This window comes from Schistocerca cancellata, chromosome 2, assembly GCF_023864275.1.
Source record: "Schistocerca cancellata isolate TAMUIC-IGC-003103 chromosome 2, iqSchCanc2.1, whole genome shotgun sequence".
Classification (NCBI taxonomy): Eukaryota; Metazoa; Arthropoda; class Insecta; order Orthoptera; family Acrididae; genus Schistocerca; species Schistocerca cancellata.
The window spans coordinates 865,530,868-865,675,046 of record NC_064627.1 but is presented as its reverse complement, the minus strand read 5'-3'; the positions used below and the strand labels follow the sequence as shown (position 1 = coordinate 865,675,046).

Here is a 144,179-nt window from a genome sequence, read left to right as displayed (position 1 = left end):
GGCAGATGAGATGTGTGTTCTCTTTGTTCTTGTTAATAAGCGATTTTGTTCATACTAACTGCTGCAAAGTGTATGGTACCAATGATAAGGTAAATGGAACTTGCCATTCAGTCAGATCATACTAACTATAAGGCGCATTCAAATGAAACCCGGCCACTAGTGTAAAGTAACTAACGGTAACGAATTTATAAACTCAAAAATGTAGTTATACACAGTACACATACTCAAAAAATAGTCACCAAAGCTGTTAGCATATTTACCCCATTGCGACACTAGCCATTCAATTCCATCATTGAAGAAGCTAAGAAGCTGCTGTTGGATCCAGGCGTGGACCCAGTCACACACTTTGTCGTCTGTGACGAATCGATGTCCAAACACGAGTTGCATGGTGAAAGGTTGGGACTGTACAGTAGATGTTCGATTTTCCCATCGAAACTGCTGCAATGTCGTCTTAACCGCATTGGCCATGTGTGGGTGGGCATTATCATGCAAGAGGATAACACCACTGAACAACATGCTTTGGGGTTTTGACTTGATGGCTCATCTAAGGTTCTGTGAAGAGGCTTAATAACACTGGGCATTGATGGTTCCTCATTCCAAGAATTCTACAAGCAGTGGCCCCTTCTGGTCAAGAGGAGGACATCATGGCCTTACCCCAGAACTGTGCATGACCTTTGATTTCTTTGAAGGTGGTGACGTCACATGTTTCCAGTGTTGCTCTGATGGTTTTGTTATCTGTGACAATACGTGACAGAAAGCAGTATTCCTCCTCATAACAACGTTGCAGATGTCAGCAGCGTTTGAGTATTCTGATGTTTGGCAGTCAGTTGACAGAGAAACCTCTGGTCACAGATTTTTCGAAAGTTCAAGTGTTGATGCATTACGGTGTGGGTGGGGCCCACACTAATACACAGTGACTGATGGATCACGTGATTCTGTGGTTTGTGCAAATGTATATTAAAAAAGATGTTGTTGTTGTTGTGGTCTTCAGACCTGAGACTGGTTTGATGCAGCTCTCCATGCCACTCTTATCCTGTGCAAGTCTCTTCATCTCCCAGTACCTACTGCAGCCTACATCCTTCTGAATCTGCTTAGTGTATTCATCTCTTGGTCTCCCTCTACGATTTTTACCGTCCACGCTGCCCTCCAGTCCTAAATTGGTGATTACTTGATGCCTCAGAACATGTCCTACCAGCCGATCGCTTCTTCTACTCAAGTTGTGCCACAAACTTCTCTTCTCCCCAATCCTATTCAATACTTCCTCATTAGTTATGTGATCTACCCATCTAATCTTCAGCATTCATCTGTAGCATTTCGAAAGCTTCTATTCTCTTCTTGTCCAAACTAGTTATCATCCATGTTTCACTTCCATATATGGCTACACTCCATACAAATACTTTCAGAAACGACTTCCTGACTCTTGAATCAATACTCGACGTTAACAAATTTCTCTTCTTCAGAAACACTTTCCTTGCCATTGCCAGTCTACGTTTCATATACTCTCTACTTCGACCATCACCAATTATTTTGGTCCCCAAATAGCAAAACTTCTTTACTACTTTAAGTGTCCCATTTCCTAATCTAATTCCCTCAGAATCACCCGACTTAATTCGACTACATTCCATTATCCTCGTTTTCCTTTCAAGACACTGTCCATTCCGTTCAACTGCTCTCCCAAGTCCTTTGCTGTCTCTGACAGAATTACAATGTCATCAGCGAACCTCAAAGTTTTTATTTCTTCTCCATGGATTTTAATACCTACTCCGAACTTTTCTTTTGTTTCCTTTACCGCTGGCTCAATATACAGACTGAATAGCACCGAGGAGAGGCTACAACCCTGTCTCACTCCCTTCCCAACCACTGATTCCCTTTCATGTCCCTCAACCCTTATAACTGCCATCTTGTTTCTGTACAAATTGTAAATAGCCTTTAGTTCCCTGTATTTTACCCCTGCCACCTTCAGAATTTGAAAGAGAATATTCCAGTCAACATTGTCAAAAGCTTTCTCTAAGTTTACAAATTCTAGAAACGTAGGTTTGCCTTTCCTTAATCTTTCTTCTAAGATAAGTCGTAGGGTCAGTATTGCCTCACGTGTTCCAACATTTATACAGGATCCAAACTGATCTTCCCCGAGGTCGGTTCTACCAGTTTTTCCATTCGTCTGTAAAGAATTCGCGTTTGTATTTTGCAGCTGTGACTTATTAAACTGATAGTTCCGTAATTTTCACATCTGTCAACACCTGCTTTCTTTGGGATTGGAATTCTTGTATTCTTCTTGAAGTCTGAGGGTATTTCTCCTGTCTCATACATCTTGCTCACCAGATGGTAGAGTTTTGTCAGGACTGGCTCTCCCAAGACTGTCAGTAGTTCTAATGGAATGTTGTCTACTCCCAGGGCCTTTTTTTGAGTTAGGTCTTTCAGTGCTCTGTCAAACTCTTCACGCAGTATCACATCAACCATTTCATCTTCATCTACCTCCTCTTCCATTTCCATAATATTGTCCTCAAGAACATCGCCCCTGTATAGACCCTCTATATACTCCTTGCCATGCCTGCTTAGCCATTTTGCATTTCCTGTCGATCTCACTTTTGAGACGTTTGTATTCCTTTTTGCCTGCTTCATTTACTGCATTTTTATATTTTCTCCTTTCATCAATTAAATTCAGTATTTCTTCTGTCACCCAAGGATTTCTACTAGCCCTCGTCTTTTTACCTACTTGATCCTCTGCTGCCTTCACTATTTCGTTCCTCAAAGCTACCCATTCTTCTTCTACTGTATTTCTTTCCCCCATTCCTGTCAATTGTTCCCTTATGCTCTCCCTGAAACTCTGTACAACCTTTGATTTAGTCAGTTTATCCAGGTCCCATCTCCTTAAATTCCCACCTTTTTGCAGTTTCTTCAGCTTTAATCTACAGTTCATAACCAATAGATTGTGGTCAGAGTCCACATCTGCCCCTGGAAATGTCTTCTTAAATCTCTGTCTTACCATTATATAATCTATCTGAAACCTTCTACTATCTCCAGGGTTCTTCCATGTACACAACCTTCTTTCATGATTCTTGAACCAAGTGTTGGCTATGATTAAGTTATGCCCTGCACGAAATTCTACCAGGTGGCATCGTCTTTCGTTTCTTAGCCCCAATCCATATTCACCTACTATGTTTCCTTCTCTCCCTTTTCCTACTCTCGAATTCCAGTCACCCACGTCTATTAAACTTTCGTCTCCCTTCACTACCTGAATAATTTCTTTTATCTCATCATACATTTTTTCAATTTCTTCATCATCTGCAGAGCTAGTTGCCATATAAACTTTTACTACTGTAGTAGGTGTGGGCTTCGTGTCTATCTTGGCCACAATAATGTGTTCACTATGCTGTTTGTAGTAGCTTACCCACACTCCTATTGTTTTATTTATTATTAAACCTACTCCTGCATTACCCCTATTTGATTTTGTATTTATGATCCTGTATTCGCCTGACCAAAAGTCTTGTTCCTCCTGCCACCGAACTTCACTAATTCCCACTATATCTAACTTCAACCTATCCATCTCCCATTTTAAAATTTTCTAACCTACCTGCCATATTAAGGGATCTGATATTCCATGCTCCAATCTGTAGAACGCCAGTTTTCTTTCTCCTGATAACGACGTCTTCTTGAGAATTCCCCGCCCAGAGATCCAAATGGGGGACTATTTTACCTCTTGAATATTTTACCCAAGAGGATGCCATCATCATTTAATCATACAGTAAAGCCGCATGCCCTCAGGTTAGTGTTTGGGTTTAGTTAGTGTTATAGGGCCAGATCAGTCAATCATCCAGATTGTTGCCCCTACAACTACTGAAAAGGCTGCTGTTCCTCTCCAGGAACCACACGTTTGTCTGGCCTCTCAACAGATACCCCTCCGTTATGGTTGCATCTATGGTATGGCTATCTGTATCGTTGAGGCATGCAAGCCTCCCCACCAATGGCAAGGTCCATGGTTCATGGGGGGAAAAAAGATATAATACAATTAATTAAACAAATTAATTTTTTTGCACTTTTATCATTTTGATTCCTTACAGATTTTTAAGTGATTGCAATGACTTTCACTTTTAACTGACATCGATTCCATGTAACGTCCCCCTCACTTATCGACCTTAATGACAGTGAAAAATTAAACCGCGTTTACCTAACGGAAAGTTGGGAAAAGCAATCGTCACCGAACTTAATCTGTCGATAAAGAGGGAGGAAGGGTTACATCTAAATAAAAGGAAAAGTGCAAATGAAATTGGTGGAACTTAATTTTGAAAAGGGATAAAGTTAATAAAGAAAGTAAATGTGCAGTCATTATGTTAACAATTAACTGGTGTTAATTAGATATATGAGATTTGGGGAAAATTACGGTCGCCAGTCCTATGGACAACTACTCTAATAACTGAAAAAGAAAGGTTAATGCACATATAATTATCACTAAAAGCGTGGCAACTGAAGGTTGACACGTGTTGTGTGAAAACTGAATGTTTGTCAGAAGTAATAAATTTCGCTACACTCTGACTTAATTTAGCAAAAGAATTAATAAAATTGGAAAACTGAAAGTTAGTTTAGTGACTGAAATTAATAGTGAACTTTGTTTCTGAAGCACTACGAAATTAAATAAAATAAGGTTAGTCTTGGGCTGCCTCAACAATCGTCTCAAAAGCAAATTGAATCTACACAATTTAGAAATAAGTGATTTAACTTTGAACTTGAATTAAATGATTTTGCACAATTAACAATAATAAAATTTAGTACGTACCAAGCTGAGCTGCAGTCACAGGTAAGCTAAAATATAGTAACGAAAGTCGCACTCTTAATTTGTGCTTGTGTAATCTAAATATGGTTCTGTTTGTTTATTGTAGCCAGCTATGAATACTTTAAGTGAACTTTGAAATTGAAGGAGTGAAATGGAATGATATAACTTTAATGCTGTAGTTTGAATTTCAACAACATTCGGGCTCATTTCGGAGAAGGAAGGGACCCTGATTGGTAATGCAATTGGGACAATGAGCAACAAAGGTTCACGCTAAGTTGCTGTATTTTAGTGATTCAAATGGAACAGTTTGAAAAGCTGAAATCTGCCATACAGTTCTAAAACTTTATGTGCTTTCAGTCTTCCTTGTTGATTGTTTGAAGATTTGAAGTCGTCGATCTAGGAGGTAGCGACAATCACTTATTGTCAGCCGTCGCTGTTGCAGAAGCTGGATGTTGGCGCGCCTTCTTCTCGACACGGTCACCAGGCGAAATGGGCTCTTGATGTGTGCCAGATAATGTTTCCCGTCCGCGACACCGTGCCGGAAACTATCATAGCAAGTCAAGCGCAATTACATGCTGCCAAACCCCGGAAGCGTGACAACTCGCGGGAGCGGCACTCAACACACCTGCTCCACCGCCCTACTCCAGCCAGACTCTGCTCTGCCCGTGCTCCATGCGGCAGAGTTCACACTACTCAAGATCCTAAACACTTTGGTTCTCCACACGACCTATCGATGTAATCGTTCGATAGTATTGTTTTCCCTAGGCAAGACTCAGCATAAAAATACAAATAATATTTACAAAACAAACCAATTATAGATCGACATAAATGGATAAATATGTATATACAAATTGTAAAATAATTACAATATATAAAGACACAAAAATGTCATATCTTCAGGTACCAAAATAAGGAAAAAATTTATAGTACAATAGATGGAAATAGGAGGATATGCATTTCCGGCGTTACATGCTGACATGAGGAAAGTTTCAACCGATTTCTCATATGCAAACAGCAGTTGACCGGCGTTGCCTGGTGAAACGTTATTGTGATTCCTCGTGTAAGGAGGAGAAATGCATACCATCACGTTTCCAGCTTTTATAAAGGTCAGGTTGTAGCCTGTCACGATTGTGGTTTATCATATCGTGAGACTGCTGCTCCGTCTGGTTTGAGAGCCCTGTCCATAAATCTCCAAACTATCTCAACTGGGGAGGGTTCAATGGTTCAAATGGCTCTGAGCACTATGGGACTTAACTTCTGAGGTCATCAGTCCCCTAGAACTTAGAACTACTTAAACCTAACTAACCTAAGGACATCACACACATCCATGCCCGAGGCAGGATTCGAACCTGCAACCGCAGTGGTCGCGCGGTTCCAGACTGTAGCGCCTAGAACCGCTCGGCCACCCTGGCCGGCAACTGGGGAGGGATCGCTGGACATTGGGGCACTTTTAGAAGTAGGACTTATCACTGAAGACAATTCTACTCCAGTTTATGAGATTCCAGACCGAAGACGTGTTTGGAGATGCCCCAGACTGCGGTGGGATACCAACTAGACTGTCGCCTGCCAGCCAGGAGTGATGGTCTGGAGTGCCATTTATTTTCATAGCAAGACCCCTTTGGTTGTCATCTGCAGCACTCTTAGAGCAAAGCAGGAGTCGACGATATCCTACGCCCCATTTCTTGCCCTTCATAGGAAGTCATGCTGGCCTCACATTTTGCATGATAATACCTGTCCGGACACTGCCAGAATTTCTACTGCTTGTCTTCGTGCTTGTCAGTCTCTAAACAACCTCCTTCTTGGACACACAATATTTAATAACAATGTTATGAATCAATTTATAATCTTCATAATTTTTGCATGCATGTGGGTAAGTTGGTTAAAATCACAGAAAAGTCTTAGGTCGCCTGCATTAAAACTTTGGCTTCTAGAATTTTCAGAATGGAACTCCCATTAGAACCTGTCCTCTGAACTACAACTTTAAGAGATCTTGTATTTGTTATTATTTACATCCAGGCCTTGAAACTTGTTATGGCTCTATTATTTAATAGCTTTCATCATGTGCTGTAACCAAAACTTTCTAGCATTTATATAACTGATACTTAATCTACTACAAATAAGGACTTTTAGTTCCAAGTTTAGTTTCCTGCAAATTACTCGAAAATTGTTGGAGGTAGCTCAATGGGTTTACATAATTAATGTTGAACTGAAGCGTCATACAGATTTTCACATTTGTAAGTCTAATATTTAGAGCCTTCAGTTTTTTCTGAAAATTGTGGATTCTGACCAAAATATTGCTTTGATCTCGTTGAAAGTTGTGCCAGTTAATGTTGACATACATCTGCACGTTATAACCAATTTCTGGCTTGTTAGATTTACTATTTAGTGCCGCTTTTTCTTTCTTAAAACGATGTATTTAGGTAAAATATTGACCTAATCAGTCTGATACTTTTTAAACATTATTACACTAAAGCGTATGTTGACAAAATTTGAAAAAGGAACTTAAACTTTTAATTTCGTTCTTAATTATGGTGGAATATTTATGTGCTATGCACAAACGCTTATGGTGACGCGGCGCTACTAGCAGTGAACTGGGTAAGTCCGAGCACACTCTCTTCCCTCTGTATCTCTTAAGCGATATACCTCTTGTCTCCCCACATTACCTTAAGTAGCTTCGTATGTGGCGAAACACTGACTGACTGGAAGGTTTCCTTGTACACCAGTCAAGTTTTCAGATTCCTATATTACCCGAGACAAATTTCATAACGTTGTTAAATACAAGACAGCAGCTGTTTTTTAAGCTATGGTCAAACGCACACAATCCGTTCCATAGCTATAAACCATAGCTTAAAACCATGTTCTTTAGCCGAGAAACATGTCAAAGTTTCTACAAGATGCATAACAGGATACCTTATAAAATGGTTGCTGAATATTTCTTTCATTCTTGGGCTTGTGATTTGGCTTATGAAATTGTTACATATATTTTCTCCGCAAATAGAGCTCGCCCACATTTAAAAGCCTTATTGGTGTTTACAGTAGCATTATCACACATACCTATTTTGTTAAAAATCCCTACCGAAACCTTGCGTTGTATTCAAATTCATAAGCTACACTCCTGGAAATGGAAAAAAGAACACATTGACACCGGTGTGTCAGACCCACCATACTTGCTCCGGACAACTGCGAGAGGGCTGTACAAGCAATGATCACACGCACGGCACAGCGGACACAACAGGAACCGCGGTGTTGGCCGTCGAATGGCGCTAGCTGCGCAGCATTTGTGCACCGCCGCCGTCAGTGTCAGCCAGTTTGCCGTGGCATACGGAGCTCCATCGCAGTCTTTAACACTGGTAGCATGCCGCGACAGCGTGGACGTGAACCGTATGTGCAGTTGACGGACTTTGAGCGAGGGCGTATAGTGGGCATGCGGGAGGCTGGGTGGACGTACCGCCGAATTGCTCAACACGTGGGGCGTGAGGTCTCCACAGTACATCGATGTTGTCGCCAGTGGTCGGCGGAAGGTGCACGTGCCCGTCGACCTGGGACCGGACCGCAGCGACGCACGGATGCACGCCAAGACCGTAGGATCTTACGCAGTGCCGTAGGGGACCGCACCGCCACTTCCCAGCAAATTAGGGACACTGTTGCTCCTGGGGTATCGGCGAGGACCATTCGCAACCGTCTCCATGAAGCTGGGCTACGGTCCCGCACACCGTTAGGCCGTCTTCCGCTCACGCCCCAACATCGTGCAGCCCGCCTCCAGTGGTATCGCGACAGGCGTGAATGGAGGGACGAATGGAGACGTGTCGTCTTCAGCGATGAGAGTCGCTTCTGCCTTGGTGCCAATGATGGTCGTATGCGTGTTTGGCGCCGTGCAGGTGAGCGCCACAATCAGGACTGCATACGACCGAGGCACACAGGGCCAACACCCGGCATCATGGTGTGGGGAGCGATCTCCTACACTGGCCGTACACCACTGGTGATCGTCGAGGGGACACTGAATAGTGCACGGTACATCCAAACCGTCATCGAACCCATCGTTCTACCATTCCTAGACCGGCAAGGGAACTTGCTGTTCCAACAGGACAATGCACGTCCACATGTATCCCGTGCCACCCAACGTGCTCTAGAAGGTGTAAGTCAACTACCCTGGCCAGCAAGATCTCCGGATCTGTCCCCCATTGAGCATGTTTGGGACTGGATGAAGCGTCGTCTCACGCGGTCTGCACGTCCAGCACGAACGCTGGTCCAACTGAGGCGCCAGGTGGAAATGGCATGGCAAGCCGTTCCACAGGACTACATCCAGCATCTCTACGATCGTCTCCATGGGAGAATAGCAGCCTGCATTGCTGCGAAAGGTGGATATACACTGTACTAGTGCCGACATTGTGCATGCTCTGTTGCCTGTGTCTATGTGCCTGTGGTTCTGTCAGTGTGATCATGTGATGTATCTGACCCCAGGAATGTGTCAATAAAGTTTCCCCTTCCTGGGACAATGAATTCACGGTGTTCTTATTTCAATTTCCAGGAGTGTGTTAGTCATCTAAACAAAACTGTTGCAATAGGCCACACAGCTGGTCTACTTTAACACAGACTGACTCTACTTTATATGGGTTTCTTACATTTCCTCAAAATGGTTTCCAGAGCCTCCTTTCCAGTTTTATGATGCTGTAGTATTGCTCTCGTGTAGGAGAAATGTCAGTTTCGTCATGATATCATGTATTGTCTCCCCAGCCCCTACTGAGGTACAGATATGTGGTGTCATCCCTCTTCTGTACCTGGTGCTTACACTAACACCCCCCCCCCCCCTTACAAATTCAACTTCTTCCACTATAAATCGCTTTTCCTAATAATACCCATAAAATGGGTGTAATATTACCAACTAATATAATATACATGGGTGTAGGCAACAAATATGCTACAGTTAGTTTGTGTGGAGATGGAATTAGATATACATCACCGAGTCATACTAGATTAATGGTGTGTCCATATTGTCTTTGGAACGCTATTCTCACATCGCAAACCACTTGTTGCCAGATGATATAGCTGGTACCCTACACTGTACTGAAAAAAACGACTTTGTTTTTTTCTTAACCCAATGGAAGACATTGTATGTCGGCAAAATGACAGTATTGTCAAACTATCCAACGTTTTGACACTAAAATTACGGTTCTTTAAAGCTGGTCAGTATATTTGAAGTAAATGTTAAGAGCATGGTGTAATCATATTAAAAATTGACCTATCTAGGTATTATCTGTCTCGAAAAAATTTACCATAAACTGCTACTGATTCTACAAATATTGTTACTCACAGGTCTTCTGAAAAAGATCGAACAGAGTAAGGTCGATCATTATTAAAAACTTACACCTTTTAAAGTGCTGTTAACATGGAAAAAATTGGAATAGACTGAGGTCAGAAATTGAAAAAAAAAACTGGTGTATTTGATGAAAATGGTTACCATGAAGGAAAACTATAGGTTATTACTCAAAAAAGAGCAGGTTGTTGCTAATATATAGGCAAGGCTTACTTTAAACATAGTATATGGAAAAAAATCCAGGTAAGAACAGGTGATGCAAGATTTCTGCACTAACTATAATGCTAATGGAGGGTGATCACATGTTGGCGGATTTGTCGAAAATTATGACGTTCTCTACGATATTAGGGGATATGCAGAAGATTTGTTTATAAATCTCCATTGCCATTTGGACCTCCTTAAAAAGGATGGTTATATTCTGTCAACATGTGGCCGAGTGGACAATGCGCTTCTTGTTATTCCATGAGCCTTCAGAAAAAGCGCCATTAACTGCTAGTGTTCATTGCTTTAGAGATAGTCACAAAATCTGTGGGAGAATTGGAAAAAAATGCGTTATAATCATATACACCCAAGGTGTATAACTGGTTTTTTGTTAAAATGATGTATGGTACTGTACATTAACATTCCACACTAAAGAGCCAAAGAAATTGGTACACCTTCCTAACATTGTGTAGTGCCCCCGTGAGAATGTAGAAGTGCCACAACGTATTACTGGAGGGAGTTGACTCCAGGAATCTTACAGGAGTATCCATAAATCCGTAAGAGTACGAGGGGGTGGAGAACTGTCCTGAACAGGACGTTGCAAGGCATCCCAGATATGCTCAGTAATGTCTATTTATGGGGAGTTTGGTGGCCAGTGGAAGTGTTTAAACTCAGAAGAGTTTTCCTGGAGCCACTCTGTAGCAATTCCGGACGTGTGGGGTGTCACGTTGTCCTGCTGGAATCGGCCAAGTCAGTCGAAATGCACAGTAGACATGAATGGATTCAGGTTGATCAGACAGGATGCTTAGGTACGTGTCACCTGTCAGAGTCGTATCTAGACATATCAGGGGTCCCATATCATCCCAACTACACACGCCCCACACCATTATGGAGCTTCCACCAGCCTGAAGAGTTCCCTGCTGACATGCAGGTTCCATGGATTCATGAGGTTGTCTCCATACCCATATCCATCCATCAGCTCGATACAATTTGAAACGACACTCCTCCGACCAGGCAACTTGTTTCCAGTCGTCAACAGTCCAATGTCCAGTGTTGACGGGCCCAGGCGAGGCCCAAAAGCCCGTATTGACGATGTTTCGTTGAACAGTTCCCAAGCTGACACTTGTTGATGGCCCAACATTGAAATCTGTAGCAATTTGAGGAAGGTTTTCACTTCTGTCATGCTTGTGTCGTCGTTGGTCCAGTTCTTGCAAGACCTTTTTCTGACCGCAGTGATGTCAGAGGTTTGATGTTTTACCACATCCCTGATATTCACGGTCACTCATGAAATGTTCGTACAGGAAAATCCCCACTTCATCGCTACCTCGGAGATGCTGTGTCCCATCGCTCGTGCATCGGCTATAGCGCTACGTTCAAACTCACTTAAATCTTAATAACCTTCCATTGTAGCAGTAGTAACAAATCTAGCAACTGCGCCAGACACTTGTCTTATATAGGTGTTGCCGACTGTAGTGACATATTCTGCCTGTTTACATATTTCTGTATTTCAGTACCCCTAACCGTACTAGATTCTTTAGCGCTTCAGTGTATATCGAGAGAGATAATATGTAGTTAGGTCAACTCTTAATATGATTACACTATATTCTTCACACTTCCTTCAAAAATAGTGATGTTGATGATGAAGTCCCATACTCCTTCACAGAGCGTAGGGGGAATGATGCGGAAGACACCCACCGGCCTTACTAGGCAGCGTCCTAGTGGAGGAAAATAGAAAACAGCATTAAAGAATGGTGACATTAATGTCAAAAAGCACTCGTAGATGTGGCAGATGTACCAACATATGCAGTCTTTCACAACATCAAAAAGTAACATCATTTTATTGTCTACAGAGTACTATTGTTAAGATCTGTTGTATCACCAGGTTGCAAGTGACTTACAATGTAGAAATATACCGACGTATGTAGTCTTCCACAACATCAAAAAGTAACATCATTTTATCGTCTACAGAGCACTACTGTTAAGATCTGTTGTATCACCTGGTAGCAAGTGACTTACAATGTAGAAATATACCGACATATGCAGTCTTCCACAACGTAAAAAAGTAACATCATTTTACTGTCTACAGAGTACTACTGTTAAGACCTGTTGTATCACCTGGTAGCAAGTGGCTTACAATGTAGAAATAGTACTCCAGATGTGCCGAAACAAGCGCTTTATCATTTCAGAAATACAGAGGCGACCGAGTGTGCCAGAATTTACCCCAGTTCACTGCTTTGACCGCCATGTCACCATAATGCGTCTGTGCGTAGCATACAAGTATTGCACCACAATTTTAGAACGAAATTAAAAATTAAAGTAGCTTTTCCAAATTTGGTCATCATATGGTTCAGTATATTAATGTTTAAACTGTAAAATCTCAGAGTGATCAGATAAATATCTTTCCCTAAATACATCGTTTTAATAAAAAAAAACAAGTGGCGCTAAATAATAAAGCTATAAAGCCAAAATTTTGTCAGAATGTCCAAATACATATCAAAATCAACTGTTACAAGTTTAGGCTTGATTGGAACAAAATTTTAGTCAGAATCCACGTTTTTAAGTAAAATAAGTGGCGCTAAATAATAAAGCTAGAAGTACTACTTTGGAACATTAAATGTAAATTCTCTTCTGAAAATTGGTAAACGAAAGGAATTAGAATTATTTCTGCAGAAGAACGATATACAAATTATAGCAGTCCAGGAAACACGATTCTTAGATGAGAATATAGTTCATACACAGCATTATAGAATTTATAAAGGGAAACCAGCAGTGAGAACAATGGAAAACATGCCGACGTTTGGAACAGAATTTAGATCGAATTCAGAAAGAATAACCATGTTAACAAAGTGCAAGAATAAAAGTTACACCCTCATAAACTGTCATGCACGTATAAATGCAGACAACAGAAGAAATATGGAGAAAGTAAATCAATTCTGGGATCTTTTAGAATCTCAAATTTCTATCATACTTTAAAAAAAAAACTTTAAACACTTCTTGGTGACTTCAATGCGCAAACCGGGAGGGACAAAGAATTTAGGACTATTGCAGGTGAATATGAAGCACACTCAAGAACAAACAGAAATGGTGAAAGACTGATCAGCATGTGTAAAATGTTCCAGTTAAAACTCATATCCACACATTTCCACAAACTACCAAGAAAAGCCTAAACTTGGAGACATCCAAATCCAAACCCAGGAGAATGTCAATTGGATCACGTAGCCATATCTAAAATGAATATCACGAAAATTATGAATATTAAAATACTCAGAAATAGGGAATTCGACTCTGATCATTATCTCTCTAAGATTAAAATAAAATTTCTCCCATCTAAAACAAAAAAGGCGATCAAGAAAGTGGCCAGATACAACACCACTACAGCTAATATTACAAAAGAAAATATAGAAAAAATTAGAGAAAAAACTGAGACAAGTAAAAAAGTTGATTGGCGTGAACTTCAGATGCAAATAACTCAATCAGCAGAGAAAACTTAAGGATTGGCCAAGAATAAAAAGAAGACATGGTCGAAAGAAGAGAGTAAAGAAGCACTAATACAAACAGCTCAAAAATGAAGATGTTCGAAAAAAGAGGAAGACGTTGAACAATTCAGACACCAAAGAAAAGAAACATTAAAAATAATCCGGAAAATCAAAAGAAACTTTGAAAATTCTGAGCTTATTGAAATAGAAGAAAATTTCAGCAAAAATAACACTAGAAAATTTTACCAAACTTTTAAACGCATACTTAAAGGATATCAGGCACCAAGTATTTGTTTCAAAGACGAAAATGGCAAAACGGTATTAATTAACAGATAATTGTGAAATTTTAGCAAAATTTTTTGGAAAACTGTTAAACTGTCCAGTTCCAACAGAACAAAAAAGCTAGAAAGCCAAAAATTCGCATGAAGCCTCAGTTTGAGATAAAAACCTTAAGTATTAGAACGACCTCTAATAGTTTTCGTGTAATTTACTGAAAACTAAATTTGCAACAAAAACTTCCTTATTTGAAGTAGATTTAGTGCCAGTTATCTTAATGATAGAAATTTCTGACTACAGCACATGATTAAACCCATTAACTAATAGAGCTATAACAAGTTTCAAGACTTTGATGGAAATAACAATTAATACAAGACCTCTTAAAGTTGTAGTTCAGGCGTCATGTTCTACTGTCAGTTTTGTTCCAAAAATACTAGACGTCAAAATTTCAATGCAGGGGAGCTAAGACTTTTTCGGTGACTGTAGCCATCTTAATTACATTTATACAAAAATTGCGAAAAGTCTAAATAATACACAACAGTGTTATAAAATATTATGTGTCCGAGAAAGCGGCCATTTAGTGGCTACTATTGGGACCATAGAGCGGATGACAGCAGATGTTCCCTTCGCTGTCCACTGCGCCCATATATAAATACAGCCTGAGAGGCAGTGACTTCATTTCACTTCGCACTCAGTTACCTTATGGTCCGCGTCAGTCAAACGCCGGAGTACACTCTGCAGTATATTTAATGTAACCTCAGGTTGATTTAAAAAAATACACCAAGTTAAATAAAAATATTTTAATATATACATCTTACAACTACATCTTTGCACTATTTTTCTACATAGTCTCCATAGCGATTGAGGCACTTATCGTATCTCTTCACAAGCTTTGAAATTCCTTCTGCATAAAAATCACCCGCTTGTGCCGGAGCCAGCCTGTGACTGCATCTTTGAGCTCTTCATCGTCATCAAACCGCTGTGACCCGAGCCATTTCTTCAAATGCATGAAGAGGTGATAATCACTTGGCGCCAGGTCTGGGCTGTAAGGTGGATGGTTGATAACGTCCCACTTGAAGGACTCAAGAAGGGCCGTTGTTCTGTGAGCAGAGTGAGGATGGGCGTTATCGTGCAAAAAAACGATACCGGAAGTCAGCATACCACGGCGTTTGTTCTGTATAGCCCATCGTAACTTTTTTATTGTTTCACAATACACGTCTTGATTAATGGTCGTACCACGTTCCATGAATTCAACCAACAACACCCCTTTGGCATCCCAAAACACCGTTGCCATCAGTTTTCTGGCAGAAAAATCTTGCGAGGCTTTTCTTGGTTTGGTAGGCGAATTTGAATGTGCCCATATCTTTGATTGTTCTTTTGTCTCAGGGTTCACGTACTTAATGCAGGTTTCGTCACCGGTCACGATTCTGTTTAACAATGGTTCTCCTTCGTCCTCATAACGTGACAGAAAGTCTAATGCAGAGGCCATTCTTTGAGTTTTGTGGTGGTCGGTAAGAATTTTGGGCACCCATCGTGCACAGAACTTACGGTAACCCAATCTTGCTGTCACTATCTCGTACAAGAGAGTCTTAGAAATCTGTGGAAAACCAGTAGATAACTCCGACATTGAGAAACGTCGATTTTCACGAACTTTTGCATCAACTGTCTGAACGAGTTCGTCAGTCACCAATGATGGTCTACCACTCCTCTCTTCATCATGAACGTTTTCTCGTCCACTTTTAAATAAACGTACCCATTCACGGACAACTCCTTCACTCATAACTCTTGGTCCGTACACGGCACAAAGCTCACGATGAATAGCTGCTGCAGAATATCCTTTGGCTGTAAAAAACCTTATGACAGCACGCACTTCACATTTGGCGGGGTTTTCTATTGCAGCACACATTTCAAACTGCCACAAAAACTAAACTAGCGCAGGTACGACGTTCACTCGACCACAGCTTGATGCCGACTGACCTGTTGAGTGCGTGAACGCACAGATGGCGTCGCTACTCCCCCCACAACCCGCACTGTGACCGATCGGAGGTTACTTTCTGAACCGCCCTCGTATAAAAAGCCGCCACCTCTCCTGAGAGAAGAGAAGCGTAATTACAACGTCTTTATTTAGACAAACACCACATATGGAGTGCTCCAGCACAAATAAAAGGGTGCTGCACTTGACTGCATCACCTCCCAATGCAGCACTGCACTCTGGTGCTATTGGGACAGCTGAAATTCTTTGAGTACGCTAGCCCCAGCAATGCAGGTGATCCACCTGACCGCTGCCCGCCGTCACTTCGTGTGGTCCCCAGCTACAAGACGAGACAGGCCACTACCACAACATGCGACACATCCCACTAACCCGCCCAGACAAATGCAGCAAGTCCAGCAGGGGAGTAGCAGCAGAATACCATTCCTCTTTCTGCTGACCACTCGTGCAACTACAATTCTCGTTATCTGAGCGATTTTGCCACACTTTTAGTGACATGCAATTTACATACAATATCTGATAAAAAATATCTGGACACTGCCAATACTGTAGCAATGCTGGGTCTCCGGTGTTACAACTGTCAGTATGCTGTGTGTAGTTTTGAGTTATCAAGTACCTTCTGCCATTTACAGGATGTGCACGATTTTGGAGAATTAGCAAATTGCGATGCAACAATTAAAGAAATAGAAGTGCTCATGACAATAAGTAAATTTCATTTAGAGATTGGAAATATGAGATGTGCTGCAGTTTCAGTGCTGAGAATATAGAGGAATGCAAATAGTTGTTCCACAGAGGATGATCAAGTAAGCCTTCACACTACAGTTATAATTACATGTCACTTAGTTACCTCTCATCATATATTTTTACAAAAACGTCGTATTTCGTAGAGTAAGTCAAACAATATAACTTGACTCAACAAAATGGCATTCCATCTTTTCACTTGTAACTACATTGTGAAGTAAACATAAAAGAAAGAGACAAACGTAGATCATCGTAAATGAAATTTTTTTGGCATGGTAGTAAAACAGAAAACAAGTAATTCGGTACAAAAACTAAATTAAACTAGAGTGTTTGTGCCGTTTTTCTTGACTCGAGCAGGTGTGTAGTGTACTGTGTTCACATGTAAGGAATATCTGTCTTCAAGTTACCAAGATAAAAATATATGAGAAAAATCACAGTTTAATCTCAGTTTAATGACACAATGATAAACTAAAATTACTGTATATGAACTAAAGCATTTATTTAATTAAAGAATTATGAAATAAACTTTCGTTATATCACTCTGTTGCCACGGACAGGTCTTACTCCGTAGTAATGACCCATTCAAATCATTAAACAGTGCAGTTGCACCAGATCCTAGTCAAAGGTTTATTTGATTACTAATTACCTCATAGACAACTGCCTCATTGCAGGATTGTGCCATTAGCTCGAACTGTGAGTGAATTTTTACACAGACTTAAATTTTTTTCTCATCCAGCTTGCTGTTTATTTTATATTACTGCTCCTCCTTGCATTCATTACAACACAATTTACCACTGTGCTAGCTCAAGCAATAATGAAGAAATAGGTGTGGTCTCACTATTGTGAAACAGAATGGAATAGGCCAAAACAGTTTCATTTTGTGGTTGGTACCCCTTATACATACATGGGGCCAATTGAGTATTAATCTTTGCATATACACTCCTGGAAATTGAAATAAGAACACTGTGAATTCATTGTCCCAGGAAGGGGAAACTTTATTGACACATTCCTGGGGTCAGATACATCACATGATCACACTGACAGAACCACAGGCACATAGACACAGGCAACAGAGCATGCACAATGTCGGCACTAGTACAGTGTATATCCACCTTTCGCAGCAATGCAGGCTGCTATTCTCCCATGGAGACGATCGTAGAGATGCTGGATGTAGTCCTGTGGAACGGCTTGCCATGCCATTTCCACCTGGCGCCTCAGTTGGACCAGCGTTCATGCTGGACGTGCGGACCGCGTGAGACGACGCTTCATCCAGTCCCAAACATTCTCAATGGGGGACAGATCCGGAGATCTTGCTGGCCAGGGTAGTTGACTTACACCTTCTAGAGCACGTTGGGTGGCACGGGATACATGCGGACGTGCATTGTCCTGTTGGAACAGCAAGTTCCCTTGCCGGTCTAGGAATGGTAGAACGATGGGTTCGATGACGGTTTGGATGTACCGTGCACTATTCAGTGTCCCCTCGACGATTACCAGTGGTGTACGGCCAGTGCAGGAGATCGCTCCCCACACCATGATGCCGGGTGTTGGCCCTGTGTGCCTCGGTCGTATGCAGTCCTGATTGTGGCGCTCACCTGCACGGCGCCAAACACGCATACGACCATCATTGGCACCAAGGCAGAAGCGACTCTCATCGCTGAAGACGACACGTCTCCATTCGTCCCTCCATTCACGCCTGTCGCGACACCACTGGAGGCGGGCTGCACGATGTTGGGGCGTGAGCGGAAGACGGCCTAAAGGTGTGCGGGACCGTAGCCCAGCTTCATGGAGACAGTTGCGAATGGTCCTCGCCGATACCCCCGGAGCAACAGTGTCCCTAATTTGCTGGGAAGTGGCGGTGCGGTCCCCTATGGCACAGCGTAGGATCCTACGGTCTTGGCGTGCATCCGTGCGTCGCTGCGGTCCGGTCCCAGGTCGACGGGCACGTGCACCTTTCGCCGACCACTGGCGACAACATCAATGTACTGTGGAGACCTCACGCCCCACGTGTTGAGCAATTCGGCGGTACGTCCATCCGGCCTCCCGCATGCCCACTATACGCCCTCGCTCAAAGTCCGTCAACTGCACATACTGTCACGTCCACGCTGTCGCGGCATGCTACCAGTGTTAAAGACTGCGATGGAGCTCCGTATGCCACGGCAAACTGGCTGACACTGACGGCGGCGGTGCACAAATGCTGCGCAGCTAGCGCCATTCGACGGCCAACACCGCGGTTCCTGGTGTGTCCGCTGTGCCGTGCGTGTGATCATTGCTTGTACAGCCCTCTCGCAGTGTCCGGAGCAAGTATGGTGGGTCTGACACACCGGTGTCAATGTGTTCTTTTTTCCATTTCCAGGAGTGTATATTTACACACAGTAAACAACTATTTATTTATTCTTGTTCTGTGTACTTTTAATAACATACACCTCAATTTCCAGTTATAATTTTAATGTGCATTTGAGCTATCTATCTCTTCTTCCAGCTATAATTTGGCAAATACAAACAATGCATGCTCTCGAATTCCAGTACATATCTAATTCTTTCCTTTAAACTTCCTCTTTTATAATTGTAAGTCCTGAACCTGATGAGGTGCAATTAGAACACAGGCCAATTAAATAATGTATAACAGTTTTACTGAAAAGTATTCTTTTGGAGAAAAGTTAAGCACTCCAAGTTTGTGATAATTTATGATTAGCACAGAATTTATGAAAGTCCAACTTAGACTGAAGGCTGTAATGCACAGTCACAGTTAATATTCACTCGCAAGTACAATAAGGTAATGGAGTGAAGTTTGACAGCCGATACGAAGTTCCTGGACGTTTTCGATGCTGAGGCCAAGTCTCGGCGATGGTGAAGACAGGCACTGGCGGCTCCATCAGTCGACAGTGGCTGGTGCAGCATGGCGCCGTATGTAGCGAATATTTCAGTAGAGGCTCTGATTCAGGAACTGTAGGTGCCGTTGGCTCCTGGCCCAGAGGTCTCTGGAAGAGGAGTTGGAGAGATTTTGCCCTGCCCAATGCCACCAATGCCACGTAGGAATACAAGAGGAACTCTTTGTGATCACATGATTTGCTGAGGCAGGTCTGGAGGGCTAGTGAGCTCTTATGGCGCCCATTCTGCCGACTGCTGGACTAGGCAGTGTGTATGATTGAGCTCTGTTGTCTGCTGATGTAATCCCTTCAAGGTTAGATCATTTCAGTGAGAAAGGTTATCGGTCTGTAAGGCATATTATCCATACACAGTATTCATCCTTCCTTCGAACGACGAGAGGGTGTAGCAGATTTCAACATCTGAGGAACCTGGTGCTTCCAGAATGAGATTTTCACTCTGCAGTGGAGTGTATGCTGATATGAAATTTCCTGGCAGATTAAAACATGTATGCCGAACCAAGACCCGAACTCGAGACCTTTGCCTTTCGCGGGCAAGTGCTGCAGAGTGAAAATCTCATTCTGGACACGTCCCCCAGGGTGTGGCTAAGCCATGTCTACGCAATATCCTGTCTTCCGGGTTCGCAGAAGAGCTTCTGTGAAGTTTGGAGGGTAGGAGACGAGGTACTGGCAGAACTGAAGCTGTGAGGGCGGGTCGTGAGTAGTGCTTCGGTAGCTCAGATAGTAGAGCACTTGCCTGCAAAAGGCAAAGGTCCCAAGTTCGAGTCTCGATCTGGCACACAGTTTTAATCTGCCAGGAAGTTCCAACCTGGTGCTTCTCTGTTGGCTGTCTGTAGAACTTGTGACTCTGGCGGACTGAGGTCGATGTTGATCAGAGTTTGTGTCTGTACCAGGGATGGGCTGACCTCGTTGGAGGCCAGAGTGTGTGGATCTTGCGGGAGTGGCGGTTGTGCTGTATTGTTCCAGGTCTTGGGAAAGAGACGTCTGATTCTGGAACAAAAAAACCGTGATAATCCACTGCCAGTAGGCCTCGCTGTTTTCTGTGGGCACACCTGGTTGACAGGATTGCAGCAAATGGAGCGATTCTGAAGTTATACTTCCACCATCACCTATTCCAATAAATGGGTTACTACTGCTGGGGTCTACAGTCATGCCAGTAGTAGGATGAGAAAAAACTTACTCCTGGAGCAATGGTCGATTGAGTAGTAGCCCCTGATAGCTGGATACTATTGATGGAGTAAAGTACTTCCAAGCCCAAAGAATTAAAAGGGTCCAAATAAAGGGTGTTGGTGGTTCCTTCAATGTTTACCACCAGGATGTTTTTTATGAAGACAGTAGAATAATACTGAAGGCAAGCCATGAATTGTCCTTTCATACTGATAGTATCACTGCTGTAGCTATGTAGGCATCTGAAGAATTCTTGCAGCAAAGGTGAGACCAAATGATGACAAATCTCCATAATTACAGTAGTCGTGTAGGAACCCCTTATCAACCACCAATGCCATTGGGATAGAGTTGACTTCCACTGTGAGCTTTAGAAATCCATAAAATATGGGAAGAACAGCCTAGACATGTAAAACATCCAGAGGGTAAGCATTGGGCACCTTCCAACTCCCATGGAAGGGGGGTCAATGTGGGGCTAATCTCCATTCATCTTGAGGGAAGACTGGCAAATTTCTGACTTGTGTCCTGTCTTGCTGCAGAAAGAATATTTAGCCTGTTGGTATTAACATTGCTGCCATGGGTGGGTGATTAAACAGTTGCTTCATGAGAGTAATTCCTGCAGTGATCCACATTGGTTGAGAGCTTGTCAGCTGCTAGCGAATCAGAATGTAATGCATGCCATGGCTGAGGCTGGGGTCGACGAGTCAGCTGGGCCACAGACCTCTTTGAACGACTGTGTAATGTTGCCAGTGACCATAGAGTTATCAGAAGTTCTAATAATGGGGAGGCAATGTCTAAGGGTGAATCATTGAGTGTAGGAGATCAGTTTGAAGTCCTCCATCTGGTGAATGTATAAGAATCATGTATCTGACGAGGGATATTGTGTATGACTGTTTACAATGAGGTTAGTACACTGGGACTGACAGCCAGGGGATAAACGCCGCAATTTCGCTATACACTCTCTCTAAGAATAGTCCATTGAGCTAAAAAAAAAACTTATCGTAAGCTGCCACAATGAGCACCTGTGAGTCAAAATAATCTAGTAAACTAGTCTTTACGTGTTTATATAGGAGAGAACGGGGCTCTACTTCAGGGTTGGGCTGCTGTAGCCAATGGTAAATTTCTGGGCCTGCATAGGCCAGGAAAAACGTGTTGCTCGTTGTCAGCTGTGATATTGTGAGCTTGGAAGTGCTGCTCCAGGCTGGCCACATAGTTCGCCCAGGAGACGATCTTCCATTCAAACACCTGGAGCGCTTAGGTAGTGTGCATGGTTGAGCTCTGTCATCTGCTGATGTTACCCTTTCGAGGTCAGGCCACGTAGTACACACCTGCTGTGAGAAGATTTTCTAGTCTGTAGGGCATACAGTCTATACACAGGATATGACTTTAACAATTAATTCTGCTCCTCTTCGCAACTCTTCTAACCGAGAGCATTTGGTAATTTTGATTTTGCCTCTTATCTCCCAGTATTTTGGGATGTATGTTGGCATTTCTTCTGCTCCACGTTCTTGCGGAATTTGAAGTTCACAGCTTTTGCAAAACAGTGTACATTAAATTTAGTTATTCCATGAGTTTCTAACTCTGCAAATGCTATTCTATTGTTAAGTGCACAACACCTAGTCCACTGCATTTAATTAAAATGTAACCCTTTTTAATCAGATCCAAAGCGCATGGAAACTCTATAAACAGATTTTTCATGCTCCCTTAACATAATCAATGTGCTCGAATCCATCATTTTTGTCAGTACTCCTCAGTATGTCCGCTTACCTTTGGTATGTACACCAAATGCCGATGTGTTAGATTCTCCACTTGCATCCAGATTTCTCCATACACTATATTTAAAGTAATATGTGAGCCTTGCCAGCACATTTTCAGTGGCGTCCTTCTTTTCTAGTAGCAGTTTATATTTTTCTGTTGTAGCAGTTATCTTCAACATATATTCCTGTTTTCGTTTTTTTAAAATTCGTTCTCTTATATTACAAGCTTTCTTTTTGTACACATAACAAATTAAGTGCAGTTAAAGAAATAATTTCTTTAGTAGGATAGCATTTAAGTCTGCTTGACACACAGTTTTTTTTTTTTACTTAAAAATTGTGGACTAGCTGCGTTATTGGGAACAATAACAGTTTATAGTGCTTTTTTCCTTAAGAGCTTAACACACGAGTTGCTCATTTTTCTTCATGTACCCTTCGAGAGTGCAACAACTCTGAAACTTGATTTTGGCCAGAATCACATTTTTATCTTCTCCTACATGGACAGAGTGCATGTAACCCGTGCTATTTGTATTAGAAACAAGCCCATTACCTATAAATCTTTCCGGAAAAGGAGTCGAATTATAGTTTAGAGCTTGTAGGTGACATGTAGTTTGGAGTTGCCCACCCTAGGCCTGCTATACATCGGTCCACCTGATAGTTCTTCGAACATCCTTACCTCTTTTGTGCACTGTGTGGTAGAGAGTATATGTGACATTTAACTCATGTTCATGCTCCATTCATGTGGAAAGAATGATTGTCATTAAAAACCCTGATTTAGATCTAGTTCCTCATTGTTGGAGGAAGTAGTATATTACCTGGAACATACTTCCACAGATTTTTCCGACAGGAAACCTCTACTTGATATGCAATGCTTCTCTTGCAGCGACTGCCTTGGAGTTTGTTGAGCATATCCATAGTGATCTCACTGCAAAACAAATCACTCTTCATTGGGTTTTCTGTTAATCCAACTTGGTAAGAATCCCAGACTGACAAGCTATATTTTTAAAAAAAAGTTCGATTAAATAAGTGTTTCGTAGGCCACTTTTCCTACTATTTGTCCTATGCCATCATTACACTCTAGATCAATCTGGACATTTACTCCTACATAAGTGGCGCCATATCTCTCCTGCATCCATTGCTTACGTTATAACCACCCGCAATTTCCAACTACTACCACTATGAAACACTTTTTCTAATCACATCCATAAAATAGGAATAATATTACTGAAGTTCCTGCTTCATTGCTGAAAAGTGAATAGTTGGATGACCTTAAGAAGTAGCCGAAATTAGGTAGCTGAAAGTACAGCAATCCTTGTTTCTTACCTATATTATGTCAAAGTATGTAGACCATTGTTTCCACAACACCTAAAAACCAAGTTAGTTCAGATTTAACCTATATTAAGTATTACTTTTACTTTGTGGGCAAGACCACTGTAGGCCTTAAATTGTTTAAAATGTGCAATATCAATGTAATTTGTTTAAATAATGCACTGCAGTCATTGTTAAAAATTTTAAGACCTCGTATTTACGATCTCAGAATGTGGGTGTTTTTTAAATACAGCAAAATAGTAATGAATAGACCCAAAGGAGTTAATAGCAATGGAAGATAACTGTACAGTGCTTACAGAAATGCCGTTCAGCATAATACTCTGCTGGAAATTACAAAAAAAACAAGTTTGCTTAAAGGATAGAGGCACGTGTGTGTGTGTGTGTGTGTGTGTGTGTGTGTGTGTGTGTGTGTGTGTGTAAGTTGAGAGACAGAAAATGAGTGAGATGGAGGTCATCCAGTGGTTAGTAAGGCTAATCGAATGCTGGGTACTGGTGATGGTGTAAAATCATTGTAACTGGGTAATAAATAATGGCGACAGCAATAAATTACAGCAGAAACATGACAGCTCATTAATATAAGTTGTATGAGATAAGTAGCAAGGCCAAGTGACTGACATGGGGAGATCGATGGATTCTTGGACCAGGGAGGGGAAAGGGGAAGGAAGGGGATTCACATTGGAGATAAGTCACACACCTGGCTCAGAGAGGATTTCGACATGGGGACATTGTCCTTTGAGGCACCATCAGCGGACTGAACATGAAGTTCAAACAGGAGAGAGCAAGTATCATCATGGTCAACAAATTGTACACAGTTGTAATCGTGTATGATGAGAACTACATCCAAAAGACTGAGGAATTTCTCAGGAATAATAGAGTTACAGGAACAAAAAGGAATTCAGCTGATTCACTTCAGGCTAAAATAAGGAAGAAGATGGAAGCATCCAATTTCATATTTGAGGAATGTAGTGTTAAAAAGAGACTGGAAATGATGAATCCATCTTTACTGGAATTACATCATAGATCAAATTATATAAGAATGGATTTGGCCACCAGATTAAACCTACAGTGAACAATAGACCTTCTCCGAATTTTGAAATAAATAGGATGGGCAATAGGAAACTGGAGAGGTATATACTTCGAGAAATCTTCTAGTGTTAAAAGCTGTTATGACTTTGGGGCATTTATAAACAAAATTGAAGTCCAGGAAGGGGCAATGATATCATCATTTGATATCATAAAGTTTTATACAAGTGTGCTCATTTATCTTCCTGTTTGAGTAATTAGAGAAAATTTAGAAAAGTATTAGCCGATTAGTAGAGGAGAATGTATGGAATTAATAGAGTTTCTGGAGATAGTGATTTCGTTTAACTCCTTTAACTATTGCCCACTGCCAATCCATTCGCCTCCTGATAGATACAGTTTTTCGACAACTGTATCTATCAGCAGACGAATGGATTGGCAGTGGGCAATAGTTTATCCAGAACAATAGCAGAAATTTTTATTTTCTTATAAGTGATCTAGAGAAAAGATTCTTTGAAGTGAAAGTCATACATCGTAAGAGATATGACAATGACATTCTTTTATTATACAGATGTAATTCCAAAGAAATAAAAGAATACTGGCAACAATGCAGACTGCGCTCATACGGGCACTGATTCACTACTTTTGTAGGAAGATGAGTGCCATGCACATTAAAATTAACTTTATGATCAAGGTAGAAAAAGATAATAGCATAATCTTGCTCGACTTTGTAATTACTGACAGTGGTTGGAGGCACAAAGTAGGTACACATAGGAGGAAGTGAACCAAATTGATGTAATCATAAATGCTGTCATGTGATCTCCTGAGATAAAAGTACATATGATTTTTCAGGTATATGATACACAGAATCTAGAACTTACTTTTGGATGAGGACTGGGTTGAAAAGGAGATTTAAACGATTGTGCAAACTGGTCTTGCGATTGGATACAGGAATAGTGACAGCATCAAGATGTAGAAGAAAATTAAGTACAGAAAAATTACTCGACCAAGAAAGGATCAGAATAAGCATGTGCAGCATTAACATTTAGTGGTTCACATACAAAAGCCATTGCAAATAACTTCCAGAAAGCTGATGTCAGTATAGGCTTTAAGATGAGAGATAACTTAGAAACTAGCTTCTACCACAAATTTGGAAAAGAAACATGACAAATACAGAGACTTTGGAATGTACAATCTAAACTATAAGATTATGATAAGTCTTATACACGCCTGACTGGGAAGAATTCATGACCAGGTTTAGAGAGCATTCCTACAATGGGTGCAGTACCACACTGACGATGCAATTAAGAACACTGAAGAATAAGTCAGATGAAGTAAATGAAAGCATGGAAGTGTTGCACAGAGCTCCAAATGGACATGTTTTAAACATACAGGGAAGGGTGTAGAAATGTTTATCTACAAAAACAGAGCTCCATAGAAAACAATGAATAAGAAGAGCGAATTTAACCCTAATTGGTTTTTTGATATTTTTCGAGAACTGCTGGTGTTATGTATGCTGGCTGTGAAGTACGCTCCTGCTGTTCGTTGGGCCACACCTCACCCTGTGTGTGCTACACCGGCAGAGCTTTTACTTGCCTCAGGGAGCATGTTACTGGTTCTTCCATGAAGTGGAGTTGCCATTCAAAATATTTTAATTTAATAATGAGATTCTTTTAATCTTTATAATATGTTATACAATTACGAGCTTTAGTACTTTGTTCGAATAAGTTTTACTTCTATGAGATAGTATTTTATTTATATGTCTAATAATAACAGCAAGTAACATTTTTATGATTAGAATATAATGTTAATGCACAGTGTATTCAATACTAAAGTTCTTGTAGCTGTTGTATAAATGTTATTGTGTAGCAAGTTCAATGAATTCTTGATGTAAAATTTAGGACAACTCCACACGGATTAATTTCCGTCATTTGGAAACGGTTTTTTTTATTATGCAATATACTCATCTAAATCATGTTTTTTTTAAAAAATTAGTTGATTGTGAATGTTTGAAATTCAAAAATCGCTTGTTGTTTTATAAGTATGAAGGTGAGGAAAGATGAAAGAAAAAGAAAACCAATAAAATTTGAAGGCCCCAACTGACTGCTGGAGCTTACAGCTTTATATAATTTTGCAAGCTAACTCCTTAGTTGACACTCAAAGTAGGTATAGACTTTTAATATTGGGCGTCCTATGTTGTTAACATGTTTGGGTATTTTCGTAAATTAACATTTGTAATTTTTTTACTCTCGTTTTTATTCCTTTGTAGCTTCATGATTTGGAATTTTGAGATGAGATTATACTAAATTATACATTATAATATTTTATGAACCTATATAGAAATAAAATTTATGATCATTATAATAGTATACACATTATTTAGATACAAAGATACTAAATGATATACTGATTCATTGTGGCATACTGTATTTGGTTTGCAAAAGTGATCAGTTTGTGTTACAATGCACTTTTGTGAAGTAGTTACTTATCTAAAAGCCTCCTTGCAACATAATTAGGCAAGGATAATTGTGAAATAACTGTAATGCTATAACTAAAAAACATATGACGATATCAATTACATGTAAACATGTTCAAATGTGAATAAATAACCTATTCTATTCTAAACAAATACCAGTCAGTCTTGATTTTCCGTAAATCTTAATTACATGTATCTTATGGTGGCAGTAGCTGAAGTGACTGATATAGAAAATTCATTTCCCTTATTAAATAATTTTTCTGATCCTGCTGAGGCGTTTTACTTGCCAACAGCGAGAGCTACTTGTTGGATCTGTGATCCAAACACGATTCACATTTAGATTGCTCTTTCCACCTGCAACAATTTGTTTGCATTTTTTCCAAGACAAGTTGCTGATAGAGACTGTGTTATAATAAAAAATATATAATACATACATACATTTGGATGAAAAAATATTAATTTAAAGTATATTACAATTGCATTATTAGAAATGTTGTGCTTGTATGATTTTTGGCTAATCGGACTTTCTCTCTTACATTTCAACTGTAGATACAGGCAGCAGACTTCAAGGACACCAGTGTATGTCAAAAATAAGAAAACCCTCCTTACCTGGTTCCGCTTCACTTCAATAAAAAATCAAATATTCTCTTATTTCCCAACATATATGATGCAAAAGACTTATAGCTCATCATACTCCGAGCCACACATCTTAACAGAAACTTCAACATGCAAAGGAGTGAGAAACCAAATCATGTATAAAGAAAAATGAATGATGTTTTTTTTCATTTCTCTGCTCCTTACCGCGCATTCATAATTCATGTCTTTGCCAATGCTTTCGGTCGATCGGTGTTTCATTTTTTATTTTTAATAAATTTTAACTTCACGATATCCTGGGGGTCTTTCACCATGTACCTACACAATTGCCCCCACACTGTACATTGACATGGTATGTTTTTCTCATATAACTATTTACATTTGCCAATAGGGGTCGTTGCCCTTTATTTGTTGGCTTCTCTTTTATTTTATGGAATGGATTTGTCAGCTTATCCTATGTATGTTAGAGTTCTACAAGAAATTAAAATATTATACACATAATCCAATATATATCTGAATTTAGCGCACTGACAGTAATGTTCAGTTTGCTTCGGCCTCACTGCCGGGTTTTACACTTGCTCACTGGCAGATTTTGCAGCTAACAACTAGTCACTAACGATCGATATGTTAGCTGCTACCGTCACGCGTGCATGCTCTCGTTTTTTTAGTGTTGATTTCACATTGAGGGTCACACTTTCACCTGAATACCACATATTAAAGAACTGCTGTGGCATTTGTCTTCACTCTGGGTTCAGTGGGTGTGTGCTTATTGTTCAAAATCCGACGCTGTGGACGAAGATCTCCAACAGCATTCGTCGGCGATGTAAGTACTGGCTCAAACAACTATAGTTCACTTATTAATGTATCAAGTGTTGCGAGCCACAATACTCAGAAATTATTTCGTCACACACACACATGTTAATGTAACTACGCTTGACCATCCACTTGTTGAAAGATACATATAGCTGTCCAAGACACAGTATAAATCGCTTGTCTTTAAAGTTCATTTCTTCACATGAAGTTTGGTTTCCAATGCAAATTTATACAAGTATTGAGTTACCACAATACACATAACGTGAGAGCGTATACCTATGGCTGACATTCCATCCATTGCTTACACTATGAACCTAAATTTCTGAAGTTTTAAAACATCATAAACTTTTCATTAATAGGGTCTGTTACTACAGTTTGATTGTTAGTTTTACCTTATCCTCGTTCACATCACATATAGAAATTAATTACATATCACAATATTATGATACAATATAAGCATATGATACATTTATGCTTCATTTTGTAGATAGGCTTTTATCACTTATGGTAGCTCATTTCTTACTTAGGTAAACTGGGCTCTGTTACCACAGTTTTGTTTGTTAGTTTTAACTTATCCCTATTCACATCACATATAGAAATTAATTACATATCACCATATTATGATACAATATAATCATATGACACATTTATGATTCATTTTATAGATAGGATTGTATCACTTATGGGGGCTCATTTCTTCCTTAGGTAGAGGAGGGAGAAAACCACTGGAAATAGGACTAAAACATTATGCACTGCTGGCCTAAGTATGCTTGGCGCCACCTCCTTTGTTTGGGAAAGAAGGAAGGAAATACTCATCTACAGGTTCAAGGATTTATGAGGAAATGTTACGCGTACAGCCATAGGCTAGTTGCCGAGAAATTTTTATTTCATGGAAATAATGTGTACTGACTAATCATCCAAATAGTATCATGTTGCTTCTTCGTGTGCTAGTGTTGTTTACTTCAATTCACATGTAGCTTAGTGTGAAATATGAAAGTTTTTACCATTATGGACTTATCTTCCTTGAATACCTGGAAATGTCATTACTCAGTTCAAGTGACATAATAAAACTTAATTGGTTTTTGTAAAATCACATGCTTAAATGTATATGTGTACTCTTCAATGAATAGCTACCGAGAAATACCATGGAGATATACTGTGACAATGCTTATTTTTATTTTTCATTGCCTTATGATCTTTGTATAAATATCCTTATAACTAAATTGTATACTCGAGGTGGGCCCCATTTCTTCATTTGGTACCTGATACTCTCAACGTAATTCTCTTCTTCTTCGCTGTGATGATGCACTGGTCGCTGAAAGAAAAAAACTTAAAACTAATTTCATTACGTAACTCGGTGGCCACTGATATATTTGGTCATTACATCCATCTGCAGATATTTCCATTCTTTGTTTAAATTCATAGATATTCGTTTATTCTGTTACCCTTATTGATCATTTACCGTGCAAAGAGAATTATCTGACATTTCCTGCTGTATTTTGTTGTTTCTCCTTAGCTTACACATCTCGTATATTTTTTCATAATGCTTCCTTTTGCTTGTAAATTTGTTGTATATAGCTTAGTATTTAATTAAATCTCTGCATGCATATATCAGTAGGTTCCGTAGTCCTTAAGACAGTAGATCTGATTGCTTAGTATTTCCATTTACATTGTATTTAAGTTAGGTACTTGTGCATATTGCATTCCTATTTTTTTGCACCTTCTTCCAGTCTGTCGCACATGGAAACAGGTCAATGCTTCCTCTCCTACTACTGATGTCAGCGCACATTGTTGAGTGCGGACAACTGAGCCATAAGGTAATTTTGTATATAGTTTCGCTTCTTATGGTGTGGTGTATTACTTCTCATTGCTGTTAATTTTATACCTACATGTACAAATAACAAGAATTACTTTTGCCTATACACTTTACTTTATCGTAAAATACACTCTGGAATAAAAAATTAGACTTTGAGTTATGTACACTATGTACAGTTATATTGTGATAGAAAGAAAAAATTCTGCACAGCCTCATAATTCTATAAAAGCTTTTATGTCTTTGTGAAGGTGGAGACCCTTGTCTCTCCCTGTTTTCTCATGGACTAATCTGTACATCCCAGGGTGTGGTATTTTGGAAATTATATACGGTCCTGAATAGAGTAATTGCCACTTATTCAGTTTGCCAAATTTTGTGGATTTAGGGTGTGTCCTTAACAGGACTCATTGCCCTTCAAAAAATTGTGTAACACGTTTCAGTTTCTTATTATAAATCTTCTTTCTATACACGGCCCTGTCTTCTAGTGTAACCATGACTTGTTTGATTTTATCCTGTAGTGTCATTTCTGTAGTGGGTACCTTTGGTATGGGCGACTCTCACTCATTTGATTGTTTTGTCTGGAATATCAACTCGTTGGGTGTGAAACCTGTCGAAGAATGTGGAAGGTTATTGACAACTTGCATGAAAGGAGTTATGTATTCTACTCATGGGGTGTGTTTGTGAGGCATGTATGTCCTAATGAACTGGTTAAATTCTTTGAAGAATCGTTCTACTGGGCTTCCTTCTGAGTGAAAAAAGCTTACTAGTATGTGCTTTATGCCCTATGAGATCATAAATTGTTTCCACTTTTGCCCTCCGGCTTATCTACCCTTCTCAAATAGTCTCCCTCAATTCTTTTTCTGATATTTGTGGGTGTTACATTTTTAATGGCATACATTTTGATATGTTTCGAGAAATACAGTCAGATGAAGGCAATGGCAAACCACCTCCCTAGTACCTTGCCTGGTCGGCGGTCCAGGTCTCCCGCGTTGTCCCCCACGCTCCTTGGAGTATGGGACCTCATCACCATCATCATTAGTACTGCTATGTATCTTACTCTTCCTTTACATCTTGGATATGGACCAGCTATGTCCACAGATACTATTTCTAGAGGTTTTTGTCAGCATTGGGTGTAACTCAGTATATTTTGACACATTGGACTTTTTTGATTTTTGACATATTGCACATTATCTTAATACCTGTAGGACTAGCCTTCTAAAATTTGGAAAATACATTTGTCTACTCCATAATGTACCCATACTTCATGTGTGTGCCTTGTAAATTCGTCAATAAAATCTTCAGGAATGCACTCACACCACTGATCAGATTTTTCATGTTTCCTATGAAAGAAGACGCTCTTGTACTCCTGATACCATTTACTTACCTTTCCACCTTCATCCTGCTTACAGTTTTGCATGACTTTACTCCATCTCCGATCTTGCTGTAGTATAGTTTTCATTTGCTTACAAAACTTATGGTAGCCAGGCTGTTGAATTGTACTTTGTATTAATAACGTTTTGATTTCTGCATCTTGCTCTGTTAATTCACCAAATTCATCTAAACCTTGTGATAACCTAGACAAGGCGTCTGCAATGACATTCTGACTTCCTTTAATATAATGATCTCGAAATTGAATTCTTGTAAATTTAGACATCACCTAGCTAATCTACGGCACAATGGTTTACATGTTAAAAGAAAAGACAGCGACTGATGGTCACAGTAAACTTTGGTATTCTTACCCCACTAAATATTCCAACTTTTTAAGTGCCCATACTACAACTGAACTTCACAAGAGTAAGATCTTTCTGCTTCTAATAACGTTCGACTAGCAAAACTGATGACCTTGGGTACTTTTTTACCTTCTTCTTCTGGAACAAGCATGGCCCCAGCCCCTGAGATGAGGCATCTATGCATAGACAAAAACCGTTGGACATGTCAGGGTGGCTAAGAATGTTTGCATTGACTAATGCCTACTTAATGTTATTAAAGTCCTCCTGACACTTATCCTCCCACAACCAAGGCCAATTTTTTTCATAACAAATTGAGTAATGCATCACTGTTCATCAGTCACTGTGAGGTTGGGGTTGTTTGGTGGAAGAGACCAAACAGTGAGGTCATCGGTCTCATCAGATTACAGAAGGAAATCGGCCGCGCCCTTTCAAAGGAACCATCCCGGCATTTGTATGGAGCTATTTAGGGAAATCATGGAAAACCTAAATGAGGATGGACAGACGTGGTATTGAACCTTCGTCCTCCCGAATGCTAGTCCAGTGTGCTAACCACTGTGCCACCTTGCTCGGTAGTTGCTGTGGTATGAATTTACAAAAAGGTGCTAGTCCTAAAAAAGCTTTTAGTTGTTTTTTATTCCTTGGAGCTGGACAACTGCATATGGCATCAAGCTTTTTCGGATCAGGTAATATACCTTGTTCTGATACTACATGTCCCACAAATCTGACTTTCTCCCTATCAAAGGTTGACTTTTTTAAATTGGCAGTTGCTCCATAATCTGAAAATCGTTGAAGGACCTGTTCAATGGGCCTGATATGTTATAACCAAGTGGGTGTGGCTATTAGCATGTCATCTACATAAACAGTGACTTTGCTAAGCGATTCTGGTCCTAAAACCTTGTCCAACTCAGATAACACACCTGCACTAATGTTCAGTCCAAAAGATAAAACATGGAATTCGTAACTTCTGCCACCACAAATAAATGCTGTATATTTTCGACTTTCTTCATGGAGCTTTATTTGTCAGTAGGACAGCTTGAGATCGAGTATACTGAAATATTTTGTATTGTAAAACTTTAGAAGCTGTTCATCCAAGTTGTATGGTCTTATGCATACTGGTACTATAATCTTATTGATACCTCTAGCATCAAGAACTAATCTTACACAACATTCTAGTTTACTTACTGGTAATGTAGGACTACAATAGGGTGAAAACGGAAGTTGTGTAATTCCCCATTTAGTCATATGGTTGATCTCTTCCCTTACTGACACTATTTTGGCCCATGGAATAGGATGTTACATTAAACATAATGTTTCATGTGTATTGACTTCAAATTTATATTCATAGTCTTTGATTATTCCTGGCTCCTTACTGAAAACATTTCTATACTTAAGTAACATGTTAGAAAGTTCTTGTTTTGCATATCATTTAGTATCTGTGATTCACTTAGTTTCTGCTGTACCATTCCGTAACTAATCTCAGTGTTTGCTTCTTGTCTAGTATCAAATTTGTTTGTAAGATATACAGCTGGAAATGAATATTGTACTATTACATTTTACTCTGGTTTGTTTTTGTTACTTTCATCAGGTGCTTTGACTAAATCAGTAGAACAAATCTGATACTTTTCGTAAAAGTGGCATTTACCATTACCTATGTCAATCTGTGTTTTGTATGTTCTGAATATGTCCATGCCAATAAGACAATTAACTATAAGCTTGTCAATTATAAGAAAATTGAACTTCACTGTAAAATATTCAATTTGTAGTGGAATACGTGCCTTATGTTTAACCAATTTAGTCTTACTGCCTGTAGCAGTTTGCACCTTGCAATTTAGGACAGGAAATGTTGGGAATTTGCTCCTCTTCTTTAATTCACAGAAAAATTCATTTGACATTATGTTGGTAGTTGAACCTGTTTCTAAAATTAACTGTGTGCCAATATTAAATATTTTCATCTTAATGATTGCTTGTATTTGTTCTTCCTGAATATCATTTTATCGATACAGATCATCCTTAATGTCCCTTTGTTTGTAAAACCTTATGAAAAATGTTTGTAGTTCTGCTTTTCCCCCACTCCCGGAGAGTTCAATAGCCTGGGGCTTAACTACGACTAGTTAGTGTTTACCGACGTCTTAGTGTGACTTAATTCATTACCTGGAGTAATTTCAGTTACTCTCACTGTGTTGATACTTCGTCAATTTGTGTCGTTAGCTGCTGTGCCGTTATTTTGCAGTACAAAGGTTGGCTGCGGTACAGTGTAAGGCATGCCATTGTTGCCGCACGTCGGCCACTGATGCAGCTGACTGTTCCTGTTTATGTTCGGCATAGGTCCTTGTGATCGTGGACTGTAATTCGCACGTGCGTTAAAATTACTCCTGTTGTTTTGAAAATTTCTTTTAAATCGTTTGTTTTTTCTGTTCCCGTTACCATACTCTTTACCTCTGAGTATGTAAGTTTGCTGTTGTGTGTACCATCCTTGCAGTGTGTTGAGATCACGCTTTACTGACTGATTTACGTAACTATGTTGTTGTTATGCCTGATTTTCTGTTGCTATCTTGGGTACAGGTCTTTCCTCATAGATAAAGTCGATTGAATCAAGCGCTGACAGAAAATGCTCTGGCATTGTGACTTTTTTCCTCTAATGTGCGATGGTAAATGACTTTTCAAAATTTTTAACACATCTACCTGTGATATTGGGTTCGTCCAAGAGTGTGTCTTGTGCAGGTATTTTTCAAAGTATCCTCATTGATTACCATATTTGCCATTGGACGGTGCGAGGCTGAAAACCTCGCGTCTGAGTCTTTCTTGCACTGCCTCAGACCAGTATTTGTCGTGGAAAGCTCGTTAAAATTGGATCTAAGTGCTGCAACGTTCAGCCACTTCAGTTGCCATTAAAAGGACGTCACCTTGCTTATATCCCATGACAAATCTGATTTTCTGTGCTTCCGTCCAGCTGCTAGGAAATACATGACGAAAAACACTGGTAAATACTACCGGATTCATTCTTTTACCTTCGGTAGTGAATGTAGGAAACTGTCGATGTCTCAGCAAACCTTTGTCTGCAAAAATAGTTGATAGACATGAGGCATTTTCAAATGTGCAAAAGTGTGTATGACTTCCTAAAGGACCAAACTGTGGAGGTCATCAGTCCCTAGACTTACACACTACTTAAATTAACTTACGATAAGAACAACACACACCCCTATGCCCGCAGGAGGACTCGAATCACCAATTGGGGGGGGGGGGGGTTGCACAGTCTGTGACATGGCGCCTCAAACCTCGCGGCCACTCAGCGCGGCTGTGGCATTTTTGGTCGTATTTATGTTGCTGTTGTAGTTACCTGTTATTCCAGTTGTTAATTGTTCAGATATCGGAGTTATGGATGTGTTTACATTTTGCACTCTACAGCTGTCACTGGTACCTGCTGTGGGACTCGTGACAATTTGTAGATAAATACCGACAGGTTGCAGTTTGTTCTAGCCTGTGTATTATTTACGTGCATATTTCGAGATCTGGTAATATTTTATTCTAAAACATTGTGGATCCTATTTTCCGAAGTTTGTAGGTTAATATTTTCCTTGTTCACTATTTCATTTTCGTTTTTCTGAATAGCTTTTTCTGTTACATCTGTGTATAACTTACCATCTGTTACTAACTTCTCTGCAATGGTATTACTCACTAATTATATCTCTCAGATTTTCATTGGTCTTCTCTTTCTCCTTCTTAGCACATGCTGAGTCAATTCTAATGTTGCTACCCTTTGAGTAAGATCGTCTACAGCTAGAGGTACACCTTCATAGTCTTTATTTAGTTTGTTAACAACAGTGGTTACCTTTTTTGCTGTCGAAATCAGCTGGTTTTGTGTGGCTTCAATATTTGTGTATGCATCTGTGATTTTCTTTATCTGTTGCTCTACTGGATCACTGCGGTCGTTAAATGAATCTACCTTCTGTTTCAGCTCTGTAATATTACTGTTAACTTCAGAAAGTACTTCATGCTTTACTTCTTTTCTCATGTCATTCAATTTTTCGTCCAGTTCAGAGCGAAAATTTTTGTCAAAGCCATCGAACTTCTGCGAAACCGTGTCTTGTAAATCCTTGAATGATTGTTTTTGCTCTTGTTTCATTGTATTTACATCATGTGTGACGGTGTTCAGATTGTGTGTCAAATTATCAATTTTGGTATTCATATCTTGTTTTATATCACTGAAAAATGAAATGATCGTATGGCATTTATTGGCCGGGATATCCTCTTCAGGGTTTGGTCGCAGTATTGCAAGTCTTTTTAGTTGACGCCACTTTTCACAGAGTCCTCTGACAGGAATCGAAACCAGGCCCCCTTGTGTGGTAATGCTAACGCTGCGCTACGGAGGCGGACTATGTCACGGAAATTGGTGTTCATATTGTGTTTCATATAATCAAATATCTTGTTCATGTAGATAATAACTGCCATAGCAGTGCTTCAGTTGTACTACTGTGGTTGCAGTCAGCTGTACTTTCCAAGTTAATGTTTTGTTGTAACCAAGTGGTGTTTGTAACATGTTATCAATATAGGAATCGCTCTCCAGTATTTCATTCACAAGTGGTATGTCGCTTTGGGAGATACATGACATTGTCTTGTAAAATGTAAACATTATGTTGTCAATGTTATTGTAATGTGGAATGTTGCTCTCATTCGTCACACCTGCGACACTCATATCTGACCCATTTAAACTTTCTGCAGTAGGCATGCATGGCGTCTGAATTCCTGGATCCAATTCTTATTCCTTTCCAAAATTTTCTCCTCAATTTTTGCCTTTTTGCATCACTTGCTCCCTGTTGTGATTCATGCAAACAGAAAATACCGACAATTAGTTTTTATGAATAATAACAATGTCATAGAAATTTCTTACCCTAACAATAGTTAACAAACCCTACTCCCAACCAGTGCCCTGAAGTCCTGACACTCAGGTCGCCAATTGTATCATAATAAAAAAAACATATGAATGGAAAAAATTAATTTAAAGTATATTACAAATGCATTATTAGAAATGTTGTGCTTGTATGATTTTTGGCTAATCGGAATTCTTTTCTTGCATTTCAATTGTAGATGCAAGCAGCAGACTTCAAGAACACCAGTGTGTGTCAAAAATAAGAAAATCCTCCTTACTTGGCTTCACTTCACTTCAGTAAAAAATACTTCATACTGATATCAAATCTTCTCTTATTTCGCAACATACATGACACAAAACACTCGTAGCACGTCATATTCCGAGCCGTACATCTTAACAGAAACTTCTACATACAAGGGAATGAGAAACGAAATCATGTATAAAGAAAATGAATTATGTTTTTTTTCATTTGTCTGTGCCTTACCGCGCATTCATAATTAACGTCTTGGCCAACGCTTATGGTCGATCGGTGTTTGATTTTTTTTATTTTAATAAATTTTAACTTTACGATCTCCTGGGGGGTCTTTCGCCATTAGGACACAAGACCAATGACGAATTCCCACTATTACGAGTTAATGTCCTGAATTTATACTGAAATGTTCCTTCAGAGGCGTACCCACTTCCTGCTTAAATTTCTTGTCTGGACCTACAGACTAGTAGTAGATTGAAACTGTGTCATTAGGACACATGAGATATTCAGCAATGTATTCAGATTCACAGTTATCTGCCCGTTAGTACTAATAACATTTATCTGATCCTAAAAGACACTGGAACAACTACATTAGTTTAAGGTGGACCTCGTACTAGTGGTTATATATTTTTTTTTTTTTTTTTGTAACTTTCTAGAGCCTAGTGACGTAAATTAATGTCGCTGATTATTTCTACAGGAGGATAGCGCCAAAGAGCTTCGGTAATGACTGCGAGAGAGAAATAGAATTATTATTATAGGATGCAAAGAACTTTGACATGGTGACGACGATGGTGGCTCAAGAAGAGGAAGTATCTGAAAATAAAACAGATTTGCCAGATGAAATTGTTGAGAGTAATATTGATGGAGATGGCAAGCTATTTACACTGGAAAGTATCCTTGAAATGTCGTCATTTAGATGGTTTTCCTTTGTTTATGTTTACGTATGCCATATGGATCCATAACCTCTTCTGCCCCATGTAAACATGTAAGTGTCAACGTTAATAACTGCATGCATTGGAGAACAGAAAACAGATATGTTCATGTACTTGTGTTGTTACGTATTTCTATCGGCCATTATCGATTTTTTAAAAGTATATCCTGATATGAGTGCTGAACACCGAACATATATTTGGCTAATGTAGTGGAATATGAAGCGCACTGAACAGTCCAAAACTGTTAACAAATATAAATACAAGTAACTGTTTCTGCCTCCAAGAGTGGAAAATCCACATCTTGTATGTATGATGGTGTTTGTCATTCAGATTGTTATCAAGGATTCATGAGTTTTGACACTGTGAATGAGGTCTGAAATAGCAAACAAGAAAAAACGAAGGCAGGATTTATGTTCTCTTTTTATGTCCATGACACCTTCATCCAGTGTGTACAGAATTTGTTGAGGTGTACTTTCAGATGACAATGCCCCACGATGCCACTTTCAGATGAAGCTAATGTTTTGAGGAGAATGTAAGGTTGCTTATGTGGTTGTCCTAGTCATTTTATCCCAGTTAAGTAAGATGTGCATTGTTGCTTGTTGTCTTCTGTCAGTGTAAAGTGTTTAGTTAGCTTGTTGGACAGGAATATGACTATCACTGTACAAAAGCATGGGTACTATTTGACCAGGAAAGTTTTCCCTTTTTACTGTTCTGCCAGTAGCGGAGAAAATTGGCACTAGATGGAAAATATTCACTGCCGATATGTCCTTTGCTTTAATATAAGCACAGAATATGGATAATTGTGCCAGCGTTGCGGGAAGGAGTTGGTGCTGCCTTCCCATCACCGCTCCTCTCCCCTTGCAGTCCTAATGTGGGGGCAATGCACGCTTCCTGCCTCTCTTGACAGCCACCATGCAGAGGGTTAACTTATTGTGGCCAAACAGGTGCCAGTGTAATTGTTCTACATATTCCCAGTAAATAAAGAACTGTGCTGTATTCCACTGTGTTTGGTGATTGATTTATATTTTATTTCTTTTCTGGTTGTGTGAGATTATATGAGCCGAAACTGCTTGGTCATAAAATGAGTGGATGGAGCAATTCACTACATACATTACGTATAGAATGCTGGTACAAGATAGACGCCCCCCCCCCCCCCCCCGAATAAAAAGCAATTGATGGTAGTTTACACAAATACGCAACTCCATACAGTGAAATGCTCTAAAGTACTCTGATAAGTTCCTGTGCCGTATGGGAAGAGTATGCTACAAAGAAGCCTTTAAAATTGTATCTGACAGTCAGTCGTTTCATTAAGAGCTTCTGTTGTGTAAGTCTCCTGGAAATGGAACCTGTGCAATAGCTGAAATGTTTCTGCATTTACATCCATCCTCTGAAAACCAACGTGAGATGCATGGCAGAGGGCTCATCCCATTGTACCAGTTATTAGTGTTTCTTCCTGTTCCATTTAGTTATGGTGCATGGGGAGAATGGTTGTTTGGATGCCTCTGTGCATGCAGTAATTATTCTAACCTTATCCTCACAATCCTTGTGTGAACAATATGTAGGGGGGTGGGGGTTGCAGTATATCCCTAGAGTGATCATTTAAAGCTGGTTCTTGAAACTGTCTCAGGATAGTTTCCATCTGTCTCAGGATAGTTTACATCTGTCTTCAAGAGTCTGCCATTTTAGTTCCTTCAATATCTCTGTGACTCTCTGCCACAGATTAAACAAACCTATGACCATTCATGCTGCCCTTCTCTGTAGACTAGTGCTCTCTTAGATAGTTATGCAGCTCCCTATTGGGTGAGTGTACAATATTGTTAAACACAGATCTCATGAAAGAGTGTACATACAAGAACAGCAAGTATCTCCATTATGGAAAAATGTGCCATTGCTTTAACATAACCCCTCCTGTGATCTGCCTTCTGTGAAATGTTTGTGTATGATTCATCCTAACGGCAAAGACCTCAACTGCGGTCTTCACAAAGTTCCTGAGGCAGGTAAACATAATTCTAATCATCCTTTCATGACCTAAGAATATTTTGTATGTGTGCAACAATGGCCATAATAGAGTGAAAATAAGCAAAGTAAACAAGCTTCTGTGATCTCATTGTTACTGGAGATTTTTCATCTGCTGAAGACAGCAGCACTCAGTTACTCCAAGTGTTATCAAAATGGTACATACAGAAAAAGTTCTTTCATCTTCACTACTGTTAATATTATATGATCTACTTCATTGCATACCAGATGATCTTGAGATAAGAACATTTTGATTTTCTTTTTGTACCATGTTTTGAAGTGGTCATGAGTCGATGTGCCATTACACTGAAAGTGAAATCATACCAACTGAGAAATATTTTTTTCTCCTTGATTGTTATATGTAAATTTTTTGCAGTTGAGTTCAAAGTTGCCAACTGTGTATAAAACGCATAATTTCTTTGTAACTGTGGATGCAAACCTAGACATCTGCTAATAATAAACCAAGCTGTTTAACAACAGTTTCAGAAGACAGGTTTTCAGTGGTGTCTGGCGTGATAGCCGAGTGGTCAATGCGGCAGAATGCCATGCAAGGGGCCCGGGTTCAGTTCCTGTCTGGGTCGGAGATGTTAAGTCGGAGACAGGCTCTACAAAAAAGCTGCTAAACAAGTGAGCTTTTGGCCGAAAGGCCTTCTTCTGAAGTAAACAACATACAAATGACCACTGTCTGAGAAGTAAAGAAGTACAAAGACTGTGGGTGCATGGTGGAATAGAAGGCTGTGTAGCATTGAGTGGGAACAGGGAAAGGGATAGGTGGGGGAAGGACAGTGACTAATGAAGGTTGAGGCCATGGGGGCTATGTGAACTTAGGATGTATTGCAGGGAGAGTTACCTCCTGTGCAATTCAGAAAAGCTGGCGGTGGTAGGAAGGATCCAGATGATAGGCTGTGAAACTGTCTTTGAAGTGAAGAATGATGTGTTGGGCAGCATGCTCAGCAACTGGGTGGTCCAGCCATCTCCTGGCCACAATTTTTTGGTGGTCATTCATTTGGCAGGCAGCTTAGCCAGTAGATCACATGCTTTCACAGGTAGGACTGTCTTTGATCGGATAGGTTATGTGTGTGACTGGACTGGAGGAGATGGTGGTGGGAGGACTTTTGGGACAGGTCTTGTGTCTAGTTCTATTACAGGGATATGAGCTATGAAGTAAGGGGTTGTGTGCGGGGGTGGAGTAGGACAGATGAAATAGTTTGCTACTGATCATGTAGAGAAGGTGTTAAGTGGCAGACAGGCTTTCTAGAAAAGACTGCTAAATGTTATTCAGCTATTGGACTAAGTTCATCATGAAGTGTAGACAAAACAAAACACACCCATTCACATATGTGCAACTCACAAACGGCCACTGTCATCTCTGGATGCTAAGCCCTGACTGCATAGAGTGAGCAGTGATGTTTGCTGAAATGGATGGGAGGGAGGGAGGGGGGTACAGAAGTGACTTGGGGTGGGGGGGATATGCTAGTGCTGCCTGTGGATGCATGCAAGGGCTTGGTGGGGATGGGATAGTCAGCTACCAGGTGCAGCATCAGTAGGCTGTGCCAATTGGGGGGGGGGGGGGGGCGGGCGGCAAAGGTGAGAGGAGAGAATTAGAGATGGGGGAAGGACTGCAGGTGTGCTGGTGAGATAGAAAGCATATTTAGGGCTGGAGTGGGAGCAGGGAAGGGGAAAGACAGGTCGAGAACAGAGATTGGTAAAGTTTGATGTCATGGGAATGAAACATATGTTGCAGGGAGAGTTCTCATCTCCACAAATGAAAAATCCAGTGTTGTTGGGAATAATATAGAAGGCACAGGGTGTGAAACTGTCACAAGCAAATTTTCCTGCATGGCATGTTCAGTAGCTGGGTGGTCTAGCAGTCTCTTGGCCACAATTATTCCATCCCGTATTTTCTATGGGTTAAAATGAAATAGTTTTGTACTAGGCCCATTCAGTCACAGTGATTGTCCCAGTCCATCAATTGAAGAAATAAAAGATGGAAATGAAGAAATTAGTTATACAGTTTGAACTACTGACTCTGCTTCTGACGCACAGAAAAATTTCGGAATCTAGTCAAGTGTAATTTCAAAGAATTTTTATAATGCATTACGATAGTTGGATTGTGTACATCCCATTCTGTCCCACACCTACTTTTATATGTTTACCCAATACCAAATAATATTTCTATTATTTCATTTTACTGAAATTTTATTTACGCTTATACCATTTTATGGCCACTGAAAGAGAGTTCTGCTTCAATTAAAATTAAATTGAAGTGAAACCTTTTAAAATACTATGGATGTGTCCCATATGATCACATGCAATGACTACAGTCTATTTCTTGTAAACCATGGGCTTACCTATTATCCTTTGTGCTAAATCATTTTTCTAACGTTACACATATTTCGCAGTGACACTTAAATCATCTGGAAATAATTTTTTAATGAGCATACAAAATAGAATATTTTTAGTGATAAAAGTTCTTAGCAAATTGCACTGATTTGATATAATCAAATCAGATTTTCAGATGTTGCCAGTTTGAGCAACACTTAAGAAAAGTGGGAGAAATTTTGTAGGATTATGTGTGTAGTTAAAACTACATTATTGGTGATGTAGTAGGAAAGGTCTATTTCTTACAATTCTTGATATATAAACAGGTTTTCAAATTTTCATTTGTTCTACTGTTCCAAATTTCCCCTCAGCTTCCTTTAGTGCATGCTCTATGTGCAGATTAACATGGGAGGGGTGGATGCTGTAGCTGTCTTACTCCCATCTTAATTACTGGTTCCTGTTCATGTTCTTCAACTCTTAGAATTACTGTCTGTTTTTTGTACAAGTTGTAAATAACCTATCACTCACTGTATTTACCTTTGATAACTTCAGAGGTGCAAAGAATGTTTTTCATTCGACATTGTCAGAAGCTTTTCCTGAATCTGCAAATTCTGAATGTGGGTTTGACAATCACATAAGTGTAAACAGAGAAAGAAGGAACTAAGCCTTTCGATGCTGTAACAGTGACAGCATTTCAACTTGTGGTATTGTAATCAGTCAATACCACACAGGAGGCAATCATTCAAGGCTCAGAAGTTGGCACTAGTGCTTCCCTGATTGTGTGACAGTGGCAGTGGTAGTGACTGATTCCACCCAATCATTAGCTGCACAAGTTCCATGCCATCTGAGCAGAAACGTCACAGGTGCCATGGATCACAAGGATAAAGTGACCTCCTGGTGGTAGCTCAGCCAGTTCGACCCCAGACGAGTTCATGTGAATTCTTACCCAGTGCTTACGGAGTTCTAATTGAGTAGTGTAGCTACAGCATAGAGTAGTCTAGTATCGTCTTAGTGCAAACCTAAAATTTTTCTCCATGGAAGTCGTAACTCGAAACTAACCTCAAGACTTATGTTTATTGTGAACGGTTAAAGTGTTTAATGAGGAGTCAGTGTACAGTGTACACAAGTTGGGTATAATAATAACAACAACAACAATAATATATAATATAAGGTGTACAACTTTGCTTCTGCCATTTACTGATAGGTGGTGACAACGGTAAGTAGCGGTCGAAAGAAACAGATCATTGATGTCAGGCAGTTAGCTTGGACCTCAGTCAGCATAACCTCATTTAAACATTAGTTGATTTGTGTCTACATCATAAAGTTGTTCTTGATTGAAAATGTCAGTTTACGAGCCTAATTCTCGTCATTTGCAGGAGGTGTTACTGTTTTGTTTCAATATGAAGAAAACAGCGGTTGAGTCTTATCTAGTGCTCTCAAGTATGTATGGTAAAGATGCTATTAGTGAAAGAACGTTTCGTGAGTGGTTTAGATGCTTCAAGAAGTAATGTCGTAGACTGGCTTAGTGGCGGAAGAGAGAATGTTTTCTAAGATGCAGAATTGGAGACATTGCTGAGTGAAGACTCATGTCAAACTCTAGAAGAATTGGCACGATTAGTGGGAGTGACACAGCAAGCCCTTTCAAAACGTCTCAAGGCTATGGGCATGATTCAGAAAGTAGGAACTTGGGTCCCGTGTGAGCTGAAACCAAGAGACATTGAACAGTGTTTGTGAACAGTTGCTTCAGAGGCAAAAATGGAAGGGATTTCTGCATCGCATTGGGACTGGGGAGGAAAAATGGGTTTATTACGATAACCCTAAACGCAAAAAATCATGGGGATATCCTGGCCATGCTTCCACAATGATGGCCAAACTGATATTCACGGCTCCAAGATCATGCTCTGCATTTGGTGGGACCAGCTCAGCATCACATACTATGAGGTGCTAAAACCAATTGAAACAATCACAGGTGCTCGTTATCAAATGCAATTAATGCGTTTGAGCAGAGCATTAAAAGGCAAATGGCCATAATACAGCGAGAGGCATGATAAAGTGATTTTGCAGCATGACAACGCTCGATCCCACATCGCAAAAGAGGTCAAAACGTACTTGGAAACGTTAAAATGGGAAGTCCTACCACTACCGCCGTATTCTCCAGACATTGCTCCCTCTGACTATCACCTGTTTGATCAATGGCGCATGGCGTGGCTGACCAACAGTTCCGATCTCATGAAGTCACAAATTGGATCGATTTGTGGATTGCTTCAAAAGATGAACAATTTTTGTGACACGGGATTCGTACACTGCCCAAAAGATGGGAGAAAGTAGTGGCCAGCGATGGAAAATACTTTGAATGATACATGTGTAACCAATTTGTTTCATTAAAGCCTCGAATGTTGGGGGAAAAACGGCGGAAGCAAAGTTGTACACCTTGTAATAATAATAATAATAATTATTATTATTTTTCTACTCTCACTTGTGTTCTCTCAGTTCTTTTGATTTGTGCCTCAGAACCCATGCACCGTCTGGGTGGGACATTGTACTTTTGGCAGTGAGACCTCACAATTGGTAACTGTTTACACAATCCTTATAAAAGCCAAGACATTAGCAGATTCATTACAAAATTCCAAATACGCAACAATACAAAGCTACACAAAGAAGAACTATTCTCTTTGCTGGTTCGAGTGTAGTCATTTGACAGATAAGTAGGCTACTTGCACTTAATTGTACCTCACAGAGTTATGGTATCAGATGATTACATTATTTGAACTTTTTTTTATCTTTTTAATGGGAATAGTTTTAAGGAAAAATATGTAGAACTGCTTAACTACAATTTTTATCTGACATTGTTAGTAAAAATCTTAACTCAACACAGTACTGAAAATCATCAAAGATTCTCAGCAGCAACATGGTTTACGTCATGGTGATTATCAAAGATATAGGTAAGTGTTGTATCCATTTACCTTTCACTTCCTCATTCTCAATATTGTGGCAGTATTGTGCAATGCCAAGAACAGCATTATATTATTGTGCAGTATCTATGCCCTGACATGCAAATTAGAACATTGCCTTCTTGGGAACATGTCAGTGATCAGTCTTGTGCAACAGTGATTGAGTTGCTTGTTCGGTTAAATATAAGCAGGAGGAGCAAAAACGACTGAGAGGCCTTCTGCGATTATTTCAGTGCATGGGGGGCCCTTCCTTGTAATTTATTATGTACATGTGCTGTTTTCTATCTATTTCAGCACTGTGTCTATGTTGCAACTGCAGTAAAACAATTATGCTGGCTGAAAACTTGCAAGACACTGTGTATGAACTATGACAACTTTTGGTATTGGCAGACTGCAGAGTCTATTGAAGACTGCACAGCTTTAAACACATTGATGTTCATTCATTATATTGCACAGTATATTGCGCTATGTAAGAGTAGTATTGCACAATGCAAGTCAGTTCCTGCTGAGACCAAGAGAAATTCAACTAGCTCCAAATTAATTATTGTGAATAACTGAAAATGATAAATGCCAAAAGATCAGAAAATGGGCTGGAAGATGTATATCATAGCACCATATGTAACATAAAATAAATGAAATTGATGATGGATCAGGATATGGCAGATACATTGTTGTCCACAATAACAGAGGAAACTGAAGATCATAGTGTCATGATAGTCAGCAGTAATGTTTATTTTTCTTGTAACAGTTCTCAGGATTGATAAATAAGATCATATCAGGTGCCCAGTGATCGTACATACTAATCATTGTGCAGCAGTTGTCTCAGTACACATATAACATCATGGAAGGTTTCACTCGCCAAAATTGCTTTCTTTCATTTGCAACAAAACTTACTGTAGAGAAATACTTAAAACAGCACATGTACAATACAAATTATGCAATTTTCTTGTTATTGATTTGTAATTAGATGTTCTTTGCCGGCCTCGGTGGCTGAGCGGTTCTAGGCGCTTCAGTCCGGAACTGCGCAACTGCTACGATTGCAGGTTCCATGTTCCATGTTAATTTAGGCAAGTATTTGACCCATTTCCAAAAAAAAAAAAAAAAAAAAAAAAAACACTATTTGATGCAGGACCTTAATATTTTTATTGTATGTTACATGATGCTAATAGAGTCAACTGTACTAAAATCTACTTTAGCCATTTTATAGTTTTTAAGAAATACTTTTTTAAATTTATTAACAACAAATATTAGGTCTTTTCTGCAGAAAATATTTTTTTGTGAACTTCCTAATGGGGGAATATTAATGAATGTAGTACCAGAGGTGGCTTTTTGTGTTATGCAGGGTCTCTGAAAATTTCATTCATTTATCTGTGATAGTTTCTGATATAATGGGGCATATGTACTGAAAATTTTAGTTTGCGGGAAACTGACTTTAAAGGAAAACTTTTGAAATTTGTTACTTACAGTTAATTAAAACTGTCCTGCTGCATGTGATGGCCCTTCTGTGGCCTCTAGCATGTCTTGTAGCTCCTTTTTCACCTTCCTGGATGTTTGTCTTGCTTTCTTGGCCGTATTAAATGCAGACCTGTTTGCATCGGCTATCCTCATTTTATCGCAGTGTTGCAGCCCAGTGATCATATTTTCACCAGAATTAATTCCCAGCTTTTTCAGTACCCAATGCTTTCCAATATTACCACAACTGAATCTAATAACAGCATCATGAGCTCCTAGTTTCATTGTATGCATGCCTACAAATACAGTTTTAGGAAGGCGGTTCCAAATTATGCTGTTGAAACATTCATTTGGGTTCTGTGTCTGCGCATGCAGACATTTCCTTACAACGCCAGGATGAGCCAAGTCTCTGAAAATAGGTTTAATTGCTGTAATAACAGCAGCAGGAAGAGAATGCTGGTGAGAATAAGATTCTCCAGTTGCCTGAGCCCTATTGTATTTGCACCACGAATTTTCTCCTGATGGAACCAATCCATGACATGGCTTATCATCGGTAGAGGACTCATGGAAGAATATGGCCCAAACATCTCTCTTCATTGCCTCCAGATTGTCTTTATTTCTCCTAATTGCCTGCTCATAGCATACCTGCAAGTTTTCTATAACAACTACTTGCAATCACACTTGAACAAAACTAACCACATGTTTGAAAGCGTGTTGTTTACAAACAGCAGAAACAAAAGAATACTGACCGTTACATTATAAGGATAGCCAGCACACTCAAAAAAAAACCTCCCTAACGTGCAATGTAAGGGATATAAAGATCTAAAATATATGCAGAAAAGTGGGTGAGAGAAAAGTGGGCGTGGCACATAAACACATGTGGTAGGAAAATGCTCTTTAAATGACCAAAACAAATTTTTTTTTTCAGCAAAATCCTTTTCAGAGTACTTAAATAAAACCTTAATCTATCAAAATTTGAGGAAAACTGAAAATCAATTTTTTTTCGACCTGAACCACGGTGTGGTCCCCTTAAGTAGTTCTAAGTTCTAGGGGACTGAAGACCTCCGATGTTAAGTCCCATAGTGCTCAGAGCCATTTGAACCATTTGTTGTTCTTGACCAACAAATGCTGCCATGAAAAAGCCTCTAATCCACTGAAATGTTCACAGAAAGCTTATCGGACTTGTTTCACCCATTCTGCATAATTTGTTCTTGTGTTTTGCAAGGCAAGCATCTCACTCGCAATACATATGAGTTCCACATTGGCAAGTACCAGTTGACACAATAATGTAATGTGGAGCATGTGAGGACCACATAAGACAAATTAGATTGTAATTCAATCACGTAGTACAGGAGGAATTTTTGATATGGTTACTACTGTGAAAACTTACCTGTACTTTTTAATCAATAGCTCATTTATAGAAGAATTTGTAGTGATAATTGGGTGTAAAATGTATTGAAAATGTGAGATATATATCAGACAGGATCATAATCTTAAACCTGAGATTCCAAAAAGAAACACTAAAAGTAATCCAGATTTATGCACCTCAAGTGGGATGTAGCGAAGAAGAGAAGATGGACTTTGAAAATCTGTTAGAAAACCATATAGAGAGTGCTAATATAGTGATGGGAGATTTTAATGCACAGGTAGGCAAAGACAGAAAGGGATTTGAGCAAGTATTGGGATGTTTTGGATATGGAGGTAGAAATGAAGAAGGGGAAAGACTCCTGGATTTGTGCCAGAGGAATGGAATGAAAATAGCAAACAGCTGGTTTATGAAGAGAGAAAGTCATGTTATCACCAGATACAGTTGGGATGGAAGAACGAAGAGTGTAATTGATTATATTCTAGTAGATAGGGAATGGGGAGAGAAAGTAACAAATGTGAAGGTAATTCCAAGTGTGAGTGCAGATGGAGACCATAGATTACTGGTGGGACAATGGAAAATGAATCAGTGTGTGAAAAATAGAAAACAGAAGAAAGTGATGAGGATAAGGGATTGGAAATTGAAGGAGAGTGAATGTGCTGAGAAGTACAGAGAATTAATAATACAAAAATTTCCAAAAGAAGTTTTCTGCGATGTAGAAAAAGAATGGAGTTTATTCAAAGACACTTTAGTCGAAGCAGCACAAAAAGTATGTGGCAGAACATCTGGAAAGGCAAAAATAACACAGACAAGTTGGTGGGATGATACCACAATCCAAGCAGTTAGAAGAAAAAATGGAGCATGGAGAAAATGGTGGAAAACTAAAAATGACGAAGACCATAAAAGATATATAGAGGAAAAGAAGAAGTGCAAAGAAATAGTGGAAACAGCAAAGAAAAAGGCATGGGAAGAGTTTACAAAAAAACTTGAAGAAGATGTGAAGAGCAATAAGAAAATGTTCTATAAAATGATGAAAAATAAAAGGAAGGCTTCTGAAGTACCAGTAAAGATGGAAACAGAGGACGGTACCATTATTGAAGATCCAGGGAATATAAAAGATCTCTGGAAAGAACACTGAGGAGCAGGTACATGAGGAAACAACAAATAATGGAGAAATTGAGAGAAGTTGGGAAGCAGAATTAGGACAAATTACACAGGAAGAAATGGAAAAAGCTGTGAAGAAGATGAATGGGGGGAAAGCCCCAGGACCTGATGAATTATCAGTGGACATGATAAGAGCAGCGGGTCCAGTGGGAATGCAGTGGCTGTATAGAGTACTATCAAGCGTGTGGAGAAATAGTAAAATACCTGGCGACTGGAGAACAGGAGACATTGTTCCCATCTTCAAGAAAGGCAATAAAAGACTTTGTAAAAACTACAGAGGAATAACCCTCATGAGTCATACAGCCAAGATTTTTGAAAGAATTTTACTAAATCGAATAAGTGAAAAGATAGAAAAGGAGCTGAGTGAAGAACAGCATGGGTTTAGGAAAGGAAGGAGCACAATCGACCTGATATTTTCTATCCGTCAACTGATGGAAAAAAGTTGGGATTATAACAAAAGGGTGATAATGGTTTTTATAGACATAGAAAAGGCATATGACTCAGTTGACAGGGAAAGACTCTGGGAAGAACTGAAGAAGATAGATATAGAAGATGGATACATTAATGTTATAAAGACAATGTACAGAGGACACAATTGTAGAATTAGAACACCATTGGGGAACTCTGAATACTTCGAAATAAGACAAGGACTTAAGCAAGGAAGTATTCTATCTCCTGCGCTTTTTAATGTTGTGATGGAGGGAATGAATAGGGCAGTTAAAGATATAGTAAAAGAAAAAGACAAAAAGATGATTTTTGCAGATGATATGGTAATATGGGGTGATAAAGAGGTAGATGTACAGTTACAGCTTGATGCATGGAAGGAAATAATGAAAAGGTATGGATTAAAAATAAATAAAGATAAGAGTGAAGTAATGGTATTTGGAAGAGAGAAAGGAATCAATGGAAATATTACCTTGAATGGAGAACCCCTCAAAGTGGTAGAAAGTTTCACTTATTTAGGGAGTGAAATATCTAGGGATGGAAGAATAACTAACGAAATAAATAGGAGGTTACAGAAGGGAGGCAATTTCTATCAAACAATAAAACATCTGATTTGGAATAATGAAATTTCAGAAGGAGCAAAACTCCTGATGTATAAGAATTATTACTTCCCTATTGTCACCTATGGTGGAGAAACATGGACAATGAAAGAAAGGGACTGGAGCAGACTGCAAGCAGGGGAAATGAAATTTCTCAGAGCAGTTAAGGGAAAAACAAGAATGGACAGAGTAAGGAATGTAGAGATTAGAAAGGACCTCAAACAAGAAAGTATGAGAGAAGAAATTGAAAGAAAGAGATTAAGATGGTATGGGCATGTTAAGAGGATGCATGGGCAGAGACTCCCCAAAATTGTGGAAGAACTAAAGATGGATGGGAAAAGACCTAGAGGGCGCCCAAGAACACGGTGGAAAATGGGAGTGAGAATATCTGTTGAAAGGAGAGGTGTGACCTGGCAGCAAGTGGAGGAAGAAAAGTGGTGGGAGGACCGAGCCAAATGGAGAGGACTCGTCAGCACCCAGACCCGGCAGTAGCTGGAGCGGGATTCGGATATAGATAGAATTGGGTGTAGGCTCTTCAGGACTGTAGTAGTTATGAGTGATGTAAATGAACCTAACTACAGAAATAATATGAAGACGGAGAATTATAGGAAGTGTGTCTCCAAGCCAGGATTTCATTTCCAGGGGTTTGTGCAAAATCACAGAATGCTGGGAGAAAACGGAAGGAGTGAAAACGGTCAAAGGTGAACTGACCACTAAAAATTGTTCCATTCAATTGTGGCAGGGTGCTACAGCAACCAGTCTCGAATTACTTCAGGATAAAAAGGGTTTGGTTGTGAAATTATCTAATATCATTGACATGATTCTCCCTTTTGGAGCGTCATCAGATTGTGTGAAAGTAACTAGATATGAAACAAATCCATCATAAAGCCATATAAAATGGAAAATAGATGCAACAGTAACTGAATATGTACTCCACCCATCATAAAAACATAAAATGCAAGGTGGGCCTTGAAAACTCCAGCTGACTCTGCCGTAGCAGTACAATATAGGGCAATGCTTACAAAATAAACACAGTATGAGGTGCACACAAATACTACTGTACTACCGCATTTACTTGTAAACATGTCCCTATTTTGTACTACTATGGCAGAGTCAGCTGGTGTGTTGGAGATCCATCTTGCATTTTACAGTTTTTCCAACAGATGGATTACATATCCAGTGACTGTTGCACCTAGTTTCCGTTTTATATGGCTTTTGGACATATGAGTTTTATATCCAGCTACTTTTACACACACTGATGATGCCCAAAAAGGGTGAAGTGTGTCATTGATATTAAATAATTTCGCAACCAAAACTGTTTTTATTCTGAAATGAATTGTCCATTGTTTATCTCACACGCACCAACTGAGGACACTGCAGAGGTTGTTAAAGATGGCTTTTATGAAGAACTAGATCAACTGTGGGATGAGTTCTCCACGTATGATACAAAATTAATCATAGGTGATTTTAATGCGAAGATAGGGAAGGAGGAAGCATTCTGGCCTACAATTGGGAAAGAAAGTTTGCATAACATTTCGAATGATAATGGCACAAGGGTGGTTAATTTTGCTGTTTCAAAAGACATGATTGTTGAGAGCACATACTTCAAAAGGAAGGACATTCATAAAGCATCTTGGGTCTTTCCAGCTGGACATACCTGAAACCAAATTGATCATGTTCTTGTAGATCGGAGATGGCACACTAGTATAGAAAATGTTAGGACTTTCAGGGGAGCAGACTGTGATTTTGATCATTTTCTTGTAGTTGCCAAAGTTCACCAACAGCTATCTACAGCAACATCAAGGTGTCACAATGCAGAACTTGTTAGGTTCGACACTGACAAGCTAAATGATGAAAACTTTAGAAGAAGGTACATGATAGAAATTTCAAATAGGTTTGATGCTCTCAGGACACACGAAGATCAAGACGAGGATGTAAATAAACAGTGGATCACTGTGAGGAATAATATCAAAGAGGCAGCAAAAGTCACAATAGGTACGATTAAGAAGAACAGGAGGAAACCGTGGTTTGATGAGGAATGCAAGAAATTGGTAGAGGAAAGGAGAAAAGTGCGATTAGATTGGGATAGAATGGGAGACAGAAAACGAGAGGAGTTCTTGAACTTGAGAAGGGAAGTTGGTCGTAGGCTACGGGCAAAGAAGAGGGATTATTTGAACAATCAAATTACAAAAATGGAAACAAACACTAAAACAAAAAACATTAGGGAACTTTACCTTGACATAAATGGGTATAGGAAGGGCTTCAAGGCTAGGACAAATGTACTTCGAGGTGATGCTGGGGGAATACTGACAGACCACAGTGCTATATTAAGTAAATGGAGGGCGTATTTTGAGAATCTATTAAATGTACACCAGGAAGCAGGAAATGAGCAGGCGTACAAAATACATACAGCAGAACCCCAGATACCTGAGCCAGCGTTAAAGGAAGTAAGAGATGCAATCAACAAATTGAAAAACCATAAAGCACCAGGATAGATTGCATAACTGTAGAATTAGTTAAAAATGGGGGACAGAAATTGCTGGAAGTAGTTCACAAAGTGATAACTAAAGTGTGGAACTCAGAGATGATACCTGAAGAGCGGCAGGAGTCGATTCTGATCCCAATTTTTAAGAAAGGTGACAAAATGGATTGTCGTAATTGTAGAGGGATATCGCTATTACCAGTATGTTCCAAAATTTTCTCGAATATTCTGCTAAGCAGGCTTACGCCATATGCAGATGAAATTGTGGGGGATTCGTACCAAGCCGGCTTTCGGAGGAACATATCAACTATAGACCAAATATTCACCCTGCGTCAAATTTTGGAAAAGAAATGGGAATACAATAAACCAGTTCATAATCCTTTCATAGATTTTACAAAAGCATATGATTCAGTATTGCAGTCAAAATTGTACAGAATTCTTTTGGAACTTGGAATACCAAAGAAGTATGTTAGACTTATAGAAGCGTGTTTGAAAAACACAAAATGTAGAGTACGCGTGGGGAAATTGGAGTCAGAAGAATTTGTAATAAAGAACACACTTAAACAGGGAGGGCCCTGTCTCCGCTACTTTTTAATTTAGTCCTAGAATATATTGTACGAATGGCAGCAGATAATTCAGAGGGTGTGGAGTTAAATGGAAATATTAAGATATTAGGGTATGCAGATGATCTAAACATCATTAGCAATAGGAAAGAATCTGTAACAGCTAATGTGAATGCATTAATCAAGGCTAGTGAAGATGTAGGTGTAAGGATGAGTGAAGACAAAACTAAATACCTGGTCACAACTAGAATGCCAACAGCAGTAGATCAGGAAATGTTAAGAGTTGGAGACATGCAGTTTGAAAAGTGAACACATTTAAGTATCTAGGCGTGGACATCACTTCGAGAAATGAGATAAATGAGATTGAATCCGAACTGAAGAAGAGATTACGGGCGGGAAATACGTGCTACTTCTCACTGAATAGATTACTTTCATCACGGATATTGTCTAGGAATTTAAAGATTAGAATATACAATACTATTATTTTGAGGAAAATTTTTGGAGCAAAAAGGGATGACATTAGCGGAGAGTGGCGAAAACTGCGTAACGAAGAGGTTCACAAACTCTATTCAAGCCCTGACATAATCAGTATTATTAAATCACATAGGCTGCGATGGGCGAGTCACGTAGCTCGAATGGGTGCAGAGTACTGGTAGTGCACCTAGAAGGAAAACGTCCTGTGGGGAGACAGAGGCGTAGATGGGAGGACAATGTGAAAGCTGATTTGAGGAGCCTAGGTATTGAAGGTGAATGGAAGGAAATAGCCCAAGACAGCGACAGATGGCGAAAATACATTGCTGCGGACTCTCGAGTCCGGTATGACCAGTGAGTAAGTGAGTATTGTTTATCTCAGTACCTTTGGAAGCAAGTAGTGCACAAATTAATTAGGACATGATGATAAACTTGAACTGTGTACATGTGAATGTAAAGTGACTCGTTCCACATCATTACAATCTGTCACGCAAAATGATCCATGGAACATGAAACTAGCAACTAACACTCTTACTATATGTATAATATATTTAGTAGCTTAGTGAATATTAATAACTAATATGTGCTCATTTTGCTTTAATGAGCTTCTGAACACATTGTGGCATAGATTCGATCAGGTTGGAGCAAATGTTTCGTAGATGTTCATCGCCATGAAACCACACTTTTACCGCATGTACTAACATGTGTTCTTTATTAATCAGTCCACTTTACCAAGACACGTTTTCACAATAATCCCCAAATTCTCAGTGCTATTTAAGTCGGGTGAATTACGAGGCCACTGAAGCACATTAATGTTATCTTCCATGAACGTCTTGACTGCTTTAGAAGTGTGACACAGGGCCAGATCATGTTGAAATGTTCGTTGACCATCTGCAAAGATCTGTAGGAATGGTACAATCCTGTGCCAAAGGATTTTCATGTATTTGCTTGAATTCATCGTGCCATCAACTGGAACTAGTGCCTCAGGGCCACTTGCAGTGAAGAAACCCCAAAACATTTTTTGGGAGTATATTTTAGAGTCTGTTCAAGATGATCAGATCTTGTGTCTCATGGGTACTTCGCCTGACAACCCTTGCTCTGTATTGTTGAGCAATAAAATGTGACTCATCACTGACGATTGCACATTTCCAATCAATGGAAGTACAAGGTGTACTTATTTCAGCCAATTCCAAACAGTTTTCCTTCATGGCAGGTGTTAACAGCTGCTTCTTTTGGCTTTTGTGCCTTCCACCTACAATCAAGAGACCTGCACATACTGCTGAGGGGTCTGTTTCAATCCAAGTAGCCAATAAATCTCTCTGAAGGTCCTTACTTGTCTTATGAGGATGAAATCTTCTGTTTCTAAATAGAGTTTTGTGTGTTCTTGGGGTGATCCAAATCTGCCTTTTCTTTATGGAGACAAGGAAACAGTTTCACTATATGTCCCAGTAAGTCTTGAAACACTAGTTTTTCCTAGACCAACAACAGAGGCAATGTCTCTTATAGTATAGATGTATGTTCATGAAGAGCACCTATTTTTGTCCGCTTCTTAGGTGAATGTGGTCATTTTAATGGAAACACAAAGTTTTCTTGTTGAAAACACACAAATAACAATACACACTGTTGCTACATGTACAAGCAGTCAACTGAACTGAAGGGGACCTACAGTTGTTCATAGCCAAGTGGTTACAGCTAAACAGCTTTAGTTACCCGTAAAATGCAAACTTGTCTCAAGTAATATGCAAACGACTGTATACATATAGAGCATAAAATGTACCAAATTGGTTTTTTGGCGTAATATAATCCACATTTTGAGAAGGTGGTTGATGAATCAGAGAAAATGGTTGCTAATGAGAGAGCAAAATTTAGTAAAAAGAAATGAGAGTTTTTGAGTGATTGAGTCAGTAGATGATGGGCACAGACACTTACATAGTCTGTGAGTGATAGGCTACCTATGAATGTAATTCAACACAGTCAGTAAAAATAGAAATGACTTACACTAGCAAAATACAACAAAAGTACCAGCTTTCAGAATCAGAGGTACCATTATCTGGCAAGGAAGACAGGGAAATGGTTTTGTGGAAAATAAAAGAATTAAAGGATGAAGTATAAATTGTTCACCCTTAGAAGACCCTCAGTCTGGTGACTGGTCAGAATAGCTGTTTCAACTGAAGTCGGAAGACTGTATAACTTCGGGCTGACATCACATGTTTCCGTTCACTACCAATGGTAGCTTTGTATTGTGCACTGACATTGTTGTAGCCATCTTGTTTCCAAGTTAATGTTGTCATACGATTGTGATTATGTACAAGAGACATGCTTCCTAGTATTTGAAACTAATGAGATAATTCAGTTTATGAGTATAGGTGCACTGAGTACAGTGTCACCTTCTAGCCAAGAATGACTAGGATTGCTTCACTGAGAAAGCTGTTGATAATGTCAGACACCATTCGACTTTAACTGAAGCAGCTATTCCTGTCAGTCACAGCAGGAAGTATTATTGGAGTGACCATTTTGTAGGAACCATGCTGAATGAATCAATGAAGATAATTAGGACAGTATGATATAGAAATTGACAACGAAAATGTACCAGCCAATGAGATCAAGAAAATCTGATAAGTTACTAATGTCCAAGAGGATGTTTAAAGACTTTAGGCCTCGTCAGATGTAGCCACTTAGTGGTGCCTTGTAGCAGTGCTACTGCTGGTGAATGCTGCAGTTATAAGAGTGGTTTCATATGTAGCCACAGCCACAGTTGCGCTGCTGGCTGTCTTGGCGGTCTGCTTTACTGTGAGTGGTGACTGCAAAAGGTGGCTCACTTATAACTGTACAAGGAACATTACAGTACCAGTAGCATTCAGACTGCACCACAATCTCATCACTATTTCAAACACACAAGCGCAGCACTGCCAGCACACGAGTTGTGGAACTCTTCGTTCCTACACAGTAGCTGCTGGAAAGTGGAAGTGGTTGGTTGTGCACTGTCCTAGACAATGGTGTTGGATGTGGTAAGATACAACAATACAGAATTTTTTGTCATTGTGATTGAAAAGTGGCCTGCCATATGGTTTCGGAACCTGACAATTGCAGCAAAAAGACTACAAAGAAGAATGCGTGGTAGTCCAACAGAGAGACATTACAAACAAATTTCACTGACGCAGTCACAACAGAAACAAATTTAGTTGATAGAAAAGTAACATTTATTTCCACCAAGTAACAGTCATATAGGAAGTACTGTAGTGACTAAAATACCTCACAAATTCAGCTCATGCAAAGTTGTAGTTCAAGCAAACAGCTGCACATTACTCCTGATTTCAAATTTTATGTACATTTAAATCACTTCCATGCCCCTTCATTCATGAAGTAATCAGCAGATGCTGTTCAGATGCATTTCGTAGCATTTACAGGAAGAGAGTTGACTACTTGCATTTCATCCTCTAGTCCAGTAACAGAAAATGTGTCCTCAAACGTATATCCATCTCTTTACCTGTTGAAGTTAGGCAGAAGGCAGCAAGTTTTCTACCGAAGTTTCTGCCAAATCTTGTTGAAAATTTAATGAAATATCCTCCACTTATTGCTTAGTATTTTACACAAAGTGAGCAGAGCTTGCAGTGCTACTAATGTGCCTTTGCAATGCCACTAACGTGCATTTGGAGTGTCGCTTACACTTGATAGCAGCGCCACGGAGATCAGCGGAAGAGCTGCTTGCAAACCACTTAGCATCGCTGCAAAGTGGCCCCGTGGGAAGCCACCCTTAGATATAAGGGGAGGACAAACTAAAACAAGAAACATAGGGGTACAAATATGATCAACAAAAGGGAAAATATAATTAAGAAGCAATTAATGGAGGGGGGAAAATCAGCAATGAAAGAAATCACAAAGTTGAAAAGGTAGTGGATAATTAAAGATGGAAATATGGAAAGGTAATAATGGAAACATTTGGTAGGAAGGGACAAATGGAAATTATAGATGAAATCGGGAAATTAGAATGAGTTACGACATGTACGTTGTTAGGCCCACACATATACGAGGGATGGTCTGAAAGTAAGTTGTATTATTGTTTTTGAAAGAGATGATTGTAGACGAGGTGACACAAATGCCATATGAATACACATACACTGCTGTTTCAGTGACAGAAGGGGCATCAGCAGAGGAGGGAGGATGCATGCACAGAGCACCGAGGAAGAGAGAGTAGCAGCAGACTGGGCGCCCGAGATTATTCGAATACACATCACAGATGCTGAAGTATTGACATGCTAGTTGCTGAACAGACTCTAAAGCAAAAGACATTCTTAGTAATAACAGCCAAACAACCTTTTGTTGAAACCTGTGAAAAGATATTATTGGCAAGTGCTGGAGTGTGTTGATTTCTCATGAGTTCATAATTTTTTTTTTTTTTTTTTTTTTTTTTTTTTTTTAAAAAAAGTTGGCAGTGTAATTTTCTGGAAAAACAGGCAACAGCAATATTAATTTTAGATGCCTTCGTCTTTTGCCATTAGTGCATAAATAACTCTTATTGGTACTTAATCTGTATGTCTGCAGTAATTCTCATTCTTTGTACCCACAGGTGCTACTGTTCTCGTCGCATCAGGCGGTTGAGGAAAGTACTCAAGGTTACACAAGGAGATAAGCGCCACTTCAAGAGAAAAGATGTTACAGAAACAATGGTGAAAGATGAGAAGTAGGTACTACTGAAGAATCGTATTTGAGATAGTTTTTAAACTAAGTTAGATTTGTTGTTTCACAGCAGCTGTATTATGTTTCAGTCACTTCCATCAGTTCTCAAAACTACTGCCTGCTGAAGCACAGACCAGTGGTTCTGTAAATTGTACATTTTTACAACTTCATGCAGCCTTAAATTGTTTTAGATGTAGGGATGATCATGTGAGCTTGAAAACTTTGTACAAGAAAATGCCAATAGAGATGGAGCTAAAGGGTCTAGACAAGATTGCAGAATGATGAGAGCCATGCTTTGCTTATTAATTATATCACAATTGAATCATGTAACAAGAAATCTAGTTTTTGATAAATCTAGCCACTATCTACAAGGATCAGCCTACTTTCCCACCGACATAGTGAATTTCTCTTATCCACCTAACATTGAAGTATTGCATTATGTTGTACCCATTTGGAATCTATCATGAATGGGTTATTTTAATGCCAGTGGCCCTCTTGTAACATCCCTTGTACATCTCCTCTCCTTTCACTTCACTCAGCTGCAACTATCACCTGCCTCATAAAAGCAGGTCCTTATTTGAAACTGGCATTTCATTTGCCAACCATTCTAAGATCACTATTTGCTTGTCTCTCATGGGTTCAGCAGACTCTTCTGCTAATTGCAAATTACAACTGCAACTTCCAAGGAGCAGTTGGACAGTGTAGCAATTTAACAAACTGTTAGTATTAACAGCTTTGGTAACTACATTGGTGTTAAAAGCATTTGAGCTGCCGCTTTCAAATTGACTCCTTTGAACTGGATGATGTCTCTGTAGCTTATTCATTCATCCCTGTATGTGCCATCATGAAGGAGAACCTTCAGGGATATGGAAAGAATCAAGGTATACATTAACATGAGACAAAGGTATCATTTAATGAATATCTTAATTTTACTCAACTAAAATTGTATTTTCCAAAGGAAATATTTCTTTGTATATTAATACTGAGCCCTATTTATAGTATGTTGTTACTTATTTTCTAGCAGTATGGCGAACACTGGTACTTATCATTTATCTAACAGAATGTTTCAAGCCTTGAATCTAAATATTCGGATTATTTGTAGAAGGGTGGTTAATGAGGTATTTTTTAAATTTTCTTTTGAATAGGTAAGGGTTTCCATTCTCTTCGTTTATTTTAGATGGAAGCGTGTTGAATGTCTTCCCACCAGAGTACATAACTTCATTCTGAACCTTAATCAAGGAGGCAAAGTCTGCATGAAAAGTATTATATGTCTTGTGTTATAGTTTTATAAATCACAGTGAAGCAGAAGCTGGTTTTTATTGTCAGCAACATAAACCATTAATTCTTTGAATTCCATCAATATGAAAAAATATTATTTTAAAATTTTTCACAAAATTAACCTTGGTTGTCATAGCAAGCAACAAATTCTGAAAGAAACTGATAAAAAGTAAACAATCTGTTGTTTTAAAGTGGCAGGTTCATTTTGGAACCACTGGGTCATACAATTTTCAACCACCCATCATTTCGTGTGATATATTTGAAAGCAATTTCCCATTTTTCGTAAACGCAATCCCACATCTCGAACTGACATGAACTCATAATGCCTAAAACAAATTATAGTCCTACTTAACAAGCAAAAATGGACCTAACATTTAAAAAATTTGTACCAAAAGTACGTACTATCCCAGTGGTTTCATTTTGAAACTAGTCACAAAGTTTCCTACAGTCATGTTGCACAATCTCCACACTAATTGTTACTTTGAATGTGTAAATGACCACTACAATGTACTACATTTATAGAGGTACCTCATTGTACCACTAGATGTCTGTCTTGCGATAGCATCAGCAGTTTCATGCAAAATGCACTGATACGTCAAAACAAAATTAATAAAATTGTGGTTTGAGGCAGAAACCACTGCTACTCTAAGCGTTAAGGAGGAAATGTATTGACAAGTGAGTGTACGTATTCTGCAAGATGTTTGGTTATGTACTTTAGTGTTCATACAGCATGTTTCTGTTGAACAAACAGCTTTTTCACTTTAGTTGCATTACCTCACAAGATAATTTCATAATTCAAAATAGAGTAAAAGTGTGAAAAATAAGCCAACATTCTTATCTGCAAATGAACACAATGAGAGATGCTTCTAAAACCATTGGCACGTGGGACAAGTTAGTTATGGTAGATGTGGCACTGTACGAGTTTTCTGATGTCACTTTTTGCTATTTCTCTTTGAGTAGCCATTTTTTCACTTGAAACACAAAATAAGTTCTGGCTCCAGCTTCCACAGACAGTGGTTCAGTGGTTGTGTGTGTTTGAGTTGCATTTGCATGAGTGGTGTTGTCCAATTTCGACAAAGGCCTTGTTGGCTGAAAGCTAATTGTGTGACAGTCTTTTTGGTGTCCCTTTCTGCGACTCAGCATCTCCACTATATAGTGAGTAGCAACTACCCTTCTCATTATCTTGTTATATTCCATCCTGAATTTTCCATTCTTTGACAAAATAAGTTCTGTGGTATTTTGACAAAAAAGTAGAACCAACAGGAAGCAAGAATGCTCCCTACGTCACAGCCAGAAAGCAAGACTGTACGTGTCATGTTCAGTAGAAGCTTATATTTGGTGGGTTTTATGTTATACGTTAGACCCTATGATTAGATGCTATTTCTGAGCACCAGCACATTGAATGGCTCGAGAACAAAAAAGTATTGGTACAATATGTTGTAATAAAATGACTGGAAATGTCATATTGATGGTTAAAGAATTTCATATTAAAGTATTTTTGTATTATAGCTCACATGTTATGAGAGTAAGCTGTTTTAAGATAACGTCCCATGAAAAGGTGCCACTCTTGTTACATTTGTTATAATTACATTTGAGCAAGTAAAGCCTTTAGAAGACTGTAACATAAAATGAGAGGCCAATAGCAGCTGAGTTTCAGCATAGCGTAGTTGATTGGAGTGTCATGATCCAGAAACGAGGTGGATTGAAAGAGGGTTCACATCCCACTTTATCCCAACTTTTTTTCCCCACCCATGCATTTCCTAAAAGGTTGTGACTGTTTCCTATGAAATTAATAGAAATAATTTCTGTAATATATGATGCTATAAACGCACCCTAAGCCAGGAGTAAGTTTGTTCGATTTGGTGGACTTCTATAAGCTAATGTCCTTCCTGATTGAACGTGCAGTGGACATGCATGTTTGATTTTTGTGTTATTATGTTTTTATGTATATTGAAGTTTTTATTTATGTATAGCAAAGGCAGAACAACATGACTAGGATACAGTCAAGAAACTAAATGAACATTTTAATAGAGCTATCATAGGAATTCTACACGTTTTCATGAACAGACTGTGTAGTTGGCAAGCCATATAAAGCAAACAGCTGCCACTGGAGAGTGCTGAGAGAACAAAATCACATTAACCAGCTTGTCTCTTGTGCCAATGGCACTGTCTCGTGATGTCGGATAACCTGGGGTGTCAACGTTAGCTGCCTTGTCCAGTATGATGATGTTATAAGGGTATAATGCACTGAACTGAGCTTCTTGATTAATTAACCTATGTGTTGAATCCATTTTAATTTGTTATCCAGCTGTAACCCAAGGAATTTTACACACTGTGCTTCATTCTGTGATGGACAATTGATATCTACTTCTGGTGCTAAAGGATCACTATTGCCTGTTTGCAATTGCATAACATGATTCTTTGTGAGTTTAAGACTTAAAACAGTCAACTTTGAACCACTTGTAGGTCTGTTCAGTTGTTATCTTAGCTGTGTCTGCTTGGAACAAATTTGAACCCTCAATTAGTATGCTTGTGTAATCAGCAAGATCATTTATGTCAGTGCTAATCCCTGCAGCACTCCACATGTCATGTCATTCTCATGTCATTCTCATGTCATTCTCATGTTATTTTTGTGCTTGAGATAGTCTGTTAATGAGACTCCCTGCTTTTTTTTTTTTTTTTTTGCGGATGTAGTATCCCATCCATACAAGAAGGATGCCATAATAATTTAGTTTGCAAGTAGAATTTTGTGATCCACACAATCAAAGGCTTTATAAATGTCACAGAATATACCAACTGAATAATTTTTTCTTGTTTAGCTGTACTAGCACTTCACATGTGAAGTAGTGTATCGCTTTTTCTGCAGAGAATTGTTTACAAAAGTTCAACTGAGGGGTGATTAACAAGTTCTGCTCTGTTAAATGAGGCAGTATTATGTCATAGGCCGATTTCCCAAACACTTGTGAGCGATATAAATTTGTAATTAGAGTTGGTTTTATTATTTACAGTGTTGTTGTAGATGGGTGTTACTACAGAGTATTTTAAGTGTGTCAGCTAATATGCCCAGAGTCATTGTCTGATTTTGAAGGTAGCTGGAGGGGAGTCTTAATAAGTCAGCTCAAAATTTTAATATTTTGCTAGAAACACCGTTATACACAGCAGGTTTAATACTTTTTAGTTTTATTTATTTATTTACACTGTAGTTCTATAGGACCAAATTGAGAAGCCAGTCTCCATGGTCATGGTACAAGTAAGCACGGAAAATCTATAATTTTTGTGTTATAACGTATTAAAGCTTAGGAAGCAAAATGGATGCCTCTGAATCATTTATTACAGGTTGTTGTTACAGAACACCAGAAATCAGTAGATAACATTAATCATTTAAATCAAAAGACTATACCGTAACATCACCTTACTGCAGAACACACATTAAAGGTGGTGGTGTTGCGAATTACGTGAGAAAAAGTAATTTCATAATTTCCTTTCCAGTTGGCACATGGCTTGCATAAGTTCGAATTATGCAAATCGTGTCACTTCGAGTAAATAAATACATAGTACAGCACTTGTACTTGAAGTAAGTTCATAACGATCACAGAAAGAGTGCTTTGGGTGTACAAGTTTTGTTGTAAATAGTTCAAAATTGCAATTCTCAGATTCGTATTTCACACTGTTCCTTTCTTTGTTATAAGAATATATAGATTCTCTCCAGAAATTTTGATGTTTTCATGAAGTCGCTTATGGAGTTTTCAGTAAACTGTCAGGTTGTAAAAGTGTAAATCTCATCGTACTTGCAAATCTGAACATTAACACTTTACATGACTGTCAAGAAAGCATCTGTTTCACAGATTGTATTCTATCTTGTGTGGTAAGATCTACTTGGACTAGTAGTCTCTAGAATAGTTAGCACTTAAAGCAGTTCAATAGCTCATGTTATAACAAATTATGACCACTTCATCTCTTGGACATCATAAACGGTCACCTCTCAGATCAGCACATAAAATAAGGGAAAGGCAACCACTCACCTAAAGCAGATCATCAGTATGTGGAGCACAGAAACTACAACAGAAAACAGGATTCACACTAGCTTTTCAGTACTAGCTCTGTTTCTAACTGGAGTACTACACATATTCACACACACAACCACACAGACACCCAAACATACACTCCTTTGGCCACAGTGAACAGTCTCTTGGCTGTGGCATCAGGAGTATGCATTTGGGTGTCTGTGTGTGTTTAGTTTAGCTAGAAAAGGAGCTAGTGCTCCAAAGCTAGTGTGAATGTTGTTACTGTTATGTGTTTCTGTGTTCCGTGCATTTATCTGCTGCAGATTAGTGGTTGCCTTCCTCTTATTTTACATACTCCTCCATCCAGGAATTTCCATTATTATATACCTCTAGGATCATTTAGGTCAGGCACTACTAAAATTTAACAAATTTTGACAATGAAAAATATGAGTATGAGAAGATCATCTCCAAACAACATGGCTATACTGAGACATAGTATAAATAAGAAATCTTCTGAATAGGTAATTACTATCACTGAGATCAACAATAAATATAACATGTTCTTAGAAGTTTTGACTGGGCTTATAAATAGAACCATCCGATTAAAAGAGTGAATGCAGGAAGAACATGGATACAGGAACCTTCGGTATAACAGTTGTAAATTGTAGCAGCTGTGTTGGGAAAGTACCAGAGCTCCAAGTGCTAATAGAAAGCACTGATGCTCAAATTTTTATAGGCACTGAAAGCTGGAGATAAGTTCAGCCGACATTTTTGCAAAGAACCTAATGGTGTTCCGAAAGGATAGGCTAAACACAGTTGGTGGTAGCATGTTTGTTGCTGTTAGAATTAGGTTATCCTGTCGTAAAATTGAAGTAGATAGTCCTTGCAAGTTATTATGGGCAGAGGTCATTCTTGGCAACCAGAATAAAATAATAACTGGATCCTTTTACTGACCTCACAACTCAGATGATACAGTTGCTGTAGGGTTCAAAGATAACTTGAGTTTGATTTCAAACATATACCCAACTCGAACAATCATAGTTGGTGGTGACTTTGTTTTACCCTCAATATGTCGGCAAAAATACATGTTTAAATCTGGAGGCACACATAAAACATCATCTGAAATTATGCTAAATGCATTCTGTGAAAATTATTTCAAGCAGTTAGTTCATGAGCCCACTTGAATGTTAAATGGTTATGAAAACATACTTGACCTGTTAGCAACAAATAGTCCTGAGCTAATAACGAGCATCAAAATGGATACAGGGATTAGTGAACACAGGGTTGCTGTAGTGAGATTGAATATTGTAACCCCCAAAGCCTCCAAAAATAAACAAAAAATATACCTATTCAAAAAAGCAGAAAAAAAATTCACTTGATGCCTTCTTGAGAGACAATCTACACTTCTTCCATATTAACAGTGTAACTGTAGACCAGGTGTGGCTTGAATTCAAAGAAATAGTATGGACAGCAATCAAGAGATTTATACCAAATCAATTAACAAACGACGGAGATGATTCTCCTTGGTACACAAAACTGGTCAGAACACTGTTGCAGAAACAACAAAAAAAGCATGTAAAATTTAAACAAATGCAAAACCAACAAGATCGATGATCTTTTACAGAAGCTCGAATTTTAGTGTGGATTTCAGTGTGAGATGCTTATAATAGTTTCCACAACAAAAGTTTTTCTCGAAACCTGGGATAGAAAATTCAGAGAGATTCTGGTCATATGTATAATATTCTAGTGGCAGGACACAATCAGTGCCTTCTCTGCATGATAGCAATGGAAATACTATCGATGACAGTGCTACCAAAGCAGAGTTACTAAACACAGCCATCTGAAATTCCTTCACCAAAGAAGATGAAGTAAGTACTCCAGAATTCGAATCAAGAACAGTTGCCACCATGAGCAACTTAGAAGTAGATGTCCTCGGAGTAGTGAAGCCACTTAAATCACTTAATAAAAGCAAGTCATCTGTTCCAGACGACTGTATACCAATTACGTTCTTTTCAGAGTATGCTGATGCAATAGCACCATACTTAACTATCATATGCAACTGCTTGCTTGATGAAAGATCCATACCCAAAGACTGGAAAGCTGCGCAGGTCACACCAATACTCAAGAAAGGTAGTAGGAGTAATCCACTAAATTACAGGTCCATATCATTAATGTCGATATGCAGCAGGATTTTGGAACATATATTGTGTTCGGACATTATGAATTACCTCGAAAAGAATGATCCATTGAAAAACATCATTCTTGTGAAACACAATTAGCTCTTTACTCACACAAAGTGTTGAGTGCTATTGACAAGTGATTTCAAATTGATTCCATATTTCTAGATTTCCAGAAGGCTTCTGACACTGTACCCCATAAGCAGCTTATAGTGAAATTGCGTGCTTGTTGAACATTGTCTTAGTTATGTTAGTGGATTTGTGATTTCCTGTCAGAGGGGCCACAGTTCGCAGTCATTCGCCAAGGTAGTGTTATAGGTCCTCAGCTGTTCCTCATCTATATAAATGATTTTGGAGACAATCTGAGCAGCCATCTTAGATTGTTTGCAGATGATGCTGTCGTTTATCATCTAGTAAAGTCATCCGAAGATCAAAACAAATTCCAAAATGATTTAGAAAAGATATCTGTATGGTGCGAAAATCAGCAGTTGACCCTAAATAACAAAAAGTGTGTGGTCATCTACATGAGTGCTAAAAGGAATCTGTTAAACTTCAGTTACACGATAAATAAGTCAAACCTAAAGGCCATAAAATCAACTAAATACCTATAAATTACAGTTACAAACAAATTAAATTGGAAAGAACAAATAGAAACTGTTGTGGGGAAGGTAAACCAAAGACTGTGTTTTATTGTAACAAATCTGCTAAAGAGACTGCATATGCTATGCTTGTCCATCCTCTTTTTGGGGAACTGCTGCACGGTGTGGGATCCTAACCAGACACGATTAACAGAGTACATCAAGGAAGTTTAAAGACGATCAGCATGTTTTGTATTATCGAGAAATAGGGGAGAGTGTGTCAAGGACATCATGCAGAATTTTGGGTGGACATTATAAATAGTCAGTTTTTGTTGCGGCGGGATCTTCTCACAAAATTTCAAACACCAACTTTCTCCTCCAAATGCGAAAATATTTTGTTGATGCCGACCTACATAGGGAGATATGATCATCATAATAAAATAAGTGAAATCAGAGCCTGCATGGAAAGATAAAGGTGCTTGTTTTTTCCGCACGCTGTTCGAGATTGGAATAATAGAGAATGATTGTAAAGGTGGTTCGATGAACCTCTGCCAGGCTCTTAAGTGTGATTTGCAGAGTATCCATGTAGATGTAGATCTACAAAAATCCACCTTTAATACCAAAAGCTGTACCGTTATATGTTAAAACAAAAGTTCTAAAAGGAGAAACAGAAAACATTCATAGCATGCACGGGGTGACTAACACAGAGTTATATAAGGAGCTCTGTAAGCAGTGCAAGTATCAGTTCCACAAAGAAGACATAAAAGCAGAAAGAATTAGCCAGCCTCGCTTGTCAGTTGTAAATAAAATTAGAAAGAAAATGGAACAGAAAGTAAAATTACTAATGTATAATTAACTGTGAATAACATTTCTGCTGACCTTCTAGTTATTAGTATTTTTAATGATTACTTTATAAATACTATTGAAAGTTATGTCTGCATAAGGTGGATGCATGACATACATTTGAGTCCATTAATGAACAGAACTGCAGTACACTGCCTTCAGTAGGCACTAACGACATACTGCAGCTCATTGATAGCCTTAGAAACAAAAACTCAGTAGGATTAGATGAAATTTCTCCATTCATATTGAAGAAATGTAAATATGAGCTAGTGAAACCGTTGGTTCATCTAATAAACTGTGTTCTTGAAGACAGTGTAATCCCTGACAAGTTGAAATTGGCTATACTCTAACCTTTACACAGAAATTGGGAAATAAAACATGTTCAGAACCACAGATCTATTGATCTAATGTCAACATCCAGAAGACTAATTGAAAAAATAACACTGTACAACAAAAAACTTTTTTTTTCCTGTACAGAGATAAAACATGGTGGACCTAACTAATTTGGACTTGCTGAATCTGAAAATGCAGTTAGATTTTTGCCATCACCCTCCAATTTTTTGTTACAGAGGTTTTTCAAATGCCTCTATCTAAAAACAGAGACCAGGGTGGTCTACATTAAATTTAGACAATATATAACAAACTTAATGCCATAAAACTGCGTGCTCTAGTGTTCTGGCCCTGATGTACAGTTTTACAAGAAAAATTGCAACATTCATTTGCTCAATGATGATGTTGAGGGTGGAAAGTTGAGTCTTTTTTATGACAACTTCCTTCTGTGGGATATATATCCTTCATGCTTCAAAAACCAACAGTAGTCTCTTAACATTGAAGGGTTCCATCTAACTTTATAGTGGCTCTCCATTCGCAAAATGTCCTGATGGAACCTTACTCCATGTTCATCACCAACCACTTCCAAATTGACAGGGAAGAAATCTAAATGCGAATGAAGGAAGTGCATTTTTGGTGACATTCTGAATCCAAGATTTTTATAGTTCTCCTAAAGAGTTCCCACTAATATGTCACTGTTTTCTGCTCTTGTATTTCCTAGGAAACCTTCAACGACATCCTTAAAAGAATGCCAGACTGCAAGTTCTAACTGACTTAATTTTTCTTCGAAGTTCTTATCATACATTAAGTTCCTGATTTGTGGCCCAATAAAAATCCCCTCTTTCAATTTGGTGTCACTTAATTCAGGGAACACTTCACTTAGATACATGAAACCATTAGCATTTTTGTCCATTCTTGTGACAAAATTCTTCATAAGGCCAAGATTAATATGCAGTGGGGTAAGGAAAACATTTTGAGAATCCACCAAAGGTACATATTTCACATTCTCTCTCTCTGGAGCCAATTTCTCTCGTGGTGGCCACTGTTTAACTTTATGATGTTTATCAGTTGCATGGCTGTCCCAAAACAAAGGAAACAGCAGTACTTTGTGAAACTAATTTGGAGACCAGTTAGTAAACCAATCACCTTAAGATCACCACATATTTTCCAATTTTTTTCCTTATACATAATAGCTTCAAGTATCTCTGACAAATTTACATAGTTCTCTTTCATAGTCACAGAGTACCCTACAGGTACAGATGGAAATGGATTACCATTATGCAATAGTAGAGCCTTCAGACTTGACTTGGAAGCGTCAATAAACAAGTGCCACTCAGCAGCATCATATGGTATGTTTAACTGTTTCATTAATCCTACTACATCACTACAAGCACAAATATTGCCCACCATATGGTAATATGTCATCAGGTCTTTATTACATTGCCTAAAGTGAGTAATTCTTGTTTCTTCATCAAGTAAGTTCCATTCCTTAAGACTTAAAGATAAAATTTCTGCATGCTCCTGGATAAGTATAAATCATGAACTAGGTCATTCAAGTCTGCTTGTGTTATTAAATATGGTCTTTGTTCTGGAAAGTGCTTCTCTTCACTTGATTGACATTGTGCTCCCACAGCATTCATGATCAGAGTTAGAAACTTCTTCCCACAATAGTGGAGGAGTTTGAACTGGCAGGTATTCACCATGGGGAACAGGTCTAATTGCTTAGGACTGGTTAGGGTACTTAATAATCTTCTTATTCTTTGATGAAAAGCCAGTTACATTAGTCGAACAGAAGTAGCAATCATCAACATGATTTTGAGGCACTTGCCAAATCGATGGTATGCCAAATGGTAAGTGCTTTTTTTTCCTTTCAGCCATTGTGTTAGTTTAGAATTGCACCTAGTGCAAGTTATGTGAGGTGCCCAATCTTTATCCTGATCTCCCAGTTGGCATTTGAAGAATAAATGATATGACATCTTCAGTAAGTTAGAAATTGTTCGTCTTTGTTTCCTTGTCATGGATTCACCACATATACAACAAAATGAATCGGGATGGTTTGTACATCCACATTTTGATTTCTTCATGTTGTATTTTCAATGCCTACAAAACACTTTTCTGTTGAATCAACTTAGCCAGATCAATTCCTGAAAAAGAAAAGAAAAATTCGAAGACTTGAGATAATATAGAAGGAAGAGTAAGCAAATGTAAGTGCCTGGAGGTTTTAAATACACAATGTAAAATACACTCATGTTACATATTACATTTAAAAAGTAGTTCACATTAAAGTTCCTTTCGAACACAAAGACTTAAAAATTATACAGTAAATTCAGCTATGTTGTACAACTTGCAGGTCATAACTTTTATCTTGACATGATAGACACTTTCTGATTCCACATTTTATGTCACATTACAATATAGAATTAGGTTTTTTATCTACTTTGTCTGTACCAAAACCACTGGTGACACTCCCCCCCCCCCCCCCCCCCAATGTATTGTTAAAAAGCATCTTGGAACATTACAGTAATGCTACATATTAAGTGACTTCCAGCCCGGTATCAAAAGAGGTCAAAGTACCATGTCAGCAATAGTACAGTTTGTCCATCATGTACGTGAGAAAATAAATGAAAAGTCCCAAACAGTAGGACTATCCATGTACCTTTTCAAAGGTTTTGATAGAATACATCATGATACACTCCTATCAAAAATTGTGATGGATGGTGTCACTGGAAAACTCATACAATTGCTAGAAACATATTTAAAAGGCAGACAATGGCGTGCAGAAGTTATATATGATGGTGGAGAAGTACTGAAAGGAGAAATATGCATTTTGGAATTCCTCAGGGCTCCATTTTTTTCATATATTATGTAAATGATTTGCCAAGTTCTCTAGATAATTAGCACCTGATCATACATATGCCGGTGGCATGAATGGCATCTGTTATGCAGACAGTGAGCCCAGTCTTATTGAAGAAATTCAGAACTTTATTGAAAAGGCAATAGCAAGAGCTAGCAAATGTTCTACAGTGGATGTGCAGTTACACAGAAATGTAAAATACCAAATTATGAAGGCCAGAATCAGTGAGATTTCAATTGCCAATCATGTCTGCGAAAAAAGGAATGCTGATTCCAGTTAGCGAGACAGTTGTTGACGGGGATCCCAAATGATATGTGCAGATTGCTCAACAGTTTGTCATTTTGTGTGAGACTCCACGTTGAAGAATGTAGTTCCAGCTGAGTGGAAGAATGTAATAGAGTTGGATAGTTGAAGTTTCAGTGTAAAGTATTGGACTGTCCTATGGCAGGATGCTTGTTTTACTCCAGAAAGACTAAACAACCTGCTGACGTCTGTGAAATATTAAATCTTTAGCAGAGGAGCCCTGCATTGCCCAGGTATTTATCTATAGCTATGTCCAAAACTTCATACCTGTGGAATTTATTTTTTTCCTTATGAAGCTTCGTAGCATATCCAGTAGCATTCAAAATGAAAGCAGCAAACCACTGTTTCTCTGTCCTGTGTGTAATTCATGACATAATCATACAAACTCTCAACAGATGTCTGTACAATCATGTTATGCACAGAAGATGGCATTCCAGACAATGGACAAACTCACTAACTACAATGTCAGGGCACCTACCAAATGAGGTACCGTATTTACTCGAATCTAAGCCGCACCTGAAAAATGAGACTCAAAATCAAGGAAAAAAAAAAAAAAAATTCCCGAATCTAAGCCGCACCTGAAATTTGAGACTCGAAATTCAAGGGGAGTGAGAAGTTTTAGGCCGCACCTCCAAATCGAAACAATGTTGGTCCATTGTAATATGAGACACAATTTAGGTCGAATGAATGACGATACAGCTACAGTAGTTAGGTTCGAGTCGTAAGCTTAGCAGTTAAGCTATACCAGGTAGCCATTGCTATGCGTCAGGCACTCCGTCCGTATTTATGCGGGTACCCTTCCTTTTTCACGTGCTTCGTCTGGTTTGAATTGATTGCTTATTTTTCTTTGATATGATAAATGCCGTTCTCTTTGTTATAGGTGTTTACGTCACTCTAAGCTAAAAATGTATTACTATATTGTGTCATGCATTGTTTGTTGCATTCTGTGTTTACGGCCTCTCGCCCTCGCGGCATTCCTTGCTTTTGTGCACGCTTCCGCCGCTTACAATTAAGAAAAAAAAGAGAGAAATCGTCTCATTAGCGAAACAATGGCAAGAGACTGCTATTTGTTGTTACTTACACTGCTGCTTGCTTTGATAATGATCAACAGGAACCAAATAATAGAATTCGTATGATGAATATGTTCTGAACGAGAGTCTAGCGAAAATTTTTTTCCATTTGAAAATCTTTGCAGACGCCTCTTTAGTACATTGCATTCTGCACAGAAATTAGAGTCATCTTAGATTTAAAAATCTAGTCAATTGCCGTGCTTCATTTCTGACTGTATCACTATAAGGCACAAGAATAATACGAATATAAACATGACATGATATGTATATTCTTTCGCGTTTGCTGTTCTCTCACTCTAGTTTCGTAGTTTATTAGGCAAACAGGTTTTAAATGAGATAGCAGCAAACACGAAAGAATACATGGCAAAATGTTTATATTTGTATTGTTCTTATGGTGAAGAGAATATTGCATGTGATTAACAATTCATAAAAGTTCCTCTTAGCAACCATCTCTTCTCACAGGTAAGAAAAAATTCAGAACATAGAGTTGGCCATATTGACAAACATCCCAAACAGTCTTGCCAGTCGGATTTTCATAGTACATTGACATGATGCTAATTTCGAAGATGAACAATACTTAATTTGTATTTACTTCGTTGGATAATGTATGAAAATGCAGTGGTCGAAACTCAGGGCGGGGAGAAAAATGCTCGTCTTCAACCTTTTTTTTTTTTAATTTATTTACTGACGCAGAGGTTTTGACGCCAGTATTTATCTTTGTGCTTGCAAAGCATGACTGTGTACCACTACATTTATTCGACGACAGAAGTTAGTTGTGGCGGCATCTACCAACATTTTTCAGAACTTCCACTTACTTTGCACTCGATTCTAAGCTGCAGGCGGTTTTTTGGATTACAAAAACCAGAAAAACAGTGCGGCCTAGATTCGAGTAAATACGGTAGTGTTTGCCAGGTAGTCCCACATCCCCATCGCTCTGTACGCAGTCACAGATGGTGCAGTATGGCATAGGGAAGGTGTCTGCCAGACTCTCTGTGGTGGAAGGCTGTAGGAAGAAGGGAAGCAAACAGTTGGAAACCGATGTAGCCTGATGGCTTAATGTGAATCATTCTTTTGTTTCTCAAATGTGGCGACAGTTTATAGAGACCAAAACTGTATCCCAAAAACCAGGGCCAACCACGTGACATCAGAAAAAGAGGTATGTTATTTGGCTGTAAGGGCATGATGGTACTGCCTTAGTACCGCGTGGCAGCTGGCATCTGACCTCGCAGCATCCACTGAACGTGTTGTATCGAGGCAAATGGTGTATAGGAGGCTTCAGCAGAGTGGCCTTTATTGTTGGAGACCTGCTGTATGTGTACCTCTGATGCGTCTTCACAGGAGGGAGCGTCTAGGGTGGAGTTGTCAACATGCCACATGACAGTCGAACAGTGGGCCGATGTTCTTTTCATAGATGAATCCCAATTTTGTCTGGAGAGAAATTCTCCATGGATTTGCATCTGGAGGGAGCATGTAACACTATTTCAGGACCCAAATATTGTGGAAAGAGAGAGGTATCAAGGAGAATCCCTAAATGGTGTGGGCAGAGATTATGTTGACTACTCAAATACTTCTTCATGAAATTGTGTGGGTGAATCTGCAAGGTTTAACTGCTATCAGGTGTCATGACAACATCTTGGGATGTCATGAGCAGTTGTTGTGAGGTGCTGTGGGCGCAGACTTCTTATTGATGGACAATAACGCTCGACCTCATAGAGCATGGGTGGTTGATGTTTTCTTGGAAATGGTAGATAATGCACCCATGGTGTGGCCTACCCACTCTCCAAATTTGAATCCTATAGAGTATATCTGATATGCAGTAGGGAGACGGAATGCTTCATGTCAGCATCCACCAACCATTCTCCAAGACTTGCATGCACCTCTACAAGAAGAAGAATGAGCATTACTGCCAAAGGTGGTTACACTCCATACTGAGCACATCAATCAGTTGTCAGAATGTGTGTGCAAATCTTGTAAGTTGGAGGAAATGAAAAACATTTTTGTCAACAATTATGCATGTTACAGTTATTTATGTTTTGTATTCTTTATATCCCCCCCCACCAAATCACATTTCAGACAAGTGCAAACCATAACCCCAGATGTTTGCATGGTAGAGTAATTACAGTGTACATGTACGTGAAGACAGTGTTTGCGCACACATTAGCTAAGGCAGACGGAAAACCACTTAAAAACCATCCACACTGTAATGCACACTGCCCCTCATTTATTGTCATATTGATTTCAACCTAAACTTCAGTAGTTTGGCTGCTCATCGTTTTGTGTTTGTGTGTTCATGCACATGCACACGTACATGCGTTTCTTACTGCGCTAGGAAATGAAAATGATTGTATTAACTAAAATAATGCGCAACTTATTTTACTCACCAAGTGGCAGCAGGAGTAGATTTTTTTGTCTACCCAAGTACTTTATATAATCAAAAATGGATTGTTTTCGTTGTTGTATTAGCCCAACATATTTTGATTTGGTTCTCTTCATTGTGCTGTGATTGTTGCATAGATTTGTCATTTACATCTTTATTCACTTGGTTCTTGGAAATATATTGAAATTGATATTTAAAAACGGATATAATGTAAATATTAGTTGGATAATATAACAATTACTTTCGATCCTGTTCAGGCAGTAAGAACTGATTGGTGTTATGTGACATATGCATCAGAATAGTAGGCCCTCATTTCTGTCCCTCTAAATGACTTTGTTGCCCATTGAGTTGAAAATGCTATTAAAACTAAGCAAACATTTTTGCTGTGTTTCATTATTACATGTAGCAGCTGTACATTTATTTTAGCAGTACTTATGGCAAAAGGTCTGTGCTACCAAAGATCCTACACACTTTGATTCTTCACACGACCTATCGACGTAATCGTTCGATAGCAGTTTTCACTAGGCAAGACCCAGCGTAAAAGTACAAATAATATTTACAAAACAAACCAATTATACATCGACATAAATGTATAAATATATATATACCAACAGTAAAACAATTACAATATACAAAGAGACAGAAATGTCATATCTTGAGGTAACAAAGCAAGGAAAAAAATAGTACAATAGATGGAAATAGGAGGATATGCATTTCCGGCGTTACACGTGCCCCACATTGTCTGAGGATGTTCGTGTAACGTAAACAGACTCAGAAAATGTCCCAAAAAAGAAACAGCGGAAATGCATATGCTCAAAACATCAAAAAAATTTAGCATTCGTCTAATTAATCATAAACCAATTTTTATACAATAATAATTGAGTGGAGATACTCCTAATCTTATTCCACTCTGTCATCTTGCATAAAGTAAAACAGGTTGACAACATATCAAAATTCATAAAAAACATAGAAAATGGTTTAGCTATTGCAAAATCATTAAAATTCGTAACACTATAAGAAATGGAATACTATTTGCAAAATTAATCAGAGTACATGGTCATAAAAAACAGGTATATCAAAATACGCAAACTAATGATTAATTACATAGAATACACATTTTTATGTAACCTTTTCATAATTAATTTTCTCGTCATGTCCAATTAATGCTAAACAAGAAAATAATATACAGCAGATCGAAAAAAACATAAATATTGACAGCAGAATTCTTTCACATCAGCTGTCCGGGAAGAAAAGCAACTCCACATTCCGTACTCGGGAATACAAAGAATGCCGACAGCGGCACAAGAGCCGACAGCGGCACAAGAGCCGACAGCGGCTTCGCCTCGCAAATATTGTTGCGCCCGCCTGTGCGGCACGCTTGATCTCACTCGCCCTTGTAAAGGCGTTTCCAGAACGTCCGTTTCACTGAATTCTTTCGGAAAAACTCACTCCCGAGTAATCTCAAGGAGTCCATAAACACTATCACAGTGGATAACTCAACACTGTCCATCATCACACGCATGTACTAGCCTGAAACTTAAAACAGCGTCTAAGTACATCGGCAATGACTAATAAAAACACACATTCATGAAATATTACAGCAAGTTACAAAATCATATTTACATTCCTTAATCTACTGTGACTCAGCTGAAAACTTAAACTAGCAGCTTGGATTTTTCAGATGATTACTAATCAGTTACTCTTAAATCATTTAGTCAAAATTAATTACTTATTAATTACAACTTCTTTAATGACCTCTAGGTCAGGCAAAAGCATCGTAACATGGCACATCCTTAAATCTTACACTCTATATTTACATACTGTACAAATTACCCATTGTGTGGTATTAATCGATCCTAGGTTGGTACAATTTCAAGTCTACAATATTCCGTATACCTAATCGTTTTCCAGAGCTTGGATACTCTAAGCAATAAGCATTTGTGTGAGGTATACCAATGACTTTATATGGTCCATTATAAACAAACTTAAATTTAGAGATTTCATTGTCTATCTCGCTCGATTTCTCATGAGCTTTTACAAGTACTAAGTCTCCGATTGCAAACTTAGCAAAACGCGTTTTAGCGTCATGACGACGTATGCGAGCATCGGCTTTTAGCTTCATTACTTCTCGCAAACGATCTTTTTTCACACCAATACTAATGTCAATCCGTGGAGGGAATTTGATTATCTCTTCCACTAAACTTTTACTTCTGTCATCCAACAGGATTTCCTCTGGAGAAAATCCCGTCGATTCATGTCTCAAGGTGTTCATAATTCTCTCAAATACTGCTACATATTTGCCCCATGCCCTATGATTGTGATGGCAATAGGTACGGCAAAGTCGGCCTAGCTCGCGCATATACCTCTCAGCGGGATTCCCAGCCGGACAGTAAGCTGAAATATGGATCACTTTGACCCCATTACTTTCCATACCTTCATTCCACAACTTAGAAGTAAATTGTGCCCCATTGTCTGATAGAATCGCCTTGGGCTTACCAATATGAACAAAATAATCGTTCACAAGCTTGCTATAGACCGCTTTGGCCGTAGCTTTCCTAATCGGGTATAGTTTGATGAACTTGGAAAAAGCTTCTAGCACTACTAAAATATAGGCAAAGTTTCCTGATGACTTGGGCAAAGGTCCGTACAAGTCCACGCACAGTAATTCAAAGGTGTCGTTAGGCCTTATACTTTGCATAGGACCACGACTCGTACAGTTGGTAACCTTCACCTTCTGACATAAATCGCAAGTTTTCATTCTTTCAGTAACGCGTTTTAACATGTTGTTAAAATGCACTACTTCACTCAGCTTTTCCGTACATTTCTTAGGTCCACAGTGACCATACGCCAAATGGTAGTAGTCTATTATTTCCGTGACGTATTTGGTGGGCCAGCATACCCGCCAAATATTACTATCTTCACCCTTACGTATGTACAAGATATGATCGTATATCTTGTAATACTTTCTTAATTTCTCTCCTTCTGGACTCCTTTCGTCATATCGGGTTTTCACCATATTTAAACAACCGTCCTCGTTCTGATGACGACGTAGATTCTTACAGATGTCCACTACTAATTTACGTCCCTCAACTTCTTTAAAATAGTATAATTTGACCACTCCATCTGACTCATCTTTCAATACATCTTGATTAGACTCGGGCAACCGCGACAGCGCATCCGCTACGCAATTGTCGGTTCCTTTTACGTAACAGATGTCATAGTTAAATTGCTGTAAATACAGCGACCACCTAGTCAGTCTTTCGTGAAGTAGTTTACAATCCTTCAGATAAGTGAGTGCCTTATGGTCCGTATGAATAATCACCTTACGGTCCCATAGGTAACCTTTGAACTTCTTGAATCCCCACACGATAGCGAGACACTCTTTCTCAGAAATCGTGTAGTTTCGCTCACTTTTTGATAAAGTTCGACTCGCGAACGCTATCGTCCGGTGTTCCTTGTCCTCTCCTTCACCAACTTCTTGGAACAGTTCTACCCCCACCCCGTAATTCGACGAATCCGTTCCCAGATGGAAGGGTAGCGATAAATCAGGATGAAATAGTATGTTAGATCTCAACAACTCGTCTTTTAATCTCTCGAAAGCGGCCTGACACCCGTCAGTCCACACAAACGGAACGTTTTTGCGTAAGAGGTTATTCAAATTTTCATCATTAAACACTTGTCCTTTTACAAATTTGCGGTAAAATCCTGTTAACCCTAGAAAACTTTTTAACTGTTTCCTAGACTTGGGTGGAGGACAATTCCTTATTGCCTCTAGTTTCTCTGGGTCCTTCGTAATACCAGCAGTGGTAATTACATGCCCTAAAAATTTCAGTTCCTGCTTCACAAATTCGCATTTCTTTAGCTTTAGAGTCATTCCGCCACGGCGCAATGCTCTAAAAACTTCATCTAACAGGTCACAATGGTCATGCCAAGTGGCATTGGCCAACAATAGGTCGTCAACATATACAGTTAATCTTGAACTCAAAGCCGGTCCTAGCACTTTATCTAGGGCCCTGATGAATACGGACACAGATATATTAAGTCCAAACGGCAGTACTCTATACTGATAACACCTGCCCGCAAACAAGAAGGCGGTGTATGGCCTAGATTCTTCTTCGAGTTCTATTTGCCAGTAACTAGCCGTCAGATCGAGGCTAGTCATGAACTTAACGTCATGAAAACGTTGCAAAACCTCCTCCATACTCTCTGGTCTGTCTGTTTCACGTTGAACGACCCTATTCAACGTGCGTGCGTCAATCACAATACGCACACTACCATCCCGTTTTGCTACAATGACCAAACCGTTATTGTATGGACTCGTACTTCTTTCAATCACTCCCCATTCGATCATCTTATCTATCTCTCGTTGCACTGCTTCCTTTTTGGACAGCGGTATAGCATACGGTCTCACGAAGAATGGTTCGTGCGGAATTACATGCAACTTGCATTTATATCCTTCCACAAGTCCCGGTTTGTCTGAAAACACACTCTTATTCCTCATTATTACTTCATACAGGCCTCGTCTTTGTTCGTGGGTTACGTTTGACACACCGTCTACAATACTTTCCAATTCACTTTCTACACTATTGTCAATTCCGAGATTCCTCACATTACAGTAGTTCAAATTCATACCTACGTCAATAGCATCCGGCCAGTTAACAATGTGTATAGGCTGGTATTGCCTATGCACACCGTCTCCTGCCTCGTGAAAACTAACTACTATTGTTTTATTTTGTGACGTACATGTCAAAGTTTTACTTTCGCAATTAATCACTGCACGGTACTTTAATAGCCAATCTAACCCGATAATTACTTCCGTAGTCAAGTCTGGCACGACGACAAACTCTTGTTCAAATCGTGCCCCACATATCTCGAAGTTGACAAAAATCTGTTTTGTGACCGGTTTACTGGCCTTCCCAGTAGCACCGATAATTTTCACTCCTGTTACTGGCATAACTACGATGCCTGGTCTGTCTTTTAGTAACTCAAATAATTTCCCAGATACAGCACTCAATTCTGCACCGGTGTCAATCAACACGTTTAGTTGTAGGTCATGCATATTAACAGACACTACTATCTGTCTACACTTGTCCTCGGCTGTTTCTTTATTTTCCCACAGTAAATCCTCGTCTATATCCAGGTCATTCCAGAAAAAACCATCCGGCTTTGATCCTAAATCCGGCTTATCTGGCGGCTTTTTCAGCCTCTGTTCACATACAGTTTTAATTTCAACACGTTTGTCCTGAGGCTTAGTCTGTAGCTTCGCCTCCAATACCGAAACCTTTTCCTGTAACTCGTCAACTATTGAGTGTTGCTTTGCTATCAACTCATTAATCGTCACCTTCGTTGATTCCACTTTGGTCAGATTAATCTCATCCGCCAATCTACCTGGAGAAATGTGCCCAGTAGTATCTGCAATTACTCCCTCTGGATCTGCGCAACCCACACTGCTACCGTCTGACCGTATAACGTCAGCTCTAACCTCATACACGTTGTAATCTATGTGCTTTTCTACCAATCGTGTCCGGCTATCACTAAAATTTTCGCAATCTTTCTCCTTAATACTCTCGCAATGTTTAAACTGGAGGTTTGCGTCGGATGGGTCGGTTACTTCTACCACTGAAACTTTCGGTAAGGTCTGCCGGTTAGGGCCAGAACTTTCCGTTACTACTTCAACATCTAACTCCTGCGGGACGAAACACGACGAATCTTGCTCGTGCTCCCCCTTAACATCAACTATTTCTAGTAAAGTCTGCCGATTAAGGCCAGAACTTTCTATCATTTCACAAACACTATCTTCCTGCGGGACGAGACGCGGCAAATCCTGCACGCGCTCCCCATAAACACTTCTCCCATACAGACCCCTATAATCTCTTAGTTCGTCGTATAAGCGACCGAACTGCCTTAACCATACCTCATCCCTCTCTGCATCCCCTCGCTCGATGACGGACGTTTTATCCGACATCTGATCTTCTCTCAACACTTGTGAATCATTATTAAACTCAATCTCCAGTTCCGCTGTGGGTATTACAGCTGCCACTTTATGATCGATTTCCGGAACACTACTTAAATTGTTCTCACTGACAGCGAATGTATTTTCTACTGCCGTGTATACAGCTGATCTACTACTTGTGGGCGCACTCTTTTCTCTTAACACTGGCACACTCTCCCGCCGTTGATTATTCCATACGGAATTTTCATAACGACGACACCTGGGTTTTCTCTTGTTATTGGGCCTGCAAAATTTCTCCACGCCCGGTCGGCCCCTCACCGGCGCGGCTAATGGTTTCCCTGTCTCGTCCCAGCAGATACGCTCCCCGGATGCTGCTGAGGCGGCTGATCACACCCTCTGGCGTTATTACTATTCTGCGAAGCCCGTATCACGCTAGTGTGATACTGGTTTCCGTCATTCCTGTTATTATTTGCATTGTACCGATTCTCATTACGGCCCCAACCACTATTGTTATTGCTGCCAAGATTGCGGTATGCATTATTCCCATAGTTATCATTGTTGTGGTTGCTGTGGTACTCGTTGTTGTTACCACGGCCCCTACCACTGTCGCGATTATTGCGCCAATTGTCCTCGTCCTCAACTCTTTCCAGGAAATCCTTGACTGTCCTATAATTGCTTCCTACGTAGCGTTTTGTATCATCTGGAAGCTTCTTGTAGAGTTCCCAGACTATTTCGGATTCCGTGCGGCGATCACGCGAATATTCCAACTTGCGGATCCAGCCCTCACAAAACTCCTTCATCGAACCGCGCGAATTCGCATCGAAAGGCCTCGATACGACAAATTCGCGCCAGACACTTTGCTGTTTTTGCTCTGACCAGTATTCAGCCAGAAACAAATTTTTAAACTCGTCAAAAGTTAGGTTCGTAATGTTGAGGTTTAGGCCCCAACGCTTGGCATCACCAGCCAGCACATCAATAACCGCATTAATTTTTCTCTCATTAGTCCATGATCTGGGTAAAACTCTTTCACAATTCTTAATGAAATCCGTCGCGTGTATACCGCCTTTTTTCAAGGGGTCGAACCGCTCCTCTTTCGTCAACAATTCCGAACTATGTGCATAGATTGGCACATAGCTCTGTTTTTCGTCAAGTTTCTTTTCTAATTCCGACACTCTCGTAATCACTTGGAAAGTGGCTGTCGCAAGCGTTTCCACTTCCCTCCTTTTCTCTTCGCAGGTATTAGCCTGCTCCCGCACTTTAGTGTCTACTTCGGACACTAAAGCCTTTAAAGTTTCCACCCTCTGTTGATCCTCTTTTTTCACTAATTGAATTTGTTCCGTCACCTTATTCTCGATGATCGGAGCAACTGCTTCTCCTACACTTTTCTCGATTCTGCTAATTTCGGAATCAAAACGAGTATTTATGCTCGCAATTTCCGCCTGAACGCCTATCATTTCCTGTTTAAGATTACCGATTTCGGTATTAATTACAACAATATCTTCTTTGATTTTATCAACTTTTGTATTAACAACTCCAACATTGTTGTTAACAACGTTAATAGCTTTGTTCTGATTGTCTAGCATCCGTTCAATTTTTTCAGACTGAGCTTCTTGCTTGGCAGCCTGAGCTACTTGCTTGGCAGCCTGATCTTCTTGCTTGGCAGACAGAGCTTTAATTTCTGCCGATTGACTCTTGATTTCGTTAATCAAAACATTCAATAAATCAGTTAAATTCCCGGAAACTACCGGTTTTACTTCCGTAGCGGCTTCCTCTTTAATTGTCCCCCCGTATTCGTCATCAAGGGATTCACATTTGATTTTCACTTCCAATTCCGAAACATTTTCTAAAGTGTGGAATTCCATTTCTGCTCTTTGTTGCGTTTCGGCGGTCGCGTCTTTCATGCTAGCCGCCTGCCCCTGAACAATGGGTACCGCGGTGCGCGTTTCCCACTGTTCGACCGATTGTTCCGTATCCAAGTCTACCAAATTTTGGTAATTGTTGCCTTCACTCATTTTAATAATTTTCAATATAAATGACAAATCTCAAATATAATTAGGATTACTCCCACTACTTATTCTCGCTGACGTAACGGCCTGTACGTAACCAATACTTTGTTACGAGATTTGCACAATGCAAAATTCGTGTCCAGAACAACCTCAAATCTGAAGATTGTCCTGTCACCAGGTCGCCACGTGTAACCTCCCCCTCCACTTACCGACCTTAATGACAGTGAAAAATGAAACCGCGTGTACCTAATGGGAGTTTTGGAAAAGCAATCGTCACCGAAGTTAACCTGTCGGTAAAGAGGGAGGAAAGGGTTACATCTAAATGAAAGGAAATGTGCTAATGAAACTGGTGGAAATTAATTTTGAAAAGGGGTAAAGTTAATAAAGAAAGTAAATGTGCAGCCGTTACGTTAACAATTAACTAGCGGTAATTAGGTATTTGAGATTTGGGGGAAATCACGGTCGCCAGTCCTAAGGACAATTACTATAGTAACTGAAAAAGAAAGGTTATTACACATATAATTAGCACTAGAAGCGTGGCAACTGAAGGTTGACACGTGTAGTGTGAAAACTGAAAGTTTGTCAGAAGTAATAAATTTCGCTACACCCTGACTTAATTTAGCAAAGAATTAATAAAACCGGAAAATCGAAAGTTAATTTAGTGACTGAAGTTAATAGTGAGCTTTCTTTCTGAAGCACATCGAAATTCAGTAAAATACGGTTAGTCTTGGGCTACCTCAACAATCATTTCAAAAAACTACTTGAATCTACGCAATTTGGAAATAAGAGATTTAACTTTGAACTTGAATTAAATGATTCTGAACAATTAACAATAGTAAAATTTAGTACGTACCAAGCTGAGCTGCAGTCACAGGTAAGCTAAAATACGATAACAAAACTCGCACTCTTAATTTGTGCTTGTGTAATCTAACTTTGAAATTAAAGCATTGAAATGATCTTCCTTTAATGCTGGCGTCTGAATTTCAACGACACTCGGGTTCATTCCGGAAAAGGAAGGGACCCTGCTTGGTAATGCGACTGGGACAATGAGCAACAAAGGTTCATGCTAAGTTGCTGTATTTATAATTACGAAAATGGTACAGTATGAAAAGCTGAGGTCTGCCATACAGTTCTAAAACTTTACTTGCTTCCAGTCTTGTTGGTTGATTGAAGGTTTGAAGCCGTCGATCGAGGAGGTGGCGACAGTCACTCATTGTCGGCCGTCGCTGTTGCAGAAGCTGGATGTTGGCGCGCCTTCTTCTCGACACGGTCACCAGACGAAACGGGCTCTTGATGTGCGCTAGTTAATGTTTCCCGTCCGCGACACCATGTCAGAAACTATCATCGCAAGTCGAGCGCAATTACATGCTGCCAAACCCCGAAAGCGCGGCAACTCGCGGGAGCGTCACACCACGCACCTGCTCCACTCGCTACTCCCGCCAGACCCCTTCCCCCAGCCCGCGCTCCACGCGGCAGAGTTAACACTACCAAAGATCCTACACACTTTGATTCTTTACACGACCTATCGACGTAATCGTTCGATAGCAGTTTTCCCTAGGCAAGACCCAGCGTAAAAGTACAAATAATATTTACAAAACAAACCAATTATACATCGACATAAATGTATAAATATATATATACCAACAGTAAAACAATTACAATATACAAAGAGACAGAAATGTCATATCTTGAGGTAACAAAGCAAGGAAAAAAATAGTACAATAGATGGAAATAGGAGGATATGCATTTCCGGCGTTACATGGAGAACATCTACCTGATAAAAAAATCATGTTTTTTTTGTATTTAATACATGTGTTGATTCAATCATTCTTGTTGACAACAGAGTTTGTTTTGGAGGCAAGATGCATTTGCAAATTATAAAATGGGCATTAATTTTTAATAAATTAGGGCTTTTAGAATTATATATACTTTGTATAATTTTTTAATAGTTTGAAACTTTTTACACATTTATAGGTGTGTTGTTATTGTTGCAGGTACTTATGTATTCCACTGATGATGGCTGAAAGAGCATGGGGCTATGCAATGCAGCTGCGTCAAGAATCAAACACAGAACCAAGGAAAAAATTTCACCTTGTTTCTAGATTACGAAAGGCTGCAACATACGCCCTGCAGCTTCAAAAACTTTGTGAGGTGAGTATGATCTTATTTCTGTGTTTTATATATTGTTCAATGTTGAGGTTTCATTTGCAGCTATTATTTATACGTTTCCAGTTTCTAATTTTTTGTTGTTGGTAGTTGCGGTTTGGTAGGGCCACAGAAAGAGAGCATTGTTTCAGCTTCCACTGTGTTTTCAGTACATTTCATGCCCAGTATTATTCGTTACCTACAAGCAGAACTGCTTAATTTACCACAGAAAATTATCCTTAACCTAGACACAGCATCAAGGGCAAATACATTAAAAACTGTTTCCAGTGTCAGTAATAATAAGCACGCAGATGATGTGGTTTCCAGTGTAATGACTGTGCCTCAGAATAGAGCAGACGGGTTGTAGGCAATGAGAAGTGCACTTGACATACTAGATAATTTGTAAAAAAAAAAAAAAAAAAAAAAAAAACGGAAGAAATGACAATGAGAGTCCTTAATGAAGCTGACTGGAATGACTACAAACTGTGGAAATTGGGATGCGAGGGGTGGTGGCAGCATCCATAGAAGAGTCACTGGACCAAACCGCCTCTACTGAGAGGAATGTGAGAGTGCTAGAGAAAAATTTCCTGAATTAAAATATGTGGAAGAATTAGAAAACAAAGGTGGCAGTGAAAGACCAAATCATTCGATGCTCTTTGCAGGTAAATTGTGGTTCCCTTAATTTTTTGTCACCACAACTTCTGCATTTTTTACTATTAATTTGGAATGAAGGTTGCATTGATAGATTGGTTTATAGCAGTCCAGACAGCTACATTTACCAAACATTTCAAATACTTATTCAGAAGATAGCCTGTGAACGCAGGTAACATACGTCTCACATACGTTTCATTGTCATTTCGCTTGTATTATTATACACAACACATATATTTTTATTGTTGTTGTTGTTGTTGTTGTTGTTATGGTCTTCAGTCCTGAGACTGGTTTGATGCAGCTCTCCATGCTACTCTATCCTGTGCAAGCTTCTTCATCTCCCAGTACCTACTGCAACCTACATCCTTCTGAATCTGCTTAGTGTATTCATCTCTTGGTCTCCCCCTACGATTTTTACCCTCCACACTGCCCTCCAATACTAAATTGGTGATCCCTTGATGCCTCAGAACATGTCCTACCAACCGATCTCTTCTTCTGGTCAAGTTGTGCCACAAACTTCTCTTCTCCCCAATCCTATTCAATACTTCCTCATTAGTTATGTGATCTACCCATCTAATCTTCAGCATTCTTCTGTAGCACCACATTTCGAAAGCTTCTATTCTCTTCTTATCCAAACTACTTACCGTCCATGTTTCACTTCCATACACGGCTACACTCCATACAAATACTTTCAGAAATGACTTCCTGACACTTAAATCTATACTCGATGTTAACAAATTTCTCTTCTTCAGAAACGCTTTCCTTGCCATTGCCAGTCTACATTTTATATCCTCTCTACTTCGACCATCATCAGTTATTTTGCTCCCCAAATAGCAAAACTCCTTTACTACTTTAAGTGTCTCATTTCCTAATCTAATACCCTCAACATCACCCGACTTAATTCGACTACATTCCATTATCCTCGTTTTGTTTTTGTTGATGTTCATCTTATATCCTCCCTTCAAGACACCATCCATTCCGTTCAACTGCTCTTCCAAGTCCTTTGCTGACACTGACAGAATTACAATGTCATCGGCGAACCTCAACGTTTTTATTTCTTCTCCATGGATTTTAATACCTACTCCGAATTTTTCTTTTGTTTCCTTTACTGCTTGCTCAATATACAGATTGAATAACATCGGGGAGAGGCTACAACCCTGTCTTACTCCCGTCTTAACCACTGCTTCCCTTTCATGTCCCTCGACTCTTATAACTGTCATCTGGTTTCTGTACAAATTGTAAATAGCCTTTCACTCCCTGTATTTTACCCCTGCCAGCTTTAGAATTTGAAAGAGAGTATTCCAGTCAACATTGTCAAAAGCTTTCTCTAAGTCTACAAATGCTAGAAACGTAGGTTTGCCTTTCCTTAATCTTTCTTCTAAGATAAGTCGTAAGGTCAGTATTGCCTCACGTGTTCCAGTATTTCTACGGAATCCAAACTGATCTTCCCCGAGGTCGGCTTCTACTAGTTTTTCCATTCGTCTGTAAAGAATTCGCGTTAGTATTTTGCAGCTGTGGCTTATTAAACTGATTGTTCGGTAATTTTCACATCTGTCAACACCTGCTTTCTTTGGGATTGGAATTATTATATTCTTCTTGAAGTCTGAGGGTATTTCGCCTGTTTCATACATCTTGCTCACCAGATGGTAGAGTTTTGTCAGGACTGGCTCTCCCAAGGCCGTCAGTAGTTCCAATGGAATGTTGTCTACTCCGGGGGCCTTGTTTCGACTCAGGTCTTTCAGTGCTCTATCAAACTCTTCACGCAGTATCATATCTCCCATTTCATCTTCATCTACATCCTCTTCCATTTCCATAATATTGTCCTCAAGTGCATCACCCTTGTATAGACCCTCTATATACTCCTTCCATCTTTCTGCTTTCCCTTATTTGCTTAGAACTGGGTTTCCATCTGAGCTCTTGATGTTCATACATTTTTATTACAAAGTTAATTATATTGTTATAATTTGTGATTATGATCACTGTTCACTCTTTAACACACAGCACATGTGCTCTTTGTGTCACAATTAGGATTTGAGCAAGTACTTCTTGATTCCACTCATTGTTGCAAACACATTCTTTGCTCATTGGACTCTCATTGGCTACTTTTCTACCAGCTGATGACAGTCCTCTTACCTTCCTTTCACACATAATAGCAAATGCTGCCAACATTGCTCTGCTAAGCACTCTCAATTATATTGACTGTTATGAGAACATTAGATTGACAGTATTTGTACAGAACTGAAGTATAGAGAAAAATATCTAATTAAAAGTGGAAGATTGTGTTCAGAAACTGAAATATCTGTGGAAGTGTCAAAAAGAGCACTGTGAGACACACTTACTGAAATTTTAGCAAAAAAACCTCTTCATAATGATTTCACTGTGTGCTGTATCTAGGACAGGCTATTTATTTTTAAGAAATGAGGTTGTTTTCCCTCTTCCAGAAACATCAGTTTAAAAAATATAGACTTTACACTGGTCAGACGCTTTCCTGGTGGTTGTGAGAACAGCTCAGCATAATGTGGTGCTGCGCTGTATTCAGTGAACCCATAAACAAAGCAAGAATTGGCCAACTTTTCATCGATGTATCTATACTGCTGTGTATCACAGTTCATACAACAAACACTACAGGAAAAACAGTCGAGACAGAATCAAGCAGTGCTGAATGCTTGAGGGCAAAGCGTGAAGTGGACATTACTGTCGTCAACAGCATGTACCATGAGTTAATGGAACACGTTTGTTTCCAAACAGGACACACACTGCATACCATAACGAAGCTCCTTTTTGCACGTACACTAATGAACCAAAACATTGTTACCACTGCCCACCATAAGACTGAATGCCGCCTAGTGGCATTGTGCACACATGATGTGATAAGTATATAAGCAGAGCAGAGATAAATGGTGAATCATTCTAGAGATGATAGAGGCTGCAAATGGGGGAAACACAGTGACATAAGCAACTTTGACACAGGGGAGATTGTTATGACCTGTCACCTTTGAATCTTGGTTATACTGAAGCTTGTTGTCTGTTAGGATGCTCCTGTCAAGAGCATCTACAGAATGTGTTTGAGGGATCTTGAATACCTGAATAGGTGACAGTGTGTTGGAGATTCACGCCACATCACAGAACATAGAAGTCGGATTACCACTCTGTAAGGCATGATAGTTGACAATCTGCATCAGATCTAGTGGCAGAGTACATTACTGTTGCAAGCATGGGTGTTTTGGAGCAAACTGTACAGTGCATTTTTTTGAATATTGGGCTTTGCAGCAAACAACCTAATTGTGTTCCCATGTTAACCCGATGACATAACCAAATGTGACTAAAGTGAGCACAGGCTCATTGAGATTGGACCATGGAGCAATGAAATCACATTTCTTGCTACACCATTGTTGGTGGTTGTGGCCAGATAGTCTGCCATCCAGGCAAACAGTTGCTCAAAACATGTACCTCTCCATGGGTGGGAACAATATTATGCTGTGAGGGACATTGACTTGGGCTTCCTTGGGACCTGTGATAGTAATTGAAAGCACCTTGACCACTGTGGACTGTGGGAACATTATTATGGACCACCAGCATCCCTTTATGGCTTTTTTCTTTCTCAATGGTGATGGCATCTTCCAGCAGATAAATGTCCGTGTCACAAGGTTGGAGTGGTGCTGCAGCGGTTTGAGGAGCATTGCAGTGAATTCATGTTGATGTCCTGGTTGTGAAATTTGTTCGATCTAAAACCGATGAAGCACATCTGGGACACTTATCGGAAGCTCCATTCGCACAAACCACTGGAATTGCATGATGTATTGCATTTCAAAGGTGGACCAACACACTATTAAGCTGGTGGTCATGATGTTTGGTCTCATCAGTGTCTTTTAATGCAGTACAGGTACAGAGACAGGTACATACAACTTCTAGGTGCCCCTTCTAAACCACTATTGTATTAAGTTTTCCAAATATATTGGACACACACACACACACACACACACACACACACACACACACACACACATACACATACACACACAAATTTGAATAATTGCATGCCCTGTGTTAATGAATGAAAGTGTAAGCAGTACCTTGTGTACTTGTCATTACTTTGAAACACTTAAAAAATAATAATTAGACAAACACAAAACAGAAAAGTTATGCATATTATTCAGTATGTCTTATTTATTGTTTAATTGCTGTGAATATGTAAATCTTTATCAGAATACCGAATAGTACTATCATTTTAAATCTCTTACGAAGTCTCAGAACAGTGAGTGGAGATATGAGCAGCAGCTCTTTCTTAGTCTTGTATTACACTGTCTGACAAATATTTTATAAAGCTAGGACCACATTCTTACTGTGATAAAAGTACCACAGTACAGTTTCAGAGATGCTATATTTGACAGGTCATCTACAGTGTAATACCGGCCTTAGGGCTGGGAGACGTAGTGTTTTCTGTGTTTTGCCACAGCTCTTCAAGTGCTCGAAGATTATTTTCATACGCGTGACCAGACTACTTGCTCTCAGGAAAAAATATCACAAATAGAGAGATCAGATGATCTTCAGTGCCATATTTTACTACATTTGTTGATGTCAACAAAAATTTCATATTGTGCCGTGGTTTCGTGAAAATTGAGTGATGGTGCCCCAAATGTCAAAAAACTTATTGAGTTAATTATATTTTGGTTACACTGTATAATACTTGCTCATGTTTATTTTAAATCTGTTTTTCAGTGGTCATAGATGATATCAGTGGCATACTAATGCAACAGTGACCTTTTCACATTCTCACTTTACGTATCTCCGTATCATAACAGTCCAGATGTTCAGTTGATAATAAGTTATATTGTAAGGAAATGTTGAAAAGTTCATTCCCTGACGCTGAGATTGTGTTTACATTATGCTGGTATACACAGGGTGAGTCACTAACTATGAAAGCTTGATAGGAGCTGAAAAATTTGTGGGACAAAAGTTGCATGGGACAATCCGGGCCATATTACGATGTTGGCTTTTTGTTGCTAGGTGAGGTCGCTTCAGAGATATGAAGGTCAACTTTGTTTTCTTAAATGGGATGCTATAGTTTGGTACTTATTTTCTGATGACAGCTATCAAGATGAATCCAGTTATGTGTAACAGTAAGGTGTTTGAAGGTCAACGAAGGTCGAAAAGGTGGCATGAACGTCCATTTACAGAAAGTGTTTGAAGTGATGACCATTGGTATCAATGCAGTGCAGCAATCTTGTTATCATGGATTGAGTGGTATTCCTTATCACATCAGCACTTATCAAAGCACATACTCTGACAATTCTCTCTCGCATATCGTCAGGCGTAGTTGGAACGTCTTTATAAACAATGTCTTATGAATCCCCACAAGAAAAAAATCCAGAGGCGTCAAGTCTGGCGAATGAGCCGGCCACGACACATCTACTCCGCATCCAATCCAACGATTTGGGGACTGTCTCTGCAACTCATTTCTAGCCAACAGCGAAAAATGTGCCAGACACCCTTTGTGTTGGTATCGAATTCTGTTCCTTATTCCTAAAAGTATTTCTTCCAATAACAGACGTAATGTTTCTTGCAGGAATGTGGTGTACTTCCTACCATTAAGACTTCTTTCGATGAAATAGGGACCTATAATTCTGTCCTCCAGAATCTTACACCATACATTCACCAACCACAGTTTTTGGTGTGCAGCTTGCCACAGCCAACATGGATTTTCAGATGCCCAATAATGCATGTTATGCAAATTAAAATTTCCATGGTTCGTGAATGTAGCTTTATCAGTACATAAAATCAAATTAATGAATGTGTCACCCCTCTGAATCTGAAGTTGAGCCTATTGGCAGAATTCAGTGCAACACATACAATCCGTACCAGTTAATTCTTGGTGGAGACTGATATGGTAAGGCTGATATTTATGGTGATGCAGAACATGAACGACACTACTCTGGGTCATGCCAGATTCCCCGCGATTTTATGCGACCTAACAGAAGTATCTCAAATCACAGTGGCAAGAGTACCAATTTCCATTTCCTTGTTAGTAACTTTCCTTTGCCTGATATGTTTCCAATGCGTTAAAGATCTAGTTGTTCTCAATTTATCGTACATATATTTAAATGTATGACATGTAGGGTGAGTATGTTGAGGATATCCTTCAGTGTATTAGTCTCTAGCTCTCACTGAATTTCGTTGGCATCTCCGTAAATGAGAAGCATATCGACTTGTTCTTTGAAGGAATACCTCATTCACATTCGCTTGATTCGACGATACAAGTCTTACCATTCCTACTAGTGTTGTATTGCAAAATCATTGAATGGTGTTTACATGTCAATGGCACATTAGATGGATATGCTGTACTCAACGAATATGTACTATTTGCACGATATATGAGAGAGGATTTTCAGGGCATGTGCTTCGATAAGTGCCGAAGTGATAAGGAATACCACTCAATCCAAGATAAGAAGATTGCAGCACTGCATTGATACCAATTGTCATCACTTCGAACACCTTCTGGAAATGGATGTTCATACCACCTTCGTTGACCTTCAAAGACCTTACTATTACAAATCATTGGATTCATCTTGATAGCCACTATCAGAAAATAAGTACAAAACTATAGCATCCCATTTAAAAAACAAAGTTGACCTTCATATCTCTGAAGCAACCCCATCTAGCAACAAAAAACCAACCTCATATTATGGGACCCATTGTCTCATGCAACTTTTGTCCCACAAACTTTTCAGCTATTATCATACTTTCTGAGTTGTTATAGGTGGCAATAGTTAGTAACTCACTCTGTATATTGTGAAAATGTAAGTCAGGTGTCAACTTTATCTGTGAAATATTTTTATTTGTATCATTTTCTAAAAGAGCTTTGTTTGGTGTTCCCCATTCACGTGGATAATTGAAATTTTAGTTATTTCTGATTTGTTTAGGCTTTACTATTTTTGGGGGAGGACATTAAAGAATACTATATTTCTGATTTAAAATAGTGTGGAACATGTTAATATATTGTGAACAATATTGCAGTCATTTGGCAGGAATCTAAATTTTATGACTGAGTGAAATAATCGCTATTCAGTTTGTGTGTTAGACATTTACTGTACATAATAAGAGAATCGTGATATTACTTCACTTTACTTTATCATCAGATACAGTTAATTTATGTGATACAAAAGTTGTTATTTTTCTTTCAATTTATGCAGAATACCAGATGCGATGCACGTACTAAACTTGAAGCTCAGGCATATGTAGCGTGGATACATGGCAGTTTGCATTTTGAGCTGCAACTGTGGAAGTCTGCAATGGAAAATCTGAAGAAAGCACAGTAAGTTATCATGGAATGAAAATTGTTTGGATTACCACTTGGCAAATGTAATTTTTTTGTGGGCAATTAGAGCATTAAATATGCAGAAAATCCAATTTTAGCATTTGGTATTGAGACTGAATAATTGCGTTGAACATTTTATTAATGTGGAAAATACTTTTCCTTAGTAAGTATTACATTTGATGCCCACCACTTACTTTTCTTCATTTATTTGCTGAACTGTTTCATTTGTTAATAAAAGTAATTATAAAATTTGGTGGATGTAAAAATAGAATATGCATAGAAATTGTTACTATCACATCGGTTTCATAGTATTTAGGTGGTGTCATTTGTTCTGTGCTTAAATCATATCATGGCACGCTGAAAAAGAAGTTAATGTGTGCTTATTTCTTTCATTTTTCCCATTTATCTTTCAGCAACTGTGTTATCAATGAACTTGATTTTCTATTTCATTCATACTTCCTCACTTACACAATTCTATCTTGTGTTCTGTTTGTTAGAATCATGTTTTCAACAGTGTTGCTGAATGGAAACCTGAGACTTATATGTATAGGACACTCTAAAGGTTCTCTCTCTCTCTCTCTCTCTCTCTCTCTCTCTCTCTCTCTCTCTGTCTCTCTCACACACACTGTGTGTGTGTGTGTGTGTGTGTGTGTGTGTGTGTGTGTGTGTGTGTCACTAATGAATGGTAATAAAAATGTAGGTAAATCTAATTGTGGATACAAATAATGCAAAGTTTAGCATAGAATGAAAATGATATGAAGAGGATGGATTGCTACTCAAAGCTTAAATCTTTAGCAGTCTTTTCTTCATGCCTAACTACAGTTCAATGCATCCTCTATGTGCTGAGTAGCAAAATATCCTTGTCATGCTGTTGTTAATTGTGAATACAGTTGAAGAGACTGTCACGTCTCATAAATTGTATTTACAGTAATAAGAACAGGCTTCAGCGTGTTTTATTCAAGAGGAACTACAGCTATTTTTGTGGTTCTGTGTGTCCACTGGTGCATTTGGGATGAAAAATTAATAAATAAAAAGAATTGATACACTTGCTACACAAAAAAGGAAATGAAGGACATGCCAGTGTCTACATAAGCAAGTCCCTGCTATAAAGATGCTGCCTATTGCACTGTTAGTGCTATAAAAGCAGCAAGGTGAATAAATATTTTTTAATGAAAAGTAAAGTGGTTTCTGGAAAAATTTATGTTACAACAAATAAATCTGCAAATTTGAACTTCTCAGCTATCACATGCAAGAAAAAATTAATAGTACAAGTTGTACATAAAGTCTGGGAACACTTTCAGTTATTTATTGCACAAGAACCAAACATTGTGCAGACATCATACATATGTCGTTTTGAAGAGAAACCTTGATAGTGTTTTTTTTTTTTCCACTGGCACAACAAATTTGTTACGACAGGTTGCTTGTACCCAGCAAAGAGAGTGGACATCCCAGTGTGATTGAAGTGAATGTGGAGCACATACAAGAGACATTATAAGGAGTCCAAAGAAATCGTGTGTCATGCATCCCGTGAACTCGAAATGGCTCCAATGACAGTGTGAAAAGTCCTGCAACAGAAGCTGTATGTGAAACCATTCAAATTGGAGCTAGTGGGTACCTGAACACGGAGCTGCCACATCGATGGATCGGCCGTGCTACAGAAGGGGGCATCTGTTTCATGAAATGGCCTCCCCAATCACCAGATCTCACTCCATGTGACTTTTTTTCTATGGAGACACATTAAAGATCTGATGTATGTTCCACCACTACCATGTGATGTAGCAGAGCTCCAGGAGAGAATACAGGAACCGACTGCCACAGTTGATGATGCCATGCAGGAACGGGTATGGCAAGAATTTGATTACTGCATTGACATCTGGTGGGTCACTCATGGTTCGCATGTCGAATGTTTGTTAAAAAAAAACTTCAGAGTTTCTCTTCAAAATGCAATATGTATGACATCTGTACAATGTTTACCTCTTGTGCAATAAATAATTGAAAGTGTTCCCGGACTTTATGTTCATCCTGTACTTGCAAGAAAAATTTAACAGTACTTGCAGATTTCAGTTTCCATAAAGCATACCACACAGTTGATATGAATGTAGTATGAAACTGTAAAAGATCAAATCTATCAGCTGGTAAAACATTTAGGAGTAGGGATAACAGCACATCAAATAGGGAAGCATTGAGTTTTTGACAGGCATACAAATAAGAATTAAAACTGCATCAGCCTTTGGACGAATCTTTTTTTGACCTAGAGTACATATACGGTACCCCCACACACAAACCTGTACAGCTATGGTGTGCTAGCTGAGTACACAATGCTAGGACTGCATTTTGGCAAGTAGACTGGTGTGAGGGTTTGTTGGATGAAGTGTGTGAGGGAAGAGAAGAGGTGGGGAGTAGGAAGGAGATCTGGCGAAGGTGATTGATGGCTTGGAGGGAGATAGCAGATGTACAAGATTGTGCACAAACTCACTAGCTCTGGCACCCATACGTCACATTCCTATGTCATACCCTTTCCGGCACTCTCCGATCCATCTGCTGTCCTCCCCAAATCCTCCTCCTCTGCCCCTCCCTGCTCCCCTCACCCATTCCACCCAACACAACCATTCACTGCAGTCTACCTGCTGAACTGCAGTTCTAGCATCATGCTTTCAGTTGCTGCACAGTGTAGTGCTCTCTCTCTCTCTCTCTCTCTCTCTGTGTGTGTGTGTGTGTGTGTGTGTGTGTGTGTGTGTGTGTGTGTGTCTGCATTTCTTTTGTGACTAACATCAAAGAAGTCTGAAAATTCGATTGTTATTCAGTTTCCTTTATGATTTCATACTGTGCCTGCCTGGCTAATGACAACACAATGCTTCTAGTGTTCTATGAGTTGTCACTGCTACTCCTAAATTATTTACAGTGTGCCCAGAACTTTCCATACCAAATCTATCAACTCCTTGCATTTGTGAAGATCTTATTCTGTTATTGAAAAACATTGAATTGGCAGTTGTATATATCAACACCTAATCACTTATAGTTTCTCTTAAATGAAACCAATAAAATAAGGTGAAGCCTGTTCTGAGTACAATTTAATAGCTGTCCTAGGTTGACATTGGTCTGTGAGGACATTTATGGGGATTATCTCGTGACTAACATCAAGGAAGTCCTGAAATTCGGTTGTGATTCAGTTTTCTTTGTGATTTCGTACAGTGCAGTGTATTAAAAGTTTCAGATTCCGAGAGAATCAAGAGAATGGAGATCCTTGCAATCACTCAGTATGAAATGACACAAATTCAAACTAAGTTCAGACACTACTTGACAGTAGTGGATTAATCATGGAAAGGAAGAAGGAAAAAAAAAGATAGGGAAATCCTCAGACAGGCAGCCCTTGCTGCCAGTGCAACTACTTGGAACTTAACAAAATGTGATTTGATACAGAAACTGAGGATTAAAATGGTTTGTCTCATCTCAAGTGTCAACAACACTAGATTCCAATTGCAACAGAAAATGCAGTTCCTCTGAAAAATGGTTTGTAAACATCAAAAAGATCTCTGGAAGAAAAGAATATCACAGAAAAAAATTAAAAGATTTAAACAAATTTGAAAGATTCCGTCAAAGAGAAACAGTGTCCAAGGGCAGACAACATTGGATTGATAAAAATGAAGAGGAAATGCCAGAGACGACCAATATCTTGAAAGGTTACTTGTGGTCTTTAATAAACCAAAATTAGTCCAAATCAAAAAGATTAATGGAATATTTCTTTTTATAATACAAGAAATATGAAATTGAAGAGTGTATTGATTGATTGAAGCGGTAGTGTGGAAGTTAAAAGCTTTTGTGAGATTTCAGTTTCATAAAAATGAAAAGTGTTGAAAGTGGTATTCTCTAATTGTGTAACTTTTGTAAGTGTTTAAAAGACAGCATTTTTTACACTGGTCCTTTTGTAGAAAGACTGCCACTCTCTGCAGTTGTTCCATGCTACATGACAAATTTTGAACCACATCAGATTTGTGAAATAATGTCATTGCTTTGGAAGAGACATATTTTATATCTACATTGTCATCTTGCAGTATTTATTTAATTAAGCCCAGTTATCCAAAACTGAATAATTAATGCTGTTAATGTTAATTTGTGTGCAAGTAAAATTTGAAGTAGTTTAAATAAAATTATTGACCTTTAGAAAAAGTGCCATTAATTATAACCACCAGGAATAACTTTTCTCACTTAATTTTAAAGTAAGAGTATTACTAAAGAACACTAGTAAGCATAAATGTTTTGAAGTTTGTAATTATACTATCTGCTATTCATCAAGCTAGTAAATTACACTGTAAGATACATTTGCATCGTATGTCACACAATAATATGGCTTTGTGGTAAACATGTGTGTTAAAGAAAGTTGTTTTTCTAGAATGGTGTATGAAAAGCTGTCTCTTGCGCTTCCTGAAGACGACCAACTGTTGTACAAGCAAAGAGTCGATGAAATTGCACCAAGTTTACGTTATTGTGCTTATAACATCGGTGATGAAAGTGCGATTAATGATCTTCTGGAAATGAGAAGTCATGGTCATGGAGAATTGCTGGATACATTAGATGTGAGTGGTCATGAGCCTCATAATATATCAATGCAGCTTTTTTAATAGAAAAGTGTAGAATGGGGGAAGGCACACTGTATCTTTTGCAACAAACTATGTGAACAATCTAGAATACACTACTGTTATAAATGTAGTACATTGTGATAACAATACTATAAGATCCTCTGTGAATGCAAGATATGTAATGGGTAAAGATAACCAGTGACCCTGTAGTGAAGATGCCGACTTGTGGATCGGTTCATGAAAAAGAATGTGAACATAGTTTCCTCAAAGTTTTCATTTATATGTGTATCTACTGCTCAGCACCTCCACTGTTTAGTTAGTGATTATTTTTGCCAATTCATGTGGAGTGGTTAGTTATATTTGTGTCCAACATTCATTTATAGCTTTATTTATGTTGCACTTCAACAACCTGGTCCTTTGTGTACATAATTCTGCCAACTGAACATGTTGCTCAGCAAACTTATTCTGCTAATACTTCTTTCCTATGTTTCCATATTCTTCGGACTTCAACAGTAGAACACCAATCACAAAGACACAAAACTACGTGTTCAAGTCCCAGTCTTACATAGTTTTATTTATCAGTAATGTTCATTAATGTGTCAAGAAGACTCATTTTGGTACTCTTTTTTATTACATAATGAGGTGTTTCATTCAGATGTAGCATGTGAGAAATAAAACTGCAAGCAGCCGTGGAATACAGAGTAGCAATGAAGGGTCTTTTATCTTTTGGGTTAATGCATTGGTGCAGGAGAAGAGAGAACACGATTTCAAGAGCGTGTGTGAAAGATGCTATCACTCATCCTCTCCATTTCTGAGGAAGATTTGTGTAGCCTGGAGTTCAACCCCTCTTCAGTTTACTTCAGTATGAGTTATTCATTACTCTTGGTTCCATCTTTTCTTCAGTCATAAATTTATAACCTCGGTGTATGTCCATAGTTTGGTTCTTTGTTTGTGATGGAACCGAAATGCACTATAAGAATTGGGCAGGCTAAGTCATGTTTGCATGCAGTTATACTTCTTAGATTACTGGACTGAGTAAGGACCTTCCCTCTGGAATCATTTACACAGTGTGATGTGACTCACCTGTGATGTGTTATGCGTCCTTGGTAACTTATCGACGAGTATCTATCATCTAGTTGCTGGCTCTAATTTTCTACCAATTTTTGAACTGATGTATGCAATACAGCATCAGTTAAAATGATACATCTTCAGATTTATTGTAATTATAATCACTTGATGATCACTTTTTAAAACATCTCATATTGAATAATAAACATGGGTAAGCATATTTATTGAACTATGATCTATTTACACAATGGCAGTCTTTAAGAGTGTTCCTTCACAAGTGAGTTCAGAGTCTACCAACACAAATATAATACAGTAACTATGCAATGTTTCCAAAGTGAGTCACTCCCGCAAACTCAGAGAGCTTTCCAAAGACATTTGCACTGATATACAGGGTGTTACAAAAAGGTACGGCCAAACTTTCAGGAAACATTACTCACACACAAAGAAGGGAAATATGTTATGTGGACATGTGTCTGGAAACGCTTACTTTCCATGTTAGAGCTCATTTTATTACTTCTCTTAAAATCACATTAATCATGGAATGGAAACACACAGCAACAGAACGTACCAGCGTGACTTCAAACACTTTGTTACAGGAAATGTTCAAAATGTCCTCCGTTAGCGAGGATACATGCATCCACCCTCTGTCGCATGGAATCCCTGATGCGCTGATGCAGCCCTGGAGAATTGCATATTGTATCACAGCCATCCACTATACGAGCACGAAGAGTACCGGGGTTGCGTAGACAAGAGCTTTCAAATGCCCCCTTAAATGAAAGTCAAGAGGGTTGAGGTCAGGAGAGCATGGCGGCCATGGAATTGGTCCGCCTCTACCAATCCATCGGTCATCGAGTCTGTTGTTGAGAAGCGTACGAACACTTCGACTGAAATGTGCAGGATCTCCATTGTGCATGAACCACATGTTGTGTCGTACTTGTAAAGGCACATGTTCTAGCAGCACAGGTAGAGTATGCCGTATGAAATAAAGATCACGTGCTCCATTGAGTGTAGGTGGAAGAACATGGGGCCCAATCAAGACATCACCAACAATGCCTGCCCAAACGTTCACAGAAAATCTGTGTTGATGATGTGATTGCACAATTGCGTGCGGATTCTCGTCAGCCCACACATGTTGATTGTGAAAATTTACAATTTGATCACATTGGAATGAAGCCTCATCCGTAAAGAGAACATTTGCACTGAAATGAGGATTGACACATTGTTGGATGAACCATTCACAGAAGTGTACTCGTGGAGGCCAATTAGCTGCTGATAGTGCTTGCACACGCTGTACATGGTTCTCCCGTAGCACTCTCCATACAGTGACGTGGTCAACGTTACCTTGTACAGCAGCAACTTCTCTGATGCTGACATTAGGGTTATCGTCAACTGCACGAAGAATTGCCTCGTCCATTGCAGGTGTCATCGTCGTTCTAGGTCTTCCCCAGTCCCGAGTCATAGGCTGGAATGTTCCGTGCTCCCTAAGACGCCGATCAATTGCTTCGAACGTCTTCCTGTCGGGACACCTTCGTTCTGGAAATCTGTCTCGATACAAACGTACCGCGCCACGGCTATTGCCCCGTGCTAATCCATACATCAAATGGGCATCTGCCAACTCCGCTTTTGTAAACATTGCACTGACTGCAAAACGACGTTCGTGATGAACACTAACCTGTTCATGCTACGTACTGATGTGCTTGATGCTAGTACTGTAGTGCTATGAGTCGCATGTCAACACAAGCACTGAAGTCAACATTACCTTCCTTCAATTGGGCCAACTGGCAGTGAATCGAAGAAGTACAGTACATACTGACAAAACTAAAATGAGCTCTAACATGGAAATTAAGCGTTTCTGGACACATGTCCACATAACATCTTTTCTTTATTTGTGTGTGAGGAATGTTTCCTGAAAGTTTGGCCGTACCTTTTTGTAACACCCTGTATAGATGTTAACGTACTGGTGCCAGACTGTGGATTCTGATGTAGATGTTCACACTTTGATTGTCTGATGCTGACTGACTGAACAATGGATTCTCACAACTATGTATTGACATATGTAGGAATAATTATTAAACTTTAGTACATTTTAGTTGCAGTGACATTACAAAGGAACAAGTAATAAATTGGTTTATGTGTGTGATGAATTACTGCAAAAATAATACAGCTAGGTGGATTATTTAGTTAAATTATGTATACCTCCATTGGGATGTACTGATTGTCATGCAATATTCTTACATTCGTAATTTACTAAGTTTTTTAATTAAAACCTTATACTGTTAAACAAATGTGCTTTTCAGTTTAAAAAATGGAGGGCAACGGAATAATAATATCAGTTCTCAGAATTACACAGTTTTTAAGAACAAAATAGCAAAAGTATGTTATGGGAAGTAGAATTATAATTACAGATTTCTTTTTAAATTGTAGAATTTTTGGAAAACGTGAAATGCTTACCAAAATGAACAACTGAAGGGCTTTTGAGTGAGGTACATTATTTTACAAACAATTAACTATTTGCTCAGACGAAATATTAACTCCACTTGTTTTGAAGTAACGTAAAATGTTTAATTAATAGTTCTTCAAATAAACTGTTGTAGTTAAACCAATTATTCCTTTGCAATGAAATACAATTAGGGCACTTGGTGAAGTATAATGTTTTATGAATAAGTCATGGATCAAGCAATTAATTACTATACATATCTGTAGTGTATGTATTATGTACATAATGAAAATAAAAAATTTTTATTCAAGGAGTAGAATTGTATTAAGCGGAGTCACCCTCCAGCCCCACCTTGCTACGTTTGAGCAGGAAGAGAAACTTTGCTTCTCTAGTTTAACCATTTAACGCTGTCTGTCTCGCCTTCACAGTCTTCACATAAATATACATTGATAAAATGTATATTTTCAGTCTTCCAGCACACCAATTTTCCTAAATAATCCATTTTACTTCCTTTCTGTTTTTTTGCAGCTGTTGATTGTACAGACCCGTGAACGGAAACCTGAAACTCTATGTGAAGTTGAATGGAGAGGGCGATCTGTGACAGCCAGACCAGAACGAGTGCGTTTATTCTTCATTTCTGAACAGGAATTGGACAAAAGCTTAGTGCGTGCCGAAGACAATGCATCCAAAATTGAACTAATTGAGAAGTTACTTTTGGACTGTAAAGATGCTATAGCAGCAGTAAAGGATGAACTGAAAGCAGATCAGGTATGAAGCTGTCTCTGGGACCTTCTGTTGATTTGTATTCTATGAAAGTTTTGTGTAATATTTTTGATGTCTTCTGTGCAATTAAACTGATGAAATTGTTTCTAGAACTGGACTGTAATAATGTGCACACATTTTGATTTGAATAAAAGGACTTATATCCCAAATTTAATTTTTTTAAATTCTTTCCTAAGGGATGATTTAATACACAACTTCGTGATTACACTACAGCTAAAGTTTTATTCACAAGTGGTTTAGAACCCTTATAAAAACAACAGTATACAAAGAGGCTTTACTGTTCAGGGCAGTGACAGTAATATGAATAAGGCACTTATTCAGATACATTAATGACTTGCTCTTGTTAAACTATAAATTGTTCTTATGGTATTAAAGTAAAAAGAAGTATTAATATTTTCAGTCTGCTAAGACCCGTTCTGGACCTGGAGTACCTCTATCTTCAGCACAGTACTTACTGTCATATTTGACATACATTCGCCTTACACGGACTATACAAAGAAATCTACTGATGATTGATGCAGCAAAGGCATCTCTGGCTGAAAAAACAGAGGTAATATATTTTATTGTTGTTGATTTTATTGCTGCATGTTTCATGTCCACTATGATCACAAACCATGCCAATTCAGACAATATGCTTAACTATGGGCCACATCCAGAAATTAAAATTATTTCTTTGTTTAAAAGTTTGAAATGAAATATATTAATGAAAAATTTACAAATTCACTATTTTTCAAAGTAGTCACCTTTGTTCTCAATGTGCACTTCTTTCTGATATTTTTGTCAACAAAGTTTCCTGCTGTTTCGTTGGTCCTTTGGTCAACAGCACTCTGGATCTTATCGTCACAAAAAAAAAAAAAAAAGTCAGATGGATGAAAAGATGAAAAACTGAAAGTTCTAAATCAGGTTTATTAGTGGGATGGTTGATGATGTCCCAACTGAATTAATCCAAGAGTTTTGTTGTGATATTAGATGTTTGGAAACTTTCCCCTTATTTTGTTCTGTATCGGCCTCTACAGTTTTTTAAGATTTTACAGAACTGCACAGCATTAATTGTTTTCCCATGAGGCAGAAATTCAATGTGAAGAATCCACATAAAGGCCCAAAAGGCTGAAAGCAGAACTTTTCAGGCTGGAACAACAGACTTGAATTGTTTCACTGATGTTGAGGACTGCCAATCACAATAGGATCAAGAAATTGATCATCTTTTGGTTCTAAGCGCTCAAGAAATTCCCAGGATTGGCCAGTTCTGTTGATTTCATGTTGATCTGTGAGAAATGATTTCATACCAAAGGACTCTGGAGATGTCTGGAAACATTGTATTCAGCTCGTCAAAAGTCAGTCAAAGGTTGCTGTGAACCTTTCTTTGATCTTGTTCACCATCTCATCAGTCACATTTGTGGGACACCCTCTCCTTTCTTTATTGTGTACGTATGTTCTGCCAGTTTTAAACTCATAACACCACTTACACACATTAGTGTGATTCATCACACCATATCAGTTATGGACATGTAACATAGTAATTTCAAGTGTGTAAGCTTATGAATAATTTGTGAACAGTGAATAGGACGAAAGAGAGGGAAAGAGCATGTTTGACTAGTACCTGACACAAAGTTAAGACTAAAAGTGCAAAAAAGAAAAATACCAAGAAACTGAATTTAACAGTGTTAGAAGATTGAGTATTTAAGAAGTGAGGGAATTATATACTATATGTAATGTCAATCATTAATGTAATCCAATTGGATAGATAAAAAATCCAAATGGTGGCAGGACAAGTGCATAAAGAAGATTACACTTATGCAAGCTTTTGGAGCCAGTGGCTGCTTCTTCTGGCAGAAGGGGAAAGAAGAGATGTGACAAAGGAAAAGGATAGGAGAGGTGTGGGAAGAGTGGTAGATTTCAGAAAAGTCACCCAGAACAGCAGGTCAGGGGAAACTTAATGGACAGTATGAGAAGGGAAGACTGATTGTTGACTGCACCAGACAAGATATGAAAACTGGAGAGCTTAAAGGTGGAAAACAGAGTAGTATGCAGGTCAGAGATTACTGCTAAAACATCATGGATGAGTTAATAAGAGTGAAAAGCCAAGTGCATTGTACATAACAGAGGTGGTAGGGGGACGGAGAAAACGAAAGATGTAGAAAAGTAAAATGAATTGAAGAAAGGAGTAGTTATTGTGAAATGTGCACCAAGAAAAGAAGTCACTTTTCTTTGAAACCTTCCGCACATTTGTGTCCCAGGTGAATGCTAGCTCATTTGCTGTGACCAGACGGTTTTGAACCCTCAGGTAACAATTTTATAGTCATATAGTTATAATTTCCTCTTTCTCTGTTATTGAGTAATAAGTTCACTATTGGCTATTGACTGAGAAAGTATCAAACAAAGAAGTGTGTTGCACCAGTTATTAAGTACACTGCTAATGTAAAGTGCACAAATCTTCACTGTTGTACTCTGTATTGAATTATATCAAAGGCAGATTCAATTTATCCACTATCCTGGGGCCCGTGTCATGTGCCCTTCATTTTTAACCTTCCCCAACCTATCCCCCTCTCACCATGGAAGAGGGAACTAATATATCCAAAAGCTAGGATAGTGTTATCACTTTTATATGTGCCTGTTGGCAGTACTATAAACTATTAAAGAAAATTTTGCCATGTAATTTTTTGTCATCTAATCGAAATGATCTAAATCTCCACACTTCGGAGAATGAATTATTATTCAAACTATTCTTTTATTGGTTGGTAGTTTCATCTCTCTTGTGCTTTAAGAAATATATGTAATTAATGTTGTGCAGAAAGTTTTGATTCCATTTACCCACAATACATAATAGTAAAGATTTATAGCAGACTTCAGCTATGTTGGTAACATTTTTGATCTCTGTTTTGTTTGTATTAATGGCAGCATTTCTGATCCTTCCCTCGCATGGTCCTCACTATATGGCATAATATCATGATTTTGACCCAAACCATCATGGTCTGATAAACTGTTAGTAAGTTTACTGTGCTCTTATTGGGATAGTCAAAGTTGAAAGTAAATATTGAAGTTTCAGCATAATATTCTTTGTGTGATTTTCTTGTAAGTAAAAGCCACAAAGTTTAATGTTTGCTTTTAAATATTTTGGAGTTGTGTCTGATGATGTATAAATCATGATTACCAAACCTCATCAAACATTTTATAATCCCCCTCCCAAATGTGACTAGGAATAGAACTAGAATACATGAAGCTGTGAGTGTTTTAGATGCTTTTCTCCATAACTGTGATGATTACCAGAAAGATGTTTTCACATGCTTTATAGATCACAAAAGGCTTTTGATGATGAACGTCATTCAGAATTGCTACAAGTCATATTTGACCACTAGCATTGCCAGATGATTTTCACTGAATGTCCCGATTTGTAGGACTGTCACAACCTATCCTGCCTCAGGTGGGTTGACAAATGTTCATGACTCTTGAACACTGCTGACAATTCCAAATTTAATTTGTATTCATTTGAAAAGTTGTTCATTAGATTGAGGTTGCTAAATGAGTTTCTGAACTGGTGGTGGTAACCAAAAAAGACAGAATACAGTGCACCAGGAGGTTGTGATTAGTGTTGTGAATTGTAAGTTCTGAAAACAATTGGCTGCATGGCTTTCATTGTTGTATTATTATCACCACACCAGTGCTTTCGTAACAATGTTTCAAATTCTTTCTCTCACTCATCGACTGATTTTGATTTGACTTGTTGCACTAATTAGTTATATGTCAGTAGTACAGGTGGCTAATATAGACAATAAAACATCTACAAAAAGGCAACACATTAACAAGTTTATTTTACACTGTGTACATTTAATACTTGAGGTAAACATAACTTTGTAAAGCTGTAGGTTTTTCTGTGGTGGTTAGTTACATACAGTGAAAGTAATGTTCTTGATAGAAACACATTGTCTGGAATGCTGATGATCCTTAGTCTGAATATTTGTAATGTGTAGTAGTGTTGTCCTTCCCCATGAACCATGGACCTTGCCATTGGTGGGGAGGCTTGCGTGCTTCAGCGATACAGATGGCCGTACCGTAGGTTCAATCACAACAGAGGGGTATCTGTTGAGAGGCCAGACAAACGTGTCGTTCCTGAAGAGGGGCAGCAGCCTTTTCAGTAGTTGCAGGGGTAACAGTCTGGATGATTGACTTACCTGGCCTTGCAACATTAACCAAAACGGCCTTGCTGTGCTGGTACTGCGAACGGCTGAAAGTAAGGGGAAACTACGGCCGTAATTTTTCCCCGAGGGCATGCAGCTTTACTGTATGGATAAATAAGGGTGGCGTCCTCTTGGGTAAAATATTCCGGAGGTTAAATAGTCCCCCATTCGGATCTCCGAGCAGGGACTACTCAAGAGGACGTCGTTGTCAGGAAAAAGAAAACTGGCGTTCTACGGATCGGAGCATGGAATGTAAGATCCCTTAACCAGGCAGGTAGACTAGAAAATTTAAAAAGGGAAATGGATAGGTTACAGTTAGATATAGTGGTAATTAGTGAAGTTCGGTGGCAGGGGGAACAAGACATTTGGTCAGGTGAATACAGGGTTATAAACACAAAATGAAATAGGGGTAATGCGGGAGTGGGTTTAATAATGAATAAAAAAATAGGAGTATGGGTGAGCTACTACAAACAGCATAGTGAACGCATTATTGTGGCCAAGATAGACACGAAGCACACGCCTACTACAGTAGTACAAGTTTATATGCCAACTAGCTCTGCAGATGATGAAGAAATTGAAAAAAAATGTATGATGAGATAAAAGAAATTATTCAGGTAGTGAAGGGAGACGAAAATTTAATAGTCATGGGTGACTGGAATTCGAGAGTAGGAAAAGGGAGAGAAGGAAACATAGTAGGTGAATATGGATTGGGGCTAAGAAATGAAAGAGGAAGCCGCCTGGAAGAGTTTTGCACATAGCATAACTTAATCATAGCTAACACTTGGTTCAAGCATCATGAAAGAAGGTTGTATACATGGAAGAATCCTGGAGATACTAGAAGGTATCAGATAGATTATATAATGGTAAGACAGAGATTTAGGAACCACGTTTTAAATTGTAAGACATATCCAGGGGCAGATGTGGACTCTGACCACAATCTATTGGTTATGACCTGTAGATTAAAACTGAAGAAACTGCAAAAAGGTGGGAATATAAGGAGATGGGACCTGGATAAACTGAAAGAACCAGAGTTTGTACAGAATTTCAGGGAGAGCATAAGGGAACAATTGACAGGAATGGGGGAAAGAAGTACAGTAGAAGAAGAATGGGTAGCTCTGAGGGATGAAGTAGTGAAGGCAGCAGATGATCAAGTAGGTAAAAAGACGAGGGCTAGTAGAACTCCTTGGTTACAGAAGAAATATTGAACTTAATTGACGAAAGGAGAAAGTATATAAAAATGCAGTAAATGAAGCAGGCAAAAAGGAATACAAACATCTCAAAAATCAGATCGACAGGAAGTGCCAAATGGCTAAGCAGGGATGGCTAGAGGACAAATGTAAGGATGTAGAGGCTTATCTCACTAGGGGTAAGATAGATAATGCGTACAGGAAAATTAAAGAGACCTTTGGATAAAGGAGAACCACTTGTATGAGCTCAGATGGAAACCTAGTTCTAAGCAAAGAAGGGAAAGCAGAGAGGTGGAAGGAGTATATAGAGGGTCTATACAAGGGCGATGTACTTGAGGACAATATTATGGAAATGGAAGAGAATGTAGGTGAAGATGAAATGGGAGATACGATACTGAGTGAAGAGTTTGACAGAGCACTGATAGACCTGAGTCGAAACAAGGCCCCGGGAGTAGACAGCATTCCATTAGAACTACTGACAGCCTTGGGAGAGCCAGTCCTGACAAAACTCTACCATCTGGTGAGCAAGATGTATGAGACAGGCGAAATACCCTCAGGCTTCAAGAAGAATATAATAATTCCAATCCCAAAGAAAGCAGGTGTTGACAGATGTGAAAATTACCGAACTATCAGTTTAATAAGTCACAGCTGCAAAATACTAACGCGAATTCCTTACAGACGAATGGAAAAACTGGTGGAAGCCGACCTCGGGGAAGATCAGTTTGGATTCCGTAGAAATATTGGAACACGTGAGGCAGTACTGACCTTACGACTTATCTTAGAAGAAAGATTAAGGAAAGGCAAACCTATGTTTCTAGCATTCGTAGACTTAGAGAAAGCTTTTGACAGTGTCGACTGGAATACTCTCTTTCAAATTCTAAAGGTGGCAGGGGTAAAATACAGGGAGCGAAAGGCTATTTACAATTTGTACAGAAACCAGATGGCAGTTATAAGAGTCGAGGGGCATGAAAGGGAAGCAGTTGTTGGGAAGGGAGTGAGACAGGGTTGTAGCCTCTCCCCGATGTTATTCGATCTGTATATTGAGCAAGCAGTGAAGGAAACAAAAGAAAAATTCGGAGTAGGTATTAAAATCCATGGAGAAGAAATAAAAACTTTGAGGTTCGCCGATGACATTGTAATTCTATCAGAGACAGCAAAGGACTTGGAAGAGCAGTTGAACGGAATGGACAGTGTCTTGAAAGGAGGATATAAGATGAACAGCAACAAAAGGAAAACGAGGATAATGGAATGTAGTCGAATTCAGTCGGGTGATGCTTAGGGAATTAGATTAGGAAATGAGGCACTTAAAGTAGTAAAGGAGTTTTGCTATTTGGGGGGCAAAATAACTGATGGTGGTCGAAGTAGTGAAGATATAAAATGTAGACTGTGCAATGGCAAGGAAAGCGTTCCTGAAGAAGAGAAATTTGTTAACATCGAGTATAGATTTAAGTGTCAGGAAGTCGTTTCTGAAAGTATTTGTATGGAGTGTAGCCATGTGTGGAAGTGAAACATGGACGATAACTAGTTTGGACAAGAAGAGAATAGAAGCTTTCGAAATGTGGTGCTACAGACGAATGCTGAAGATTAGATGGGTAGATCACATAAATAATGAGGAGGTATTGAATAGAATTGGGGAGAAGAGGAGTATGTGGCACAACTTGAGAAAAAGAAGGGACCGGTTAGTAGGACATGTTCTGAGGCATCAAGGGATCACAATTTTAGCATTGGAGGGCAGCGTGGAGGGTAAAAATCGTAGAGGGAGACCAAGAGATGAATACACTAAGCAGATTCAGAAGGATGTGGGTTGCAGTAAGTACTGGGAGATGAAGAAGCTTGCACAGGATAGGGTAGCATGGAGAGCTGCATCAAACCAGTCTCAGGACTGAAGACCACAACAACAGTAGTGTTGTGCTATGTTGATGTATTGACTTCACTACAGTCTCCTGTATTAATGTTGTTAAGTGTATAGTGCACTGAATCTGAGGTGAAACTCTTGAGTGTGGCTGCCTAAAATAACCTGCTTGCCAGTCAGAGTCATGGGCAATCAGAGTCATGGGCAATGAGGTCATGTCAATTTACTGTCCTCTAGTGGTGCATGAGCATGGCGCAACCCCTCAGAGAACAGTGAGTGCTGGAAGAGCAAGCTCACTCGGTAGTGTGCCTGGTTTAAAAGTGCCGTCTCTTAAGTAGCTGTGAGCAGCATGCCATCAATACCACAGTTAGTACTTTGTTAACTAATTCTGAAATGTGCTGAACATTTTTTTCTAGTCAGCCTAAAGTTGTTGGTTGGTTGATTTGGTGGAAGAGACCAAACAGTGAGGTCATTGGTCTCATCGGATTAGGGAAGGATAGGGAAGAAAGTTGGCTGTGCCCTTTCAAAGGAACCATCCCAGCATTTGCCGGAACCGATTTAGGGAAATCAGGGAAACCTAAATCAGGATGGCCATATGCTGGATTGAACTGTCGTCCTCCCGAATGCAAGTCCAGCGTGCCAACCACTGCGCACCTCGCTTGGTCCTAAAGTTGTTACTTTTGATGAACACAGCGGTATTTTTGAATACAGCCGTACCAACTGAGCACTCATAAGCCCCAACCAGTATACCAACATTGTTCATTATAAGGAAATATGCATCTAATGATTGTAAATTTATGTTATAGTTTCTTTATCTGCCTCTGCCCGCTACAAGTGTCCACATGGAGAAATACACTACATATGGTTCAACAAAAGTGTTACGACGATCCAACAATCACAAAGCTGCTCATGAGTAGACAGTTTCTAAATGGTTGTGATTGGTCATGATACCTTTATTCGAATGAACCTTGTTACTCCCATCAGCTACCACACTGAGTAGTGCTTGGTTGTGCAAGGAGATACTGCATGAATTGTTACCCTTTTATGGGTCAGATGTGCTTTGCAGAACCCACTGATGCCAAGGAACGTAACTATGTAAAATTTGTAAATATGTTTGGCGGCCAACGCAATGCTAGCGTCATTGTACTTCAGTTATTTCAGTTTTTTCTGCAAGAACATTTTTTCACAAAATGTAAATCATGGGAAAATTATAAATTTGTTAATGCAAAATTGGATGCAAATTAACCTTGCGAACATAGGGAATGTGATGGGCACGATAAAAAATGTAGTAAATGACAAGAAAACATTCATTCCAGAGTGTAAAAACAGGGTTATACTGTATGTCAATTTTTTAATAAAACTAAAACAAAATATGAGTAATTGACAATTAGTACTGGGAACAGACGGCTGAAATCACAGTAGAAGCAATGGCATCATTAAGTATCTAGAGTGAGAGAGCTGCTCAACAAGTTTTCCTTCTCAACCCTACAGTGTATTATCTGCTCACTCATGAAAGAGTCCTCTGCTGATAGCAAACCTGCAAAGCCTATCAACCACATTCTTTAAATACTGTAAAGATCTGATAGACGATATCTGTTCAACGATATCTGTTCAACAGTAATAGAATTTAGTCTCTAAACAAACGTATTGAAGTAGTAAGATACAACAAAAAAAAAACTGGAGGCATTGTTGTGTACAAGCTAAATTTCAGTAAAACAGATGTGTCCGGCACAGTATGGAAGCATAGACCTTAAGCGTGAGTGCACTGAAATTCCTAAAGGCATTCGAAATGTTTGTCCGTCACAGAGTGTTATGTATTCTTTGTACTGATTGGATCTAATGATGAAGTCTTTTTTTTTTTCCTAGGAAAAACAGAAAAGAGATCTTATTTCAGTAATGAAATGCAGTGGAATTATATATGTTGGTTACACAATTTGCAGACGCAAGTAAATACTTTCTCCTGTTTGTTTTAAAATGAAAGATGACCGCAAATGGGCCAAAAGTTGATAACAATTATAATGGAGTGCTAATCAAGAGGTGCACAAGGAATTATTCAGTTCACTTATTTTTCAATTATTTTGCAGGCTGGATCGGGCGAAGGGAAGAAAACTCGCCCTCAGGATATAACGAGACTTTATGAAATCATTCTTCAGAACTGCACTGAATTGCAGCAGTTGCCAGGCTTTGAAGACGATCCTCAGTATCAGCAAGAGGTGGAAGCAAAAACGAAAGCTTACAAGGCCTTCAGGTAAGAATAATAATTTATAATTTGAACATTTGTCATATGATAATGTGGCACTACATTTTCATTACTACATGAGATGGTAAAGTTCCAAATAAAAAATTTGTTGCTTGACGAGAGAAGTTTGCATTTTGTCTCTGGAAACCATGCTTATTGGATTTCGGCTTCCCCAGTTCATTGTACAGAAAGTGTTCAAAATATTCTGTAAATTAATCCCTAGTGATTTGCCAATTGCTGTAGAATTGATTTACAGTGGTTTTTCAGTTCCAGTATAAAAGTAGGCTGATATTCTCCCCACATGGCACATTTATTGAGATCAGAAACTGAAGAAGTGAGGCTGCTGTTAATAATGTAACGGTGGACTAGTGAGGTCCATATTGATGTATAATTCAATATAATCTCCTAAAAACTAAACTGATGATTTTATCAAAGTTCTTATTTCACTGCTTGAATTAATAGCAAAATTAGAATGCTAAATAGGGAGATTTCAGAGAATGCTGCATGCAGATTTATTTATCATGCTACCATAATAGCAGATGATTTCAATTGTCACAGAATAGCATGTTTATTGCAGTATGTAAATACAAATATGTGTAAAAAGTCATTATGTTATCAATTATCTTGAATATAGAGTTTGAGAGCCACCTGTACTGGTAACATCTTAGATTTCTGCACATGCCAGCAAACCTCACCTCTTTGTTTGGTCATAAGCTTTATAGCTCAGTGACTGAAAAAATTACTAAAAATCAAAAGGTCTTCTTTTCATTGAATTGGAAACTGTCGGCAGGCATTTTCAATCAGTCACACTGTAACAAAGAGAGCTTTTTAATTTATGCCATTCTGCATGTCAACCTACACCAATTTGTGGCAGACTGTGACTTATTCTTCTTCTGAGTGCCTTGTCATCAGAAGTACTGGCCATAACTGCCCTCCTCCAGACTGCACAGTGGTCATACTTCAGTGACAATACAGTTTCATTCATTGATTTCTGTAGCAACTCCACGTAAGGATTTGCATCATAGATGATGTCCCAACCACACTGCTATGAGGGTGAGTCAAATGAAAACCAGAAATTTGTAATAACAAATCGAAATTTTGCGCCATTATCCTGTAAGTTGGTAAGCGTGCTACTAACAGCGCGCAGAATGGCCTGTAGGTGGCAGCATAGTGCAGATGCACACATACCGTCACAGTATCAGTATAAAGATGGCTGCCCCACTTGCAACTTGCACCAGGGAAGAACAGCATTCTGTTGTTTGGTTTTTGCATAGTGAAGATGTGAAACCTATTGAAATTAATCGACGAATGAAGGTTCAGTACGGTGATGCATGTTTGTCACAGCAGCAAGTCTACGAATGGAGTAGGAAGTGTGCAAATGGTGTGACTTCAGTGGAAGATGCTCCTTGTCCAGGTCAGGCACAACGAGTTGTGACTCCACAGAACATTGCAGCAGTTGAAGCCATAGTGAAAGAAAACCGCCGAGTGACACTGAATGACATTGCAGCATGTTTACAGATTAATCATGGTTCAGCACACCACACTGTGCGTGATGTGCTCCACTTTCACAAAGTGTCAGCAAGATGGGTGCCACGGCAGCTGACACCCGAAATGAGAGAACGACGTGTTGATGCTTGTGAAGAACTTCTGCGCTTTGAACGAGAAGGTGATGGCTTCCTTGCAAGAATCGTTACTGGGGACAAAACCTGGGTTCACTTTCACCAACCAGAAACGAAGAGAACGACCAAGGAATGCCGAGATTCCTCATCACCAAAACCAAAGAAGTTTCGAAAAGAACCATCAGCAGGGAAGGTTATGCTGACTCTCTTTTGGGACGAAAAAGGTATCATTTTGGAGCATTATATGCCTAGAGAGACCACTGTCACCAGTGCATCATATACAGATCTCCTAAAAAATCATCTGCGGCCTGCAATCAAATCAAAGCGACGTGGATTGCTGTCAGTAGGTGTCCTTTTCCGACATGACAATGCAAGGCCCCACACTGCCTGTACAACAGTTGCAACAATCACAGACCTGCATTTTGAGTGCCTTTCTCATCTACCATACTCACCAAACCTTGCCCCAAGTAATTTCCATATGTTTGGACCAATGGGAGGAAAGAAGTTCCAATCTGATGAAGAGGTACGCCACGCAGTGCATGAGTGGTTGCGCGGACTACCAAAAGAATTTTTTTCTAAAGGAATTTATGCACTTTGTAAGTGCTGGAAGACTTGCATTGAGTGTGAGGGAGATTATGTTGAAAAGTAATACAGCTTTGTACCACTTCTGCACAATAAATAATATTTTAAAAAATATTTAAGGTTTTCATTTGACTCACCCTCCTATGTATAAGCAGAATTGGCCATAAGCTTTATAGATCAGTGATGACTGGAAAAATTAAGAAAGATCGAAAGGCCTTCTTTTCATCAAATCAGACAAAAAGCTGATTTTAAATTGCCAGCTTTCAGTCAAAAGGCCTTCTTCCTAATTAGACCCCCCTCTCACCCCACCCCACCCCCACCCGCCCACACACGCACACACATACATACATACATATTCAAAAAGAAAGATGATGAGACTTACCAAACAAAAGCGCTGGACAGGTATACACTCGCGCACACACACACACACACACACACACACACACACACACACACACATATCCATCCGCACATACACAGACACAAGCAGACATTTGTAAAGGCAAAGAGTTTGGGCAGAGATGTCAGTCGAGGCGGAAGTAAAGAGGCAAAGATGTTGTAGAAAGACAGGCGAGGTATGAGTGGCGGCAACTTGAAATCAGCGGAGGTTGAGGCCTGGTGGATAACGAGAAGAGAGGATATACTGAAGGGCAAGTTCCCATCTCCGGAGTTCTGACAGGTTGGTGTTAGTGGGAAGTATCCAGATAACCCGGACGGTGTAACACTGTGCCAAGATGTGCTGACCGTGCACCAAGGCATGTTTAGCCACAGGGTGATCCTCATTACCAACAAACACTGTCTGCCTGTGTCCATTCATGCGAATAGACAGTTTGTTGCTGGTCATTCCCACATAGAAAGCTTCACAGTGTAGGCAGGTCAGGTGGTAAATCACGTGGGTGCTTTCACACGTGGCTCTGCCTTTGATCGTGTACACCTTCCGGGTTACAGGACTGGAGTAGGTGGTGGTGGGAGGGTGCATGGGACAGGTTTTACACCGAGGGCGGTTGCAAGGGTAGGAGCCAGAGGGTAGGGAAGGTGGTTTGGGGATTTCGTAGGGATGAACTAAGAGGTTACGAAGGTTAGGTGGATGGCGGAAAGACACTCTTGGTGGAGTGGGGAGGATTTCATGAAGGATGGATCTCATTTCAGGGCAGGATTTGAGGAAGTCGTATCCCTGCTGGAGAGCCACATTCAGAGTCTGATCCAGTCCCGGAAAGTATCCTGTCACAAGTGGGGCACTTTTGGGGTTCTTCTGTGGGAGGTTCTGGGTTTGAAGGGATGAGGAAGTGGCTCTGGTTATTTGCTTCTGTACCAGGTCAGGAGGGTAGTTGTGGGATGCGAAAGCTGTTTTCAGGTTGTTGGTGTAATGGTTCAGAGATTCCGGACTGGAGCAGATTCGTTTGCCACGAAGACCTAGACTGTAGGGAAGGGACCGTTTGATGTGGAATGGGTGGCAGCTGTCATAATGGAGGTACTGTTGCTTGTTGGTGGGTTTTATGTGGACGGACGTGTGAAGCTGGCTATTGGACAGATGGAGGTCAACGTCAAGGAAAGTGGCATGGGATTTAGAGTAGGACCAGGTGAATCTGATGGAACCAAAGCAGTTGAGTTTGGAGAGGAAATTCTGGAGTTCTTCTTCACTCTGAGTCCAGATCATGAAGATGTCATCAATAAATCTGTACCAAACTTTGGGTTTGCAGGCCTGGGTAACCAAGAAGGCTTCCTCTAAGCGACCCATGAATAGGTTGGCGTACGAGGGGGCCATCCTGGTACCCATGGCTGTTCCGTTTAATTGTTGGTATGTCTGGCCTTCAAAAGTGAAGAAGTTGTGGGTCAGGGTGAAGCTGACTAAGGTAATGAGGAAAGAGGTTTTAGGTAGGGTGGCAGGTGATTGGCGTGAAAGGAAGTGCTCCATCGCAGCGAGACCCTGGACATGCGGAATATTTGTGTATAAGGAAGTGGCATCAATGGTTACAAGGATGGTTTCCGGGGGTAACAGACTGGGTAAGGATTCCAGGTGTTTGAGAAAGTGGTTGGTGTCTTTGATGAAGGATGGGAGACTGCATGTAATGGGTTGAAGGTGTTGATCTACGTAGGCAGAGATACGTTCTGTGGGGGCTTGGTAACCAGCTACAATGGGGCGGCCGGGATGATTGGGTTTGTGAATTTTAGGAAGAAGGTAGAAGGTAGGGGTGCGGGGTGTCGGTGGGGTCAGGAGGTTGATGGAGTCAGGTGAAAAGTTTTGTAGGGGGCCTAAGGTTCTGAGGATTCCTTGAAGCTCCTCCTGGACATCAGGAATGGGATTACCTTGGCAAACTTTGTATGTGGTGTTGTCTGAAAGCTGACGCAGTCCCTCAGCCACATACTCCCGACGATCAAGTACCACTGTCGTGGAACCCTTGTCCGCCGGAAGAATGACGATGGAACTGTCAGCCTTCAGATCACGGATAGCTTGGGCTTCAGATTTGTCAACTTATGTCTTCACTTACCCTTGAGATGTCAAAATTTGTCAGCGAAAAATGCTAAAACTTATCTGGAAATCAGGGAAATATCAGGGAGTTTCACTTGGGGAGATTTGTCAGACCTGATACCTTTTGTTATCAGCAAACTGTAAACTGTACCTGAATAATAAGGTTTCAGAATTTACTACTTGGAAAATAATTTAAAGACTTCATATGTACATGGTATATGTGTTGTGTGGCTAAAGTGCACTTAATGATGTCGGCAGCTCTTGTGTTGCGTGCTGATGTCAAATGTTGATTTTGGTTTTAACCAATTGGGTGATAGTACACAGTAGGCAGTGAGAATTGCTGATTCTAATGACTTATTTTGGCAGAATATACGAACTGATTACAGTTGTCTTCAATATGGAGAGCAGCAGCATAACTTTTAGTGATCTGGTTGTTATGTACTTTAAGGTTGCTCATTGATTTTCAGATTTCTTTGGTGATGGGGAAAAAAGTAGATATAGCCCAAGCCCAAGGTTAGGTTAGAATGTGGTAATTCGCTTGTTCATTGGTGAAGCCAACAAGCCTCAACACAAACATGTGATTGCCATATTGGATTAATTGAGATATATGAGGGTCGTTTGATACATGTGGTAAATTTCCATGAAAGAATGGAACATTTTTGTGGTGCCTTGATGGTTGGTAGGCTTTACTTTCCAAGGATATAAAGAATTTCAGTGATGTACAGTATGCATAGTCCATTATTGACAGTCATCCGCATTGGTCAGTGTGTTGACTGTGACGGTACATGAAGAAAACAGTCTCTCATGCTTTAATGAAACATTTTCATTTGAAGGGTTGAACTGCTGCCAAATTGAAAAAGAATTGGGTGAAGTTCACGTAAACTTTGCTCCATCATTGAAGATCATTTACTTTTGGAGTAATGAATTTAAACATGGTCAGACAAGCACCAAAGATGAAGTGCACTCATGTTGTCCAGTTGAGGCCATCATAAAAGAAACCATTCACAAAATCCATGATATGGATAAGCAAGACTGCCAAATAAAAATTTGTGAGATTGCTAGACTGTAGGGCTCTCAGTGGAGTGAGTGCATAAATATCTTGTATGGAGAATTGGCTGTGAAGAAGCCGTGTGTGAGGTGGGTACTGTGATTGCTCAAAACAACGAAAAGCACATTTGACACAACATTTCAATACAATGTCTCATGATGTTCAGTTGCAGTCTGCAAGACTTTTTGTGCCGATTTGTGACTGTTGGTGAAATCTGGATCTGTCATTACACAGCAGAGTCAAAATGGCAGTCAGAACAATGGACAAAAGCTGGTAAAAGTGCACCAAAGAAGGAAAAGCTCATTTTGCCAGCTGGTGTGTGAAGGCCACTGTTTCTTGGGATTCTCAAGGAATAATACTCATAGATGAATTTGTCATTACTATGACCTACTTGTATGTCTAATGTATGATTTTGCCAAATATTCTGATGGTGTGGTTAAAATCTAACATAATAGAACAAAATATCAGTTAACTTTATTTACAAGCCATGGAATATTACAAAGAACTCATTGGGTACCTACGAATGACTCATGATTTGTCATGTTGTCTTCTCATGATTCATCATGCAAACTGTTGTAAACAGCAACACGCAATGGAAAAGCTGCCAACATTGTAACTGCACTTGGGCAGTATTGTGTATGGAAAAAAAAGATGAGAAAAGAAAAAAAATATTCATATTAGGAGTGTTACTATAGCAAATGGAGTTACTATTCTTTCCTACCTTTCAGATTGAAGTTGTTACTGAAACTGCAAATATAGAATGCAGAAAATTTATAAGCTTATAAATAACCATACACCATAAAAGACCCAGTCCCATGTTTACTTGCTGTAAAAAGAGCCTATATCCACTGATCTATTAATTTTTGTGAAACGTGTCTACTTTAAAGATTTATTAATCTTTTGATGAGTGTAAATTCCATCATATGTTTGATTTAGGTGCTTCTATATAGCCCAGAGCCTAGTGAGCTTGCGTCGTTGGCACGAAGCGATGGCACTTTACCAACGTTCTCGACAATATGCTGGTGAAGCTCTTGCTAGTAGTAATGCCATAGGGGGTGATCTCGCAGATGACTTACAGGCTCTTCTACATGACGTGGGTGGACAGGAGTTCTCTGCTCATGCCCACAGTGTTCTTGAAGGCGAGGCACAAGATGATGAAGGATCAACTGTGCATATCAAGCCAGCTACACGTTCTAAAAAGGTACAGTATTTATGTAACTTATTTTCTTTTTCTGTTGTACTAATTCCATAAGGACCTTTCTGAATATTACCACAAAATTTATACAAAAACCAAAGCAGATGCTTTTACACAAAATCAAACAACAGAAAACTGGGATGGAGTAACAACGAGCATATGAAAAGTATAGATTGTTACTCACCCCATTTGATGAGTGACCGCTTATCCTGCTCATATTATTCAAACACATGCTTTGTTTTTTGTTTGCAAAAATTAACATTGGTGTATCAGACTGAGGCCTGTAGATTTGCTATCAGTACTTTTCAAATTATTATGTATACTAGCACATTTCGACAGCAGATTTGCACAGTGTATTGACCAGTACTGCATCATACAATAGAATGTTGTGTGTGAATCAAGCCAAAGAACAATTGTATGTGGTTCAACTGGTTCATCCAGTATGCTAGACACACCTCACAACAGTCCTACACTGCCAACAGTTTTGTCTAGCTGGAATGTCATTTGACTAAGTTCTACTGGACATTGTTGAAGGTCAGTTTTAACACAATATTGATACAGAGAGTCTAACCCCAAAATTAGGCTTAACCCTCATCCAAATGCGCTACTGCCTCTACACACTGCTAAAATCAAACCACCCGTATACAAAGATCTACATCCACCAATGTCACTGATCTCATATCATTATCCCTGATCCATGTAAACTTTAGTGTGTTGGTTTCCATTGCCTTTGACCTACTAAGTCTTTACTGGCAACTGACATGGGCACCTATGTGTGCAATAATGTTCTTTACTTCCAACAACACCGCTTACTGCACACTCCACCTCTGCATTTGTATTTGTTGCATTTAATCTTAATAGGAACATCTTTAAATGTACTTTTGGTTCTCTCTTGCATTTAACGGCTGCATAATACCTCTTCATCCAATCCTGTGTCCATTACCAAAATTCTGCTGCTGATATGTTGCATTTCCTTTACTTCACTGTGGCTGGCAACACTGCCTATGCAAGTGCCCTTTCTGCCCACAACTGTAACACTTACCACTTGCAGAAAATATACCCCACATCCACCTCGTACCCTTGCTGACATATGAGTTTCTTTGCACTCCATTGCTAAACTAATACCAGAATACAGATCCTTTGGTGCCCCCTGTGTGCACCCTCCGTGACATATCTGATGGCAGTCACCTCAGAAAAGCATAAAGTGCCCTTTGTTCAGCTTCTTGCAACAAAACTGTGTTTGCTGCATCACTCTGTCCTAACTCATACATGTGTTTATTACATTTCCTTATCCTATCCACAAAATTTTCTGCAGTTCCCCCATGCCTCTTTAAATGTTCCCAAAAATAGCTTTTACTATTCTGCTTATACCTTTACAAAAGCCCTACACCCCATGTACATTTTTGCTTCTCCCACTAATCACAGGTTTGCTGCTTGCAACAACTGACAGTCTGTCCAACCACCCATCTTCACCGATGTTAAGACCCTCTAAGAAGAATCATACATCCACAGATGATATTCCAGAAAAGGGAACAGTCAACCCTGCAGCAGCTGGATCCATCTCATGCTGTGGTAGCTGAAGCACTGCTAACTGTTTTGTCTTTAACTGCCAACTGTCCATTTAGCTGCGTACTATCCGCTGTCAGCTGTGCCACCTGTTTTAGCAATATCCATACTGCTGCTGTCTCCAGCCAACCTTTCGTCTTTGACTGCCATTATGACAGTCATACTCCCCAGTACATACGATAATACAACAACAAAATAAAATTCTTTAGAATTCCAGAAGATCACTAAAAATTAGTCTTTATGTCATATCATGATCCATCTAGACCCACTACACTGCCTTGCAATATAAACATATCAGCGACATGTGTAACAGGTTAAGGGCGCAGACTCTGTGCATGGTGTAGAACGCCCAAGTAAGTTGCACTGTATACACCTTACAAGCCAACTGCTCTCTGCCATTACCTTTAAACACAGATTAGCAGTTGGCTCCTCCGGCCTAAACAAGGTAACCTTAACGTTAAAATCAAAGTTATGTCTCGCTTCCATGTCTATTACTACTCCAAAAACTAACCAAATAGTTCATCGCTCAGCGCAGCATGTAGACACTGTAGGTCGTTGTCCAGATGCCGTGCTGCATGAAGACAGTGCCCAAATTCTGACACCCAACTGTAATGGCCCCTGGTGCAGAGTGGAACGGTTACAAGTGAAGATTGTATGAGCAGCAGGTGGAGGTGAGGTGGGAGCCCAGATGGCTCTGGAGAAAGACAGTGGCAGGTTCTTTTATCAATGCATCTGCACTGCATGGTTCAGTGAGTTAGTGGTGAGCTGGCTGCTGAATTCTTGCTACTTGAACACCCTGTGTTGCTGACACAGTTCTACACCGCACTGGCAGTCCCATTACGTAAGCCATCTGCGTGGAACCCGCACCAGCAGTGTGTGAACGTGACGCTGCTGTAGGCCACTATGTCTCCTGGTGGCATCGTTGGGGAGGATGTCCACCGCATTGAGACGCCTGTCCAGCAGTGGCAGATGGTGGCTGGTGTTCATGGGAAGTGACCCACTGCCCCCAGGGCAGGAGTAGGCTGTGCTGCTGGAGATGACCTCGTGTGGCTAGCTGTGCCATGGCACTAAGCCCACGGAGAGACTTAGTGTGCAGTGCTGTTGCATTGTTGTGCCCTCAAACCAATGACCTCTGCTGACAGGTGCATGTGATGGTCTTAGCCAGCACAGCTCTGTCATCCTGTTTGGGCTGTGAGACTCAGAATAATTCTATTACAAAAATGACCAGTACTTATAGTCAGCAGCAGTGGAATCGTTATGAATATACACCACTACCAGTTAATGTATTTAATACACTACTGCCACTGTCAGTGTTGAAATTTGTCTTGCCCCTTGCTGCACTAGTCAGTGCAATACCACCAAGTTCGCTGTTTTGGCTAGCTAACGTGCCTTGAAATATTGCACTGGCCTTGTTGAATTATTACAGTGACAACATTCCATGCTCAACCGCCGTCAGTGCTGCTGCAATACACTACTCAGGCTCACGCCAGTACGTAATAGAAAGGGGATGACTGCTGTCAGCTGCAGCAGCACATTAAGCAGAATCAGCAGCAATAAGCGAAAATGCGTACCAGACCGGGATTCGAACCCGGGACCTCCTGCTCACAAGGCAGGTGTGGTATCCACTGCCCCATCCGGGACACAGCGTTACCACAACTGAACGGACTATCTCGGCATGCCTCACGGCCAATCCACACGCCCACTGAGCGGCACCTATCCTCAGTCCCGGTCCATTATACTCCTGTTCACTACTTTGAGATTTCCATAGAAGGGAATGCACAAATATGTCCGACCTCCTGTGGGAATCTCTAAGTAGTGAATGCGGATAGATGGCACTCCATAGGAGTGTGGATTGGCTGTGAGGCATGCCGAGATAGTTCACGCAGTTGCGATAATGCTGTGTCCCAGGTGGCACAGTGGTTACTGCACCTGCCTAGTAAGCAGGAGATCCTGGGTTCAAATCCCAGTCTGGTACGCATTTTTGCTTGTCGCTGCTGATTCCACTTAATGTCCTGCTACAGCTGACAGCAGTGTTCCCCCTTCAATTTACATATAATGTTTCACAGCTGGGAATCTGCATGGTGTCATTCTTTCAGACATGTTGGAAAGAACAGACACCACGCATTCATATAGTTCACACCAATATGCCCTTGTATGATTGTTAAACTAAATGACAAATCTGCTTGCAATCACTTCATTGCATTGGTACTGAAATTTTTGTGTGTTTAAAGTAGTGGAAACGTATTTTATAAGTGAAAAATGACTGGTATCATTCTGAATTGGAGATCCACATTACTCTTTAATCATTCTATCAAAAACATTCTGCTCACTGCACCAACTACTTTTATGCTATCTCGTAATTCAGTGACTTTGGTATAACTCCCCACACAACTAAAACTAATTTACTGGGTTCTGAATGACATAGATGTGTCCATTAAAATGTCCCTGGGTCACTTTTATTCAAAATAAGCTCATGTTTGTATTAATAAACTGAATCTCTTTGGCCAAGCACACTTTGCAATTGTATTCTAGTTCATTGAACATTGGCAGTGTTTGGCATTCATTGTAACTGATTATTGATTCAGTTGCTTCTTGACACATCATCGTTGTGTTTTTATATACACTATCTGATCGAAAGGATTTGCACACTTGTTAGTGAACATTAATATGAGGTGTGTCCACCCTTCCCCTTCATGACAGTTTGAACTTTGCTATGGTCACTTTCAGTGAGGTGTTTTGAATGTCGGAATAGTAACCCATTCTTTCTCAATATCCGAAACCCGAGAAGGTAGTGATGTAGGATGCTGGGGTCTAGAGTGTAGTACATGTTCTGACTCATCCCAGAGGCATTTCATTGGGTTCAGGTCGGGACTCTTAGAAGGCCAGTCCATTTCGGGAATGTTATCGTCCACAAACCATTGCCTCACAGGTACTGGTTTATGACAGGGTGCATCGTCATGCTGATACTACCAGTCATCATCTATGAACTGTTATTTTACTGTTTGGAGTACACAGTGCTGTAAAATGTGTTCATATCCTTCCTCATTTAGTGTTTCCTTAAGCACAGTAAGAGGGCCTCACCGTAACCGTGGAAAATGCCCCCTTACCATAACACCACCACCTCCCTGTTCTCCACTGTCGGCACTACACATAATTCTTCAGGTATTCATGAAACCCAAGCCCTTCCATCAGATTGCCACAGATGTGAATCATCACATCAAATCACTCATTTCCAGTCATCTGCTATCCAGTGGTGTCACTCTTTGCCACTTCAGGCATCGTTTAGCATTGATTAAGGAAATGTGTAGCTTATGAGGAGCTGTTTGACTGTTGTTCTTTTTAATTCTGTTTGCACAGTCATTGTGCTAGCTGGACTGCTGGTTGCACTTTTCGATCTCAAGAGTAGTTACTTTTGCGGATGTCGTGATCTTTTACGATCATCACCTGCGGTTTATGGTCCCTGTCTGCTAATATGTCAGGTCTGCCTGGTCTTGGTTTAACTGTTGTTGTTCCTTAGCTTTTCCTCTCCACATTCACATTACCAATGGTCAGTTTGGGCACCTTTAGAGTGATTGAAATGACCCTGATAGATTTTTTGCTCAGGTGACATCCAATGACTAGTCCATGATCAAAGTCACAGAGCTCTCCCGGCCGACCCATTCTGTTGCTATGTCTTCTCTATTGACAACACAATATTTTTTGCCTCTTTTTATACTGGTTATTGAATCATGGTGTCATCTTCTCACCCTTCATTACTCTGCATGCCACTGTTCTTTGCCAGCAGTGATATTTGTAGCTATGTACATTATTTTAAAAATTACTTCACATTTGGGGGGAAAATTCAACACAGTTTTCATATTAAGTGAAAGAATTTTTAAAAATACAAAACCTATTTTGAGGTAACTGACAGCAGCCAATAAGATCTAAAAGGATTAGGATGAATGTTGATGGGCAGCCAGTTTTCAGTGTACCGTACAGAGACAAGATTGTATTTAAGAGCCACTTTTAATGTAGGTAAGATGACCCTTTACTATGTAAAAGCCCTTTAAATAAGGAGGGAATATGGAAGTGGTAATAGACTGTCAGTAGCTCTTTATTTATGTTTCAAGAATAATTTTATGAGCCATTTTCGTAATTTAATGTTATTTTATACTGGGTAAGACCAGATTTAGTAATTATTATTCTCCTTATTTCAGCCGCTTTATGAACGCCTGGGAGAATATCGTGAAGAACCATCTCTTACATCGCGTAATCCAAATGTGTATAAGCTGCCACCTGAAATGCACCCCATACCATGTAAGCCTCTGTTTTTTGACTTGGCGCTATATTCTGCTGAGTTCCCATCACTGGATGACAAGATTGAAGCTGGCCCAGGAAGGAGAGCACCTTCTGCTGGTTTGACAGGTTTTGTGAAAGGCCTTTGGGGTTGGGGTGGATCTGGGAAGAAATAATGTCTCAAGATTTTGTCAGCAGGACTTGCTCCTATTGTATTAAGCAAAATGTTGAAATGGAAAATATATGTGGAGGGAATTAAAAAATTGATTTTTACAACTCAGATTAATTAAAACAAATAAAGCATATACAGTGTTTAAAATAAAATGTTTTCATTTAGTAATGAAACACATTCACTTTTAGTGCCTGTATGAAATGAAGTCAGCAGTCTGGCAGCGTGTGACTGTACTGCGGAACTGGGACCACTGTCCACCAGGTATTTTATGTTCTGATGTGTTATCAGCTGCTTTTAGTGTGCTGTATGTATGTGAAAATGCAGGTGAGTTTTTGTAAGAACAGAGCAACTAGATGACTCTAACTACATATGTATTGGTGCAGCCTGTACTGAAATAATATCAAGATGAAATGGTTAAGAGGAGGTCTCATTTAGTGTTCAGGAGTCCCAGTCATGTATATCTGTTTGAAAGCATATTTTCTTAAAGACAGGCAGATTAATAACTGTAGCAGTATCACTCTCCACCTTGAAATGATATTCACATTATACATGGAATTAGAATTTGTGAGTTGTTTATAGTTTGTAATGGCTAGGGACCTGAAAAATTTGTATTTGTGATATATGCAAATACAGATACAAAGCCTGCCTCAAAATGCGAAACCATGAAATTACCCAATAGACCCTAAATGCTATTTCACAGTGAATTGGATCTAGATGAACTGTTTACTCAGAGATAGTTTGAAGTAGCTTTATGTTCTTTATATAAATATCAAAAATGTCTAGATGAACTGTTTCATCAGAGATAGTTTCAAATAGCTTTATTTTCTGTATATAAATATTGAAAATGTAAGCAGTTTATTTGTTACTGCTATTGCACAACATCTGGCAAAGCTCTGTCGGAAAGACGATGTGCAACCATGGCGCATGAGGTAGATCCGAATGGTAAGCTTTGCTACCTTCAATGCGGAAGATCCGAGTTTGATTCCCGGTACCTCCCCATATTTATTTCTGAGGTAGGGAAGTCTGCAACAGGGTCCACTAAGCCCTTGTGAGGCCAGATGAGGGCCTGCTTAAATAAAGAGGCAATGGTACACTATGTGATCAAAAGTATCCGGACACTTGGCTGAAAATGACTTAAAAGTTCCTGGCACCCACCCTTAGCCATGATGACAGCTTCCATTCTCGCAGGCATAAATTCAATCAGGTGCTGGAAGGTTTCTTGAGGAATGGGAGCCCATTCTTCACAGATTGCTGCACTGAGGAGAGGTATTAATGTGAGTGAGGCCTGGCAAGCATTTCAAAACATCCCAAAGGTGTTCTGTAGGGTTCAGGTCAGGACTCTGTGCAGGCCAGTCCATTAGAGGGATGTCATTGTTGTGTAACCACTCTGCTGCAGGCCATGCATTATGAACAGGTACTCTATCGTGTTGAAAGATGCAGTCTCCATCCCTGAATTGCTCTTCAACAGATGACTTCACAGGGTATTCACCATACCCACACCCTGCTATCGGATCACCACATTGTGTACCGTGATTTGTCACTTGACATGTTTTTCCACTGTTTAATCGTCCAATGTTTATGCTCCTTACACCAAGCGAGGTGTCATTTGGCATTTGCCAGCATGATGTGTGGCTTATGAGCAGCCACTCGACCATGAAATCTAAGTTTTCTCATCTCCCACCTAACAGTCATAGCACTTGCAGTGGATCATGATGCGGTTTGGAATTCCTGTGTGATGGTCTGAATAGACGTCTGCCTACTACACATTACAACCCTCTTCAACTGTCGGCGGTCTCTGTCAGTCAACAGACGAGGTCGGCCCTTACACTTTCGTGCTGTACATGTCCCTTCACATTTCCACCTTACTATCACATTGGAAACAATGGACCTAGGGATGTTTAGGAGTGTGGAAATCTCGCATACAGATGTATGGCACAAATGACACCCAATCACCTGACCATGTTCAAAGTCTGTGAGTTCCGTGGAGTGCCCCATTCTGCCCTCTCACAATGTCTAATGACTACTGAGATCACTGATATGGAATACCTGACAGTAGATGGCAGCATAATGCACCTAATATGAAACATGTATTTTTTTGGGTGTGTCTGGATACTTTTGATCACGTAGTGTATCATCAAGGTTTATCATTGATCAGTTTTCATACTGCCTTGTAGGTTCAGTCGCCTAGTCGGAACAGACCCAAGGCCTAATCTGTAAATTGTTTACATTACATTTAATGTGCAAAATAATGAGCTTGTAAAATAAAAACTAAATGAGCACTACGATGTACCAGTGCCCTCAGTGCTCTCGTGCCACGCCAATTGTGGGCAGTTGAATGATCTGTATAAAGAGGTCCCTGTAAACGATCCAAGTTGTTTGTCAAATTCACTGATTCCTATCCACAGTTTTGCCAACCGAGCACATAGACCAGTGAAGTTGAAATATTTACCAACAAAGTTTGTCAAATTTTGCCTCAGTTTTGGAACAGCTGTCACGAAATAGTGGGAATAATTACCCTTGGGAATGGAGACCAATGCAAAAATAAAACAAGTCGCTGGTCCAGAAAATTGTTGAAATTGAGAGATAAATATATCCATGTAAATCTAATGTCAGTTCATTAAAATACCTCAACATGGTAACAAATACATTGTCCATGGAAGAACCAGAGGGCTTACATTTTCTATATTGTTTTACTGTACTCCCACTTGTATACTGTGCATAGAACACTGATTCTCTTATCACCTTCCTGCATAATATATAGCTGGAAAAGACACCATGATGCTACCATTTTGGTAGTTGCCAGTTCTCTGTTTTTATCTACATACTTTTTTGATAGTAATTACCACAATTGTGAAAACTCAAGATATTGTGAAGAAAACTCTTTTCTCATTAAACATGTGTGACACATCAATACAAACAACATCTGATATCATGTCAAGTTAGCCATCAGTCAAAATTTTTCTCAAAAAACACCAAACACATTGTGATTGACAAACTAGTGAAGTTTAAAAAGTTGTTTGATCATTTACAGAGGCTTAAGGTACACTCCATGTAATCCCCATAGCTCAGCAATGAGACCTAGCATCTTTTTACAACAAAGAAACACATAGGTTTGTCTGCTAGATAAAGTTCAAAAGTTGGTGTAACATGCCAGTTTTTGGTAGCAGTTGTTTTAAACGGTAATTGTATCAAATACCGGGAGAGATTGGATCTGAACTACCTCATTTATGACACTGCATACCTCAGCAAGCAATTGTGTGGTAGCTGTTACTGAATGCGTTCAATTGTGTGTTGCTGGTTGTTTTCTTTTTGTGTTTTGAAATGAGTGAATAGACTAATCCTGGTCCATCAAGGAGTTTGATTACGACATTCACACCAGAAGGGACTGACAATCCCTATGGCCATGTGCCAGTCTTTGTTTCACAGAACACTGGTGTAGGCTCACTGCTCTGTGAGGAGGAGGCAGGACTTGTTTCCAAGCACTGTTCCTTTCGTCTCTGGTGGTCATAATTCTGGTTTCTTTAACCCTTTAACTGCTTTGGGCGAGTTAATGTGCGCGCCTTTGTTCCTGTCCCTGTGTGCTGTGAATGTGTTTATACATGCCACCAATCCTTTTACCTGGTACTCTGAATGTGTCTACGTATAGACATGTTCAGAGTACCAGGTAGAACGACTGGTGGCATGCGTAAACACGTTCAGAGCACACAGGGACAGGTACAAAGGCGCGCGCGTTAACACGTCCAGAGCCGTTAGAGGGTTAAGCTCACAGCTGACTGCCAATTTTTGGTATCCACACTCTGCAATACAGTGACCTGAAAACAAAACCTGTCAACGTATTTCAACCACACCGAAAGTCTTCTCTAATGTGCGAATAAAGTTATTTTTGGTCTACTTCAATGCTAAGTACCTTGTCGATTTTATATGCAGCATTAAGTATGGGTCACATGGCTATGAACGCTCATGGAGAGCCAAAATCAATATTGTGCAGATTTTGTAATTATCAGTTTGGGTGAGAAAAGAAAAATAATGTCGAGAAACACCAGCTCTGTTCACTGGCAGGAAAATGTTGCTGCTTCTCGACAGAAACAATCATTTGTTAAAGCTTAAATAGTTCCAAAAGAAGAAAATGCCATTTGGGGGAGGGGGAGGATGACTGTTGAAGTTTCTGCAACAGCAAACATTCCAGAAAAAAAAAAATCTCCCCCAATCAATACCATTTTTAATAGTCATTTCAAAACCCTAAGGCTGTGTCTTCAGGCATGTAATAGCCTATTAAATTTGGACGTCTAATCATATACGAATACAAAAAAATTGGACAGAAATATTGCCAAAAATAAATGAAAATTTTGCCAAAAATTAGGTGCTACTAATAGTGGCATAAATGTGTTCTTTTTCTAATGTCAGTCATCAGAGTGGTAATAAAATTCTTTAGCTAGAAATTTGCTGTTTTATCTTTTCCAGGGGCTTTCCAATTGTGAGTAGAATTAATTGCTTGGGTGACTTCATGTTGCAAAATTATTACTTCAGGCATCTGCGGTATCGTCTTGTATGTGTCTGTTTCTGCTTGTATCCACCATGCATGCCTGTTATGTTGTACCGGGTTTGACCATATGTTGCTCCAGAAGTGTTCCATGTCTGTTATGCTTGGTGGATTGTCTACTTTAATGTGTGTGTTTTCTATTGTCTGGTAAATTTTCTTTTGGTTTGTGTTGAATGTTTGGTTTCGTTTCCTTCTATTTTCACTTTTTTTGTATCTTCTAAGTCGTTTGGCCAATGCTTGTAATTTCTGCTTCTTTTCATCTAATTGCTCTATCACTTCTTGTTGTGAGATTTTACCTAACCTTTTTTGTTTTTTTTTTTTTTTTTTCTGGCATTTCATTTCTTATAAATTGTGTTAGCTGTCCGATGTCTTTTCTCAGTTTTTCTATTCTGATCTGTAGCCTGTGTTGCCATGCTGGTTTTGTGGGTTTCTTCTGTGTTGGTTGGTTCTGATCTCTGCCTAGTATGTATATTTAGTGTAGTGAGTGCTCCTATATAAACCAGTAGTTGTTATTATTATTATTATTATTATTATTATTATTATTAATACAGCTCCACACTGGACTCACATTCGGTAGGACAACGGTTCAAATCTGCATCCGGCCATCCTGATTTATGTTTTCTGTGATTTCCCTAAATAGCTTCAGGCAAATGCCTGGATGGTCCCTTTGAAAGGGTACGGCCTGCCTCCTTCCCCATCCTTCCCTAATCTGATGGGACTGATGACCTCACTGGTTGGTCCCTCCCCCAAACCAACCAACCTGTATGGTTCCAGTTGAAGTAGTCCCTAATTGTAATCTCTAGGTATTTAGTTGAATTGATAACTTTGTGTGATGATTTGTGTAAACGGAATTTAACGTATTGTTTTCACTATGCATGTGGATAACCTTTTTTTTTTCTGGGTCAGATTGCCACTTCGCGCACCATACAGACGTCTTGCTAAAATTGTTTTGCAATTTGATCTGATCTTCTGATGAGTTTACTAGATTGTAAATGACAGCTTCATCTGCAAAGAATCTAAGACAACTGGTCAGATCATCTCTTAAATCTTTTATACAAACTGTAATTGATAATTGTTTACAACATTCCACCATGGTGTAGAGGTAGTCTAGACAAATAGCTTGTGGCCTATCAAGTCAGGGAACGACCTCAAATAGGCCTACGAAAACCTCTTAAGGTACAGAGCATGCAGATTACGGGTGACCTTCTATTCTCTAGCTCCCTGTATGCAAACAGTTAGTCCTAGAGAAAATGGATGAGACCTTTTTTAGGAATAATTTTGTTCTGGGACATGTTTTCGTTACAAGGTTCCAGTTTTCTAGTTATCCAAGAATAACATAGAAAAGTGACATTCAAATACCACACCACCACCACATTCACCCCTCGCCTCCTGGTGGTCAGGATTGTTAGTATGTTGTGTATGACACTCCCTCCTGCTGCTGTATAAATATTTGTGAATCCTTCAATTATTTCCCATGTTTGACCTTCTTTCAGTCTTATTGACTGGCCAGTTTCACCACTTACACCACCAGCTCTATCGTGCACTAACAAATTGCAAAGTTGAAATTTCTGTAAATTTTACACCAAAATTTTGGGAATTTTAACAGCATAAAATTGACAATTAAATAGTTTTGTTTGTCTAGCTTTCTCACTGTGAAATTGTTGTGCTTGTAGGGTTAAGTTTAGATCTTTGTAAATGTAATTAGTTTTTGCCATAACATTTACAACTTTTTTTCTCTCACTACCCACACAAATTTCTTTTTATTTCACTCCCCTCACAAGAAAGTTTAAATTATTAAAGTTAATGAAATACTGGAGTAAACCGTTGACAAAATACCAGGGTAAGCCAGTGGCTGGTTACTCGATCTACCTACCTGATCTTCGGCACCACAATTCAAAAGCTTCTGTTTGTTTTATGTCGGCATGTTTTATTGTCAACATTTCAGTTCCATACAAAGCTACATTCCAGACAAATATTTTCAGTAAAGACTTCGCAATATTTACATTTATATTAAGCGTTAACAAATTCCTCTTTTCCAGAAATGCTTTTCATGATATAGCTAGTGTCTCACGTTCTAGTATAATTTCCTCAGCGTCTCCTGCTTTAATTAAACTACATTCCATTACCCTTGTTTTACTTTCATTGATGTTCAGTTTATAATGTCTTTTCAAGACACTACCCACTTCATTCAAATCCATTCCATTAAACTGCTATTCCAAGTACTTTGCTGTCTCTGACAGAATTACAATGGCATTAGCAAATCTCAAAGATTAAAGTTATTCTCCCAGAACTTTTAATTCCCTCTCAAAGTTTCTCCTTGGTTTCCTTTACTGATTGCTCAATGTAGAAATGGATTAACATTTGGAATAGTTAACAACCCCATCTCACTTCCTTCTCTCAACCACTGCTTCCCCTTCATGTTCTCCGACTCTTATAACTGCTGTCTGGTTTCTGTACAAGTTGTAAATAACCTTTCATTCCCTGTATTTTATCCTTGCTACCTTCAAAATTTCAAACAGTGTAATCCACGCAATATTTTCAAAAGCTTCCTCTAAATCCACAAATGCTATAAATGTATGTTTGCTTCTCTAACCTATCTTTTAAGGTAAGTCATTGGGTCTGCATTGCCTTGTTTATTCATACATTTTCCCAGAACCAAAACTGATCTTCCCTGAGGGTGTCTTATACCAGTTATTCCATTCTTCGTGTAACTGTCCTGCAAGTATGACTTATTAAACTGATAGTTTGGTAATAGCCAGGGATTTCTACTGAGCTTTGTCTTTTTTTCTGTTTGATACACTCTACCCATTTGTCTTCTGTTGTGTCTCTAAGCTGTTTCAATCAATCATTGCCTAATGTCCTCTTTGAAATTCTCAACCATCCCAGATTATTTCAACTTATCTAGATCCCAGTGTCTTACTTGTCCTGCCTTTCTGCAGTTCACAACCAGTAATTTGTCAGAGCCCACATCTACTCTTGGACATGTTTTGCAGTTTAAACTCTGGTTTCAAGCTCTTTTTCGTACCATTATGTAACCTGTCTGGAACCTTTCTGTGTTTCCAAGTGTCCCACATAGGTACAGCCTTTCTTCATGATTTTGTAAACCAAGTATCAGCAATGATTAAGCTATGCACTGTGCTTAATTCTACCTGATGGCTTCCTCTTTCATTCTTTTCCCACAGTCCATGTTCTTATACTATTTCTCTTTTATTACTGTAAAAAGAAAAAAAAATGTAACTAGTATGGTGACTATCTTAAGTCCATATTTTTCCCAGAATTTTAAATGAAAATGGTGTGGAGGTTGCAGTGCATATAGAAAATTATTTAAAATATCTTGAATTCAGAAGAAATTGGAACAGCCTGCTGAGTGCTTAATTTTATTGAAATATTTAAAAGTGTCTTCATAGTTAGGCAGAATGTTCATTACTATCTCCCATTACAAAAGCATAAAGGTAAGCTGAAGTAAAGAAATTGAGGAAGAAGTGTGTGATTCAAAGCCTCTTTGATGGTGATGTCATAAGAGGGGGGGGGGGGGGGGGTAATTCAGTAGCCTGATACTGGAAAATGTCATTGAAGATTATGTTCATATCAACTAATTACACATTTTTTAAAAATATTTATCAAATTAAGATTGTTTCTTTTCATGACTCTTTATTTTCATTTTGTTTCTTTCCAAAATGTCTAAAAGACTCTAAAAATCAAGGCATTCCTCTATACTCTTTATTTTGTGTGTGTCACTCTATTTCACTTGGTTCCTTTTCAGCACAAGGTAAGTGGATGTTTCCGTCACAGATACTGTTTTAATGAAGTAGAGCTAGATGACATGTGCCTGCTACATCATCAGAACAGTGTCATTTAAGGGGAGAGATGTGGATACTGCATAATGCCTGCACTTGCTTGATGATTTAAACTCATTTTGCTATTGTAGGTAACATCAAAGAGAAAATTAACTAACTGAAGCCACATCTTTGGTCAGAAACAGAACAGGTGATAAGACACTACACTTGTACTTCAAAGGAATGTGGTTCAAATCCCTGTTTTATCATACTGATTTAGATTGTCAGAGATTTTCCTAAAAGTTTTAAGGCAAATTTCAGGACTTTTCTTCAATATGGGTGTGGATAGTTCCTTAGAACAGACATTGTCTCATTTCTTTTCCTATCTTTTTCCAGCCTTGGTGAGTGCTGTACATCTGATGTAAGCCTCAATGGGTGGAGAACGTGTTAAACTAGAGGCGCTTATTTTTTATTCAAAAGATTTTCTCCAAACATGATAATACATCTTGCAACCTTTCAACTCTATAGTTCAACCTCCAACCGAACAGAACTAATGCTAAAATTTCAGGTTCTTTTGTCCATTAAATAATTACCCATTATTTCAACTCCAATCTCCTATATTCGCCATAAGAAAATGTGAAAAATGGCCAAATCAGTTGCAATAGCAAGGTTTATTAAGAACTCTTTGACTTAGGTTTCAATGTCTTTATGCTTTCTTCAGAAGAATCAATGATTAACACTGGTTACATGATGTGTAGGTTTCTTAAATGTGTAGCCATCAGGCACAAATGAAGATCAGATTCGCCTACTCGATAACATCACAAAAAAATTTCGTGCTATCATTAGAAAGTGCTTCATGAATGCAACTAGTATGTTCATTAGCCTAAGCAATTTTGTGAAATCATGGGAAACTTACATCTGGGTTTCTGGGTGCATTGTAGAGTGAAGATAGACCTCTCCAGATTGTACCAATGGAGCACTTCTACCATGAGCCATCACAGTGTAGTGGACATGCAGTACTGTCTGCAGGTTGTGGTCTTGTGGCTAGCTTTGCTGCCTCTGGATCACAGGGTCCGGGATTCAATCCCCAGCCAGTTCAGAGATTTTTCTCCACCCAGGGACTGGGTGTTTGTGTTGTCTCAGTCAGGAAGTGCTGAGACTGGAAATCAAAAGATTTCGAACTTGTAAGGGCACTGATGATCACGGTGTTGAGTGCCCCACAAACCATCATCATCATCATCATCATCATCCAGTACTCTTCATATACATGCCTCTTGGTGAGAACCTCTGACTTATTTTGGAATAGTTGCCGCAAGCGTCAGGCAGTTGCATCCTTGCCTTTAAGATTAATGGAACTACTGCTGCTGCTGCTGGCTGATATTTGAACTACAGCTATCATATTATTGGATTTGGTATTGGTATTGATATTGATATTGCACCAAATTGACATTACACAGATTCTGACTTGTCCTTTTCTTTATCATGGCACTTTCTGTTTTGTGTTGTTAATAAACAGCCATGTTCCAGGTTACCACAGAATGGGAATTTGAACCACCACCCTTCTAAATAAAAGTCCAGTGACATTGCTGCACCTCCTCTCTTAGTAATGTTCTAAGGGGGAAGAGAGCTACCAAATTTAACTATTTCTGAAAACATTCAGAAGAAAATTTATGTTGCTACGTAGCACTTCAACCATGTCTGAGTGGTTCTTCAATAATTATAGATACTTCTTTTTAAAATCATAATTTGTATGTATGAAGTAAAGCTCTTTCAAAGTCATTTAAAAGCTATAAATCACTGACTCTTTGAAGTAATAATTTTGAATGTTTGAAATAAGCATGGATTTTCATTATGTTAGAGAGTTGCCAAAATTGTGTGTGCTGCCCAGTTCTTAGCAGAAAGGTCATCTCACACAGAGATGGTAGTGAAACTTGGGGAACCATGTGGCTGTTATCCATGTAGGGCCAATGACAGTATTTAGTTATAAGGAAATAGGCTTACAATAGTAGCTTTCATAAATGAAATAAACTTGAAAGTAGAAGAATTAATATTAAATCTTATAGCTTTGTTCACTTTATATGCTGAAGGAAGAAAAGGATCGTAGATCTCATAAGGAAGATGAACAATGTATCAAGTTACAGGTGTGGCTAATAGTATCTAAAATCTTAAGTATAGTCAGCTTGTGGTTCCTTACATGTTTTTAACAAGTTTTGTGTTTCTGTGGGATGCAAGAATCAACTTTGTAAGTGTACACAGCGTGCCACATTCACTGCTTGTGGTCAGTGGTCACCAGTGTGTTTGTACACTTGCCATGTTTCAGAATGTGCATTCAGTGTTACATAAGACATTTAGATTTTGTGAATTACATTACTGGCACAATTCTGTGTAATTTTCTATGAACACAGTTAGCAGTGTCAGCTGATGATGTTCACAGAACAAAACTGGTTGTGACGTAATAAATCTACCTCACTATAGCTGTAGTGGTTATTATTAACATTAAAATCATTTTTTTTTTTCACAAAACAGCCTCAGCATAAGGTCTGGCAACTGTGAAATGAAGAGATTTACCAGATTGTTTTTTTTCTGCAGATTCGTAAAAGGCCTTAAAACTGATGTTCAACAAAAGTTTTTTCCGACAAACCCTGAAATTATGAAATGAAATAAAAATTGCTCTGCTGCATGTGGGGATGAAAATAATGTGTTAACAAATACGTAAATACAAATATGTGTTTTAAACCAAACATACATAAGATTTACCACAGGGCTCATCTTGAAACTTCTTATATTAGCTTTAGTGTATCTCCAGACACTCTCTCTTCAATACGCAACAACAGTCTGTCAGCGTATGAAAAAATGCGAAGTGTGTCAGTGATTTTCCAGTCAGATGTTATATTTAAAAAAAAAAAACAGAGATTATTGTGCCTTTTCATGTAACAAAGACCAGTTTAGTTTTATTTTATGAATGAGATACCATGTCAAACCAGAAACATTTTCATCCAGATTTTCACTAACACTGCATCAGTGTTATATTGCGGCTAAGCAGATTTTACCGATAGCCTAATCAGTAAGCAGATGAGTAGGTTACATACACCCCGGATTCACAATAAATATAAGGAATGTTTTTAATCCCTGGTATAGCAAAAAATAGTCTGGGTGAAAAAGCCATTTCTTCATGCCAGGTTAAAGGGTTAATGTAGAGAACATCAGAAAGTACACTCAGTCGTGCATATTTTAGTGAGTTGAAGGATGTATGGGGGCTATTTAGAAAGTGTGTTACGTTAAAAAAAAGAAAGAAACATTTTAATTACATTTGAAAGGCACTTTGTTCAGCTGTTTTTCAACTTAAGCTCCGTATAAATTAAGACACTAAGCATGACCGTCTACCAGCTGTTGCATGCAGTTGCTCGTCATCGTCGAAGTGCTGGGCTGTGAGCCACGTCTTCATGTGTGGAAACATGTGAAAATGGCTTGGAGCACGGTCTGAACTATACCGCGGACGACCAAAATGCTCCCTTCCGAAACCATCGAAGATCCGCCGATTCGAGCGATGTCATAAATGAAAAAAAAAAAAAAACCTTGGAATGCAACTTTCCTTGACGCTTGTTTTGTATCGCACTTGGTATTTCCTTTAAAGTTTCACAGTCTCTCTCGCTGGAAAAAAAAGATAAAAAAAAGCCGCCACCGAGCGCTTCCTCGTATCAGCGCGGCCACTATTACCTGATGCACCATTATCACACTCCCGCTGCACCAATTACATCGTTTCGTACACCGTGCAAAGTTCGCGATACATTTCATTTGGCATCGTACATCGAAAATCATCACCCCAATAAAGCAATGGATACGCGCGCTACGAATTTATTTTACGATATTGCTATGTCGCATTTTCGCCGAGTGTTGTAGTGTCGGCAGAAACAAATTACAACAGGTAGCTTCCTGGTAAAAAGGAATTAGTTATGTATCGTGAACAATAAAGTACGTAATACTGTAATATAATTTTCTTTGAATAAATGACATGAATACGATAAAACTTTTAGTACTTTTTTTGCATGGAACGCATTATCATATTTTACATTAGTTTATATAGGATAAATTGTCTCGTTTAACGAGTGTTTCGCACTACGAGTAAGATTCTGGAATGAATTATTGGAGGTTCCACTGTAGGTAGTTCACGATGAGCAGTCTAGGAGACTCCAACATGTGTCAATACCACATGTCAGCTGCAAATGAAGAGGGTGATAATGAAATCGACAGCAAAACAATGTAGGGTTGGGCCGGAACTGACCTTGGAGAGCGGGTTCGGAAATTTTCGCGCGGTCAGAAAGACCACACATACTGAGTTAAGGGTTAACACCTGGCGATGAAACTGGGTTTCATTCGACTCAGGTAGTCCCACGAGTCCTTGCGCTGTGAATCTTCTTAGAGAGCACATATAATTATTAGATATGCACTATTACATTATACTAGTGATACAAACACAGCAAATACAATTTTAAAAAGCATTTGGATCCTGCACCATATTGTATAGTATGATGTAGTGGAATACAGTAGCCTAGGATGATTGTATTACATCCAACAAAGTTCAGTTTGTCAAAGAAGGCAAAAATGAAAATAGACATGGCAAAAAAAGAGCGGTTTTTTTGTCTCTCCTTCCTTCGTTGGACGCTGCAGTAACGAGCTCAGAAACGTGGAAGGGAGAATAAAACACGAAATAGCGGAAACTACGCTCTATAATCGAAGGTCTTATTTTCCCGTTTCTCACTGCCTTCTAACAAAATACAAACTTCTGTCAATGAAATTCGCATTTCTTATATTTAGGCTTTTAAAAATAAGTCTAATAAATGCATGATGGCCAGGCATCTTGGAGCAGCCTGAACCTTCTTTCTGCGAGTCCTATAAAATTTAGTTCCTTTGGTGTGACACATATCCAAACTCAGCGACTCAAGTTATATAGAGCGCCCCACCCCCCGTTAAATTTCTGCAGATACTATGGCCCCAAGGCAAATATATACGTATCACGACCAAGTGAAGCAACATGTTAAGACTTTAGGAATTTTACACTAGGGTCATGTATCAGTGCGAAATGACGAGGTCAGATGGATGGTTACGAATTATGTTCCTGTCGCTACATGAAAATCCAAGGGAGTAATAAAATACAAGGTGTCTAGCATGCAAGCAGTGAAGTAAACAAAACGAGGTGGTGGAGCAGCAGCAATTGCTGCTTATGTGTAACATATTTTGTACAAGTCTGCCCACGAAATCTTATACTACACTTGAAAACCATTTCTTTGGTAGTTGTGCTATCTGAAACATTTGTTTTATCACATGACCAATAAAGATTCATTTTTGAAAACAAACGCTAAATTCCTGCTTTACATGGTCAAGATCTTCTTTAATAAGTTGTTTGCCCCAAAGAGTTAACACTTCAGCTTTGCTTCGTTGACAACTTGACTTAATACGGATTCTTTAATGACATTTGTTGCCGCAATACATGGAATTCGCAGGCTGCATAATGTACCCTCTTCATTTCCTGGATTTTATAAATTACGCTTTTATTATTTACAAATTCTATCTTGGTACAAACTAAAGCTCATAAACTGGAACATGTGTGGTTCAAATGAATGTAAAAGCTCTGTGATCCTGAATATCACGGATTGATTTCATTATATCTCTTTAATAAAACATGTTAATGGTGGCAATGTTTTAAATTTTTAAATGCATGTTTCATAGAAACAACGTAAGAACACCTTCTTACGGTGTGTGGAACAAACTGACCTATTATGAATTGGTGAAGAAGTCATTCATTTCTTAAGTTCTTGCAACCGCAGCAGAAGAAGTTACCGTACCTTATGTTTGTTTGATTTATCATGTCGAACAAAATCCGCGTTCCAACCCTGGTGCAATCGAAAATGTTCCTTTGCAAATTTTTCTGTGAACCTTGTAACTAAGCTGTTTCTCTCCGAGGAAATGATATTTTTTCTTTAATTTGGAAGAAAAATTGGTTTTTAATTTAGGCATAATAGCTTAGTTCACGTAGATAACACTACACCACAACTCCGACATTATACTGATCAATGAAAACAAGTGAGATAAGCGCCAATCCATAGTTTCTCAAAGAAATGGCAAAAATAATTCTGTTTCTTTTTTAATTTAGGAAGACGGTGTCAAGAAAATATAGGACGTATTCGCATCCCAATAAAAATGAGGGGAAGCGGGACACACAAGCAAAGAAAGGGGACTGTTCCACATTTTACGGGACGAATGGCAGGCTTGTGTTATCACCCCCAACAGAATTCAATCCTGTGCAATACATGAGCCACTTTTTCTGCCTCCATATGGTGACAAAAAAAGATTTAGGGGATAACATTGAATAATACAGTCTACGTTCAGATATTACGAGACAAAGACGATGCTATCAGTGTAGATGCGAGAGTTGACCGTATCTACACGAGCGATTAACTCCTGTTTGTTGTTCTAGAAGTCAAAAGATGTAAGCAGCCTATTGCATTCACTCCAGAGGGGAAAAAAAGACATTGTTCTGATTATTATGAGTAGTACTAAAGAAAATGCTGAAAAAATATCGCAGTGCCCATCCGCATCGATGTGACTAATGTTTACAGTTTTGAATTAATTACGATTTTTTTACATGACAACATAAGACAAGGTTTATTTCAGACATAACATATCAAGAGATGCCATACCGTAATTTCTTTTTGATGAAATAAGGACTGAAGCAGGAAATATTGTCCTCAAGTTTGTACATCCAATCTAGATTAATAATTTTACAATGCTTGGCTTTCCTAAATGGAAGAAGCTGTGAAAAGACTGCATTGCTCATGGCACAAGGGCAAGATATAGAACAAAAATATAAATAAAATTAAATCGTAGGAAAGAGATGCTGTAGTTTGTGACATAGGGAGAATTTTTAGAGGGATAAGTTATTTCTTTCCAGTAACTTGAATTTATGGTTTGGTCTCTGTAGCACAGTACTGTTTTTTTTATGTCCCTTGAAAATATTCTTGCCCCCAGGGGCTCAGCATTTATTTGCTGAGTACAGGCTTGGCGACCCTGGGGTCCTGAGCTGGGGACTGGTCGGCGCCGCCAGTTTCCTGTCACCGTAACCCCCGGACATGCTTCAGCGACCACTGTATGGCGCGGCCGTGGAATGTTGTGTGCTGCGGGGAATGGTAATCTTGGCTTGACCGCCTGGATTGCGAGGAAGGACAACCTCTATAAAAACCCCTCAATCTTCCGGTGTGCTCCGCGCCTATGAGATGCATGGCTGTTGGGGTGGAACAGTCGCGAGTGGGCAACCTCTGGGGCACCTGCCGCACCCCAGTTGTATAAGGCTTACTCAGGCACGCGGGTCTCTGTCTGAGCGGACCTTTAGTTCCCTAGCTGCTCGTGGGACCGCAATGGACCCTTCGACCTCTACATTTCCCCCTACCAGTGGCTTGGGTGGGCCACTGGTAGGAAAACACACCCCATCGAAGAAGCGACTTCGTGCTGCGAGTCCTCCAGCGCCTGGTGTTGATCGAGATTTATCAGACTGTCGTAACAGAGCACATGCTGATAATCAGAATGTGTTTTTGATTATTAAACGGAAGGAGGGTAGCTTTGAGAGGGTTTCTCCCTTTTATATCCACAAGGGTCTTGAGGGGATTGCAGGAACACTTAAATCTGTGAAGCGACTTCGCAATGGGACTCTGTTAGTTGAGACTTCTAGTTCCCGTCAAGTCGCTTCTCTTAGGAAAGCAACCTGTCTCGGAGAGTACGCTATCGAGGCCGAGCTCTACTCCACTCAGAACTATAGTAAGGGTGTTGTAACATGTAGGGACTTGGTGGATATCCCCACAGATGAGTTAAAATCTGAATGGGCTGATGACGGTATTGTTGACGTGCAGAATATTATGAAACGAGTCGATGGGAACCCAGTCAAATCCGACTCGTTTATTCTCACATTCAGTTGCCCGAGACTCCCAGAGCATGTTAAAGTGGGGTTCTTACGTTTGCCAGTAAGGCCATATTTCCCCAACCCAATGTGCTGTTTTAAATGTCAGCACTTTGGGCATACTACGTTGGGGTGCAATGGGATAGCCACTTGTGGTAAATGTGGTCAGCCTGCCCATGAAGGAGCCGATTGTTCATCGCCTGTGAAGTGCGTGAATTGCTCTGGGAGTCACCCTGTCTGGAGCCGGGTCTGCCCCATCTATCTCGAAGAACGGAAGATACAGGAGATTAAAACATCTAAGCGCATCCCCTATGGTGAGGCCAAGAAGCTCTTTAAGTCCATGCAACCTCCTGTGTTTACATCATCTTTCGCTTCCGCTCTGAAGAACCGGTACAAATGGCCACTGTTGCTACGCAAACGGAGGTTGCTAGCGTTAGCACTAATACCTGCGTTTGCCAGTGCACTTGTGCTGCTGCGGTTGTTTTGCAACCTGCGGCTCTCCCTGCAACGTCGGACAAGGCTGTGGTTGCTGACATTGGGGTACTTCCTGCCTCTCCCCCTATGGCGCCTTCTGCCCCGGCGAGTAAAGCTCCTCCTGTAGACAAGGCTCTGCATTCTAAGCCCTCCAAGACAAAGACGCCGAAGGTGAAGGTTTTGCCACCTGAGGAGACTAGTCAGGGTCGGTCCGATGACGAGGCCATCGTACTGTCTGACATCTCCCGTGGGTCGTCATCGGAGCTGATGGACATTGATGTCGACCGGGGGCGATCTTCTCGCCCCAGGAATAAATCTCCGGAGGGTACGGGCTCTCCTCCGAAGCACAGAGGAAGGGTGAAAGTTCAGCCACCCTAATCACTGGCTCCCATATTACAGTGGAACCTGAATGGGTTCAGGACGTATGTGGCCGAATTACAACTCCTTGTACGAGAGTGCCCTTTGTGCTTATGTCTCCAGGAGACACATTTTCGGGCCACTGATGCTCCTTCTTTACGGGGCTATACCGTATATCGGAAAGATGATCTGACGGGGCAAAGGGCAAAGGGTGGTGTTGCGGTTTTTGTCCGTGACATGCACCCCTCATCTGAGCTCCCTCTCGTTACCGACTTGCAAGCAGTTGCAGTTGACCTTCTTGTGGGTTGGAAGCTCACAGTCTGTTCAGTCTACTTACCACCTCAGGATGTGATAGACTCTGAGGCTCTCACAGACCTTATTAGCCAACTCCCCCGCCCATTTCTTCTGCTGAGGGACTTCAATGCTCATAATGTCTTATGGGGCTCTCCAACTACTTGCCCCAGGGGTCGCATTCTGGAAAGCCTCATGATGTCTGAAGAACTGTGCATCCTCAACTCTGGTGCTCCCACTCATTTCTGTACTGCTTCCGGGTCGTCATCGGCTATTGACCTTTCCTTTTGCTCTCCAGCACTCGCGGATTCTGCTCTGTGGGAGGTTGTTGCTGACCTCCATTCTAGTGACCACTTCCCCCTTTGCATTCGCCTCCTGGATGAGGCTGTGGCATTATCAGTGCCACCTCGGTGGCACCTCTGCAGAGCTGACTGGACGCTTTTCAGCCAACTGGCTGTTTTGGAACACCGTGCCAGCGTCCACGAATGGGTAGACCATGTTACAGCCGTGATCTCCCATGCTGCTGAATTGTCCATTCCACGGTCATCCGGTAATCCCAAGAGGCGTCCTGTCCCCTGGTGGACCACTGAGTGCCGCTCCGCCACCCGAGCCCGCCGTGCAGCTCTGCGCTGCTTCAAGTGCCGTCCCTCAGCTGACAATCTTGCGGCCTTTCGGGTGGCAAGGGCCAAAGCGCAACGAGTGATTAAAGAGAGCAAACGACGGTCATGGCAATCGTTCTTGAACTCCATCTCCCGCTCCACTAATTCTACGAAAGTATGGGAAGCCATCAGGAGGATTTCCGGGAAACGCAGCCAACTACCTGTCACGGCATTGCTGCATCGGGGATGTCTCCTCACGGCGCCGAGAGACATTGCCCAGACACTGGCCATGCATTTTGCGGAATCTACCGCCACTATTAACTGTGATCCAGATTTCTGCCGCTACCGAACTGCCATCGAGAGGGGTCACTTGGACTTCCGGTCTCCAAATTCTGAACCCTGCAACTGCCCCTTCACAATGTGGGAACTGGATTTGGCGCTGTCTGTGGCTCATGATACGGCGCCTGGTCATGATCAAATCCGGTACAGCATGCTGCAGCACTTGTTGCTGCCATCCAAGGAAGTTCTCCTGAGTTGTTTTAATATGATGTGGTTATCCGGCACATACCCTGACTCGTGGAGGGAGGCGGTTTTGATTCCTCTCCTCAAACCGGGGAAGGACCGAACGCATCCCCGCAGTTATCGAAGTATTGCTTTGACGAGCTGTGTCGGGAAGACGTTGGAACGCATGGTCAACCGTCACCTGGTTTGGCTGCTCGAGACCAGGCAGCTCCTTAGCCCCTCTCAGTGTGGCTTTCGGCGATGTCGTTCCACTATCGACAACTTGACCCTGTTTGAGGCGGCCATCCAGCAGGCCTTCCTACGTAACCAGCATTGTCTTGGTGTCTTCTTTGACATTCATAAGGCATATGACACTACTTGGCGCCGCCATATCCTCAATCAACTCCATGAGTGGGGCTTTCGTGGCCGTCTCCCCATCTTCATTCGGTCCTTTCTTTCCCACCGCCTCTTTCGTTATAGGGTTGGTAATGTGCTATCTGATTTGTATGTGCAGGAGAATGGTGTTCCTCAGGGAAGCGTTTTAAGTGTCACCCTCTTTGCCATCGCCATTAACAGTATCACGTCCACTATCCGGAGTCCTGTCCAATGCTCCTTGTTTGTGGACGATTTTGCTGTTTTCTGTTCTTCCTCCAATCTTGTCACTGCTAGTCGGCAGTTGCAGCTTACGATACAGCGATTAGAGGCATGGACTGCGAAGACGGGTTTTACCTTTTCTGCAGACAAATGTGTGTGTGTTCATTTTAATCGTTCTCGACGTCTTTTTACCTCCCCTGAATTGCGTCTGAGGGACACCATTCTTCCTTTTAGCGACACTGTGCGGTTCCTGGGCCTCACTTTTGATTCCAAGTTGTCGTGGTTGCCTCACCTTAAAGACCTCAAGGTGCGGGCCCTGAAGGCACTGAATATTTTGAAGTGTCTGAGCCATCGGTCCTGGGGAGCAGATCGGGCGCGTCTGCTGCAGTTCTATAGGGCTTTCGTCCGATCGCGTCTTGACTATGGTTGCACCGTGTATGGGTCAGCAAGGCCTTCGTATCTGACGATTCTTGATGCAGTACACCATGAGGGTATCAGGCTGGCCACTGGTGCCTTCCGTACCAGTCCCATCCCCAGCCTGTGTGCTGAGGCAGGGGAACCGCCGCTCGCCATCCGGCGGAAACTCCTCATGGTGCGACGGGTGTGTCAATTCCTTGCCTGTCCTACCTCCCCTGCGTACCCTACCGTTGCCCGACCGCGTATGGAACGTCTCTTTTCCAGTCGTCCCAGGGCAACGAGACCGTTTGGGATTCGTGCCAAGCATTTGCTTGAGTCCCTTGGTGTGGAGCGTGTGGCCCCCCAACGACAAGGTTTTACTCGCCTGCCTCCCTGGTTGCTCCAGAGGCCCAGCGTCCTTTTAGACTTGTCGAAATACCGGAGGAGTTGCACTCCTGCGTTTGTTTTTATCTCCTTATTTTCTGATATTTTAAACCAGCATCCCGACCATGTACCAGTATTTACGGATGGCTCTAAACAGGGGGACTCTGTTGGTTGTGCTGTTGTTTTCCCTGATCGAGTCGTCAAGTTCTGGCTTCCTGCAGCGTTTACCATCTTTGATGCTGAATTGTTTGCGATCTTGCGGGCATTGGAGCAGATGAGGTGTGTTC

The 144,179-nt window shown here is 39.6% G+C and overlaps 1 protein-coding gene and 1 non-coding gene across 2 annotated transcripts; both read left to right on the top strand.

Moving 5' to 3' along the window:
* Positions 1 to 38,203: 38,203 nt before the first annotated feature.
* LOC126162813 (signal recognition particle subunit SRP68) lies at positions 38,204 to 124,177 on the top strand. The gene is made up of 11 exons (XM_049919558.1): positions 38,204 to 38,355; positions 45,610 to 45,676; positions 58,794 to 58,907; positions 84,671 to 84,827; positions 92,663 to 92,784; positions 97,178 to 97,361; positions 101,398 to 101,637; positions 102,053 to 102,202; positions 110,951 to 111,114; positions 117,761 to 118,025; positions 123,782 to 124,177. The coding sequence occupies exons 1-11, from the start codon at positions 38,241 to 38,243 to the stop codon at positions 124,034 to 124,036; spliced, it is 1,833 nt and encodes a 610-aa protein (XP_049775515.1). The 5' UTR covers positions 38,204 to 38,240; the 3' UTR covers positions 124,037 to 124,177.
* Positions 121,488 to 121,560, top strand: Trnat-agu (transfer RNA threonine (anticodon AGU)). Its single transcript has one exon. It is a non-coding gene; the product is annotated as a tRNA-Thr (tRNA).
* Positions 124,178 to 144,179: the final 20,002 nt, after the last annotated feature.

Bases quoted from the DNA above. Each gene is read 5' to 3' on its own strand.
- LOC126162813 (XM_049919558.1), top strand. From the start codon at position 38,241: ATGGTGACGACGATGGTGGCTCAAGAAGAGGAAGTATCTGAAAATAAA. The intron at 45,677-58,793 runs GTAAGTGTTGTA...TTGTACCCACAG, and splicing joins GGTGATTATCAAAGATATAG to GTGCTACTGTTCTCGTCGCA. The intron at 111,115-117,760 runs GTAAGAATAATA...TGTTTGATTTAG, and splicing joins AAAGCTTACAAGGCCTTCAG to GTGCTTCTATATAGCCCAGA.